The following is a 134,125-nucleotide window of genomic DNA, read 5'->3' as shown; positions in this document are numbered from 1 at the left end:
GCTGCAGCATTGATTTATGCAAATGCATATGTTTGTATGAGGGAGAAAGGAAGACAAATATTTGTGAGAGCAACCCTGGGAACAGGCAGAGAGGCTCAACAACAGCCTTGGGTTTTCACATAGGGCATCACAGCTTTGTAAAGTATCACTGGAAATGAACTGTCTGCTTGTTGGTGAGGTATTTTGCTCCATTTTGGTGGTTTACATAGCCAGCACCAATATGACTTGCCTATCCTTGGCATGTATTACATGTATTTTGGAGAGGGCAGATGCAGGATTTTCTTGACTTTGGTGTAATACACAGAAGTGATTGAATTTTCGTTTTAAAATACTAACTTGGGTAATGGATTTTATCACAGCTGGCTACAGACATACTCATCATGGGGTTTAAATGAACAAAACCAACTGTACTTTTCTGCCTGTCCTCCACAGAGATGCCATGAAGTGAAGCCCAAGGCCAGCTGCTGCTCTGAGTGAGTGCAATATGAACTGAGGGCAAGCACAGCCTGTGCAGTAGAAATGAAAAACAATTTCTATCTATTTCAAGATGCTGTAGGATGGAAGTTTTTATATCGATAGTCATGATGGATTCATTAAATGTAATTTGAAACCAGCCTGGTACAAAATTGTCCAGAAGTCTGTTAAAATCAATGTAATTATGGAGTGAGTAATTAGAATTCAATCGGCAGGGAAAGCTGCTGATTCCTAAAAGAGAGAAATCAATATATAGTTTGGCAGAAATCATAAATTGTAATGGCTACATTCTGTAAAATTAGAAGGCAACCTGTTTTATTCCTTTAAGATTATCAATTAATTACATCTTTCATTCACACTCCCTCTTTGGGTCTCTACCCAGCACACACAGCTCTTTTTTTGTGTTTTTTACATTAATCATGGAAATTTAGCTCATGATAAGCAATTTTTATGTTCTGATCAATTTTGGGAAAATGTCAGTTTAAAACAAAGATGCAGAGATAGAGACAGATTTCTTCATGCAAAGTGAAAATTCACTCAGGCAGATTGCTCTAATACTTATATTAATCATTAAGGTAAATACAAAGATTTAGTCATCTCACAAAACTTGTTCTGTCGGTATTTCAGGAACTTGGAGCCTGGTCTATACTAAAACTTCATAAGGTGATATAATGGGCGTAGTGGTGTGGAGTACCTAAAATGGTTAGCACCTCATGGTAGAAACTTCAGTGTTTTGAAAGAAAAAGATTAGTATGTAAGTACGAAGTATGCAACTTCCAAAACTGTTAAAATGACCTTCTGAGATTTCAGGGAGAACAAGTTGAGAACCAGATGTCACTGTGCAGATCTGACACAAAATTTTTGTCATTTTTTTTTTTAAATACAAATTCCCATTAAAAGCAGCAGAAAAAATGTGAAATTTTGTGCAAGCATATTGTACTACCTGCCTTGAGTCACTTCTTCAAAGATGAGTATTAACAATGGTAATAAAAACACAGGAAAAAAAAATCATATGGAAAAAATTTGTGCTACATATCTTTAGCCATCTCATCAAAGATGTAAAGATGTGCATTAATAATTTTAGGAGGCTTTCCTAGCAAGGCCCACCAATTTTAGTTGCTGAAATTCAGCTCTGGAGCATGAGAGAAAAGCAAGCAAATAACTTTCTGGAAAAAAAAAAAAAAAAAAAAAAAAAGCAGGAAAGAGAGGAGAGTGACCTAAAAAATTATAAATAATAGATTTTATTTCTGTGATCTGTAGGTGATCCTCAGTTCATCTGCACACAGTCTTGGTTACAGAGCAAAATATCAATTTCTCAGTCCTGCAAACTGAGCTTAGCAGCTAGTCCATCTGTTGATCTAGAGTAACAGGCAGAGGCTGTACTGTACTGCTGGGTGTTACTTGTATCCTGGGTACAGTGTAAGGTTATAATTGCAAGCAGTGACCTCCTTTTCAGCTGCCTGCATGGGGATTTGTAGCAGGGATATCCTAAGACAAAGTGAGACATTTTGTAGCTGGGGACTGCCATCATTCATTTGCTCCCTAGGGACAGGGGAAAACAAGCAGTGGGTTACAAGTGGGTCCTGTGTTTCTGTCCTGGGCTGGTCTGTCCTGCTTTTCTTTAGGCTAGAGTATTGACCATCACTTCTTTGCAGCTCATCAGGCTCCAATTCAGGTCAGCTGCGTGACTAGATGCTTGTCTGTGGAATCATGGGAAGATATTGCTGATCCCAGGATACCCTGATTTGGCATTAAGAGTAAAGCATTTTAATAATCTAGTGTGAATCTCAGACTTGTGCATGTCTTCAGCTTCATCCTGCAGAGAAGCTCTTAAACTCCTTATGAGTCTCTGCCATTTAATATTATGCTAGATAGGCTCAGGTTGCAAAAAGGAAGGTACATTGGCACCAGACTTTCTTTTTTTATCACTGCTAAATATCAGGCTGACAAGACTGATAATCTTCCCTGATTACTTCCTTCATGTTTTATTAGAACATGTTCCTGCATTCATTCAAATATTTAATTTCGCTATTGATGGCTGCTTCCTAAAACATAAACAATTCTGTCCTGGTTTGAAAAAAAGGTTTATATGATATCCAATAATTGCCTTAAGTGACAGCAACCACTGTTACTAGCTCAATGCATTCTCCAAGGTTACTGGACTCAAGAGCATTTTAAACTACTAATTGTTTTTCTGCATGCTTCTTTGTTTTTCCCCTGGTCTGATAATTAATTTCTTCATTCCTTCCTCAGGTTTTCATGTTCGCACACTAATTTTCTTCCTCAAGCTCCTGAGATGCTTTTGTGTACCTTGGCCTTTTGATAGAACCACCATCCTCCTGAGCATACACCAGTTTCTTAGGCGGGGCTCTGCTAAGTACGGTGACCCTATAGCTGCCCCATCAGCTTCAGCTGAGTCCCTGCAGATATATGCAAGCATGGCTAGATGTGGGGTTCCCCCCCTAGCTATTTACAAATAAAATACCCTTTCCCTTGCAGTTCCTCCAACTATGTAGTACTCGATTGGGGTCAGCTAATGTGTAATAGGAGGCTCTAGATTCTTTACTCTGCCTTCCTGGTCAGGTACTGTTCCTCAGAGAGAGGTTTTTTGCTGCTCAAGCAAGGGACTGACAGCTGAAGGGTATTTCTAAATAATCATAGCATCACCAGGGCTTATACTTTCCCTGAAAAACAGTCATGGAAGAAATAGATAAAGATCTAGACAGGCCTCAAGTGGAGAAAGCAGTGGCTGTCAGACTGTGGAAATAATGTGACTCAGCCTCTTTGAATATGGACGAGGGTGTTGGCTGGGATGGTGAGAGTGAGCCACAGCCACCAATACCTTCACGACTCTCAATCCAAAGTTTTTGGCAGCATTAACATGAGAGTTGCTCACACTAATGCAGGAGAACCTGTACATGCCAGAACAAAGTACATTACCAATGCCCATTAGCAGCTGTTAGTTGGTAAGAGGATCTCACTCTCCCATGACATATGTTCCCTATGTTTTGCAGTAGCTGTATACTTGCAAATATTTACACTGATTTACAATGGAAATCAGAAATGTGAAATTTGTTGACCCACTCTGGTATGTGATTAACATCTCAAATTCAAATGTGCATATCGGTTTTCCTGGAATACGGTTTATTACCTATCTCATTTAGAGGAAAATTTCACATTATGAAACATCAGTCTTTGTTGGCCTGTTGACTAGCAGAAAACAATCCTGCCTGAATACCCATACACCCAGAGGTACTGTACATGAAAAGGATGGAGAACTCATTTTATCTGTACACTTCAATATATTAAATTGCCTGTAGTTGTTGCAGCTTTTCCTGTCAAATTATCCCATCTTTTGGTGGTGGTGATGGTAGAGGTAATGGTGGCAATTCTGGCTTTCTAACATTAAGATTGGGAAAAAGAAAAAAAGAAAAAAGAAAAAAAAAAAAAAGAAAGAAAGAAGGAAAGAAAAAAACAACGACCTTACTGAAGCAGAAAGTGTGATTGTAACAATGCAGAAATGAAAAAGGATGCTCAGGGGCAAGTGTAATACTTGAAAGGTGTTGTAACTCATTTATTGAAAATGACCAGGTTTCATACTACCATCATCTTCGTAAAAGATTGCATTCAGCCTTCTTTGACAGCTTAGAGGTCTCTTTTTTTATATAATGTAATCTTTACAGGCAGCTGCCAGAGAATGCCCTGTAATGAAGGCAGGAGCTGAATACAAGATACGTTTATGTCATAAGGTGAATTTCATACATGTTTTTGAAGTTGATCCATCCATTGCAAACCACAATCTGATATAGCTAAATGAGAGGCCCCATTTTGCTGGTAGCGTGGCAGAAAGGAAACTTAATCTGTAGCTTGCAACCCCAGAATAGCATTGCTGCACAGCACATATGCTTGCTGGGGACAAACCTCCAACCTTCTATAGGAGATATCTTACCTTATATTCAAAAACCATATACTAAAAGTATGTTTGTAGGTAGTCAGAAAGAAAAGATGATCTGAAGACAAACTGCCCCGTCTCATTTACTAACAATCACTTAATTCCTTTAACAAAGTATCTGCCCCTTACCACCACCACCCACACAAATTGGCAGTTGGTGCTAGTGAGGCTGGTGATTCAGTGGGAGTCTGAACTGTTCTCTCTTGTTAGTTCCTGGTGATGGTTTTGGGGGAATCCTCTGTTGTTTTACAGCTGGCAGCTAGCAGCAGGCTAGTTGTCTCACCTGGAAGAAAGACTGTGGCAGTAATTTTCCACAAGTCCTAAGCAGTGAGAGGAGTAGTCACAGGAGCAAACTCTAGAGTGGCCCAGGCTGCAGACACAATAGGAGCCAAGTTCCATGTTGTGGAGCTGTGGACTATCAGATTAATAAATCCAAAGTACAAAACAGAACATATTTGGCTCTGTGTAGTGCATGGCCTCTCTGACAATGAGGTACCAATGGAATTTGCTAATGTGTTTTTTTTTTTCCATTTTTTTTCTGTGATCTACCAATCATATGGGATTTTTTTTAACAGCTGACATTATGAAAATCCTGACTATTTCCATTTGTTTGTTTTTGAACACTCAGCTTGGCAGTTACATTGACACAAACAACAGGTGAGTACTTAACATCAATCTGATGTCAGTGAAACAGATTAAAGAAAATAAACAAAAATTCCTGATACTTTAATTCACTCCTGGATGTTTAAATTGGTGTTGTAATCTCAGTTCTTTTGGGTTGTCCTGCAAATTCAAAACAAATGAACAAATACAAATAAGTCAAAAGAGTATACAACAGCATGTATGTGTGTGGACAAACATGTTGGTCTTAATATATATAACAAAAATAGGTTTAAGATAGATGTAGTTGGAAAATGTGGCCAATACCGATCCAAATATTCAGTTGAGGATCCTAAGTGTGTACAGTGACCACATTTCTTGTGGTTTCTTCTCATCTAACATGCAAGTCAAAAATCTTCAATCTCTGCTGACCAAGAACTTTGCAGTTTATAAACAATACAATAAATAATGGTATCTGTGTTCTAGTTCTACAAGTACTGTCAAATAGTTGCCACAATGGTTGTAAAGCTTTTCTAAACAGTATATTTTGTACCTAAGCATTTAGCTTTAAAGGGATAATTATGATGCAGAACATTTATTTGTAAAACACATAGAATAACCTGTTTTGTTTATTCTTTAGCTGTTTTCTCATAGTAATTATGATAATCCTGAAAATTACAAAACAACAAAAACATTTAAGCTCTTCCATTTCCAAAATCAATAAAGCTCCCAAGCACATTTAAATAAATAAATAAATAAATATAATAATAATAATAATAAAGCCAAGCTAAAATAAATAAAAATAACCTTTCCATTTCAGATCTGGTGCGTACTAGGAAATTCACCCAAGAATATGCTATAGTTCCAATGATAGTTAGAAAGTGTTTAATTGTGCACATGGGTATTTTTCCAATATGAAGATGAATGCTAAAATTGTTTTAGATTCTCTCATGAATGGGATATTAGATCATATTTCCCTTTCCAGACAAGGAATAGTCTGTAGCAAAGGAAACACTGCATGAGTGCACTTGTGGAAGGTTATAATTTGTCCCAAGTTAATTATCATGTATTCTTAAATTTAATTCCAAGGATGGCGAGATGGAAAACTGTGATACTGTCTGGAAAAGTTCAGCAGTCAAAATTCTGAAGAAAGAACTGACAAGGGGAGTGGGTCATTAAACTGTCTTTGATGAAACCGCATTTGTTCTATAGGTAATAGTGAGGTAAAGAAAGAACATTGCTTACACTGGAATCATGAATAAGAGAAACTCATTGCAGAATTCAAAGTTTAATTCAAAGTTTCCTTAGTAGGAAGCAATGTTTCACCATATAATAGGTTACCATAAAGAAGGTAGGGAGTTATTCTGTGTCCTTTTTGGGGACAGAATAAGAAGAAAAGGGCATGAAATCAGTAAGGGGAAAATTCAGACTTGGTTGCAAGAAGTTTCCTAAAAATAAAGAAAAACCTTTCTGAGGAACCTAATTAGTAGAGAGAAAATAAGCTAAATCCTGGACAGCATGATTTATTGAACTGAGCTGAGCCAAGGGAAATTACCAGGAAACCTGTGAGATTTGCTAAGACTTTATGTTCCTGGGGCATCACCGTGGTGTTCACTTGCACTTTCTTCTGCAGCATTTTGCAATAGTGGAGCCTGAAGGCAGGAAATATGGCTGTGTGTGTGTGACAGGATGGAAATCCCTTAGGTTAGAAAACTTTCTGCGATCACTCATGCTTCCAGAATAGCTCCAAGCTTAGTTCCCAGTCTGAGCTGAAACAGCTCTTTCCAAATCTCTGCTTCAAATACTCCAAGATTAGAGGCACATTTAGTTTTCCTTGGCTACTGTTCCTTTTAGTGCATAAAGTAATGGAAGTCTTGATTAAACTGTTATGAAGATACAGAGTTTAATTGTCCATGCATGCTGTTGACCCTCCTATCCATCCAGTCTCCCAGTCCTGAGGTTTTAATATGTGAGGGTGTTCACAGAACCAGGAACACACATAATTCTAAACAATGATCTCGCTAGGAGGAAGGATAAGAGCATGAGACACGCAGCTTTATTCAGCACCACATGATGGTCAATTCCATCAAATATTGCCAACAGAACTAGCAACATTAGCATAGTAATTAGTCTAAAAGTTTATAGCTAAAAGAAGATGGCCCACCAGAGCAATCACCATTGTTTCAGTGTAATATCTCCATCTAAAAACCCAGCTGTGAGAATATTTCTTTGGCAGAATTCAGGCAATAATAGGCCCCTCTTGGTTATGCCCCCTCAAAACCATTTTTTTTTCTTTGTTTTATATATATCCCAACTTCTAGCTGAAGGGAAGCATGTGATGAGTAACGAAATTGCTTCCAAATCTTAGGCTAACTAGCATCCATCCTACATCCAGTATGGTGTATTTGCCTTAGTTTTCCTTAGATAATTTCCTCAGTAATAATACCTTGAGGAGGTGCAAACGCATAGTACAGTGCTGACACTTGGCCACATATGAATCATTACACAATGACCAAACATTTCAGACTAATATCACATTAGATTAAAATAAATAAATAAATACATACATAAATAATGTAGTTTCCTTTTGATCTCTCTCCTATACAGTGTCTGGATGTCAATCTGCCTAGTCTTTATTTTATTTTCCACCCTCCTTTGCCCTAAAATTACTCAGTTATTTTTTTTCCTGACATATATGAATACTGTAATGTCATAGTTTGCTCAGTGTTTGAATCCAGGCTGTCAGAATGGGTTCAAAATATATCCATTGGTCCTAATAAGAAATGCAAACTTTCAACATGTAATACAGTGCTGACTCTGGTAAATATAACTGTGTAGTGTTTCATTTCATTCAATTGTCCTTTATCTGTGCTTCAGCTGCCAGATTGTCATGTCACCATATTTCTGCTCTTTATTTCAGGTATTTTAGGATGGAAGAGGAACCATAACACTAACACTAGAATGACATATTTAATGTTATGGTGTCTTGTTTCAACAGATTGTGAATCACTTTGGAGGCACACTCAGTTGCATGTATCAGTTTGTTTCTCTGTCGATTTATATAGACAGCTTGTCAACAGATGTTGAATCAGTGCAGAACTTTCTTCTATCAAGGCAGCTGTTGTGAGAAAGGGGATTTTGTTTGTATCACATTTAGGGGATGTGTAGTGACCAACGCATAATAGTCAGATTTTTCTTCTCTGACTTTAAGTAATTATATAAAAGACAATAAAATTGCTCTATGACATTTTTAAAAACTGTATAATGTCTAAGAGCAATCAGTTGTAGCTAAGAAATACAGATTTTATATAAAAGAAGATAAAGACTATTTGTTAATATTCTATAAGTAAAAAGGAAAATAACAACAAAAAAAGATTAAAACAAAACAAAACATAGAATGCATCCTTTAAGACGTTTAAAAAGGCATTAAAATCAAACAGTTATGAAATTCCCAATTAATTTTGTGTGAACACCACAATACCCATAACTGAAACACCAAAGAGACTGTCTCCCAGTTAGGCACTCTAACAATAAGCTATTATTCTCTAGGAGGTACCATAATCAAGCATTATTTCAGAGAACAAAGATAAACACCCCCTTTTTTATAGAAGTAGGCAGAATAGAAATTATCAAGTTACATAGCTTTTACAGTTACTGTTCAAAAGCCCTGGAAAAACAGTTCTTTCTTGGAATTTTCTCATGAAAATGATGAAGGCTTCCAGAGGAATGTCCTTCTTTCACAAACCTCATTTCAATAGAAAACCAACCTTCTGATGCTTGGTAAGGACCTCATTCATTCATTCATTCATTCATTCATTCTGTGATTCAGGAGTAGGTTAGCAATCATCAGAGTGAGAGAACTAATATTTGGTGAAACTGTGACCTCCAGGTTTTCAGATGGTCTGTCCAGGAAGACTGCACTCAAGTAGGATGGTAGTACAGGAGGCCTGTAATCCAACCTCCAGCACAAGGCTATGGGATCAGGCCATGTTGCTCAGGGTTTTATTTAGTCTTGTGTTGAAAACCTGCAAGGATGGAGACTACAAAACGTTTGATCTAAATTGTTGTGGTGGTTTTACCGTGCTAGGCAGCTAAACACCACAACCTCTCTCTCACTTTTGTACACAATTGTCTCACAATTGTACATGTATCATATAATGATACATGAGAATATAGAAATACCGTGCTCACCAGTGCTAGCACAAGGGGATTAAAAGAACAGGAGATACTCTTAACCTTCCTGGACACACCTGTGTCTGGAAGACGCCATTCTTTTATATAAAGAATGGATTCCCCTTTTTCAAAAAAATCAATTTTCAGGACATCCTGAGGCATTTTCCAGCAGTGCAGCACTTGACATGATAGTAGCTGCCATTTGAAGAACATTTTAGAATTAGGGTAAGATAACACACTAGCCTTCAGTAAAAAGATGGCAACTACTGTTCTCTTTTGGCCTTCCTTTGAGACTGGAGCCCATTAAATAGCTTCCCAGTTAACATACTGAAGTATTTAAGTCAAGTTGTGGAGTTCTTGTTTTGTTTATTCTTTTTCTTTTTTCTTTTTAAGATACTTCTTAAAAAATGAAACTTTTTAATAGCCGAAGAACAGGCAATTTGAATTGCCTAATATTTTTGAATGAGCACACAACTTGCTTTGAAAGGCTTTGTTAATTACCCCAGCATAGCAGTTACTGAGCAAATGAATTTTATACCAAGCTTCTAGCAGGCTTTTTTTTTTTTCTTCATTTTAAATAAACAAGCAAATGCCCCATAGCAATGCTTTCTAGAGGCAAATTTTAGCCTCCGAACTGAGAAAAGGAGAATGTTGTAGGTGGTGTATTTCTAGCTAATTAGCTGAAAATTAAAAAAGCTCAAGGAATTAAAATAGAAGTACTTGCTGAATGGTTTATGCCCTCGAGTAAAAGACACCTTCATTATGATAAAATGCTTTTAATCACCAAAGGCTTCTATAATTGGATCTATATCAATATACAGCACACACCACGGAAAGATGCAATACTGGTGTGGTCCATGCTGAAATTTAGTGAGGTAAATGATAGTGGCACTATAGTGGAATAGTGGAATGAATTTGCCTAAACTAGAAATATCTGAAGGTCTAATCCTTCCCCTTTGGAAAATGATCAGGCCAAACGCACAGCTTTTTCACATCTGATACCTGAGTCATGCATTTTATATTAAAGTTTTCTTAAAAATAAAAATCTGTGACTTCTGATTCTTTAAAATGTGTATACATGTGTAGGTGGCTGAGCTAGCTTTGCTAAAAACTGAAAAATGTCAACTGGAAACTTGACATTTGAGCTGCATGGAAAGTTAAGTTAGAGCAAGGGATTTCCTGGCAGTTCACAACAATGGCACACATGGTTTCTGTCTCACATCTTATGGGGAAATGATCTGAACACCCACGGGGTATATGGGGGGCTAACACAGTATGCACCAGCACAGAGAACTAGCGAATGCAGGTAACTGACCTCATCCCACACCAAACTTTCCTCCATGGCTGTCACTATTGAGCACTATGTTTTCTATGAAAACATAGAAAACGGTTTAAGCCCTCAAGTAAAAGACACCTTTGTTATGATAAAATGCTAATCACCTTCATTATGATAAAATACTTATTTTTATGAAAACATAGAAAACATGCTTAAAGAGTCTACTTGGTTTTACTGTAAGGATGTATTTATTTCAGCAACATGAACTGTAATTTTGGGCAGGTTTCATTTTCAGTTCACAACCTGTTATCTTTCTTCTGTAACTGCAATGACTACTCATATTACTGTGAGTAGCATCACCACCATCACCACTATCTCACTCCCATTAGGTGATTATTTTGTTACTTTAACCATTGAGCTGCCGTCTGCAGGAAGCACATATAGAAGAAACATGCAGAAACCTGAGTAGTATAGGTTTTCTGAAGCAGTCACTAGCTCTGTAGCAGTCCAGCTGACTCAGACAGACTGACGCCACCCTTTTGTAATTCATTTCTTTTTTTCTATGTGTCAGGCTTCAGAAGGTGCTGATTACATTTATGCAGTTAATAAGCTTCCTAATTCAGTGTCTAATTTCACCAGCATGTTGCATTTTTAATCTTGTAAAGGTTCTTAAATACATCGTTGGAATATGTCCTCTGCACTGGAAGAACCTGTAGTGGAACAAGTATTATATAAACTAAAAGTACTTCTTTTTTTATTGAATTGTAAAATGAGACTTGGATTTATCCCAAAGCAGTTAATTTATTCCTTTAACTGAACAAAAAAAAATCAAGACATCTGATCTTTTCAGTGTTATATATAACTTTAATCAGTTGATGGGTACAGCCCGTGAGTAGATCAATCTGAAGAAATACGCTTGCAGCATGTATTTATTGAGTGAAATTAAATCTACAATACTCCTAAGGTTAATCTGTATTGCCTTATTAGAAGCTTCAATGACCTTCATTACAATTTTCAGAGCATAATATCTCAGGAAACTAAAATTCAGGAGACATGTTGTTTTTCTCTAAAATCTCACTGGCCATGAGTGACTAACAGGTATAGAATTTAAAAGTGAGGATGCATTTTTTGTTAGGGCAGATGGTTATCATAACATTGTACACCTGTCAGGTTGCCTAAAAGGGGAAACATGCTCAACTCTTGTGAAATAGCAAAAAATTGGCATATTCTGCTATTAAACCAATTTCCATCCCTCCTCCCCCTCTGTTTATTTGTACCAGGGAGCCAGACAAGCTGCACGTGTGGCAGTGCAAGGGACTGCTTTTACTCACCAGAACTTTAAAAGTGGATCGATGGCTGGCTTTAAAGAATAAGAATGAAACATCTTTGCTCTCTGGATTTGCTCTCAGCTGCTAACCTCTATAATGAACTGTGACTAGGGAGGTCCTTGAGTGAGATAAGAGATAAAATTTACAGTACTGTGGGTGAGGCAATATGTACTCACACAACTCAGACTAAGCAGGAGCAGGCTGGCTTAATGCCTGGTTTGGAAACCCATAAGGAACAATGCTGTGCACAGGTATTGGCTGCCTTTGGTTGCTTCAGACCCTGAAGCACTTTTCTTTGAATGTGCGTTATCCCCAGTGTCTAAGCTCTGGTTGGGGTAATTACACTCTGCTTTGTTAACCCCCCGTTGAAATCAAAGCAGCACACAGCTCTTTATTACCAGCTCTGAACCACTGTCTTGAGCTGGTTGGTGATGTTCATCTTCATGTCAAAGTTGGTTGTGCTTGGTTGATTGGAGAAGTGATCCCTGTGTGCTAGCTGTAACAGTGCACAAGATGGTTTGATAGCTTTTAAAATAAAAGATGTGCAAAAATGTGAAGATATGTTACTGTTATATCAAGAAAGGGCTTGTGCTGTAAGTGAGCAATGGGTCTGTAATACAGGGAGTAATTCTAGGAACATGCAGTCTAGCAATGAAGTGAAATGCCTGAAGGGGAGAGAGCTGTATAAAATTGGCTTGAGAATATCTCTAGAAAATCAGAGCTCCTCTGTGTTTACCCCATTACAAGCAGGAACTAGAGCATGTCCTTGAAAAAAACATAAGTGAAGCAACGTGCCAGTTAAAGAGAGACAATATCATTTGTCTGCACGGCTGGACTATTGTCACAATAAGCTGATAATGTTTGCAAAGCACATCTGAAGTGTTAAGAAACACTAGTTAAATATTTTTATCTATCACAGTGTCTCCCACAGATGACAAAGTTTTTACTTTGGAATACTACCTGTTTCGGTAGCTAACTCCAGCTATGACTTGCCTCTACCTGGCAGCTTAGACGCGTTTATTTGCTGGCTTTGGGAGAACCTACCTCTGGATATGTAACAGCAAACAAAACCTGTTAGCAAAGCGCTTAATCTCAGGGGCGTTCTGAGGCAGGAACGGCGAGAAGCTCTTTGTTTAATGACACAGGTTTTGCAGACACACAGGCGGAGGAGAGGGCAAGCGGGTGAGCAAACACGGCATTTACCTGCCCTCACCGAGATTCACCCCCCAAGGCGCCAGCGGGGTTCCCCCCCCTTCAGGCGGGGGCCCCACCCCAGCCTCCCCATCCTCAAAGTTTTGCGGTGAAACTTTGTGCCTCCCCACCGCTACGGGCACGCCTCCCGCCCGGTAGTAGGAGCGCGGCGCTCCGAAGCGGGCAGGTAAAAGGGGTGGCGCGGGGGCGGCCGGGCCGGGCGGGGCGCACCGGGGCGGGGCGCGGAGGCCGCCTCCGCCCCGGTCGGCGAGGCGGGTGGGCTTGTTTGGGGGCTTGCTTCCTGACCCTGCGAGCAGCCTGTTTCTTAACGCGGCGCTCCGCTGCCGCCCAGCCCTGGGGTGCCGGGTGTTTTACTAGCGGGAGGAGGCAGCAGACGGATCGTGGCCGCCTCGGTATGTTTTCACCCTGGGGGATGGGGGTGGCCCGGGGCGAGAGCTTGCTTCGTCTGCTGCGGGTCTACCGGGGCGCTTCGCCTTCCCGGGGCCGCCGTGGTGGTAAGGGGCTCTCGCTCACGGGACCGGCTGCCGAGGGATGGCTCCCTACGGAGATGGAGGGTTGTGGGTTGTTTCAGGAGCTGGGCGCTCTGGAGCGTCCCCCAGAAGTTCAGTGGAAACCTATTACTCCCCTGTCGCGGTACTGTGCGAGGGAGCGCTCCGCAAAAGAAGCAACTTTTCTGCTGACTACTCTTCCTTCCTTCGCCCCCCCCCTTCACAGTCATCACACGAGAAATCGGGAATTCAGGGCATATCTATTAAATTAAAAAAAATAAAATAAATAGTAGTGTTGTCTGTGCGTTTTCAAGCAGTAACATGAGTGATTAGGGCAACCAGACTGCAAGACTGGCATGCTAAAAACACTTTGTTTCACTGCGGTCAATAAACAAGGTCTTATAATTTAATTACATGAAAGAAGAAAAAAAGAAAGAAAGAAAAAAGACTGTTGAAGCTTTTTTTTTTTTTTTTTTTTTTTTTTTTTTTTAATTCCCCAATCTTAAGTGGGGAGATGGGGGAGTCCATCTCCAACCTTGCCTATAAGATTCAGAGGCATCAAGTTGCTGTCTCGCACGCTGTTTCTGTCTAACTTTCCATAATCCATGTGACTTTCACAGGACTGCTCACTGTCCTTCAGGCAGGTGAGAGCTAAGCATGCCAAACACGTCTTTGTGTGCTTAGGTACAGTAGGTGCAGTCCTGACTGGGAGCTATTATGGAAAATGATAAAGCCTTTATTCTTTTTGAAGTGAAGATGTGTCCTGGTCTGTAGAATGAAACCATTGGTATTGAATATTTTGATAAACTGGTAAAGTTCCAAACCTGTAATTTTCACTGTTACTGGAGTGTTTTTGTGTTCTTTAAGCAAGCAGAACTTACGTTAACCTACACACTCATGTGTAGGACAGCTCTGCATTTATCTGTTGTTAACATGAGCACAGCTTTTGTTTATTGTGTAAAGTAAAATTACTGCAGCTTTCTATTACTTACAAGCTAATTAACTAGACAGTTACTGTGTGGATTAAACTAATATCATCTGAAGCTCAAGAGGATTTAAGGTTGACAGGTAGGACCAGGTTAGTGTCCATAATTCTACATGACCTCAGAAGTAATGTGGCTACTATGGGCTGGTTTCAGTCACCTGATACAATTCTTATGGGAATGTTTAATGGCATCAGAAACCAATACATGCTCTGTTAGTAAAATAGGTCTTATTTTTATATATTACTTCATTAAGAGTTTTTTCTTTGGAAAAAATATTGAAGGGGTAATAAGAAGCAGACTTTAATATATTAAAGTGGCCAAATCGAAAGCAAAACATATTTACTGTGCCACATTATTTATTTTGTATAACATATTGTATGCTATAAAGTGCATTAATATGCACTTAATATGCATTAATAACAAAACGTAATTTCTTTAGCAGCATTGAGGTTTTATATGTAACAAGGGAGAGTAAAGTAGAAAAATGCTAAATATGTGCAACTTGACTGGTGGGAAGTTGCTCTGGTGATGCTGATGTTTGGAATTTTCTTATTATTCTTGAAACTTTAATTTTAAGATCTTTTTTTTTTCTTTTTGAAGGGGCTTTATTGTTTCAGGATTTTCAGTGGGCAAGGGAAGGATGCTTACTTTAAGCAGTTTTCTTCTCAAAGAAATCTACATATTTTCATACAGAAGATTCCATTTTATATAAATATATATGTATTTCAGATACGTATTTCATGCAGCAGGTTTCATTGTTTTTCTTACAGAACTCTAACAAAATTCTCTTAACCTGATTTGCAAGGCTGGTAAGTAGTAATCTGTTATTGCCAGTGGAAAAAGTTGTGCAGGCCAGATGGTGTCTTCAGTTACACTTATAAGAAGGCTGTGTCCAAGTGTCTCTGGAGGCTGAGAAGTTGCTGAGGTATGGAGGCAGGGCTGATGTATCAGTGGCCTGACTGTTAGATTATAAAGGTAGACACTGGTTTTCTGCCTTTGAGCCACCAGGTACTGATATACTGGCTGTCATGAGATGGGAGAGAAACTCATCACTGCGCTGCCCTCTTCTTAGCCCTTGTAGTGAAGTCTGGAGACTTCTAAACTTTTTGACCCTCAAGTAGATTTCTAACCTTTTTGACCCTCAAGTAGATTCCTATGGATCGAAAGGGCAACATTATGAATCTTTTTATTTTTTTTTCTTTATTTTCCCCTCACTCCTGTGAATTTGCTCAGCAGGACTGTTTGGTTATCTTGATTTGATTATGCATTTAATTCAAATTTCTCTAAAACTTTGACTTCACCCAACCATAATTCTCTGCATAACTTGTTGGAGAGAGAAAAGAGCAAATACTGTATATTTATTCCTAGCAACTATTGGGATAAACCAGAACAAAGAATAGCACTGCCTTATAAGAAGAACTTTGCAAGCATTGTTAAGAGCTAGGGCTGTACCTCATGTTGTTGTGAAGCCAGAGAGTTGAGGTGTGGAGAGTGGAAAGGTGATCCCAGAGGATACGCATGAAGTAGGACACAAGCTAACGGATGAGAAGTGAGGGAGGAGGGGGAGCGGTGAAGTGAGAAGATACCCTTGTATCCTTTCGCTGACTGTGCTGAAAGTAGCCTGGGCGGGTGTCCAGCAGGACATTCCTTGGCGCAAAATTATCCTGCCATGATTCTCCTGTAGAGGCATCAGGAAATGTGTTGCTTCTTGGGGGTAAAAAGAAAAGAAGGAAGGAAAAAATGATGTGTGGGCTGTGAAGGGTTGCAGTAGCTTAGTGTGCTATTTTTCATTTTCCTTTATTAACTCAGGTGTGTCTTCAGAGATGCTGAGTGAGTGGGAATTTGTGGTAACCCACAGTAACATGAATGCTTTGACCATTATAAGGAGCATCTATTTATTCACTGCTGGCTAACCACTAATCATGATCATCCTTTTTCAGGTGGAGGAAAAAGTATGGAGGGGAATTAAAAAGAGGAATAATACATTGCCTCAAACTACTTAGAAACCCTTCTGTATTTGATTTTAGAGCTAGGTGATGGCAAAGGGAATAGTCTCAAGGAAATATTAAGTTAGCCAAATGTACTACAACCAAGAACCACTGGTTTTGTGTGGTCTAGAATAACAGGAAGCCAGGAATGGTATTTGAGTGCTAGAGATGCATCTCCTCAGCTGCAGGTGTATTTGCTTGCCAGGTAGAGAAGGACGGATGATGTACTGAAATAAAGAAGCATGCCAAAAGCAGGATATGAACTCTTACTCATTTTGGGGGTGGCTGTGCTATTTCATTTGCTTGTGTTGGCCCTGTGCAGGAATTTGCACCTTTGAACAGAACCCAAAACACAAACGGGAAAAATGCAGGGGTTTTACATTAATGGAATGCGGATTCCTGAAACTCTTAAATTTGACAATGGAGTTAAGCAATTTAGCCTCAGAAGTGAATAGCTATAAACTTGTCAAGTTTCTAATTTTTGCTGCAAAGAGCTTTGTGTTGGTAACACAACATTGTGTTGCATGTACTGTTTTTGTCTGCTGTTCTCTCTCCATACATGATAGGAACAGTATGTAGCAATCTCTCTCAAAAAGTTGAAAGGACTTGAAATTTTAGGGTGCAAGCGTCCCTAACGTGTTCCCTTTGCAAGCTTGAGTTGGAATGGCACATTAGGGTCCATACCTCCAAAGAGATGAGGAGAGGTTAAGCTAAAGAAAAACTTGATTTCAGTGTAGCTGAGAGAGTCACAGCAGTTAGGTTGTATTAGTTTTCCTGAAGTAACCATCCTATCCAGTATGTCAAACTACTGCCCAGTAGAGCAATCTGGACCAGGACCGAGGGCAAAGAAAGATCTACAGCTTAACTGGGATGCTAGGCTTCCACGTGGATAGGACTGATCTCCTCTGAAAATACTTAGGTTGAAAGCAATTGATTATTTGCTCTTCCCTTGCAGCCACAAAGGAGCATTCATCTTGATTAAAGAATATTTGCAGATATTTCCACTTTGCCAGGATGCTGGGAGTGTTTTCCACGACCGTTGCATTTTAATGCTGAAAGAGCAGATTTGTCAGTGTTGTGTGGCCATTTTTCAAGTTCTACTGGAAGACTACTGGACTCAGACTTTTTTTTTAATGCAACTATCACTTTTTCTGTATGTGGGTTACAAATCACTGTATTAAATAAATTAAAGTACTTATTCAAGCTGAAAAGCCTTTAAAAATATTATAAGGTAGCAGAATAGGTTTACATTCTGGGTGGGTTTGATCTATTTAGAGTCTAACCAATGCTGAAGTAGGTATTCTTATTTAAACCTAATCTTAAAATGTAGCCAACGCATAAATAATACAGTTTCATGTAAACTAAATTAAACTAATTGCAAGAAACCTGAAAACTTGATACAAAGATAAATGTAACGACTGATGGTGGAGTAGGATGTTTTTTTTTCTTGGTGTTCTTTTGTAGTTTAAAGAGGTATTAAAACACTTTTTTTTAAAAACAAACTTTTATCCCCTCAAAACAAAAACTACCCTAGTAGAAAAAACTCTTTTTTTTTTTTTTTTCATATTAACAGACTAAATTGCTTGCTACTGCTCCTGGTTTCTACTGTGCATCCAAAAGATGATAATGCAGGGCTTGCAGGTGGTGCTGCCTGCAGTCATGATGGTGCTTGGGCAAGGTCAGCTCTATATCCTGTGCCAGCATGTGTCACAGATGCATATAATGGGTGGTACTGCTAACAGAAAAACTGTAGACACCTGGTTAGGGCTGTAGTTTGACTAAACCGGTGTTTTCTCACTTCATTTGTCAGAAAAGTTCCCATTCCATTGTTTTGTGGAGCAGTTTTTAGTTGGATCGAGTTTCTGAATGTTTCTGTGTGGATGTGTAAGCCCTGCTGCTGGCAGAAGGGGCAGGGCAGTCAGGGTTGATGAGAGCAAGTGGCTGGCAAGAGCTGCAGTGCCAGCCTACACATGTTGGGAATGTCTATGGAGCTGTGTGAGATGCTGAAAGTAGGAAAAAAAAAAAAAAAGTTCTGACAAGTTTCAGATGCTTCTTTGTTGGTCTTGAAATCTTTTGCCTCTTAGAAAACATAGTTACTCTGTTCATTCAGCAGCTATTTTTAATGGGATTCCCTGCTAAGCCTTATGTGTATGAGTATTTTTAGAAATTCAGCATGTAAAGATATGACAGTGCTGAGCTACTTAAAAATACAAACTTTTCTTGTGGAATGTTCCATACTCTCAGTTTTCAGAATACATGTAACTGGTAAGTGTCTGCATTTTAGTTTTCTGTTTATTTGAATGCACTTGAACTTCCGTTCTGTTCTTTTAATGTTTTTCTCTTTCAAATATTTTTTTTTCAATGTACTGTCTTCCTTTAAAAGCTTGACTTGTTCTTTGCTGTAGTTTGAGACACTTCTATCAGGTACTCACTTACAGGAGTGTTCAGTTTTGTCAAATTTCAATGTGCTTTTTTTTATCCTCTTACTGTTCAGGCTAGCTTTAACAGCTGCTCTTCAGTTTCTAGTAAACTGCTTTCAAACCAAATGTGTCCTGATTCAGGTTAACAAGTTGGCTTTTTTTTATGCTCTGCAGTGTCTTCTATATACTGTTATAAACTGAGTTTTATGGCCTGTTTATGTCAGGTGTAGGGTGTTAACTAAATTACTTCCTTCTTCTAGGCCCTCTGCTCTTCAAAATAGTAGTCATTTTTGCAAGATCACATTTCCAATGAAGTTAATGTCAAGAATCAGGTTCTTGACAAATCTTTCCCATGTCACAACATAGCTCGGTAAAATGCTGGTCAACTAATTCCCCAAGCATCTTATCTGGGGGCACTAACCATTATGGCAGTGGGTGATGTCCAGTGGTGTGGAGGTGGACTGGTATCTGTAGCCACTTGAAGAGATTTGCTTAAATCCCATCCAAGGGATTTGCTTATATCCTGTATTGTCATCGTCAAAATTGTGAACAGCAATCTCAGCATTGGAAATAATAGTTTGTGAGAGATACAGCTTGCATTCAATACACTGGATACAGAGTCTTTGGTGGAGTATAAGAATGTAGCATAAAAACTAGCTGCATCTATTATTATTCCAGGTCAGAGTCTCAGGGGAAGAAGTTCACATACTGAAGATCCAGATGCACTGAAGATTTCATAAAAATGAGCCATGCATTATTCTGAAAGCTGAGAAGTAGCCCTCTGATAGGGTCATGAACCTAAGACAAGTCTTTGTGTCGCTACTGATGTTTGGAGTAGCTGGTCTACTCCTCTTCATGTATCTGCAAGCCTGGATTGAAGGACAGCATACAGGTACAGTAGGTTTTTGGTTTTCTTGTGTGTGTGCGTGTTTTGGGGGGGAGGGTGGGGAGGGGCAGGGTCAGCTGCTTTTTTTTTTGTCCTGGTTAAAGTAATTGCATCCATGACTTAAAAAATGGTTGTCAGACTTGTTTAATATCTATACTTCATACATGCATTAAGAAATAACTTGGATCTCAGGAAAAGATGACCCCAGGTGCCTAATTGTGCTATCAGCTTTGTTTGCGAAAATAAGTGGTGCAAATACGTACTGTGTCCAAGTCCAGTTCTGATATAATTCTAGATGCTGATTTTTTTCCTCTGCTTTTTTACACATTTTATGTTGTGTGGCAAAGCAATTCTTGAAGAATTATTGTAATGTTTTGTAGACAAAAGTGGGCTTCTAGGTAGCAATACTAGTACTGAATCATTCTAACCCAGTCTCGTGGTGGTGGTGTTGCTGTTAAAGCTGGTTAGATACCGGATATACAAACTTTTTTTTATATGTATCGTCAGTGGCCCATTGCAATTTCAGGTAAGTGTTTATTAGCATTGAATAAGGGTTACACTTCTGAGCAGAGTTACTGTTGTGGCAATTTACCATGCTTTAGTTTGCGCCACGGGATGACCTAGATCTCTTTTTGAATTAAACAAGAACATATGATTCACATCAGGCCCTGCTGGATGCTTAGTTCACTGGACCAGTCCATAGTTAGTCTCGTGTAAACCCCTATGAAATGTGTGTTGGGTGAATATCCGTAATATCTTCAACACCCACTGTTTTGCTCTGCAGATCTACTTCTGTTGTGCCACCCTATTTGATGGCCTATTCTTGGTTATAGTTCTGTACTTGTTTTGCAGTACTTTCTTCAACCCCCCACCCTCTCCCTCTACCCACGCTCCCCCCAAAATATGGAATGATCCCAGTTTGTTAAGAAGTAATGATTTTTATGTCCTCTTGTCTCTATTGCTCAACTTCTATTACCTCTGTAAAACTCTAACTTCATAATATACTGATGCCACTGTGAAGAAATACATTTATAAAACCACATTAGTCTTTTGGTTTTATTGATCTGTGTTTTTATTCTGCATGAGCTGCTAGGCTCTGTTTTAGAGCAGAGAAGTGCAGTTGTGGTGAGGTTCTAGTGTATTATTTCTGCAATTATTTGGTGCTGATCTTAACTTTTTTTTTTTTAAACTAAGTGCAGTGCTCAGTGTTCATGTCAGCTTGTTAATGTTTCTTGGCTGATCATACAACCATGCAATATCTTGAGTTGGAAGGGACCCACGAGGATCATTGAGTACAGCTCCTGGTTCCACACAGGACCACCCAAAAAGCAGACTGTGTGTCTGAGAGCATTGTCCAAATGCTTCTTGAACTCTGACAGGCTTAGTGCTGTGACCACTATCCTGAGGAGCCTGTTCCAGTGCCCAACCACCCTCTGGGTGAAGAACTCTTTCCTAATACCCAGTCTTACCTTCCCCTGTCCCAGCTCTATACCGTTCCCTCAGGTTTACATCTCTGCTGTCATCAGAGAGCAGAGATCATAGAATCATTGAGGCTGGAGAAGAATGCCAAGGTCATCTGGCCCAACCATCCTCGTACCATCAGTGACCTAGCACTTAGCCATGTTGAACCCCATCCCATTGGCCTCTGCCCATCAACCCATCCTGTTCAGGTCCCTCTGCAAGGCCTTCCTAACCTTCCAGCAGATTGACACTTTCCCCCCAACTTGGTGTTGTCTGCAACTTACTGAGGCTATGCTCCATTCCCTCATCCAAGTCATCAATAAAGATATTAAAGAGGTTAGTCACAGACATCAGCCTCTGGAGAACACCACTGGTGACCAGTCGCCAGCTGGATTTCACTCTGTTCACCACTACTGTCTGGGCCTGGCCATCCAGACAGCTTTAGCCCTGCAAAGAGTGTACCTGTCCAAGCTGTGGGCTGCCAGCTTCTCCAGGAGAATACTGTGGGAGACCCATGTCAAAGGCTTTGCTGAAGTCTAGGTAGACTATATCAACAGCTTTTCTCTAATTTACCAGGCAGATCACCCAGTCATAGAAGGAGATGAGATTGGTCAGGCAGGACTTACCTTTTGTGAAGCCGTGTTGGCTGGGCTTGATCCCCTGGTTGTCTTCCATATGCTGTGTGAATGCACTCAAGATGATTTTTTCCATAAACTTCCCTAGGTCAAGGTAAACCAAAGTCAGGCTGACAGGACTGTAGTTCTCCAGATTCTCCTTACCACTGTTCTTATAGATGGGCATAAGATTAGCAAATCTCCAGTCATCTGGGACCTCTCCAAATGACTATGAGTGCTGATAGATGACAGAAAGCAACCCAGCAATCACATCCGACAGTTCCTTCAGCACCCTTGGGTGAATCCCATCTGGCCCCATAGACTTGTGACAGCCCAGGTGAGGCTGCAGGTCTCTAACTCTTTCCACCTGAACTATGGGGGGTTTCCTCTGCTCCTCATCCCAGATTTCCAGATCAGGAGGCTGAGTACCTTGAGGATAAGTGGTCTGACTAGTAAAGATGGATGTAAAGACATTAAGAACCTCAGCCTTTCCCATATCCTCAGTAGTCATGTTCCCACTGCATCCAGTAAAGTATGGAGATCAGCATCTGCCCCTCTGGTCTGCTCATGAGGGAACTGCCGGCCACCATGAGGCCTCCCCTCAATGTCCTCTTCGCTGAACAAATCAAGGGACCTCAGCCAATCCTCATACGTCTTGCCCTCTAGACCCTTCACCATCTTTGTAGCCTTCCTTTGGATATTCTCTAATAGTTTTGTGTCCTTATATTGTGGTGCCCCAAACTGCACACAGTACTCAAGGTGAGGCTGCACCAGCACAGAGTAGAGCTGGACAATCCCTTCCCTCAACAGCTAGCCATGTCGTGCCTGACGCACCCCAGGGTACTGTTGGCCCTTTTGGCTGCCAGGGTACACTCCACTTAATGTCAACCAGAACCCCCAGGTCCCTTTCTACAGGACTGCTTTCCAGCCTCTTGTCCCCCAGTTTGTATGTAAAGCCAGGGTTGGAATCCCAGGTGTGGAATCCAGTGCTTGCTGTTTTTGAACTTCATGCAGCAGTTGATGATTGCCTAACCCTCTAATTTGACAAGATCTCTCTGCAAGGCTTCTCTACCCTTAAGGGAGTCAATAGCTTCCCCCAATTTAGCGTGGTCTGCAAACTTAATACACCTTCAAGTCCTGTATCCCAGTCATTTATGAAAACTCTGAAGAGAACTGGCCCCAAAATGGAGCCCTGTTGCAAGTAATAGTGTATTTACAAGCTTATATTAAACAAAACTGTTAAAAGAGTTAAATTGACTGGCATTGGAAAGGTTCCCATGTAATCAAGTGTTGACAGGAGGTTGTTTACAGAAACAGAGCTTGCAGTGGAAGTCTGCCTTGAAAAATCTTTATTGTTGTTGGGTATGTTAAGGGCAGATATCCTTGCTTTCAAGGTAGTTCAGGAATGTAGATGATGACTGTAGATTATTGATTTATTTACTTGCTGACATTCTTTACATTCCTTGCATCTTTTGTCCTGTAATTAACCTTTTTTTTCATGCAGTGCTCCTTGTTACCATTTCTCACTGTTCCCCTCCTTCCTTCCCTTTCACTCTCCATTTTCATTTTCTCTGTGTGTGCGTACTATTAAAAAGAAACAGTGAAAAACAAAAAGAGAATTAGATAATACGTTCTTTTAGGCAATCAGATGCTTTCTTTGGGGGGTTCTCTTTGATGTATTGCCATAATCTTCATCAGGAGAGAAGTTTTCCTGATGAAAATATCATTTCCATGTGAAAATATTTCCATAACAAAATAGAAACTAACGGAGAATAACAGAAAGGGTTAGTGAGCTTAAAATGTGATTTCAGTTTTGAGTGCCCTTTTATCTCGCTGGACTGCTGTTTTGACAGCACTTCAGTAGGATTCAAAAAATGAATTTTGGCACTCTTGGCAGTGACTAGGTCATATGCATCAGAATGAGCATGGAGGAAAATCATTCTTTGGTGTCTGCTGTTGCATGCATGTCTTCCAATTTAAAATGTAGAAAGACATTCTTTTTTTTTTTTTTTTTTATTTCAAATACCTGTATCTCTTCTAAATATCCTGCAGCTCAATTCTCTCATGATTTTTATCCCCCTTTCCTGGTTGCTGCCTTAAGAGTTTCTATGAAATAAAGCACATTTGCATATTCACAATATACCTTAGTTTGTGGGTACTCTCCTTTTCTGCTGTGTTTTTCATATTTCTGTGTGTTGTACACTATAGCTTTTTTGAGGATGATCTGTGTCTGGAGAATCCCAAATTTATGAGCATCTTTATAAGAATTTTATGTCCTCTTCTGTGAGTTGCTAGTTGCACAGCTGTAAGACAGTTTTAATCTACAAGTGGCTGAGTGTGTGATTTGATGTTCTGCTAAGAAATGGAAAGTGTTCCTTGTGTTTCTCAACTGCTATGCCACAAGACAATAGAGACAAGTCTTCATTGTAAGCATGACTATTTTTATCTTCCATACTCAAGACCAACAACAATCATTTTTGCATTTGGTTGTTGAAGCATGGAAAGCTGGCTACCTTTGAGTTTAGGAACATAATGTATGTATTTTGCACCAGAGGGTTGCTGTTGATTACCACATATTCCTATGAATGTCTGACTCTATAAATCAAAATCATTGGAAGAGATGCTAGATTTTATTTGATTACTGTTTATAATGTTCATACTTATTTCTCAGATTCTCATAGTTGTGATATAATTCCCAGTCAGATATAGATTTTGTGGGGAATTAGAAAATTGTATAGTAATATGCTGTTCCTTATTAGTGTTCTTACTGTTGTATTAAACAATTTACTTTCACGCTCACTGTTTGTGTTACCACATTTTGTCTTTCTAGCTGTTCATAATTTTTCACACTGGACCTAATGCCACTATTGTATAGTTTAACTTCTTTTTCTCCTTTTGGCCATCTTCTTTCAACTAGCTGTTCACATCTCTAAGACCTCTGTTATGATTTGATTCCACTTTTTGTCTTATATCCTTGTTGATCTGGTCTTCTCTAAGCAAGTTTGTTGTTTTTCTTTTTGTTTGTTTTCCCCAATTTACTACTGCAAACTTCCCTTCTCACTTACTTTTACCTAACCTATGAATCTGCCATCCTGTCCACCTACTTCAGGTGTACCTGTAGGCTCAGCACAGCCATGTCTCCTTCCTACTATGCTTGGGCTCTTCTGGTTAATTCTGGTCACAGTCACCATCTCTATTTTTTTTTTTATTTTATTAAAATAAAATAAAAAAACACCATATCTTGCATTTGTAGATGCTTAAGAAGCACCTCTTAGTTATATGGTGGTCCTTTCTGATGGCTTTTTACAGAGATTAGCAAACTGAAAGAACAGGCGAGTTCCTTGGTTTGGTACAGTACATGGAGCATATAAAGACAGGATGATATAATCTTACTTGGATGTTGCAATATTCTTCTGCTGGGCATCTTCAGTTCACCTCAATGGAGTAATAGGAAACAGACTTCTCGAGCAGTTTGAGACATGGCTGTAAACACATACAGACTTTATTTGATTGAAAACTTCACTGACATCAACAATGATCATGTAACATACATTTATGTTTTGACTACAACATATATGTAAATATATTCATTTATATATGTTCAAATATAAAAATGAAATTTGTATAAATTCAATTTAATCTTACAGCTTTACTAGACAGTTTCCCATACTGTCTTACATTGTTCACTGAGAGCATTAAACACTGTGGTATTGATGAAAAGTCAATTGCCATTTATTGCATGTTTAATAATTTCCAGCAGTATTAATCTCATACAGGAGGAAAATTTAAGGGTCTTCCATAGTTGAAGTTGAGTTTTATATCATGAATCACTTGAATTAAGGTGTGTGAGTGTGCAAAGCACACTTGTATTTTAACCCTTCTACATTAGAGATGTGAATTAGACTTTAAGTTAGGCATTCAGATGTACTTCAAAACTTTTTTTTGGCGGCCGATGTGATTTGTCATGGCTGATTACTACAAAATATTCACAAAAATATTCTGTGATTAGACCTGTGTGCTGGGGGTTATGGCTTTCTTCTTTTCTCCTCTTAGTAAATTTCATCTAATTCATTGTTGTGAAGTGTGCGTATTAACCCCATGATTTCCAGGAACTCCTTCAGTGTTTCATGAAGTGCAGTATGACTGATAATTCATCTGAAACAAGGCTGCATTGCCCCTATCGTCCCATAGATTTCTAGTTCCCAAGTGTGGGAAAGTCTGTGTCTTCTTTTTCCCAGCAGCTGTGTTTCACCTTAGGGATACCAGCTTTCTTGTGCATGCTTTCTGCTCCCTTTGCGGGCTGCAAGTGTGGTTGTTTTGATTTTGCCCAGGGTCTTTGCAGCACTCTATGGGTGCCCAAACAGCTTTCTGCAGCTTGTGTGCTTTACTGATGCAGGAAAGTTTTGTCCTTTGAGCTCCCGAGTAACTTCATGGAGACCCCATTCTGGTTCCTTAGGTCACGTATTTCATTTCTGTGAAGAATCTGAACAGAGTTCACTCAAATTGTCTTTAACAATCCCATTTTAAGAAAAATTTGACATTCCATAAAATGACATGAGCTTTCTCAGTTCAGTCTGCTCTTGGTAGCTATCCAAGCTGTATCTGTACGATTTGGCATAAGAGGGCGTGCTTTCTTTCCTGCTTTCCTAGACTTGGTAATTCAAGTGATCTCTTGGGTCATCTTGGTTAACTCAGTGAGATACTTTGAGTCTGTGGAGCTTCTTCCTTATCTTGACACTCAAAGTAGCAAATGAATGCATGCAACATATGGTAATATTTAGTCTTTGCTGTTTGTGTGGATTTATATCTATCTATCTATATGTATGTATGTATATATATAAATTTAAACCTTGCCTAAATGGAGCAACATTGATGTGGCTTACAGGGTAATTCATATGTAATGAATTGCAGAGGCAACTGTTTACTCAAAGTAGTAGTTTTGCCAGAGGGTCCTCAGTAAATGCAATATACTAAAAATGGTTGTAAATGAAAGAAAAGGAGCCTGATCAATAACGGATATTAATCATGATTAATCTAGTTGTTTTAGTAACTGAAATATTTCTGTTACAGAAGTCTTGGGTAGTTTGCCTGAGGCTTGCTAACAGTTGAAGAATGCCACCAGTATGGGAAAGCAATTCTTCCTGGTTTACAATGCCTGACTATCAGTGAGGCTGTTCTAATAAGGCTGTGTGTTCAGGCTTTACTCTTCTCATCAAGATACATGGTTTTCTCTGTGTGTTTCACCTCCCCCTCCCCCCCCCCCCCCCCCCGCCATTACTGGCTTGAAGCACAAAAGAAAGATGCTTCTTGGTGAGTGGTTTTATTGTTCTTGAAGTCCCAGAAATACAAAATTTTAGTAGGTGAATTTTCACTGTATAGCTTAAGAGTTGTCATTGTTCCCCACCTCCTTAAATGGGTTTAAACTATATAGAGAAAACAGTTCTTTTTTGTGGAGGAACTGATACTTTGTTGTACCACTGTGATCTAAATATACAAGTAAAAGCTAAATATCAGAAATTACGGTTTTCAGAGTTAGTAATTATGACATCTCACCCTATCTTCAGCAGCAGCAAAACAGAGAAATTTTAAGAAAAAGAAATTCAAATTTCACATTGCAGCATATGACATTTAAGACCATGTTTATCTTTTTGTGAGGATGTGCTTCCTAAGTTTGTCTGTTTAGTAGTCCTCAGCCTTGTGGATCAGTTCTTTTTACATTTATCATTCCTATAGCTAAGTACCTTCTAATTTTGCTTTCTTAAAAGAAATTCCTGCAGTGTTTTTTTTTTAATTTTTTCTTGAGGGTGTCACGAAAGAACATTTTTGAGTTGGTGGTAAGTTTTATTCCTTTAGTATTTAGCTTTCTTGTTTCAGTGGTGTGAATGAAACGAAACAGGATGAGTTTTTTGGGCCTCCTGTCTGCTGTATGTTCAATAATGTGGTTGAGCAGAAGCTGATGCCGTTTTACTTACTGTTTATAAACTTTTGACAACCCACCCATACTCATTAGTACCTAGACCACAGAAGTCTACTTCTAACAATATGTGGCTAGTATCTTAATTGTACTGTGGACACCTTGAAGTATTATTTTTTGCCTGTTCTCAAGCACTTCTGTGTTGAGAGCTTTGTGTAATCATCTTCTCTTTGTAGGTATGTAATTGAACTCACTTCAGAATTTGTGCTATAACCACTGCTGAGGGGCTTGGGGGTTTGAGATTGGAATGCATATAAAGTAGGGCATCCCCTTTCATAGGAAGGCTGAATATGCTGTTTTCAAAATGCTCTTTTGGATTGGATCTGAAAAATATAGGTGGTCTTCACACTGTTATTCAAATCCTTGGAACAGAATAACTAGATGTGTTTTTTCATGGAGTCCTTAGCAGTCATTCTTTTTTGTTAGGTAACTATGCTGTGGTGTTTTTTTTTACACATTATTCAATTTCTGTGTAGTTGTCTAACAAATTTGCTGTCACTGACTGAATTTTTTAGTTACTGTCCGCAGTTGTGGCTGTTTATAATAACTTTCGTTTCCAGAAAGCCCTTTTCTTAAAACCTGATTATTCAGGTAATGAAGCATTGCAGTCTTGTCTCTGTAGTGCACTGATTTTATAATGCAATACAATTCAAGATACACTTGAAACCTTACAAATCAAGAAGGCTGGAGAGAGAATTTCTATGTGGCAAATCATAATTTAGAAGCAACAGTAGTAAAAGTTTGAGAGAAGTTTTTCCGTTCCTGACCTTTCTGTTCTTCTGAAGTGTGCTGCACACTTTCATAATAGTAAGTGGTTGCCATCAGTACATTTAAGGCTCCTTTATCTCTGATGTTGAACAGCTTTGATTTCTCTCTTGATTACAAACAGCCCTGTTAGAGCATATGATGTGGTCTCTGCAAAATTGCAAGGGAAACCTTTGGATTCTTAACAAAAAAATTAGAAATTCTGATATTTTTAAGTATGTGTATATGTATGTTTGTATATTTACTTTCAGTATGCTCTTTGTTTCCCTTATTTGTGTGGGAGTAGAGACTGTTGGCAGGAGACATAATTTAGACAAAAACGTATATTCTCAGCATAGTCAGATATTTGGGATGCACAGGGATCAGAACTGTTTTGAAGTTCAGTCTCGAGAGCCCTTGTTTCTGTCTTTTTGCTTCAATTTTATTTATGGTGCTACTGTAAACAGGTTATTTCTATAAATTAGGGGTAATTGTTAATAACCTAGCAGCATCTGTGAGAAATAAACATTTTAAATATCAGGGAGCCATTTCATTGTACAAGGTATTAATGTCCTACTTATCATATGTATGATCTAGCTGGAAAATACGATGCATGTCTTGAGCAAAAAGTTCAGTGAAATAAAAAATCCCCCCCTCCTTTTTTCTTTTAAGAAAAAGAAAAAAATGGTTTTATTTTTGGCCCTTTTGTATTTTTAAGGGCAATCATCATGGCAAGGCAGCATGGTGATCAACTAGGCTTTCAGGTTTGGGTCCCTGCTGCCTCAGACAACTGTCTCATGTTTTTTTTGTATTTTTACTGCATTTATGTTAATGGCATTTTCAAGGAAATATTTTTACATTTCTACAGTATTTCTATGGAAGGCGTTTTATAACTGTCAGTTTGAAACCTGGAAGATTCGTGTTACATCAGCATATAGTGTTTTTCTTCTCAACTCCTCCAACCTTGAGCCTTATGGCTATGTCTGTGGGATCGAATGCTGCTGTCTTTAGGCACAAAGAAGAATGAGTTAAATACTACCAAATGGTATGTTTAAAACAACCACCACAAACAACAAAAAGTAACAAACTGCACCTACAAAAGCTCCAAAGCTTGTTCTTTTCTATTCAAAATAAGTGTCAGGAAGCAAATCAGCTTAAAGGCTCTCTTTGTAAAATTGTAAATATTTGTTGATTAAGGGGACTGCAAAATATGCGGTATTTAAAGTGTTACCCTGTATATAGATGAAGCTGTTCTCAGGCACTCATCAGCTTCAAGCTTCGCTTAACAGGGAGAACAATCTCAGGCATTTCCAGTTGGTCTGGACTTTGACTGGTTTGGTCCTGGTTTAGTGAAGAGGTGCAGCAGCATCCTGTACTGCCTGGAAAGCCTTTGCTCACCACAAGCGGCAACAGTATTTTGCAACTATGAAAATGTTATCTGTTACAGTAGGTCTTTAGGAACTCCCACTCCTTCCAGTCCAATTTATACCCAGCAAAAATGATTCTTCCTTACCATGCACACTCTGAGTCTCCCTGTGACAACAAAATCCAAGTGTGTCATTGACCTCTAGCAAACCTGTGTGATACCTGCTAACAAATACAATTTGTCCCTCACTGCTTTGTTGTTTCAGATGATTTTGTGATATTGATATTGACTGTAAAGCTTTCCATCACATGATCCTGGCTGGCGACCTTATCACTCTCTACAGATACCTTAAAGGAGGCTGTAGCGAGGTGGGGGTTGGTCTGTTCTCCCATGTGCCTGGTGACAGGACGAGGGGGAATGGGCTAAAGTTGTGCCAGGGGAGTTTTAGGTTAGATGTTAGGAAGAACTTCTTTACTGAAAGGGTTGTGAGGCACTGGAACAGGCTGCCCAGGGAGGTGGTGGAGTCACCATCCCTGGAAGTCTTCAAAAGACGTTTAGATGTAGAGCTTAGGGATATGGTTTAGTGGGTACTGTTAGTGTTAGGTTAGAGGTTGGACTCGATGATCTTGAGGTCTCTTCCAACCTAGAAATTCTGTGATTCTGTGATTCTGTGAAATTCACAGTGCACAGCTCTAACAAAATCAGGCAGAATAGGCACAGTTTTTTCTTAATCCTCCAGCTTCATATAAACCTATTCAGGACCATGTAAGGGACAATGACAGAACAGCTATCAACATTTCTGAGGGGTGGTAGAGATCTTGAAGTTTGTGAGATTGTTAAGGATGCTAAGCAAAATACATCCAAGATTTCACATCTATTTAATAATCATTTTCCTGTTTAAAGCTCTGTATTCTTTTAAGAGAATAAAGCCCTGACAGGTGGTCAAAGCTTGACATTTACAAGCTAATAATAGTGGAAAGTGATGTAGAGACAAATGATTTAAATTTACTGCATCACACTCCCTCTTATTTATTTATTTTGGCCCAGGGATGCTGCAGATTTAGAAGCTCATATCTATGACATGGAATATGGGGTCAATGGAGGCTATGGTTGTACAGAGTTTAGTTTGTGTGCACAAAACCTACAGTGAGCTCAGTAAACAGGGTGGTAGGGTGGGTAGGGGAGAGGGCACCAAAAACCTACTGTCCTCTATTCCCTGTTAAAAGTGCACTCGTTTATATTGATAGGTATGACTTTATATGGATAGGTATGACTTTGTGCCTTATCTGTTGATGCTGTTTCACCTAATGGTGCACAAGGTTAACCTTTCACTCCTCCAGGAAGATCTCAACTCTGACCTGTCTTGTTCCAGCAAGCGTTGTCATTCCATGCCCAGGCATTGCCCACAAAAGCTATGAACCAGTGAGGTTGATTCTTCTGACTTCCCCTGGATCAATTGGATGTAAGTGGTGACAGGTACAGTTCCATCAGCACGCTTAAGAAAAATCCAGAAGGGTCTCTGGACCCTAGCTGCTGGATTAAACATTCCATCAATGTTTTTTCTTTTTTTCTTTTCAAGGTTTGATGTTGTAACTGTCATTTGCTTGTGGTGTGTCCTGTGACCTGTATTCCCCTCTCCCCCGCAAAGTAACAGTCAAATGTCAGGTCTAGCACATCGACAGACTGTGGAGACAGATTTGTTTATGTCTCACTTTACCCAATCCTCCTTTGGTGTCCTAGAATGGTGCAACTGAACTTGGCCATCAAAGGTGATTTGAAAGTTTGTTGTAGGAATTTTGTCTTCACTTTGTGTGCTTGATAACAAAATTAAAATATTTCTGCTTTTTGCACATGGTTTCTGATGCCTTAGTTAGTAACTGTTTTAATTTTTATGTATATATGTCCAAGAAATTCACAGGCTTAGGATATTCGAGTTTCTTCATGAGAAATGGAGATAGTAAGGAAATACTTGTCTCCTGGCAAAGGCATTCATTGCCCTAGAATGTAATGGATGATGGCCTAATAGCCACGAAATTTGACATGTACCTCAGGGGACTGTTTCTGCATGTCATGGACACTGGGAAATATGCAGAAATGTATCTAAAGATCAGCAGCCTAAGGTTAACAATAATCAGAATAAATATTAAATTTTACTGTGAGAAAATGCTAGGTGAAAGAAGAGGAGGTGTTAATTGATTTTATACTTAATTTGATTGGAAGGGACCAGGTCATTTCAGTACCACTTAGAATCTAGCAACAAAAGAACTTGTCCAGCTCTTAGAACGTAGAACTTGTCCAGGGCATAGATTAAAAAGTTGTTAAGGGTTTATAATACTTTCCACTATAGATATATTATACTCTCAGTGCTTAGAAACAGCTCAGGTGAACTGGTATTATCTGGAGTCACGTAGCTGTGCCCTAAGTTTGTGCATGTTGCCTCTTGGTAAATTTGCAATAGAAAAGATTGTTGGGGGTTCTTGTTTTTGATTATGAGCAGCCAGAGAGATGTGGTGTGTGAGCTCTGTTAGCTGCAGCTGGAAACACTCATTTATATTAAGTAGAAACAGGGAAATATCAGTCCCTGATACGTTACCATTAATTGACAAAATACCTCTGTTAAGGAAAGAAAATTCATTTAATATGAAATAATATATATAGTAAGCAGTGTGCACAAAGAGAGTTTTATCTTTGAATTTAGTTGTATTTGATATTCTTGTTTAAACTTTTAAAAGGTGCAGACAGACACGCAGTTGTTCCTGAATGTTTTTTCTGTTGCCAAAACCTCATAGTTTCTCTATCATTTCCATCATTCCTGCTCTCACGCAGCTGCTGATTGTTCCCAAATGCAATTGTGTTTGAGCTAGCAAGCCTTAATGTGAACAAGCATTTCACTTTCTTGGGTTAGGATAGGAATCTCATCTCTCCTGGTACAGAGACCTGCTTGCTGTGGCATGTGAATGGTGTTTTCTCTGCATAATTGTGAGTCATGGTGTAATTCCCAGCATCCTGGTTCACTTGGGAAGCCAGCTATTCTTGGCAGCCTTTCAGTAAGGCTGAAAACAGAGCAGTGTGTGCACGATGCAAGCTGTGTGGGAGGGTCAGCTACTCCACTGGAAGGGGTACAGCATCAGGTCCAGTCTCTTGAAGGGCACGCAGAGTCAGCTGAGTGCGAAGCAGTTGTTGTTGTTGATGGGCATTGGCTGGGGAAAGGCAACCCTCTTTGTAGAGGGCTTTGGAGGCAGCAGAGTAAGAAAATTGTAGCTCTTTCGTTAAAGGATGGCTACTTGGTGGAAGAAAGTAAAAGCTTCCACCACTAATATCCTTTAGCTCTGTTACTTAGCAAATTTATTCTTCTCAATCTTGACCTCACAGAGGCAGCAGATGAAGGAGAGGCTTTACAGAAATGGAGTCAATAGAATTTCACTCTTCTTGCTACACTAATATAAACAAAATTATTTCCTTATTCCTGAAAAAAAACTTCTAGTCACCAAACAGTGCAGGGTAAACTGTGTTGCAAAAATATTACTGTAGTCTCAGTACCTACTGCAGTCTATTAAAGAATTAGAGTACACTTTTGAAAGCATGGTAAGGTACATGAAGGAAGTGCACGTTCATGCATTAGTTTTGTTTTTGTTTTTCTTCATTTGTCTCTTTCTCGCTAACCCTCCAGATTCATTGATGCATTGTATGCCTTGTCCACTACTGAGATCTAATGGTTTACAAACTGTTGACACTTGTCATAGCACTTGAATTATGTGTAAAATGTAGCCTGTTACTTTAAACATATTATGTACATAATTCATTAAATGTCATTGTTTTAAGATGATTATGCAATTGTGGTGAAGAATTATGGTACATTTTCCAGGAAGCTCTGCTACTCTTTTCTTGATGTAGGGCCAAAGAACCAAGACTTTCCATGAACTTCTGCTTGATTTATTAGCCACTTAGACATGCTCAAGCGGAGTAGTTCTGCAAAACAGTTATTAATGAAAACAACAGAGATTTGTTTTCCTCAGAAACTAAACTCTGAATAGAAGTATAAGATCCTCAAGATATCTAACCTTCTCTGCCTCCTACCAGTCCCCTAAGAGTATGTAAAATGCTGACAGTGGGAAAGCAACAAATCTGTATCATGTTCTGCAATGGGAGGGAAGGAAACAGGGCAGGGTAGTTGAGAGAGGTACTAGAATTTACTTGTGTGCTTCCTTTATTATTTTTTTTTTTACTATTTCTGTAGTAGCTGCTGAATTATTGATGCAATAATAAAGTCCATTTGATATGAATAGAGTCCTAAACACTATAGAAATTAGTTGCAGGAGCAAAATAATTTGGGTGAGAGTTGGCTGACTGGCCTCTGATTAACTGATATCCAGTCAAGCAATAAAATGTAAAACAGATGTTTTTGTATCAGAATTTTGATGTTTTTTTTTTTTTCTTTGATCTCATGTCAGAGTTTTTCTTACTTGAGAGTGGTGGCAGAGAGAAGAAGGTCATGAATGTCTCAAAACAAAAAAACAAAAAAAAGCCAACAAAAAATGTTCTTGCCCCTGACTTTCACATTAGTGTCATTACGGGAGAGAGGGAGGGAGAGGCCCCAAAGTGTATGTGAAATATAAGAAATAATAAGGAGAATATGATTTACATTTTGTATTTTTAATTTATTTTGGTCTTACAGATCTTCTGTTCTCATTTTACACTTCATTGTGCCTATTTTGAAGATAAACAGGCAGATGAGACTGGGTTTATGTAGTCTGAGGTAGTTGCAGTGACGTATAAATATTTCATGGTTTATTTAACCTTTGAGCTGAAATTCCTTTCTGGTAGAATTAATCTGCAAGTAGCTGAGGTGTGCTACCTCTTAAGTTATGATTGATCATGCGGTATAATGAAACTCTACTGGCATCAGGTTTAGGACTGATGTACATATAAATATAGCACAGATAAAGTTGCCAGATGCTGTGACTGATGGGTGGGTTCAAGGGTCTCCAGGCAAGTCGAGTCAGCCTTGTCTCTCTGGGTACCAAACTACACATACTGTGTGGCTGGCATTAATAGGTTGTAAAGGAAACTTAATTTAGATCAGTTGCACATTGCAAATAGTTGCCTTTCTTGAAAGTTAGTGGTTAATCTTGGTATTTTAAGTGGGGTAATCCTCATAGGCCAGTAGCCACATAAGACATTCATATTAATTACTGGGGCAGTTATCTGTTTGTTTTGGAAACTTTTGCTATCCTTTCAGCATTCTTTTGTTCCTGAAGATCAAGTGTTTCTTCTGGGTACTGGTACTGCCAGAATATCTAACACCAGAGCTGAAAGCACAGTGCTTTCACTCTGACCTCTTCTGTTTTCTTTCAAGAACAATCATTGACTCCCTATCTTCTGCTGTCATTGAGTGCCCCAAGAAGGAATTAAAAAAACAAGGACCAAAGATCCAAGTAAGGATCAGCAAGACTAGTTCATCCTGTTCAATAAGTTACTTTAATTTGACATTCGCTATCAAGTGTGTTTTAATACTTTTATACTTTTTACTGTCCACGTTAAATGAGAAAAACAGGAATACAGGAGTTGGGGGGGGGGGGGAAGGAATTCCAGAAATGGCAGTGAAAAGTGAATGGTGTTTACTGTTCAATGATAGGAAATGAATGTAAGCCATATAAAAGTTGATTTATTCTAAATTCAGTTGCAACTTTTATCATAAGAAATACATTAAACTTGTTTTAAACCCTTACATATTCATTGTATGTGTTAATGTTTTTCATGATTATATATTACTTTTGGTCCAACTATTTCGTGGCATCTTCTATCACTAAGATATTTTTGGCCTTGATTATGTTGTTTCTCATGCATCAATCATTGTTTAATTCTCTATTATTAAATCATACTTCAGTGACTTCATTAAAAAAGGCTGTCATCACACAGGCAGTCATAATGAGGGGTGGGAAATGCAGAATTGATATTGCAGGTGCCTTATGAATAACCTGGTCAAAACTGTGTATTTACCATGAGAAAACTTCTGACTTGCAGTTTTTTCAGCTTTTTCCTGCCTTCCAAATACATGGAAGAAACTAATGTGGCTGCTGTTTATGAAGGTATACAGTGAAGAATTTGTAGGAGTATAAAATTTTTTATGGTGAGAACGTATGTTTTCCTCATGTTAATATTGCACTGTGCCAGAAAGGTCTGTGCTTCAGAGAATGGTGCTACTTATTAAATGTTAAATGGTGCTACTTATACCGATAATTTGTATGATCAGTAAAATCAACAAAGAAATTTTTGGTAAAAGCAATGCTGAAGTTTGACCAATTATAAGTGCTAAAGTGTCTGCTCCTGCAAAGTCCCTAGCTTGCATTCTAAATAGTCTTTTTTCTTTGGCTTTTGTTGCTTTCTTCTGATGTGATAATACGTGTGTAACAAGTGTTTGTGGCATGGAGTCGATGTTTTGGGTTAGTTATATTGCTATGTAAAAGTCACATTTTGCTATATTGCTATATTCACATATTTGCTAGCACATATTGCTAGTCATATAACAATACTAGCGCACATTACTAGTCACATTGCTATACGATGGTCACATTTTTTTCTTAAATAAATAACAGTAAAACAGACAAATAGACATGTTTGTATTTAATCTAATGCCAAATATTATATGGAATCTGAAATGTTCATTTGAAACTGCAGCATCAAGGATTTTTTTCCAGCTACTTACAAAATATTTGTTGTGGGGGATGGAGGCCTAATCTAATACTGAAATATCTAATAGAAACTAATGGTAAAGGTTTATGCATGGAGGCACTGCTCGTATTGGTACTGTGAGCTGGGGAAAGAGGAATGGTGAAAGGGAGGGAAAGCATGGCCTGAAAAGGTACAATTGGTTTGGTGGTGTGTCACTCAGTACTTGGGGAAAAATGCCAGAGACTGACAAACCACGCCGGTCAAAGACAGGCAAAAAAGCCCAAATTTGTTTAATCGAAGGGCTAGCAAGTTATCTTTTTAATGAGGAATGTTTGTGGGGCACCATGACTTGGTCTTAAAATATTGTGCAGTTATGAATACCAGAGATACTGTGGGGAAACATTTAGAGCTTCTGGGTTTGCAGCAGCCTGAATTTCAAAGAGAAATGTTACCTGAGCTAAGAGGGTGGCAGAGTAGCAAGGTGATCATTCTCCACCATGTCAGGCATGCCAGGTCACCTGTAGCTACAAGCACGTCAAGTCGGAACTTGATATAAACCAATTTTATTTGGCAGATAAGAAGAAAACCTAAACTAGCTGAGGCCCAGAGGTCTGTGTTAGCGTATTATCTCTGCTACAGTGCCTAGAGCAGAGAGTATAAATAAGACAAGTTTATAATGATAATTCAGAGAATTTTCTTTGCCATTTCTGATTTATTACTTGGAGATTTCCTGGATTGGAGATGTGTTAAGTAGCCCTGGATTATTCTTTCTTCCATGAATTTGTACAGTGCTGTCTTGATGATGCCTTTCCCCTGTGATTCCTGTGCTGAAGAGTGCCCAGCTTGAATGCGTTGGGAATTCTTAGTAGCATTTTTTACATGACGGTGATTAATCCTATGGAAATATTTATCAGAGCATGATATTATTGGATTACTAAAAGATTTTCCACCCCATATAAATGTGGTTTACTAATCTTCAAATGTTAAAGTGACTCACGGGTGACTGGCTCAGCAAAACATCCTGGCTACTTTTTCACTTCCTTGTTAATTTTCAATGTTTTTTTCTAGCAGAAGCAGTGAGTCAGGAATGGTTGGCCATTTCGTGTTGGATTTGTACCTATCAAAGAATTAACAATAATTTGTAGAATGTTGTTTTATATTTAAGAAAAAAAAAATGGGGGGGGGTAGAGGGGGAGGGAAAATATCTAATTAAGTGTACTTCTGGCTGCTCTGGAATTTAGTTCACGCGAGTAAATAAGCTGTTTTTTAGAGACATATAAGAACAAGTCACAGAATCACAGGATGGTTGAGGTTGGAAGGGACCTCTTGAGATCATCCAGGCCAATCCCCTCACCAAGCAGGGGCACCTTGGAGCATGTTGCACAGGGCAGAGATCTGATAGACATTTGGTTGGAGAGGGGAGGGGAGCTGAGTGTAAAGCACTTCATCCATAAGGTGATGATTAGCATTTCTTAAATATGAATGATAGATAGTACAGTACTTCTCTGCCCATAGGATCAGTAACTCAAATAATGATTAGTTTTTAATTGGATATTTTTTCCATGCTTTTAACAAAACATTCATATTTTAGTCCCTAAGATTGAGAGGGAGAGGAACATGTGAGGATTTTTTTTTAATACAAAGTATTATAAATGCCACATTTGTTTAATGTTGCTCATACAGCAATTAGAAACAGAGATGACAGTCCAAGTTAGGCAAAACATTTGCTGGGTCTGGATAACGAATAGAATAGTAGCAGAGCTTGTTTTACTTTTTTTGTCACCATCTAAAATGAAATAGTAGCGTATCAATCAGATGCAACACCTTTGGAAACAGAATAATGATTAAACTGTTTGTGGAGCTACTGCCACCACCTTTTCCACTGCTTGGAGGAACTGACCTGCTGCCATTTCATCTCAGAAAAGCTGTCTGTCATTAGTGGGTATAGGTATGCCAGTTCACTTCTTCATCTTAGAGAAACTGAGCATCTGACAGCAGCTAGAGTGTTTTAGGATGAAACTGCTGCCCTAAACCTAAACTGTAACAGATGAAAATTGAATTTTCCTGTCTTATCTGACAATTAATGAGGAAGATGGCAGTAGTGTCAAATGGTGTCCGAATGAACTTTTGAGACATGAAGAAGCATGAATGGAAAAATAACTTTAATTGGAAGCAATGATACCACTGATAACAAATTTTTGTAGGGAAAAAAAAAAAAAAAAAAAAAAACAAACCTGGATGGGACAAAGAAAGGCTCTAAGAGATTATGCTTAACACTGAATAGATTCAAGGAACTGATTTTCATAGAAGTTTTCACTTATTTTTCCACATCAAATTTTTAGAGTAATTTTGAGACTACTTAAGATTACAGACTTTTTTTTCTTTTTTCTTAGAGTTTAAGCATATGTTTTTTGTTGCATCCCAGAAGAATAATGAGTAAATTAAGGTTAAGGTTGCTTGAAAATCTTTCAGAATACTTTTTGCTGGAAAATATCTTTTTATCAAAGTAGGAACTAAATATAAATAAAAAATATAGATTCTTTCATGTCTTACTTCAAAGAAAAATGTAATTAAATAATTCAATTTGTATTTTTACCTCTGGGTTTGCCTTTTAAGAAACCTTTTGATTGAGAACAAGATATGATGTGTAGATAAACTTCCATGTCCTGTTAAAGATGAAATAACTACAGTGTCGAAGTTTCCTTCAAAACACTAATTGAGGTTTTTACACAAACACCTTTTGTAACAAAATCCCTAAAATGCATTTGGGTGTATGGGAGATACTGTATCATTTGAATTTAAGAGTGAGAAGGCAACCAATAATACATCACTGGATTTCTTTGACAAATTAACTTTTTTTTTTAACTAGCTAGAGTACTTCAGAGACTATTAGCAAATGTTTTGCTGTTTGCTGTGGCAAGGTCTCCTTACAGTAAGTCATAGTTTAGAGGACAATCTATTAAGTTTTCATTTAAGATGAAGAGACCGCAGAATTTCATGAGTAAAATCTGTCTCTACAGTTTATTGAGGCATGAGGGCAGATCTGGTTTATCTGATAGATAATCCTTTTGTTCATCCTTAAACTTGTGTTGTTGTTTTTTTAATTTTAATTCTACAAAGTTACATTTTATGTTAGAAACTCTACAGTGTATACTGTTGGAACTGTTAGATAAAGGTTGCATTCCTTTTAAAATCAATTCCTGAAAGTAAGAAGAAGGAAACATTCAGTCACAGATGAAATAATCTCCAAAGCAGAGCTGATCAAATATTTTGAAGCTTTAAGAAAGTAATATAAGCCTTCTTTTTCATTTATGCAATTTTGGTTTGGAGAAACCTTATACTTATATCCTTCTTCAAGAATTAATTTTCTTTTGGAAGAAGTCCTTGAAGTCACTTTTTTAGTAACTGTCTGATTAAGAGATGCAAGAATATTCGTTGATTGTTGAATCTCTGCTGAAGAAGCTCAAGCAGTTTGTTTAGTGTAAAAATATATGTGTGTGTAAAAACCTAGCTTTCCTCAGAGCACTAGGGAACTGTTTTGAGGATCACTTCTAACCTGATAGGGTGTCTGATAGAAACTATCTAGTGGATAATATACTGAAATGGTAATGGCTCACCACTGAATATAAAATAGCATTTCAGAAGACACGGAACATCATGTCTTCTCTTATGTGTAATGCAAATGGATAGGAGAAAGTGACACATGCAGTTGCTTTCCATTGATACAGTGACAAGCAATAGATGGAACTGCAGGTTTATGCATACTTCATACTTTTTTTGCCTGACAGTAGAAATGCCAGTATAAATTTGACTCCTCTATCCTTTAAATTGCAAAATGTCAGTCAGTAGTAGCAGTGGTTTATGGAAATGAGGGTAATGTCAGCTTATTTCAGTGTTATGCTTTTCATACTTTAAGCAAATAAGACCACTTTCATAGCTTATTTGTGGTCTGAAAAGTTTGAGGTGTTTTGGATTTGAGCAGTGAAGTATTGTAGCACATTTCCCATGTGGTACTGACCATGACATGGCTGTTGCCACTAAGACACCTGAATGCTCCCAGCCCTTGATCATAGAATCCCAAAATGTGCACCTCTGGGTGCCTTTGGGTGTAAATAGTCCTGTAATAAATGATGGTGTATCTGGTCAGGTAGGTGCTGATCTTCTTATATGTCCTAAAACATAAAAAGGGAGACTTTCTTCAGCTTTTTAGCTGGGATATCATGGCTGGAGTCATTTGACCCTGGTTTAGTTGGAGAAGATCAAAATAAGATTTGCTGTACTCTGTTTAAAAAATAAAAACAAAAATACATAGTGGTGACTCCTGAATAAAGGAAAAGTGTTTTTATTTTATTTATTTATTTTTATTTTTTTTACAGAGCTTAATTAAGAAAGATGTAAAGAGGTTTCAAATCATGACTTGCATGTTATGTGTAGTCACATCTGTCATGACATATAGGAGAAAGCAGGAGATAAGATGTGTAGGAGAACATTTCTAAAAGAAACATCAGGGTTGTTAGGGTAGTTTTGCTGACTGCTGTGATTGGTGGAGAGAAATATGCTTCCTTTTGCCCTGCAAGATAATTTGAGGTTTGGGTTCAGCAGTGAATTACCAGTGAGGTTGATGTCACATACTAGTTTGGACCAAGGCTGTGCCAGAGAGTTGGTAGCACTAGTTGTTTGCAGCATGAACAAACTGGGAGGATCAGGAAAAGTCCTCTGGGTAAGGCTGAAAATGGGCTGAGAGCAGGCAGATCCAGAGGCAGGTGAGTTACTAGCTTAAAGGTTCAAAATAACATTGTGTGGTGGTTTTGTTGTTTTTGTTTTGTTTTCTTCTGTTGGATTGCTACTTGCAATTACAAATCCAGCTTAATTATCATTTTCTGAATATCTCCGTTGGAGCCACTGTCTTTCCAATGGCTTTAGAGAGAATCTAGAAAGAGACTGGTTTCTTCTGCCTAAAATTAGCCTTGTGAATACCCCCCAGAGATACTAGAGTTTGTGTGTTCTCTATATAAACATTTTAAACAGGGTGTGCAAAGGAAATCTAGCCAAGAATAGAAAGGAGGTTTCATGTTGCTTGGTTATATAAAACTGCAAAGGTTTGCCAGGTTCTTCTGTGGTTACACAGCTTATTTAACCCTTTGTATGGTCTGTAGTTCAAGGTTATGTTTTTTAAGATCATTTTCAAATGCCAGCTCAAGAACTGAGGGGGGAAAAAAAAAAAAGCAAATGCTTTCTGCAATAGTGGGGAAAAAATAATGCAAATTAGATCTGATATATGAAATACTGTGAGAGGGAATATGGAGTATGTTTCATCCTCTTTAAGCTATTAAGCGCTCAGGAAGTTTCTTTGTGTTTTATGAAGGTGTGTGGTTTTCCTCTAATGTGCAGTGAGCTTACCTGGTGAACAGTAAATCAAGAGATTTACATCAAACACCTTTACCTCTTCTCATTGTGCAAGGAAGGGGGACATCTTAACCAAGGACTTTAATAAGGTGGGTGATAATGCATTCTGTCTGAACTTAGCCTAGATTTCCTGAAAAACCTTCAACAATAGAAAAATCTTCTATGCCCACAATTCACAGTCTACAAAGTGGGATCAACACCAGTTCCTACTTTACAGGATTCCTGTGGTATTTGGATCTCATACTAACTGGGACATACCATCTTAGGTTCAAGGGAGGTTTCTTTGTTTGTTGTTTGCGACCCTTGCTTACAAAGGCAAGAGAACTTCTTCACAGATTAATTATATTTCCTTTATCCCATTTCCTTTTAGTAACTATGAAAATGAATGAAATCCAAAAATACGATATTTTGCTGTTCTTCGGGGTTTATGCTCTGCTTTCATTGTTTACAAAATTCTGTAAACAATTCATTTATCTAATCAAAATGTCTAGTCAGATAAAAATGATTTCTTGTAAATTATAATGGCCAGTGTACAGTAGATCTGGTTGTGAAGCTGACAGGTGGTCCATAAAATGTAACATGTATACATATTTTCTTATTCATTCTAGTTTAAGAACTGCCAGTCATTGTTGTGCCAGTATTAATATTTATTTTACTGCATTTAGAAGCCAGTTCTTTTCACCATCTCAAATTTCCTGGTTCTATACGTTCTTGCATATTTAACTGAATAAAGCCAAATATTAATAATAAAAAAATAAACTTACTTTGCATTGCATGATTTTAAAATATTAAACACGCACACACACACACAAAATTAAGTCTAATAACTTTTCAAATAGACTTTAAATAAATATTATGTCAGTATCTGTAAGTCACTTGCCTTTTAATGGAATATACATGTATTTAAGAACCAAAAGGAAAAAACACAATTTATTGTTTCCCAATTAAGCTGGAATCATATACAAAGCTTATAGTCTTGTATTCTAGCATCATCTGCCTCTGAAAGACAGGTGGTGGAAGATGTTTCAATGCTGTTTATGTTAAAGGCATTAATGCTAATCACAGTGGTCTAAGAGAGTTGTTTCATAAGCCTTAAATACTATTTACATGTCATAGATCTATATTGTATGTTTACATTTTTGGGGGGAACGTGGTGTCATATTAATATTTAAGCACTTTGGATCAGGTAGATTGTCCTAATAGTGTCTGGATACTTTTGCATATAGCAAGTTTTTACCCTTTTCCATTTCCCTTTTTGTTGCTCAAAAGCAAAGTAGATACATTTTTGATGATTTTGAGCCTAATAGAGAAAAATACATGGTCTTGTTTGTGTCTTCTACGCATTTTATATGTAAACACGTAACTGGATTGAAGGATTGTTCTAAAGGGGCGAAGAGCAGAGCAAAGATTGTGGAAAACCTTGCAGTGGTATAGATGATCATTTGTATTGTTTAACAGCACAATTGGATAATTGCTGTGGATGCTTCTTAGTATCAAGAATATATCTTCCCAAGACAAAGCTCTTAAATTCTATATGCAAAATCCAAAGTACCACCCATAATTCTTTGAGTATTATTTGTATCTGTTTGACAGCTTTCACTGTTTCTTTTCATTCTCCCATTCCTCTTCAATTCCTGAGGCAGAATGTTATTTTTTTTATAATTTTCATTTTGACAGCTATGTATAATAAGATATTTTAAAGTAGGAGAAGAAAAATATTCAGAACCAACAGACACTAATTAATAAAGAAGAGTGAGTTAACTTAAGTGTGTTCACTTCCTCTGCTTTCCTAATCTGCACCCAAGAGCCTCAAATTATCTTCTACTTTTATGTAAGTGTGTTAATACTACTAGGATATTATTTTGTACAAAAATTCATTAAAAGAAAATGTTGACAATGCAAGCTAAAGTGAAAAAGGAGTCCGGTTATACCAATAATTAAAGTAGGGAAAAAAATAAGGCATTCTTACTATTAATCAAAAATACAAAGCATGGCTATTTGTATGTGTCCTCTTGTACTGCCCTGAAAGGGCATAAATAATGTAGTTAGAAATACCATACTTCCCGCAGCAGCAATTCAGTTTGAACAGGAAAATTAATTCTGAGTTTAAATTAAAAATAAATGGTATTTCGCCTCTGGAGGCATTTTCCTGTTTGTGGCTTCAGTTGCTAGTTCTGGTATCTGGCTTAGTCTTTTAAGGCTTTTGGTTTCTTGGTAGTTGGAACTACAGATTTTAATGCCCTCTGTCCATGGACACTGAAGTTTCAGAGAAGTCTACCTAGAAACCATTATCAAGATAAATTTACTTACGAAGTTACAGAACATAAAATCTGAAATGGTGCAGAGGATTTGCATACACAGATCTTGATTAGGGGTAATATTCTACCTTGAATGTTATTCTACTTTCTTTCTAAGCCAGCCATTTCATGCATGCATGGCTTAAAAGATGTGCAACTATTTTACATTTTTTAAGGTCTACATTGTCCTTCCAAGTGGGCAGCAGTACAGAAGGACACTAGGAGTCTAGAAAATGACTCTATCTTGTGTAGACAAAGTGGAGAAGCCATTCGTACAAAGCCAGTTCTTTTGCTTGTTCAAGAGGAACTTAATAGCTCTGTAGTTTCTGCAGATAATCCCTGCACCTCACAATGTGGAAATAAATGTAGTAAGAGATGGATAGGATGCACATACTGAGTCCACAATACAAAGCAGAAGGAAAATTAACTGTCCTAACTCAAAATGGGCAAATTGCAACAGCAGTTAATTTTGGCTAGGAGATTCCATTAACTGAAACAGCTGGGCTATGTTTCACTGCTGTGTTGTTTGGTATTAAGACAGATAGATAGATATAGATACACATGTACACACTATTCTATGCATAGTTTCTTGTCCCTTTAAACCTAGAAATGCAGTAGGATCTTGGAACACTGGGAAGAAAACAGAGCTGGTTAGTGAGCCTACTGGGGTTGCCCCATTACACCTGCTGTTCATGAACAGAGAAGGACTGGTGGGAGATGTGGTGGTGGGGAACTGTCTTGGGCAGAGTAACCATGCACTTGTAGAGTTCTCTATTCATGGCAAAGTCAGGAGAGGGGTCAGTAAAACTGCTGCCTTGGACTTCCAGAGGGCAGAGTGAAATGTTCAGGGCACTGGTACGGAGGGTCCCTTGGGAGTCAGTCCGGGAGGGCAGAGGAGTCCAGGAAGACTGGACACTCCTTGAGAAGGAAGTCTTCAAGGCACAGGAGCAGGCTGTCCCTGCATGCTGTAAGATGAGCTGGCAGGGAAGTAGACCAGCTTGGCTGAACAGGGAACTTTTGCTGAGTCTCCAGGAGAAAAAGAGAGTTTAGGTCTAGCGGAAGAAGGGGCAGGCAACTCAGGGAAAGTAAAAAGAAGATGCTAGTATATACAAGGAAAAAATCAGAAAGGTTAAAGCCCAGCATGAGCTCAACCTGGCCACTGTGGTAAAAGATAAATAAATAAATAAATGTTTATACAACTATATTAACAGTAAGAGGAGGGGCAGTGAGAATCTCCAGCCGTTACTGGATGCAGTGGGGAACATGACTACTGAGGATAAGGAAAAGGCTGAGGTTCTTAATGCCTTCTTACATCTGTCTACATGTGCCCCACCTGGACTATCACAAGTCCATGGGGCCAGATGGGATCCACCCAAGGGTGCTGAGGGAGCTGGTGGATGTGATTGTCGATCTGTTTTCTGTCATCTCTCAATAGTCATGCTCAACTGGAGAGGTCCCAGGTGACTGGAGACTTAGTAATGTGACACCCATCTATAAGAAGGGCGATAAGGAGGATCCGGGGAACCACAGGCGTGTCAGCCTGACCCTGGTTTACCCTGATCTAAGGAACTTTATGGAAAAGATCATCTTGAGTGCATTCACACAGCATATGCAAGACAACCAGGGGATCAGTCCCAGCCAACACAGCTTCATGAAAGGCAAGTCTTGCCTGGCCAGCCTCCTTCTCCTTTTATGACTGGGCGACCTGCCTGGTGGGTGAGGGAAAGGCTGTTGATGTAGTCAACCTAGACTTCAGCAAAGCCGTTGACGTGGGTCTCCCATAGTATTCTCCTGTAGAAGCTGGCAGCCCATGGCTTGGACAGATACACTTTTTTGGGTTAAAAACTGGCTGGATGGCTCGGCCAGAGGATGGACCAGCATAAGTTTTAATTAATTTCAAACTTCTGGTTGTTTGGTGGTTGTTTGGCTGATTTAAAAAAAAAAAAAAAATACTCTTTGCTTATAGGTGCTGCAGAAATAATGAATTTTAAAGTGTTTTTGTTACTCCTACTCCTTACAAAACCAGACAGCAAAAAAAAAAAAAAAAAAAAAGGAGAAGCATTTAACCATCATTATTTTGTTATATTACATTTTTTATGGGTTACTGAGCTTCTCTGTAAAGTCATAGGAGCATGAGGGTATATAGAAACAAAGCAGTTAAAATGCTATTCTTGTTCCTTTTGGGTCTCTAAACATAAGTAGTTTATGCATCCAATATTTGGGGATCTTAAAAATACATAATTTGGATAAAACAACTTAGCAGTAATTCAAGCTTTCCATAAGGGCTTTCTAAATCAGTTTAAAAATTATCCCGTTGTTTAAAAGAAACCTGAGAGGCAAAATCCAACCAAGTTCATGTTTTCTTATACATGGAATGTAAAATTGTAAGTTTTCTAATTTCCTCACTGGATGTTGGAACCTTGGATTACAAGTGGGCTTTTAAGCCTCCCCTTCCTTTTCCCTTAGAAAGAAGATGGTGGTATATTCCTTTCCCTTTTGAGGAAACATCTAAGCCAAAGGATAGAATGTCTTTGTTGATGTTCAGTTAGTGTTTCCTTTCCCTGCATCTTAGTGGTGTGACTTTGCTAGTATGTAGGGGACTAACCATATTGAAAAGTTTGATTCTGATTTTTATGATCTTGTAGTTGTCTTTTTTTTTCTTCAGTATTTTATTCTTCAGAGTTGTTTGTTCCTTTTGTTTTCATGAGCAGCAGTAAAAACTCTTGGCTTGGAAAAAACTGCAGGACATTATGGGAGTTTGATAGCATCTTCCTACTCTTGGCATCTTTGACTTTCAGCAATTTCAAACATTAGCTTAAGGCAGGTATTAGCAGCATGGATGTTGATTCTTAAAATTTGCTTTAAAAGGTACTGGTAATCAGACTGGGTCCTATTCTGATGTTTTCCATTAGTAGGTATGGTGATGGTTGTATGTTATGATGGTACTTCCTAGAAAAAAATGACAGCCTTTGTTCTTTTTACCTTGTTATTTCTGTGAATGAATTACAGAATTGCTACAGAGGAGGAAAAAAGTACTGTGAATCTGAAATGCTATAGAGAGGGAGGGCAGTGGGAGAAAAATAGCACTGCAGATATGACTAATTAAATTAGTGATCTGTGCTACTTTAATAAAAATTTTGAAGATGTATAGACCATACTATGACCTTTATGTTTGCAATTAACAATAACTGAATCTAAAGTGTGATTCAAAGTATACCCTAAGATTTGTATGCTCTAGAGGTAAATAAAAATTACAATAAAATAATAAAAATAAAACTTCTTGCATTTATTTTACTATGTGGCACAGTTCTGTTAGAGTCTTTTGCTTTTTGATATCAAATATATTTGTAGCTTTAATTATGATTGCCAGCTCAGACTGCAGTTCTTCTCATATGAACAGGTCATGGCAATCAGAGCCTAAATACAGTATATTGAGGCCAGATCTCTGGAGCCAGTGGAACAGGGGTTCTTTGGACAGAAAGTACAGAGGGATGCTGTCAGGTGGAACTGGAGTGGAGTTCAGACAGAGTGTTTTCCAAATAAGGAGACATATTTTGTGAGGCGTGAAGGTAACAAAGGCTGAGAAGGACAAACTAACTATCTGAGAGAAGTCCTTTTCAATTAAAGTAGAAGAAAAGCTCAACTTTCCAAACTCAGAGTATGCCAAGAATTCAGGGTTTTGCTGTTAACAGGGCATAGACTGTAGCTCTGGAAAATATGCTGGTAGTTTTACCTAAAATCTTGCTCTTGTTGCAGAAAGCTGGTAATTCTTGGGAGTTGTGTGCAGAGCCAGTGAGGTGTAGACACTTGAAGGCCCCTCTGTATGTCCAAGCAAATAGTGAAAGGAATGAACTTGAAGTGTGCAATAGCAGAAACAGGAATCTCATAGGAAAAATGTATGCACAAAGAAAAGACTTCACTGCACCCGTTGTTACAGGAAACTGATTTTGTTTGATTTGTTAAATGAGGAGTGTAAAGAGCAATGAAGTCAGACATACCTTGGTAATGTCTGTGAAACAAAAGCTCTTCTTGCCCCTTAGAAAAGGGCAACTTAGAGTTTCAGCTGACTGGCAGATAATTGAGTGTAAGTTGTAAGGCCAGAAGTGTAATGAAAATAAGACATTGTTACTTATGTGGAGAACCTCAATGCATTAGGTATCACCACAAAATTCAGTATGTGCAGGTAGGATGTTAAATTGTAGAAGAGAGCACTAAACCTGCATGTTCAGTATGGTATGAGGAGTTTCATACCACATAGCTGACTCTGTGGAAATTCAAGTCAAGTCTGGTCATTCAAAATAAAAGCAACATGGGTATTATTCCCTGTTATGGTTTTGCCCTGCAGGGTGGCTAATTCCACTACAACCGCTCTCACACTCCCCCTCTTCCTTTGTATTTTCTCCCCCTCCTATTGAAAGGGCTCAAGGGTTGAGATAAAGACAGGGAGAACACTCAACAGTTATCACAACAGCCAAAACAGACTCAGCATAGGAAGATCAATATAATCTTTTGCCTTTTATTTCAGACTAGAGCAGTGAGAAACTACAAGAAAATTAGAAACATCTTCCCCCCATCCACCCTATTCCACCTCCTCCCCTTGAGCGGCACAGGGGAACCAGGGAATGGGGCATGTGGTCAGTCCCTAACACTTCATCTCCACTGCTCCTTCACGGTCACTCTCTGCCCTCCCACGGGATGCCATCCTTCCTGAACTGAGCCTGCAGGGGCTGCCCACAGGCAGCAGCTCTTCAAGCACTACTCCCACACGGCACTGTACCACAGGGTCCATCCATCCCCCAGGAGCAAACTGCTCCAGCACGGGTCCCCCACGGGTGGGCAGCAGCTCCCCCCAGACCCCTGCTCTTGCGGGGGCTCTCCATGGGCCGCAGCCTCCTCCAGGCCACATCCACCTGCTCCACCGGGGGCTCCTCCACCCATGGGGGGGCTGCAGCGTGGAGATCTGCTCCATGTGGGACCCATGGGCTGCAGGGGGACAGCCTGCTCCACCAGGGGCCTCTCCACAGGCTGCAGGGGAACTGCTGCTGTGTGCCCGGAGCACCTCCTGCCCTCCTGCTGCACTGACCTTGGGGGCTGCAGGGCTGCTTCTCACTCCTCTCGCCTAGCTGCTGTTGTGCAGCAGGTTTTTCCCTTTCTTAAATTATGGAGGCCCTACTACCAGTGTCTCTCGCTTGCTCAGCTCTGGCTCAGCTCTGGCCAGCAGTGGGTTCCTTTTGGAGCCAGCTTGAGCTGGCTCTGATCTGACATGGGGCAGCTGCTGGACTCTGCTCACAGACTCTGGACTCTGCCTGCTACATAAACCCAATACATTCACTAATCAGCACAGCTGACTCATCTCATTTGGTGAAATAGTAGGTGAGGTTTATTTAGGTTTTCGAAGAACTGAAACTCCTCAGGAGAGAAATTATATTTGTTAGCTTTAAATTACTTTTGCAGACATCATTGTAGGATACTTTTTTGAGGTGTTGTTGCCTATAAGTGGAGCAGTTTTGGGGGGTAGGGGGGACAGTACAAATTACTGTAATGTTCATGGGGTGCGGAAAGATCTGTCTAACTGCATACAGCAGCATTTCACTGGTTTGGTCCCCATGGCAGGGACTGTGGTATTCAAAGAAGTTATCTTCTGGGTGGGGAGGAAAGGATCTACTCTTGGATCTACTCTTTTCTCTCTATTTTACTGGGGGATTCGGAGGCTGGAGCAAATGTATTCTTTACTGAATGTGCTCTGCATCCTTTAGTTGGTTCCTTATAACAGGGTGCAACTTTGAAATACTGCCACAGTTACAAATACTGTCATGTAAATAATAGGAAAGAAAAAAAAAAAAAAAAAGAGGAAGAAAAAAAAAAGATAATTATTTTGGACCTTTTTAAGCTACTGGGACCCTTAGAAACAAGAGAGATTTATTCTGTTGTAAGCCTGTGAAGAATCCCCAGCTGTGAGATAAAACAGCAAATTTCCACAGAACTGGCTAAAGGTAATAGAACAGCTAAAAGAAATTAGGTAAGAATACTGGAGTGAGATAGCCTTGCATATCAGCAGGATTAGTGACTGAGCAGGAAAAAGAAAGAATTAGTACAAAACAGCACTGTATTAGCAGAGAGGTATAGTGATTTGAGAACTGGTCTTAATATTTACAAAATAACTCTTTTGTGGCAGACAACTGAAATGTTGACTTTAGTACTAAAGACACTGAGACTTGTATGTTAGAGCAGGAAATACAGGAATACACTGATTAATAAAATTACATCAAATCTCTAAATAAAAATTTAAGTTTGAAAATAATTTCATTTTATGACAATTATGGTTCTGTTGGGCGATAGCAAAACTTGTATCACTCTTTTGTGTGTTTTGTGTTCTCTGTCTAAAATAACAGAAAGTGTATAAAGAGATAAAACTTGCAATTCAGAGAACCTTCCTCCAAGACCCTGAAAACAACCTGAGACAAGGTTAAGTAATTCTTCAAAAATGAATTGCGTTATTCCGTCTTCTAGGACAATGTTCTCCTTATACCATGGTGTGGAAGGTGCTGTCTGCACAACCTAGCATTGTATTGACAAAACAGGATTCGGGTCTGTTGTCTGCTCAGATGCCTTTCCCGTTTGCCTGTTGACAAACTACTGCTTCTTAGGAAAACGCTTTGGGTATATCACCACACCTCCTCTTTGAAGTCTTCTCAGTCTCTACCACTGTGTTTTATTGGTGAGACAGCTAACAACAGCTATACAAGAGTATGATAGCAGGAAACTAGTATTTTAGTGAATGGGTTAAAGATAAAGAATCTGTATGGAAAGTATAAGGTTGTCTTTCTGTGAAGAAGTAAGCCCTTCCCAGTAAAAGCTGTGTTTCTCTCTTCCCATGCATTAAGCGCAGTGCTACTCTGCTTGAGTAACCACTAACAGCATTTTAAAACTTCGCAACATTTTAGCCTGGATATCAGCTAATTGTCTACTGTACTGGAAAGGAGACTTAATGGTTCTTTGTCTTTTTAAGGCTCAGGTGACCTATGCAGCACAATCTGGTGGGCTCAGCTGATCTGTCTGGCACAATCTGGTGGGATCAGTGGGTGAGGTAACTCGGGAAGGGAAGGGGAGGGTAAAAAGAGGGGTGAGCTATCAAGTATTCTTTGCTAAGGACAAGGTAAGACTGGAAACCTGTGATGAGAATGCAAAATGAAATAGATTATCTGTACTCTAAGGGTTTCTCTGTGTTATACAGAAACATGCAATACTTGCTTCTGTTAAATGCTACTAGAACAGGTGTGGGAAGTCTTAGTTACCATATTTCATTGTGGTAGTCTAAAATGAAAATATCTTTTATTTTGCCTGAATAATGTCAGGCAATATTAGTCCACTATTGCATTATTATATGCCTTTCTTATCCTAGAACATCAATGCTGCTTTTGTCATGCTGTAGCATAGTATTTATTTATGCTCTTGCGTAAGGCACTAGGACATGTGGAGAGTATATTTCACATGATAAGGGTGGCAGATAAGTTTTTTTGTTTGTTTGTTTGTTTTTTTCCCTACTTCTCATGAGGTGTAATTACCAAAATGCATTTGTTACTGGATTCAAAACTAAAACTATTTTTTGCATTCACAGCTATTCTTTTTAACTCTTAGTATCTCAGTAGACAGGTAATTTGGTATGGTTTTCCTGTATTAAAACTGACTGTCAGGAGTTAAAGATGAAAGCTGTTATCTTTCTGTATCTCATCTGAAGAATGATGGTCTTTTTATTCTCTCCAACCCACCTGAAATCTAAAGTATAAGGGAAAAATAACTTGGACTTCAACATGGAGTCAGTACTGCTACAAAATATTAATATTAAAGCAGAATTACCAAACTGGAAAGCACTATCCTGTAAACTTAAAGGAGCACCAGGTTTGATCTATTTTTTTTCTCTCTGCAGAAATGTTTGATCTTCTAAATGAAACTGAATCTCTTCTTCCTTAAATTAATTTCAAACAAACACTGTAATGTCATTACAATATATTTGCAAGATTTCAAACCACATAGATCTTCATTGATGGAATAGCCATCTGGTACACCTAAGTTATCCAGAGACCAATGCTAGGGATAGAGGTCATCATCAAATATGACTTTTAGTACAGTATCAGGGATTACATATGTAAAATTTTTTGATTAATAAAGCATTTTAAAGTTAGTGATTTCTAGCCTTAAAAACATTGAACTTATTAATTATTATTATTAATAATAAACTTTAATTAGTGATACCTTGATATACTAGTATACAAAACAGCTTTTATTTGGGGCAAGTCACTTGTTTATGTATTCACTTAAGTACCTTCAGGCTGCAAAACTTTTTAAATACATATGAAGGGTGCAAAGCAGCAACAAGGTTGTTTAGACCTAGATACTTGGCAACTACAGTGTGCTCTAAATTGTATCCACAAATAGTGACTTCACTGTGTTGGAGGCGCCCTGGGCTAACTTCAAGCTAGGTAATTTGTGTATAAGTAGTAGGCTTGCTGCAGCCTCATTATTTCATAGTAATTTAGGGCTCATGATGTATGCTACTTCCCAGATCATGTGGTAGACATAATTCAGTTCTCTTGTAATCTTTCAGTCCTTTGAAATTGCTACTCCATCTCTGTGTTTATCAAACACAAGGATTTTTGAGCAGCCAGAATTTTTTTCCCCAGTTCAAGACAACCAATGTATCATAAGCTACTAAGACTATATTGCATCCTCTTCATCTTCCCTTAATAAATAAATAAAACCAATGAACCAAAATTTTACAGGGCATCATTTGGTCTTCTCCACTAAACAGTCATGGCTTCGTTCCTTCTGGTCATTTCTGCAGCGTGGAAGGGATGGAGCCTGGGAGGAAAAGCTTTTCCTCACTGTGTGTATCAGGCAGCCAGCCAGCTTTGTGCAGACCTTGAATGTTTTCACTCAATCCTTCTAATGTCAGTATCCAAAGTAAAAAGTACAATCTCTTTCTGTGTTTTACATGCTATTTGTGTATGAGAATTTGATAATGAAATGAGGTGAATGTTGCTTCAACTGTAGGCACCAAACAACATAGCCTAAGTCAAGATGAGGTGCTGTGAACAAGACTCCAACTTCTTGCTTTTGATGCTGAATTTGGGTGTCTATATGTTACCTGCAGTTTCTGAAGCTTCTAAGAGTTCTTATGCTGTCGTGTTCAGGACTTGTCCCTGCATATTCTGCAGTCACACCTTGGACCTCCTCAAACACAAGTGGGAGAATGCTTCTGTTATGGTGAGTTCTCAATTGATGCACTTAAAGGCATGAAGTCATTATTGCTTGATCAAGCAAACAAAATTCTCTTGATGACATTGCTGGCACTAGCTTAGTCCCCAGCATTGCCTATTTGGCTTCATCTCAGCCTTCTCACAGGAAACCATGACTTTACTAAGGAATCTTAGACCAGAACTGGTGCCAGAAACACGCTGACAGGCTGTTACTTTTGTTTTGGGCAACATTTTCTTGGCACTTTATATTAAGAATAAATAGAACTGAACATTGATAGAAACAAGCTATACTTTTGTTTCAGTCTAGCTGCTGGACACTTCAAAACCCCAATATCACATATAGCCCACTTTAAACAAAAAAAATCTCTGCTTCGTCATTCAAGAATTCAGTGGTTAGCACTTCTGAAAATGCTGAATGCAAGCTTCTCTACCCCTCTAAGTGTATATACAGTAATGTCTTCCAGAAGTATTCAGCATCTGTTTTTTCACATAAAGAATTGAGAAGGGCTTGCTCTTATAATCTGGAGGGCACCAAAGCAGCAGTGAGGAAGTGTCACTGTTGGTCTCTGAAGGCCCTTCCTCCCTATGAAGAATACTTTCTTTATGGTATTGGTGGTATTTGCATCCATGTGTGTTCCCTATGATTATGATTATACTAGTATCTAAGCCAGAAATTTGCACTGAAAATTCCATAGCACTGGTTACTGTCAGTTTGTCAAATTTCTGTGTTCATTTTTAGGCCAAAACTTCACAGGCAAAGGCTTATTTTCATTAGAAACAGAGAAGATTTGTAGGTCTACTCTGACATTCAGAATTTTCTCATTTCAGCAGAATGCATGAAATATAATGTTTGGAGTTCCCAGTGTTGTGTGTGTACTGCTGCTTCTTGCATGATTTAAGGGCTACAACCTAAATTTCCAGATGCATATATACTGATACTGATTCTCTCCAAACTGATCATTCGAGTCCTCCACCTGGGGTGCAATAACCCCAAGCAGAGCTACAGGCTGGGAGATGAGTGGTTGGAGAGCTGCCAGGCAGAGAAGGACCTGGGAGTGATGGTGGACAGTCGGCTGAATATGAGCCAGCAGTGTGCTCAGGTGGCCAAGAAGGCCAACGGCATCCTGGCTTGTATCAGAAACACTGTGACCAGCAGGGCTAGGGAGGTGATCGTCCCCCTGTACTCGGCTCTGGTGAGGCCACACCTCAAGTGCTGTGTTCAGTTTTGGGCCCCTCACTACAAAAAGGACATTGAGGTGCTTGAGCAGGTCCAGAGAAGGGCGACGAAGCTGGTGAGGGGCCTGCAGAACAAGTCCTACGAGGAGCGGCTGAGGGAGCTGGGCTTGTTCAGCCTGGAGAAGAGGAGGCTCAGGGGCGACCTTATTGCTCTTTACAGATACCTTAAAGGAGGCTGTAGCGAGGTGGGGGTTGGTCTGTTCTCCCACGTGCCTGGTGACAGGACGAGGGGGAATGGGCTTAAGTTGCACCAGGGGAGTTTTAGGTTGGATGTTAGGAAGAACTTCTTTACCGAAAGGGTTGTTAGACATTGGAACAGGCTGCCCAGGGAAGTGGTGGAGTCACCATCCCTGGAAGTCTTTAAAAGACATTTAGATGTAGAGCTTAGGGATATGGTTTAGTGGGGACTGTTAGCGTTAGGTCAGAGGTTGGACTCGATGATCTTGAGGTCTCTTCCAACCTAGAAATTCTGTGATTCTGTGATTCTGTCTTCATGGACGCAAAAGGGTCCAACAAGGGGTGGAATTTATTCTCATCCAGTTGAATTACAGGGAGTATCAGCACTCCAGAATTCTTGGGAATTTATTCAGGTAGCTCTTTAAGCCAGTCACAATCACAGAACAGTTGAGGTTAGAAGGGACCTCTGGAGATCATCTGGTCCAATTCCCCGCTCAAGAAGGGGCACCTAGAGCACTTTGCACAGGATCACCTCCAGATGAGTTTTGAATATCGCCAGAGAAGGAGACTCTACAACCCGTCTGAGCAACCTGAGTCAACCTCACAGTAGAGAAGTTTCTCCTCATAATCAGATGGAATCCTCATATTCCAATGGAAAGTCCACACAGCAAGAGTGCTGTATTTCATCTATGTATATCAGCTTCACAGCAGAAGTTAAAATTGCTGTTAATTCTCTGTAGGCAAGCAGAGACAGAGTGGAGGGAAAAATGTCTTCCTTCATGTTAGCTAACACTACTTAAGCTGCTGCATAGTTGAGACTTATTGCATTTTTTTTAGATGAGGCAGCAGGTCCTGTTAATACCGTAAGAAAATTGGAGAACTTCATCCTGCTGTCTTGGACCAAAATAATGATGTATAGCCTTGTTTGTGCTAGGACTGTTTCATGTTTTCCAGTTCAGCTGAACTGGTAATACTCGTTAGGTAAAAAGAGCCGTTTAAGTTACATTCCACTAATGGGGCTCCTTCACCTCTTTTGTTACATAGGACTTTGTAATATGTAACTTAAACCCCCTTCAAGCCATTGATAAATCTTCATAGATGTGACAGAGTAAGATGACCATGGCATGAGTGGCTGCATTTACATGATAACCCTCAATGGGTGAATGTGAAGTGGGCAGGTGGGTGTGAGTTAGTTGGTTTGTTTGATGAAGTGTTTGTGAAATTAGTATCTTGTGGTATGATCTAGAAAAGGCATAGGAGTATGAATTTTTATGTGGAAGTGTAAATCTTCACATAAGCTTATACCAATAAGCATTAACAGTAAGCTGATTTACTCAGGCATATAAAATATTTTTTTTTCAAATGTTATGTAATAAATATATTTTTGTTCATTTCTCTAAATATTAGCTAATGCTTCCATAGTTGAACTATTCCTAATGAAGACAATTGGTGTCTTAATAACTCTTCCAGTAGCTATGAGGCTGAACATTTAACCTTGATTTTAATTCCTTTTGCACAACTCAAAAGGTTCATGTTCCAAATGAAGCTGTACTATGCAAACCATAGACTGTGCTGGTTTTGCTTATTTTTTTCCTAGCTAATCCATATTCCGTTACAGGAGTCTTGTGGTTTTGTTTTGTTTTGTTTTGTTTTTTTTTAATGCAGCTATTGCAAGGTAGTTTTCTTGTCTTAAGTCTGTGTGTTCCTCATGGCACTTTTTAACAAAGAGAAACATTAAGCTTAAATGAACATCTCCAGGTAGCCTAGCAACAGGATATGATTAATAATACCTTTCACCTAACTGTATGCAGATAAATGTCTGAAAGTGAAAGCAAATTCAGAATTGGTTGGCCAGAGCCTGGTAGTGCCGTGAGAGAGAAAAGGTAAAATGTGATAATATTGTGTGATCTTTGTTAAAAATACAAGGAGAGAAAATAATAGATATATTTAATGGGTTGGATCTGCCTTAAGGAGCAAAATACGGAGCAAAACAGCTTTTTAATTTTTTCTTTCTAACACTTAAAAGGTACACTAAGAGAAAGTCTGAATGCCCTTGCTTCTCATTACTGGTTATCATCACTAATTTACCAGCCATGTTTTTCATATGTGAGAGATCAGAAACAATCAGTAGTAATTACTAGGTCATCACAGCTAAAATGAAATGTAGTATAAATGAAATGTAGTATAATTTAATATAAAGTTAATGGCTTTATAGTATCATGCCAGTGCTTTTAGACCTGGAATGGTTATTAGTACTTGGTGCTGTACTTTAAAATGTATGTTTTCGTATATATACAGACACAAAATTTTGGATGTAGCATTAAGTTTATAATGAAAAATTTATAGCAGAGGAAAGGAGGAAGAGTTGCTATGGCCATTGTGTTAAATGGCAGTGCATTATTTAGCTTTCCATATTTTTTTTAACAAAAAGACCAATTCCTTCTTTTGTATGTGTGTATACACACACACACACAATGTAAAATTAGAAATAGTTTTCATGTGCTCAAAATGTGTCAGCATCTGAGTTGGCCACATGCAATTCATTCCCATTTCATATTCATTCTGTATAAAGAAGGGACACTGTGGGAGTATGGTGAATATGGATTCATTTAAAGCTCATTTTGTAATAGTGGGAAATTGCTATTTGTATAGGAGTAAAATTGAGTAATACATTTATTTATATGCTGAATGTACAAGATCTAGTTATCTTGAGACAATCCCATGGACTGGCATAAAATCATAAACATTTGCCTTTAGAGAAGAAATAATGCATTACGATGCGGAAGCACAAATTTTTGTCCTGCACTACAAAACCTGCATAACCTGCTTTTTCTATTTTCAAATTACTTAATTATACCGATCGTGCTCTATCTTCTGTGTGAAATCAGGAGAGCTGTTCTTTCCAGTTCATAGGATGGTATGTATTTGTATTTGCTGTTCAATGACACATTGAACCTTTCCATCTGTTACAGAAGTTTTAGGAGAAATATTATGGAAAGTTAACTACTGATAGTACTCCTTGCAACTGTCTTGATGTATTTTTCATGGGCTAACATCCATCTGTAATCATTTCAGTCTTCACTTATTTTTTTCTTTACAAAGCTGAATTCTTTACTGTCTGGCGGGATTTTTTTTTTAATGTTATTTTTTTTTTACTGAAATAGGAGGAGAAGCTTTCCTGCATTTAATTGGGAATTTCCTTTTTTGTTTGTATTTGGTAGCCTACTGTAAAAGCATGATCATCCTTTTGAATTAGGAAGCAGGTCTATTTATGAATTTCTGACTCTCGAAGATGTCGGTGTAGGTGTGTTGTGGTGTTTGAGAGATGTAACAGGGGATCTCTGCCTCATACCTCAGAGGGTTGCCCTAACCATTGTGAGCTGAAATGCCCTCCTACAACATGCCAGGACCCAGTATTTGTTATCTGTTAGAGCCGATAGTGTCCTCCACTGGAAAACTTTACTACTGTAAGGATTTCCCCCCAGAACCAGCTATGGCCTTACATAGTACTCTGTCCTCGATTAACCAGCGTTCCTTCTTTCACCTTTTAGTCTTCACCTGATTCATTCTGGGCCTCAGCCGACACCGACATCTGTAGCCTGTCCTGTACCACCTGCTGCATTTCCTCCTCCCCCCTCTTGCGAACATGTCACTTGGCGGCTCTGCATCCGTCACAGACAGGGCGTGATGGGACTGTTGTGGAAGAGCAGGTCTAATCACCTTGGGCTTGTCACCATCACGCTTGCAGCTGATAACTGTCAATTTACATGACAGGACTAAATTACGGGACAAAAGGCTATTAAATGCTGCATTGTATCACTCCTTGTGTTTACTTGAATATGAAACTGAAAACCATTGATCCTTTCATAAGTTATCTACAGCTACCTATCACATAGTAGGCATTCATTTTCTTGCCTGATAGTCAGTGTAGCGCACTGTGGGCTGGCAGCACGCTGATCATGCAGACATAAAGTCAAATCCTGTGCTTTGCTTTCTTCATTTAAACAACACCCGAACCTGTCATTCTGAGGGGTTCTCTAGCATGTCTCTCTAGTATTAGCGGAAAGAATTCCTGATCAAGAAAAAAAATATCATCCTTAATCTTCAAGTCTGAGACTCCTCTTTTTGAAATTACTGTAAGCTGTGGCGCTAATTAACCTCAGATAAGATGATGGCCTAATTTCTCTAGTTTTGTTGAATGAAATCTCTTTGGAAATCTGCTTGTAACCTAGCCTAACTGTGGTTATGCAAATGGCTTCTGTTACTTCTCTAAAATAGCATTCAACAAAGGCTGTCCACAGAACTAGTTTGACTTGTATCTCAGCTGATTATTTATTCTCAGAGAATTACAGCTTCTGCTTGTTGAAAGCTATTCATGTTTCCCAGCTATATTTACCTTCTAGATTGAGTTAGCTGTCTTTGCTTGGGTCTTCTGTCCTTAATTACACTTGTAGGATTTTGGTTGAAAACCACAAAACAAGGAAAGAGAGAAACTACAGTTCCTTTTTTGGACTGTATGCGTAGAGTCACTTTTTCAGGTCATGGACGAGAGACATTTATATGGGGTATGTAAACTTAGATGAGATCGGAAGTGATTGTTTTCAGACAAACTTCATTTTCCAACCAGTCAATTTTAAAATGGAGTATTAGTAACAAAACAGCTGTGTGCTACAATTTTACAAATGCATGAGATTTTGTTGTATAATTCAGCTCTGGAATATAATATGGTTATGCAGGAAAAACAATTTTGAAGTGAGAAATGACCAGTGTTGGGGGGAAGAGGGAAGGGAATAAAGCTTCACATCAAATAAAGCCAGATATGAAAACCTTCCCATGCAGTACTTTTCCATGGCTCATAGTATTTGAAGAGGTGGATGCAATAGTTCTCAATGAAATAGTAATAAAATTCTGTGTCCCCAGAGTAAATAGTAATGAAAGAGTAAGTGCATGGTTTTTTTTTGCATGTTACCTGTCTAAATTTTCAAATGTCATTTGTGACCTGTCTCAGTCCATCTTTTGTAACTCAGCTGAAACCCTGTATATGAACCTCTTTCTGAAAGTACTGTAAATCTTACCTGAATTTGAGGCAAAAAGGTAAGTGTGTAATGCTGAATCTGTTCTGGCTTTAATGTGAAGCATAGTTGTGGGTCTTGTTTCTTTCAGAATTCCAGGGGTTGAGGAAATCAAGTTCTCTGAAAAATGTAGAGGAAATGAGTATTTTTTTTTTTTTCATTTCCAGAGTGTATGCTGAGTGTGTGTCTTTTGCCCCCTCTGCTCTCTACTTCAGCTGCCAAAATGCTTTAGCATCCATCTCTGACTTGCACTGAAGTGCTTCATGCTTCCATCAGTAAAACAGGTGTCCCTGTGTTCCAGTTGTAAGTTTGACCGTTGTGGTGCAGAACACCCTCAGGATCTTATGTTGTTGAGAATCTATTGCTAGGAGATCCACTTTCTAAATCGCTTGTTACTGGGTAGCATGACTCCCACGTTCCTTGTGTCTCAAGTAGCAGGAGACAGAATTAGAGCAGCTTACCTCCTTAATATCTCTCCGAGGGTCCCCTGTTTGGTAGTGTAACACTTGCAATGCAATCATTAATCTTAATATTTTCGTTGTTGTGGAGATCAGTGACATTCACACAAGTCTGAGCAAATCCATTTTATTCATTGAACCCCTTTCAGCAAATACATAGTGTTACTGTATGGCCTTGCAGAATTTTCAGTTTCCTAGGTGTCTGAAATGTTAAATATTTATTTCTTTTTCCTTGGACTAAGTAAAAGTGGCTTATTTAATAAAAGAAAGGGGAAAAAAAAAAAAGGAGAGAAAGAGGAGGTAAATAGAGCGATTCGGATTGTTTCTGTGTGCAGTTCAGGCAGAACACCATTGTTTCTCTTATGTCACATCAGCATTTGCTTAGTATTCCTTGATTTCAGCTACACCATGCTCCCTTTTGTTTGTGTGTATTTTTCTCTAGATCAGCCTGTCTTTATTAGAATCGTTTTTAATATTAGGATTTTTTTATGTCTTAATATTGAGAGTCAGATCTCTTCTGACTTCATCTCTTCAGTCTTTCTTCTGTTCTCTCCTCAGCAGTGGTCATACATTTCTTTTGCTGAATGCTTACAATCATTTGTTCTTGGTGCTGACAATCCATCTCTTGTTCAGACAATGTAACTGGCATATGACAACATCATCCTTCTGCTGCCAACTGAAGCTTTTTAAATAGTTTCACGTGTAGCTGAATTGGCAGATAAAAAATAATTATCTTTATTGTTCCTTGGCCGTTTGAGAAGCAGTAGCTTGTTACCAAAGTATGATAATGGGGGGTTGGTGTTGTCCTGGGCTATTGGGTGATATGGGGTTTTTAACAATGTGGGGTTTTTTTTGTTTGTTTCTTTGTTTTTGTGTGTGTGTGTGTTTGTTTGTTTTGAGTGGTTGTTTTTTTGCTGGGGAAAGTTATTTTGACTCAAGGAGAATATGCTTAAGGAAAAAATGTGCTAGCTGTACTCAGTAAGTCTCATAGTCTAGTAGGACTTTCAAAATGACATAAAAATACAGTTCTCGGCTATCAGTCTTATTTGAGAGAGTAAAGATTCAGTGGACAAAGCTCACATGCCTATTCAAAACAAACAGAGGCCCCCATTTTTTCTGCTTTTGATCTTTTTTGGTGACTGAAGAACCTCTACTTGGTCTGCAATATATAACTTCTCAAATCATTTCTGATGTTTGCAGGTGCAGGGCAGGGGTTATGTGCTTTTAAGCTTAGTAGTCAGGGAAGAGTATAAAAGGGAGGTCACACAAGAGGTCATCCTCCCAGGGAATGGCAAAACCAACTCTAAGGAACTCAACAACAAATAATAAAGAGAATAAGGGATATGAATGGGTTCTGGTCAAGAGGTATAACAGAAAAAGGCATGAGAAGAACTGGCTTGTGCAGAGTCAGGCATGGACCTCAGAGCTCAGTGTCAGCAGTGTTCTTGCCTCCTCCATCTGCAGGAGGTAGGATCTCAGAGCTAACAAATGAGGTTTGTGAATTGTTGTAGTTGATTTTTTCCTTCTATGAAACTTGCGCTTAGCTTGTGACACTTCAGTAGACCCTGAAGTCAAGAGGGACTTTTCATGTGATTAAAGTTAAAGGGAGTGCTGAAGTGCTCTGGTTGGTTGATTTGTGCTCCTTGCTGCAGAATTGAGTTTTAGCACATGCAATATAGTAAGGTCAGAAGAGGCAGATTTAAGAAGAAAATTTGCGACACCCTGTCTTCCATTTCTGGGCTTCTTTCCATGAACCTTATCCCCATGGTGCAGACATTTCTTTTCCCATAGCAGGGTCCATTTTTTGAGAGTGTTCTGTGACAAACTGCAAGAGTTAGTGAAATTGGAACCATAAAAAGACACCAAATGGTAGATGCACAGAGAGGTGGAGTAAAGAAGATTATTTTCCTCAGGCTTAATAATGGAACCATAAGCAATAAGGCAAATAGGCTTAGAAAGGATAGATCTAGCCAGATTGCTTTTTTACTTTTTTGATAAGATTATGAAATAAGCAGATGAAAGGCAAGTGATATTATATGTGCATTTTAGTAAACCTTTTGATACCATCTCAGCAACATCTATATGAATAACTAATACATGTTAGCTTGGATAGAAACATGGGCATATGGACTTGAGAATAGTTGAAGGACCGCAAATAATGAGCAATGATGAATTGAGTCGGGATGAATTGTACTAATGAGACTCTGCAGGAGTCAGGATTTAAGCCCAAGTTTTAATCTTTAACATCTTTATTACAGCATCTCATCAGCATGCTGTATATACCCCCTCACCCTTGTCAAAAATGCCAGCAAGGCAGAGAAGCAAAATGTTGGCACCTACTGGGATTAGTCCTATGCAGAGCACAAATTCAAGGATATATTGGAAGTACTCAGACCTGAGAAGTAAGAAGGCTAAATAACACTTCTTTTTTTCCCCCCAATTTATTTTAAGAAGAGAGAATGAACTTGCTACTAATGCTTATTGCCACAGAAAGCTGTAGTGAATAGTGGATTAAACGACTGAATGACAGAGGAGTAGCAGCAGCAGCATTCAGCTGGGTGCCAGGAATACTTAAATTGAAGGGAGTTTAGTTTTTTGTCAGAGATGTGTAGCATGTTATTGAACACCTTCCTAAAGAAAGTTACTTAAAGCCTTGCTGCCGGAGACATCCCTTGTTGCAGTGGAAAAAAGCAACACAATGTGCCGAGTGATGGAAAGTAGTCTGCATTACTTCTGTCCCTGTAGTCTTCGCCTACAGATCTAGCCCCTAGACACCTGGCTGACAGTATCCTATATAGCAAGTGCTATACAGCCCATACAGCCCTATCCTCCCTATCAGCTCTGATGCCAGTAGGTATGCCTGCCAGTAAGTATAGCACTGCCAGATGTTTGGTGGTCTTCTGGTGTCCACACCTACTTCCCTGAGGACTTGCAATTAAAGGGGGAAATGTTTTCCTGCACTTAGCATTTTATACACATTCTCTGCAACACAGCAAAAGTGCTCAGCAGTGTTATTAGGAATGACCAGGAAACAGTTTAGGCTGAATAACTAGTACCGGAGCGCTGTTGCTCAGAGATGTTAACACTAATGAAGCGGAATGTTTATGATGATCCTATTCTAAATGCTATCAAAGCAAGCAGGGATGAATTAGGCCTGTTCAGATATTTTTTTTTTCAGGATATTTTCAGCAAAATGTGTTTTTCTTGTTAAAATCAGCACTTCTGGAAGAACTTTTTTTTTCATTGACACGTTGTCACTGAGTATTGAAATAATTATTTCAATTTTTCTTGAACTTGTTTGTATCTTCAAAATAGTATTAGGTAAATGCTAATAATTCACTTACAAATCACATAGCGAGTGCATAACATGAGGTGAATGCATACTAGTGTGTTACAAGTGATTTAGAAAAAAAGTAATACTGTGTAAATCTGTCAATGATACAATAATTAACATAGTGCTGATTTTTTTTTCCCTACATAAATCTGCCCCTCTTGGATTGTAACAGAAGGTTATCACTTGCACATAAATAAATGTGTACAACTGTAATTGATTTGCGAGGAAATAGTGGAAAAGTGCAGTTAGCAATAAAATTTTTCTTAACGTTTTCATAGAGGATATTGTGAAAAAAATTTTGATTTCTCAAATTTCAGTGCCTAGAAATGAGCTTATTTAAAGTTTCCTCTGTAAATGAAATGATTTATTTATCAACCAGTCCTGAAATGACTGTTTTAGTTAAGTGGGCATATAGAATATCTTGTCTATGCATTGGGAAATAAAAAAAAAAAAAGACATAAAAGGAAATGGCAATAGCAATATTTTATCTTGAATTAAAGACAAAAAAAAATATCGTGAGCCATTGTGGCAGAAATCTAAATTCCCTAAGCATCTTGAGCAAATTCTAGATATATTATTACAAAATTCATCAAACTAATTTTGCTATTCATTTCTTGTGGCAGTTGTAATATACATATCAGCTTAAATAGAAAATACTGTATACAGGCAGTAAGCAATTAATAGCATTTCAATACTGAAAGTTTGGCAAACATGGTTAATAATTTTTCTTCAGTGAGGAAATGTTGCAGGTTCTTTCTGCCACTTCTTGTAATTAGGACTGTATGAGATGTAATTAAGCCCTATTATATATGTCTCACACTGCTGCTGCTTGTCTTCTTAAATCTAAATCTAAGCCAAAAGAAAAACAAACTGTTTTCTTCCATATCTTCTAGGTTGAGCTGGAGCAGATTTAAAACAAATGATTATGAAATTAATCAGATGTGAAAATACAGCTTTAGTTTTGTGTGTAGCTTGAATTTATGGGAAAAAAAAAAAAAGGAAGAAAATACAATTAGAATAGTAAAAGATGGGAATTGCATATAGATTATGCATCACTGTAATGCCACAAGGAAAATAAATAATTAGTTTGAAAGACTGGCAGACTGTGACAGCTATTTTGTATTCGGAGTATATCTGGTAGTACTATACACATCTACAATTTCAGTTGTGAAACACGATTTGTTTGTGATAATTTACATTGGCATCATTAGAAGCTGTCGTTTTATGACTTTGTGATGCAAACAAAGTGATGTCTAATCCAGTAAATTAGCATGAACATTTAGTTTTATTTTTCACAGATATTAAGCCGGTTATCATCTACTGTTACACTAGCAGTAGTGTAACTGATATGGTCCTGTTCTGTATCCAACCCTTGCATCTGTCTGAATTCGGTAGGAAATGACTACCGTGTCTTCTGAATTTGGTACTGCGTTGTGTTGCTTATGATGCCATTCAGCAAACAAAGCTCTGCCTTTCTGGTTTCTGAAGGAACTGAAGTATATATTAATGCATAGACTAGTTCTTCACCTCTCTAAGGCTGGAGAGGCTTCTGAATGAAATGCTATTCAAGATCAGCTGGAGTTCTAGCATACAACCACTGATGGTCAGTGTTGACTGCCTGTCTTGAAGGTGCTTTGGAAAAAAATCTTCCATTTCAGTGTTAAGTAAAAAGAACTGGCTGGGCTTATTTTGATCATGGCTATTAAGGTCAAAACATCCCAGAGAACAGTCCTCTTCGTTGAAATGTGAGCATATGCAATAACGTTTTACATTAGTGCAGAGCTGAGCCTAGCTAAGGGCCACAGTCCTGAAAAGTGTCATGGCCCATGTACATCTTTGCCCTGATCATCCTTTGGTCATCTGGAAGGTGCTTTTTACCCTGGATACCCTTCTAGTAGCTCCTTCCTCATACAGAGACAGCATTGCCAACTCAACCCTACAAACTGCACTCTCCCAGCTAACTCTAGGTGTCTCCATGACTTGGATTGTGTGGTGATAACCAAGCCATTTGTCTGTCTTGCCCCATTTTCCCCAATACTAAATTGGCTTTGGAAATGATTGGTTTACCTGGCAGCCAGTTGACTTCCCTAAAGCAAGAGATTTTATTCATAAAAGAAACTTTCAACAGAAATCATGTAAATAAGATACACATACAAGAGCCAGTCACCTGCCTTTCACAGGAAAATTAATTAACACATTAAATAACGCATGTCCTCATTGTAGACATCTCTGTTGGCTATGGTAGAAAATCTGCCTTTGCTGGTGTCAATATCCCCAGCCTCCACTGATCACTTGTTTCTGCGGTAACTGATCTCCTCCAACCATTTAGGCAGCAACACAGTCGCTAGCAAGCCCATGCAGCTGCATGTAACACTTCTTATGAAATTAATGCAGTAATCTTCAAATGTTCAGTGATTCCATTGCATCTGTCACATAGTGCCCCTAGCCACGCTGTATTGTAAGGGCTTAAAAATAATATTTAAAATGTGTATGTCAGGAAGCCACTAGATGTACAGACTTAGCATAATTCATTCCAAGCAATGAAATGAGGATATAGAATAGATCATGCAGTAAAATCAGATCAGATTAGACCCCTGATAAAAGCATGAAGCTAAAAACCAAAACAAAACGCAACAACAACAACAAAAACCACATCAACTAAGTAAGTATGATACTGAAAGATTATTTGAGGGTAATACTAAATACTGTTTTGTACATTCATATATAGTGAATATTTGCTTTAGCAATGGGCAAGCAGTTAAGATTATACAGATGAGCAAATACTTTAGATTATAATTAAGCTTCCATTGCAATCAGTTCACTTTTCTATTTTGTGCATTGTCTTTTTAAATGCCCATTAGTTAAAGAAATTGAAGAACAGAAAGAAAGAGGTAAGATACAGTATTTTTTTCTAACCTGTAAGCGCTTTATCTTTTTCATGTCAGTGGTTGACTGTTTTGTTTTGTTTTGTTTTGTTTTCCTTGAATCCTGTAGGGGCATCCATCCCCAGCTCAACAGCCTTACCTCTGTCTGCAGTTTAGCCATTCTTATCTGGAACGGCTTTAGCCTGCGTGCTTTTTCACATCCCCTTCTCACAACTCAGTGGTTTTCTCAGAAGTCTGAGCCAAGGTAACACAGATGTGTGGTTTCAGCGCTCGGCCTGGGATCATAGGCAGCTGGACCCCAAGGAAGAGGGTTACAGTTCTTATGGTAGGAAAAAACATCTTCTCAGGCTTCAATTCTCCTGTTGCTAAAATACAAGTAAATGCAGAGCCCTAGAGCAAGTCAGGGATCTTTCTGACAGAATATTCTTATTTGGAAAGAAATGCTGATCCAGTGTAACTGTAAAACTGTGTGTGGGAAACAAGGTTTCAAATGAATTTTCTATTTAAATTCATTTCTTTGGAGAACTGTGTTGACATTACTATTTTGACATCTTCTGAATAAAAGAATCCTTTTTTAGTTATTTTGAATTTGTCAGAGTCCACAGCCTAAGAAAAAGGCTAAAATGTTTTGAAATTATTTGAAAAAGTGCTCTTTAGTTATAAATCACTGTAATCTTAATCTCTTCCTGATTTGGAGGAGAACAGTGTGAAAAACCCAAAATATTTTCCCCCAATATGAAAAGTGTTTTCTACTCAGCTCTCAAGGCAACTGAAAAGTAGGAAGACTCTTGATAATATGTATTTGAAATACATTAAGAGGTCTGGATTTTTGTCTAGCAGATGAGTGAAGATTTTGAGACAAAATTTTCTGCTTCCTCAAACAAGAAGGAGGAATCTATGTCTTGTATATGCAAATGCCAGGGCAAAGAGGCTCAGAAAGTGAGGTGTCTTTCTATTTCTTATGTTCTGTCCACCATCTTGTTGGTTTTTTTTTTTTTTTTGATTTTTTTTTAATGGTTTGGGGTATTTATTCTGTTTTTGCAAATTTAATTATGCTTTTGGGCTTAGTTATATAAGGAAGAAGAAGAGAAAACTGGGTCACCATGAGTCTGTTTATCATACAAATACTAAATTTTTGGAAGAGGGAAATGGGCAGAAAGGATTGGCAGATTTGGACCTGGAGTCATGTCCTGCATTTCCCATCCAGGTATTTGGGGTTGTCGGTGCTTTTCTATGCTGTATGACTCAGCAAGGCCCATGGCCATAGGGGTCCATGATGGTATTTGCAAAAGGAACTGGATCATCTATGGTAGGGCTCCTGATATGCAGGTGAAATCACTTAGCACAAGCCTAAATCTGCCATTCTTTCAGGCAAGAAGCAAAACGTGTTTTGTTGAAACGGTACTGTCATATTACCTTTCCCAGATAAACCCATACGGGTTATTGTTCCAGACATCAAAATCAATTAATTACATTTTTAGTCTCCAAAAGCTGAGAAGGTGCATACATTTGGTGGACAAATACACTCATTTGACTTCTCCCAGAAGTGTTGCGAACCCAGCTAGAATCTAGGCAAGTTTGAAAACTGGTCTTTAAGGCCATCCTCATATTTTTGTAATCCATGTGCATTCATGGAGTCTACCTCTTAAGATGGAGATATTTTTCTGCTAATGCAATTTACTTTTTAACAATAGTTCAAGGAGTTTTGGTTGTGGTGTAATAAGAATATTTTACTGGAAAATTTTGCATTAAAGGTCAAGTGCTAGATAGAGTCATTCTGAAAGAAACTGAGACCATTTGCATTAGCATCAAGACAGTTTTTTACAGTAGCTTCTATGATCTTTGCACCATTTTTTAGGACAATTACTTGGAAAAGGCATTCAGTCCTGATATTAAGACATCAAATTTCTGATACTATTTCTACTCATGGCCCCAAAGTTATGGCTCAAGAAATGATGTGCTCAGACTAGCATCAGAGAACGTTGGTTAGAGTCTTGGTCCCGTGCCACAAGGAGGCCCATGACTCTTTTGTGATTGCTGCTCTATTAATAGAGTTCAGGAGGACACAGGCTGACCTGATGGTGGGAATGGGCAGACCTATGGGCCCACACATCTCTTCATATGGTCTTGGCAATTCAAACAGTCGTGCTTACCTGAACAGTCCCTCGGCCACAAAAGGCTCCACATTTGACTAGATCAAAACCCTTACTGGGAGGCTCTAGGCAGGTCATACAGACTCTCGTGTCTCAGTTGTGGTTTGTCAAGGATGGGTGCCACCCTGTGTCCTGCATCTTTTCCCTTAGACAAAACCAAGACACCATTCAAACCAGGGCTGGATTTGACCCCATCAACATTCACTTATAAACTCAGTTACAAAATTGCTGAGACCATCTGATTTTTTGTTTTGTTTTGTGTTTTTTTTTCTTTTTTTGGGGGGGGGCGGGGGGGGGGATGATTTAATATTTCCATTTCTTCTCACTAGAAGGAAGGAAAATTTTCTGTTGGTTTATTGTAATAGCTGTAATCCAGGCTTATAAAATACTGATCTCTGCCTCTAATGGCTAAAACGCACAATAGTTTATACATGTACTGTAAGGTAACAAAGCTGAATATTTTTGTTAAAAACATGGCTCTGGAATATCAGATCTTGCAATGGATACCCCCTTGTTGATGTGTTGCCCCTGGTATCACATTGGAGGAGGACCATCCTAAAACTCTTAACATTTGATGAATAATTTTTTTTATCAGACTAATAAGAATGACAGAATTTTCCCCCCTCATCAAATTGACCTCTTTCTACATTCTACTGCATCTAAATATAACTCCTCTTGCTTTTCTGAGTTAAATTATGCACAATTACAGCAAAACACTGTTCAGAGTTTTGTCATGCATAGTAATTTCGTGATTAGTACCTAAGATGCCTTCACACTTGGGTGTTTACAAGTTGATTAAATACTTTGGTTACCTACTTGGGTAGCAGTTTTTATAAACTTACAGCATTTTGGGGGGAGAGGGGTTCATGTTTCTTTCTAATAATCTCACGGTGCTGTAGGAAAGGTAAGAACATTGGAACCTTGACTGCAATGATGAACCAGGGAACCAATGCAACCAGCAGCTTTTCTTCTCAGCTTTGAATATCTGATGCAGCATATCCCCCCTTGGTACCTGAAGTTCTGTGCTCTGCAGTGGCTGGACTATAGCTGTGTTGGGCAATTCTGCTGCTCAGAGGTATCTATACCTTCTATGTATATGGAAGGTATAGGATTGAAAAGGAAGAGTGATACAACAAAGAGGAAGCATCAGTGCTCGTTTATCTCCTGTTGCTGTGGGAGCTCTGGGGATGCCACAGCTCTTCTTTTGTACCACAGCATGGGAAGGTCTGTGCTGGCAGGTAGGAGAGTTTAAAAGACCAGTGTGCTGGCACTTATGAAATGTACTGCTTTATGAAAGTGCCATTGCTCTTAACTACAAAATCCAGAAGTGAAAGCCTGTTTTTAAAACTCCATCTTTTGCTTTCCTTAGCAATGGCTACAATTCAGGCTTGAGAACTGCTTAGTCCTCCTGCCACTGGTCCCAGCAGTTCCACGTGTTTGCTTTCTTAGGAAATTAGTGTCTCTCCTTCCCATGGAAATATGTAGCCATCACTGTTTAAAAAGGGAAAATACGTAAGAAATACGTTTTTTGTTTTGTTTGTTTGTTTGTTTGTTTGTTTTTGGGGGGAAGGGGGAGGAGTGGTGTGTAAATTGGGCTGATCTCAGCCTGTACGTGTGTGTATGTGTGCTTCCATTTTCTTTTCAAAAACAAATAGCCTTTAAAGACTCAGGTTTTTTAAATTTCTCTTTCTTTCCGTAGAACAAATGTCCTTTCCACTGCCTATGCAGGGCAGCATCAATATTCTGTACGTTATTTCGTTTATGGATAGTTTACTATTGCAGAGGGAAGTTCTCAAAGTGTTACTACTCCCCTTGCTGGTGTATGATAGTAATGGCACTTCAATATTTGGCTTTCCAGCGGTAAACTGCTTGCTAGTTGAATAGATGAGGATGATTTTATGGAGATATAGAACAACATTTAAGAATAAAAGTTTGTCTCTTTTCTTATACCATGTGACTAATAAGTGAATAGAATGAATTTCACTTGTTTTTGGTTTTATGCACTCATGGACCTCAGGCATGTGTAAACTTGTCAGCATATTTTTCTTGTAGCTGAAACTATTTAAACAATGGCATGATAACTATTTTAGCTGGTTTGTTTTGCAGAACAATTTGTTCCTCTGAATGAAAAATTGAAAAGGTCTGTAGAAGTCTTGGTAAATATTTACTGATATTGCTGTGTTAAGGGATAATAATAGTAATTAGTTTTCCAATACTTTAAAAGGTTTGTTTTTATTTATTTATTTTAACATAGTACCAGTTTTTTCCTGGCCCCATCTGACTGATGTGGATTAACTATTACCATGACCCCACTTTAAGGTAAACTCAATTTTATGACATGCAAATAGAAATGTCTATATGGTTGTTTTGCCTCACTATGCAAACCATGAAAATAATAGTTTACAGAGGAGAGGTGGTATAAAAGTTAGACTAGGTTTTTAGGGAAATGGATTTCATCAGGAACTTATTTATTTATTCATTTGAAATAACTTGCATAAAGGTAACAGAAACAGAGCAGCACTATGTTTCAGAAATTCATCTGCTACAGCCCAGAATAATGTTCTAGTCTTGGATCTGGTATTGTGCTGGAATAACTTGCATGTGATTTTATATAAGCAGGATGTAATTTGGTTGCTTGTTTGTCCGACAATAAAAGGCCATATGGGGTCAGACAGAAAATCTGCTGAGTAGAGTTATCTGGTCTCCAGCAGCTATTCAAAAGCAGGTTGCAAGGGAAGAATGGGGGGAAAACAAAACAAAACAAAACAAAAACAACAACAACAAAACACACAAGGGCTTGTGGTCTTTTCCCCCATTTCTCTCCCACTTTCACTTATATAATACTGTAAGGCGATTTCAAAATTAATTAAAAAAAAAATTATCCTTGTTCTTTGGAGGGCAAAAATGAGGAGCCCCTAAAGCAGGGCTATAGGAAAGGTGTGGATGGCTGTGCATGTAACGCACACATTATCTAGACAGCCGTATACCCCATACAGTGAATTGGCCCCTATACCATAGAACTTGGTCTTGCAGGGTGCCCATGTGTTTCCAAGGGGATCTTGTTTGTATTGGTTTGATTATTTCATTTCAAGGGGTGGATGTGTATCGGGAGTAAAGCCCCAGTGAGTCACTGAAACAAACCAAGAACAGGGAAATGCATTTTGTCCATGCTCATTTCTGCAAATAAAATCAATTCAAATGAAAATTGGAGTAACAGGGGACCTAGGTCAGGGACCTGTAATGACACTCTGACTTGTGAACACAGAGCCTGAGATGTAAGATCTGAATCTCAGCCCTTTCGTTTACGATATAATGATATAATCGATTTCCTTCAGGGTGCTTTGTCACCTTCAACGTGGACTGTCCAAAGGCTGAGAGGTGTTCTAGCCACATAATGACTGTGGAGGTGCCTGGCAGGGAGCTTTAGTGGGTCGGAACAGATGAAGGTTTTTCAGATAACTTGCATTTGCCCAGTGTGAATGGGGCGGGGGGGTGTCCGTCACCCCTTCCTTCCACCCCAGCTGTCTGCACTGTAGAGTGCACTGCTCTTGCTATGCTTCTTGCTTCAAGCAGTGGATTTCCCTCTGAGGACCATGCTGAAGCCCATTAGAGGGAGAATCTGTTCTTTATGCCAGTTTAACAGCAGGAAGTACATTTTCAAGGCATACGGTTAAAATACAAGTTGAGACATTTTTATTGTTTTTTTTTTCCTTTTCTTTTGTTTTTCCTTCTGTATGGCATACTGGAAAAAATATTTAGGATATCTGTGTCTGCAAATATTTCTGTTTGAATGGGCAATGTTGCCTCTTCTTTTAAAAAAGAATAACAAAAAAATAAACTTTTTTTTTTAATTAAACCCCCCAAGGCTAAATATGTGTAGTTGAAGGCACTATGGGATTGTAATCCAGAAACACAGAACTAATTTTCTTGTTTTACTTTTAAATTAGTTTTTTTTCTGTTAACTAAAATTGAAATGTTTCAATTATGAATAATGCCAGGAAGAACTAGCACACTTGAGTGGGTTTAATGAATTGCGTGTGTTCTTGCTGCTTTGTGAGCGTGTGCATGGCAGTGGAGTTTCTGAGACCTGTCACTTAATATATACTGAAAAGCATGTTTTATTTATGATGTATTAATTTTAACTATCCCAGCTTTTTTGTTTTATGAGCAGGGTTTCTGTAGAGACCTAAGATCATTTTAATATGTTCAGAAGAAATTTCCACAGCTGCTGAATTGGAGAGCTTTATGTCTCATGAAAGTGTAAGAGTAGCATGTTTCTTGTCTGCTTTTATTAGCTTTAAGAAGGCACTGGATTTTTCTGGCATGATTGAAAAAATACTAAAGAGTGTTTTATTCCTTTCTCTGAATAGGCAGCTAGTCTGCATTTATAGTCCATGGTATTATATGTCTACACTATCCATATTAGCCAGTGTCAAATATGAACAAATAACAATGTAAGCACCCTGAGAATAAAAGAAATAAAACTTGAGAATAGGTACTAACGATAAAAACATTCCCTTTTTTTGATGGAAATGTAAAAGGTTAAATTGTAATTTGGATCATCTTAGAACTGGTTTCTGTTGTTTTTAAGTAATCAAAATTTCCTCAGGAGTTTTGAACTTGCTTCAGTACATTTTTATGTTGTCTGCATTTGAACAATCTCTCTTTTGCCATGTCTTTTTTGCTTTATGAGCTGTTCTTTATATTCTGTTAAAAATGCTTACTAAAAGGCTGTATTTTAAGACTGCAATTTAATGTTCCAGAAGAAAAGAGGAGTATTTTTTAACTAAAACCCCAATATTACAGTAACTTGTGAGCACACAGGAGAACTGCTTTTGTAGCTAACATCATTGATTATGAATGCAAAGACAGTGAGTGCAGCAAACCAAATTAATGTGGTAAGGTTATTACTTCATTAGAAAAAAAAACATAAAAATGTATTTCATGCTCATTAAGTGTGAAGGGGGAAAAAAACTGCTTTCACAGAAGTTACATCCTCTTAAAAATTAAAAAATAAAAAAGCATACCAGAAAACAGTATTACGTAAAGTAGTTGTTGGTGATCTGTTCAAAAATTGCCCAGAGCTGTTTTACAAAGTGAAGTGTAATTGTTGCTGTGAGATTCTCCACATAAATAAATACAAATAAAAATAAAAAGCCACCAAAGGCTACATTTGATAAAACGTGAGAATTCCTATTTACAAAACAGCAATGAATAGTTTTGAAGCGGCATCTCCAGATCTGGTCACCTGTGCATATGGAGTGTGCATGCTGTGTGTATGTGTGTGTGCACCCAGTTTTAATTCTGTATTAAGAACAGTTTGTGAACCTTCAGCTTTCACCTTAATGAGTAACAGTACAAAATAAAGCCAATGGTGTGCACACCTTTCAGACATCTTTGCTCCACATGTGAGTGGCTGTTACAGGGAAACTTTCCCTGAGGGGTCTGTCAAGGGACCAGATAATATCCTTATCAATGATGTAGACAATGGGATTGAGCGCACCCTTAGCAAGTTTGCAGATGACACCAAGCTGAGTGGTGCAGTTGATGCAACAAAAGGAAGGATGCCATCCAAAGGGACCTGGACAAGCTTGAGAAGTGGGCCCATGTGAACCACATGAGGTTCAACAAATCCAAGTGCAATGTGTGAAACCTGTGTTGGGGCAATCTCATGCGTGAGCACAGACTGAGAAAAGAACTCATTGAGAGCAGCCCTGCAGAAAAGGACTTGGGGGTTCTGGTGGATGGAAAGCTTGACATGAGCCAGCAGTATGTGCTTGCAGCCCAGAAGGCCAACTGTATCCTGGGCTGCATCAACAGACGGGTGGCCAGCAGGGTGAGGGAGGTGATTGTTCCCCTTAACTCTTCCCATGAGAGGCCCCACCTGGAGTGATGCATCCAGGTCTGGGGCCCCCAGCACAAGAAGGACGTGGGGCTGTTAGAGCAGATCCAGAGGAGGGCTGCGAAGCTGATCAGAGGGCTGGAGCACCTCTCCTGTGAAGAAAGGCTGAGTGACCTGGGGATGTTCAGCCTGGAGAAGAGAAGGCTCCAGGAAGACCTCATTGCAGCTTTTCAATACTGAAAGGGAGCTTGTAAAAAAAGATGGAGAACAACTTTTTTGCTTGGGGCTTTGAGCAACCTTGTCTAGAGGGTGGCATTCCTGCCCATGGCAGGGGGTAAGACCTGTGTGATCTTTAAGGTCCCTTCCAACTCAAGGCATTCTATGATTCTGTGATTCTATGACTGGTCTGAGGTGGGCTTGACTGTGGGGTGTGATATTTTTTGAGAGGCACGCATTGCAGGGCTAGCTCAGAGTTAATTCTTCTTTCTTTCTACTTATGCAGAATCACCACACAGTGACAGACAGCTCTTAGAAGTGTATCAGTTCATTGGTTACTGTAATTTAACTCACCACTTTTTTGAGTAATAGGAATACATTGAGTTACAGGAATTACATTGGCTTTGATGCTACCTGTGCAAGAAAAGACTAATTGAAGCATTTGGAATCATGTTTTGAATGAATAAGTCTGCTTTTAAGCTAACAATTTTGTTTGTTTATTTATTTATGAGATAGTGTATGCTTGACTGTTTTGCTTCATTTTCTTTAAAAAGCAATGTTTGAGATACTGATTATCAGAACTATGCAAGGCTTAGAAGTGTCTGTGAAGTTATTCGTAATTGGACATTGTCACTAGGGGGCAGTTAGTCACACAAAATTAGCTGTAGGTGTTTGGTTTTGCTTTTGTTTTGTAAAAGTTTCTTCAAAATATCTTTTAAAAAAATCTATTGATTTTTGTACCGATTCAAGAGTATGAACATATAAATATCTACTAACACAGAAGAGTTTCAGGACAGTGATCTGCAGTTAAACATTTCCTCTGGGATTGGGGATAAAGGGTAAGGCAAAGGAAAGGCTACAGTGTGCAGGATTTAGCACATAATACACTCAGGCTAAAAATATACTAAAAGGCTGCTCAATTAGTATTAATTTAATTAATAAAAAATGAAGTGGAGCAAATGATCGTATTTAGCAGCAGGAGAGAAAATAATCACAAACACAGTTACATTTCTTTTGAGTACTAAAATCTCTCTGCTATAGTTTTAAAAAGGCAAAACCTCCTTTTGTTGAAAACAAAGAAAAAAATACACAGAGCCTTTAGTCACACATACCCATCAGGAAACACCTAGGACGCCCACTGGAGTGCATGAGGGTTTAAAATACTTGGTGCTTCGTGGTATGTCCCATCTAGATTCACTGTGTGTCAGTGGTTTGTCTTGTTGGACCCCACTCTACCCCAGTCAGCTTCTGATGGGATGGATAATATATCTGGAGGCCTAGACATACAAAGGCACATTGGCAGCTCCCTGTATACAAGTAAGTTGGCTTTGTGTCAAGAAATACTATGTTTTGCCTACCAGCTGCATGCCATGCCTGTGAGAATTTGCCACAGGACTTCTTTTCTCTGTACCCCTCTGATGGATAAACAATCACAGAGGGCTGGAAAAGTGCTCCAAGGGGTGTCCCAAGCCTGTGGCTTTGCTGTAGTCTTTCCTGGCTGTTACTGCCAATCACAGAGAATGAAGAAGGCACTCAGGGACCCTATCTGCCAGGCCAGTGTAATGCTAAGGCGTGCAGAATGCAAGTATTAGCTTACACATGCTTTCAACGGGCACGGCATGCAGTCGTGTTGCTGTGCTTCTGTGTTGTAGGGCTTGTTTGTCAGTGTTGTGCTCAGCTCCTCGCCAAAGCTTGCTATAGAAGGCCTTGGTCTGGTGTTACCTGTTTTTATTTTAGCTGCTGTTGGCAGTCTGACAAGTTAAGTTGTCAAATGTGTCTGCTGTAGTGAGAGGGGTGTCAGGGGTGAATGAATATGCCATATATGTGAACCTGAACGAGACCAGGAGCAGGAGGGGACAGTAATGCCAGACCACTGGTGACAGCTCTGGGAAGGGGGAGAAGCAGTGACAAGGACCTACCATGCTGGCAGCGTGATTTATTTACGTATTTTAAGCTGCATTGCCTCAAATGAAGTCTTTAGACACATCTTTACAACAAAGGTTTGAAATTCAGATGGTTTCAAAAATAGATAGCTAAATGTCTATGTGGGCAATTATATTTCCTGTATGTCCTGTATTCTTTGAGGGAATGCTACTGTATTACATTGTGGAAGACCTGCAGGTGGGATATTAACGTTCCATCAGATAGGAAGATGCAGGGAATCATGACAATGTATTTTAGAACCATTGCTTATGATTAAGGGACATGCATACCCAAAGCTACTGCATTGCCTTTGCATCCGTGAACTTGTGATCAGGTCTTTTAGCAGGGGTTTTGTCCCTCCACAATTAGACATGCTCACACTTTCTATTCTGTAGTTCAGAGGGAAGCAGCATGAGAATCCAGAGGTTAGTGCATATGTGTACCCTCTAATAAAAAGTGAGAAAATAAATATGCTGCGGATTCTTTATAGCTAAGGAAATTCAAACAATTTATCTTTTGCACAATTTGGAATTACAAATGCAAATCAGCCATGATAACTGTGGATTATTGTAATATTGCTTAGGCTGGGTGATAAGTCAAGGGTACTGAGGCAAACTTTTCCTGGAACTCCATTCATGGTGCTGGCTATCTACTCATTAAAACTTTGTCTTTTATGGTTCAGTCTTATCTGTGCAGGCATCAGGATCTGCCCATCTGTAGTATATGCTGGGTGCTTGGATGGCCCACGTAAGTGTTTCCATGCTGGGATTGTATTACAGGACCAGGATTTATGGGCTGAAATTCCTTTTTCTCTGTGTGTCATGATGAACTTCACTGCAGCGTAGCTCCTGCTGCATTTCCTGGAAAGATAAGGTGGACACCTGAATTCACAGTTCCAATGATTGAATGTTATTAAGGGAAGCTGAAAATTAGGTTTCGTAAAATATCTGCACCACTTGTAATGGCATTCCCTTGTGTAGCTTGCAGCCTGGAAGGGAATAGCAGTTCTGATTCCAGTAATTTACAAAATAGATTATGACCAGCTTAATTGTGAGGCTGAGAGAATTTCAAAAAATTAGAAAGTGAAGTTCTGTGTGTTTTTTACTTCTCATGCATTTTAAGCAAAGCAGGTAGAGGGCACTAGGTGCTAACATTCAGGCTATCTGCTCCATTGTACTGGTTGTGGGCAAATCACTTTGCTGGTCTTCAGCTGTGATTGTAGGTAGCCAGATTACGTTGGAGTAACCTGGGAGCACTCACACAATCTATTAAAACAACTCAGCTGTTGGAGTTGTAACATCTTAAACTGCTAAAAGTAGGCCTCCTGCTAGGGCTTAGAGGCAGTGTGAGAATACTACAGCCATTGATTCGGGAGTTGTCTGTGCAGGTGAAGTTTAGATCTGACACCTGGCTTTGACAACTGAGACATGTATTGTTTTGTGTGGATTTTGTTTTTCATTTTGAAAATAAATGAAAAGAGAGGCATTATTTGCCATGAAAATGAAACTCGAGAGGAAGAGAGAATTCATCCTGTAGAAGGAGGAAAGCCATAGGAGCTGTACTGTATGAACAAAGCTTAATTAAAATATTAATTAAATTAATAAATTAAAAATATATTGTATTTAATCAATGCAGTATAATTAGAGGCAGTGTTTAAGAGTTGTTATGATGACTGTGGGGCTATTTGTATTCTTTAAATGGATGTCTGTTTTATGAACAAAAATCTGAACAGCTCAGTTGTTAAAAAAAAAAAAAAAAAAAAAAAAGTCTCATGTTTTTCCCTAGTGATTTTTGTTGAGTTCCAGGGGAGCAGAACCCCAAAAACCAACAAATTGACAGGTGGTAAATATATATATATATATATATATATATATATATTCATATACACATTCTTGTAATGCCTCCTAAACACATGATGTTGCCAGTGTGTGACCTAGGAGAATGGTCTGGTGTTAGCATGTGGGTTAGGATGCTGCAGTTCAACCCCCTGCTCCCAATACACTTTCTATGTAACTTTGGAGGTCTGTTTATTGCTAAGCTTTGCACACAGAGCATAATACTTTTAATATTCAATTAGTCTTTCTTTCCTTTTCCTTGGAAATTCATTTAAACACTCAGCTCAGTGAGAGAGGTCAACACCACCCTATGTGAGGAGAGCCTGGTGGTAGGGCATTCCCCCAGAGCAGGAGGCCATCACTGTGCCCCTTCCAAAAAGGAAGGATTTTCATGTTCTTCCATGTTTAAGGTCTCCCATGTGTGCTTTAATAACAAAACCGTGTGCTTGTGCTGAGATCTTGGTACCTGAAAGCAGAACAAGTAAAGAAGGAATATTTTGTTTGTGGCACCTAGAGGAACTTTGGTATTTCCAGGCTGCTTCACTGCTCAGCACTGCCAGAGTTTAGGCATAGTCAATGGTCTTTACCTGCCCAGGGATCAAGAACTGAGAGTGATTTCACTTGTTGTCCGGTGCATCCCACTATTGAGAGCTGTATGAGATACGAACCTGACTTCACTTGTGTCTTGCCTGCCTGCCACCACCTGGGCATGTCACTAAGATGTGTTGGACTTGCCAGCTGAAGGTCTCCAAATGCTGAAGTAGTTGAAACTGGTGCCTTTTTTTTTTTTTTTTTTTTTTTTTTTTTGTATTATTTGATTTTTTGTCTTGCGTTGTTGCACATAAAAACAGCAATACTAGGTCAGACCTGGTCTCTGTCTTGCTCAATATCCTGACAGCAGTGAAACCTCCTCACATTACTTTCCCAAACTCCAGCAGTTTGTGTTTCAGGGACTTCCTGTGCCAGAGGTGGTTTCTGTTTGCTTATCAGCCCCCACAGGATTTCCCGTCTCTCAGCTTGTTCAGTTGTCCCCTGAATCCATGTAAAGTTTTAGCAGCCGTAACATCCCCTGGTGAAGAGTTCCCGAGTTTCCTTTCCCAGTTGCGTGGAGAGCTGCTTCCTCATGTTTGTTTTGAACCTGCCATCTGCCTGCTTCATCCGATGCCCCTGGCCTTGTGTTAGAAGAGGCAGCGAACAGTCAGTTCTGATTCACCCCTTCCATGTCACTTATGATTTTGTAGATCTCTATCATATCTCCTCTGGATCATTGCTTTTCCAGGTTTCATAGTGTTGCTCCTTGTAAGCCACTCTATGCTTTCAGTCCACCATCTTACCCCCTTTCATTCTATGCCATTCCTGTCTCATCATTCACATGAGTTGAAGGATCAGAATTGCATGTAATATTTAAGACGTGGGTATGTGTATACAGTAACACAACAGTTCCTTTGTTTTTCCAGTAGTCTTCAATTTGCTTTCTCTAGCTTGTGAGCACATAGCTGGCATTTGTGTAGTTTAGCCACCCCAGTATCTCATTCCTGAGTAGCAAAGAGTTCTGAACTCAGTTCATCATCCATCACTCTTTAAAGTAAAAATGTTTTTCTCTGCTTTGCATCAATTTGCAGAAATTGCACTTCACATGTCACTGGATTAGTTACTTACTCTTGTCCAAAGTTCTTTAGCCTCTGTCATTTCTACACCTTGCTCAGGTGTAAAAATAGTATCAGCAACAGCTGTGGTCATCTCCCTGTACAGTCCCTTTCTTGTGTGATTTTTAAGAACATACTGAACATCTCTGGTCCTTTCTCAGCCTCCTGCCGGATTCTGCTTCTGACTTTCTTCTACAGTGAGAAATGACCATTAATTCCTATGCTTTGTTTGCTATCTTTTAAATATTTTCCAAACTCATGCAAAGATATTCTCTCTAATTCTGTGCCTGTTAGGTTACCTTAAAAAGTCTTGTGTGAGAGATTATCAAATACCTCTTGGAAATCCAAATAGACAGTGTGTCTGAGTAGAGGAGGAAAAAAAAAAAAAAAAGAGTCCCATACAATGCAAGCCCTGAAGGAAAATAGCAGGCAGACAAGAGACTTGTTATTGTTGCTCATCTGAACTGTTCAGTCATTTGTGACAAATATTGGTATTCTGGTGCTGATGGTTCAGTAGCAGCTGAACAGATGAGGGCTCTGAGGATTTGGATTTACAGCAGGTTTATGCTGATCCACATGTGAGTTTCCTCAGAAGGGGACTTCTCCTTGCCCCGGCTGTCATCCCCAGCCATGCATCTCCGTCCATACAGCCCATGTGGCTTTTCTGAGCTGATATGATCAAAAATCAGCCTATTAAGTAAGATGAGGATTTTTAGCTGATTTGGGTCTGTGATATGTCTTGACCACACAATGCAAGGCCACTAGTACTGTCGTAATGGAGGAGGAAAAGCACGTCACTGTGGCAAAAGTACTCTCTATTTTTGCCAGGCTTGAAGCAGTTTAGACCAGTCATGAAACCAAACACTAAGAAAAGTTGTGGGTCTGTAATTTGTCTCAAGGGGTAATTTTACTAAGATCATTTGTATATTGAATATTAGGAGATGGTTGTGTGATGCTGTTTGGTTTTCCTTTTCCAGCAAAGACCTTGGCTTTAATGGAAATGATCCCAGTTTCCATTATTGCAGTGATTGAGACTGTTGTAATTTTTACTGTATTGGACTTGACTTTCAGGCTATGTAGTAGGAACTGTACGTGTCTGTATTTTTTTCTGTGATTCTGGGAGATGGTTGTCTGTAACCAAGGGGGCAAAAAATGTGGACTGTTGAAAGTACGGACATTACTGATATGTTTGTATGAACAGAAGAAATCTTAAACTCTGAGTTGTTTGCAGCTCTGCTGTTTCAGAGTCTCCACCTATATACCTAATTAACTATCTATTTAAAAATGCTGCTCACTCCTTTCACTCCCTATCAGCAACATAAGGACACAAAATTAATTTTTCTGAAGATTTGTTCCTCATTATACCTGCAATACTTGCACCTAGCCTTTATACTGTAAACAATCCAAAGTATACAAATCACTTTAATTATAGCAGAAGGTCAATATGTTTGTGATGCCCAAAAGTTATTGGGGTGTGTGTGAAATGCTCAGTTATCACATTTTCTTTTTTAAATCCCTTACAAGGCATGAAATTCAGCCCTATAAAATTGGATATTTTACTATTCACAAACTATTTAAGTAATATCAGTTGGAGTGGCTTTAGTCCAATATACTTTCTAATCTGAAGAGAATTTTTCCATGTTGCCATTGTATTTCTATTCACATTATTTAATTAGATTTTATATAAAAAAAAATCAGTTATTAAAAAAAAAAAAAGTAATAATAGGCTAAATAGAAATATGCCTTTTTTCCTTAATCTGTGGAAATACAGGAAGACCTTGCCCCTGCAGTTAGCAGTAAGCCAATAGTATGTTAAGTTTTGTTGATAATCAGACACAATATTGACTGAGTTCCCCTGCCAGAAGGAAAGAGAAATGTCTCATCCTGAGTGCTCAGTTCAGTAGAAAGTAGTAATTTACATGTGAATAATGGTACCATATTATGAATATGTCACTTAGCACTTGCTGAAGCTTACTTGGTCAGTAATTCACATTGCTGATTCATGTCAGGCACACAGGAATTTTTTTTTTTAAATGCCTGGAAAAGAATACAGTTCACTGGGGAGATGTGGAATATGTAAAAGTGGTGAGCTTTTTCATTCATAAAAATATATTTTAATTTAATTACTTAGGAATTCTGAAAGAGTTCTTTACACTTTCTTGCCCTTGCAGAAGATGCATTAATCTTGCCCTCAGTTTGGTGTACTGTCACTGCTGTCAGTAATAATGCATACCCATTGTCTGCAAACCAGGACTGCGTAGACTTGTCTCTTAAATTAGTCCGTCAGCCATTGTGATTTTAGTTGTAAAATTCTACCTCCCCTTATTATGCACATTACATCCTACAGTGACAAATGGGAAGATTACTTAGTGTGTTTTCTGAGGGCTGCTATGTAAATAGTATGCTGTATGGTCATGTTCTTCTCGTAGGTCTCCATAAAACTGCACCTGCACATTTTATAGATGCAAATTGGACCAAGGTATTAGGACCATATGCATACACACAAAAGCTTTGTAAGCAGCAGTATTATTTTGGGGGGACAGAAAATACGTGTGTGTGCAAAACCTGCAGATGTGGTTTTAAAGCCCACCTGAGAGTTTACCTTCTGTGTGTGAAAAAGGTGCACTCTACCTAAGAACAACTCCTTAGCCTCTGCCTGAGAGATCAAATTGATACACTGCATCATTTAGGCTGTCGCAGTTGGGGTACCTCACAGTTTCTGGGCACTGGATGCTACCTTACTGCTGTTATTTTTAGTCTCTGTTTAATTAAAAGAAAACATCTAACCATGTTTTCGGTGGCATATGTGAGATCAGTTTTCGTAATTATTTCTCCACCTGAACTCGATTCATCACCCCTGCCTCTTCCCACTTTTGAGCACTGCCAATACCAGAGTTGGCACAGCAAGGATAGCATCTAGAGGGAGTAACAGTGGAGATTTCTAAAGTAAGCAAAAGCCTCCTGCCAAAGCAGAGTATGGTGCTGTTTGTAAGGCTTGGAGCATCAGGGTGTTTCACCTGCAGGAAAGGAGGTGGTTGCAATTAGTGTACATGCAATATACGCTCAGTTGCTACTTGGCTGGAGAAAGTTAGTGGTAGGGCATATTACAAGCTCGAGCTGCAGGTTTGTCTTTAAAGACATTAAGCATACAAGGTTTTTGTTTGTTTGTTTTTCAAAAGCCAAAATATGGTTTAATGTAGCAGTATTATATTCTTTGCAGACTGGGCATCAGAGTTGATTTTGGATTATTCGTCTCATAAAATTCTGAATAAATAGCTCTCTCATGTGAATTTTCTTTGACTTCTATGCATAGATTATTATATAACTTTTTTTCCTAGTCCACTCTCATTCCAATATGGAGGATACAGTTTGAATTGTCATGTTTGAAGAACATATTCAGAGAACATGGCTGAAATGTTTTTTATATGTCTGAGGAGATTTTCCTGTTAAGGTTTGCTTGTACATCAATATGGGCTCTTCTTTCAAGGAACTCCTTAAAATATTACCCTTTCACTATCTTTAAAAATAAAATAATAATAATAAAAATAAAACAACAAATAAAGCTATCTATGTAGAAAGACAGGTATAGCTGTTTAATTTAGCTCTGAACTCCTATGTCAACCTGAGAATCTTACTTCTTTCTAGCAATAATAACTGAGTTTGAGTGATCTTTTCAAAGGATGGAGAAACTGTGGGAAAAAGAGGTTTTACAGTGCTCTAGTCACCGAGAGTTGACTCAAATTACAATAAGAAAATAAGTAGTCTTACTTGGTAATATAACTTTATTTGGTAACATTTCAGTAATGTAGTCAGAAATGGCAAATGTTAAAACTGTGTATTCTCGTAATAGTTCACATATCAGAAATCAACTACTTTGATTAAGCAGTGTTGTCAAACTATCCAAATCCATTTGAGAACCAAATCTGCAGCAGTGGTTGAGCTTCCCACCCTCCTCTCTCCCCAACTTCTTATGAGTAGCACAAACCTGAACCTGTGTGCATCTTGGATTCGTATTATATTCTCAGTCATAGGTGACCTTTAACAAATGGCTTCCTATAACTATAGCTGAATTCAAGCTCTAGAGTTGGTCGTGAAAGGTCATATTCTAGTTATACAAAACGTAGATAAATTTGTACTCGCTGCAGCTCACTGATTACTGCAGTTTTTTGTTTTGAATCTGACCAATCTAAATGCAGAGCTGTGTATAAGGAAAGGTTATATTTGAGCTTTGTTTCTTTTCTCTTTTCTCCTCCTAATTTTCTCTCACTATAAAATTATCCTGTAGATAATTTTTTAGTTTTCCAGTTGTTAAGGTTCTATTTCGAAGGGCTATTTCACCTTATCCTCCATCCCCAACCCCATCTTTCTTCAGTCATGGATTAATTGCAAATTCTCATGCATGTAACCTTCCTTACAAATGTGAGCGCTGTCTTTCTGTAAGTGTTGCATTCTCATTGGGGAATATTTTGCTTTGAAATTGAATAATTTCAGTGAAGTTATTTGAGGCCAATGTGCTAAGAGCGTGCCTTAGAGTGGCATATTTAGACCTTAAACAAAGAAACATGGCAGATTCAAAGTACAGTTTGTTTATGTAGGCATAACTCAGAATGAGTAGTAAATTGAAAGAATATTTGCTCTCATCACCACTGGTCACTTCCTGGCCTTATGTTGTATAGACAATTCATCTTTTTTATTTCTGAAATACAGAAACTGTAGACTAAAGCTTCCCATGGAGACTTTGCTGTGGGACTCTACTTTGTAATTAGTGCCAAGAAGTTGGATTTTTCCACCCCTGTTTGGGCTTGCTGCATGCTTGTCTTTCATGCCACTGCTTCTGATTCAGACCAGAGAAGCTTTGTAGCTCTAATGTTTGTGGTGCAATGATCCTAGCAGGTGAGTCAAAAAAAAAAAAAAAAAAAAAAAAAAAAAAAAAAAAGGAAGCAGAAGGAAAAAAAGAGGCTCTGTGTGCGTAACTATGTTGAACTTTGTGTGCTGCTTGCCTTTGGTACTGGTGCCTTCATCTTCATATACGATTTCCAGACCATTCTAATTAAGATTGGATGGGCATGGTATGCTTCACAGCTGTACTTTCACTCATTTTCACTACAAGTGAAAGACCAGCAGCTGACCTTCTCTAATGTATGCCACACTGAACGTCACGAGTCCATATGGCTTTGCCTCAAAATAGTTAATTTGACTAAAATTTTCAACTGTGGTCACATTCCTTGTCTGGGTGGGGACAGCCATATGTTCTTAATGTGAGCAGAAACCAGGCAGGAACCAAAACCAAATCCAAACTCCTGCAATGTTTTAGCCCTACTGTCAGTGCAATGCAAAGCTTCAACTGCCTAACACTATAACAGGATATGTTAAAGATGCAATAGTATGTCCATGGCTGTATTTCTGCATGGGGTCCATGAGTATGTACACGCATGCACTAGTTACTCTTCATGGTCTTTTCCTTCATGACAGCTCTTAGATTGGTTCTGGCATAGTAAATGCCAGATAGTTTCCCTTCGGTGGAAAGAAGTCAAGGGCAACTATCTCTCATTTAGCACACACAAAAAAAAAAGAGCCTTAACATAGGAAGCTGCAATGGACCAGCTGACGGGTGGAAACAGATTGTTTTGTGTCAAAGCCCAGAAACCCACTTAGTGGAAGATGATCGCATAAGCAATTGAGCTCAACAGTGGAGTGTAGTCAGAGAGACATTTTAACAGATGGTGATCTATGCTCTAAATGATCACTATATAAAGCACTATACATACCTAGCAATATGAAAGTGGAGGCTGGTGGTCCATCTGATTGAAAAAGCAATGAAAATGAAAAAGCGATGGCCCATGCAGTGTGAGAACTGAGGCAGTTTCTACCTGTCATTTGGAACACTCTGTGATGGAGTTTGAGGAAATGCATCTGCTAAGCCATAAGTAACTGATTTTGTCTGCCTAATTGCAGATGAGTAAGATTCCATAGTTTGCTCCATTTGGTCCCTTAGGAGAGCAGGAATCGGAAAACCTTGTGAAGTAGTTAGATAAAAAAGAAAGCATTTCAAAGCAGTTGCATAATGAGCTGTAAAACAAAATTGAAACAAACTATTCTTGTTGCTGGATACAGGATGAATGCCAAATAGGCATTCAAAATAAATATACTACATTGAGCTGGAAACCGTCCAAAGCATGATATCAATATCATGTTGATCTTAAAACCAAATACATCGTCTGGCATGTTTCCATTATCTCAAATCTTCCATCCTTAAAGGAACAAGGTGACAAACCTTTACTTTCCATTTTGCCAGAAATACAAAGCAACAAATTAGGAGAAAACTGCTAGACAGGCCTGCCTACTAATTATTTTAGTGGACGTACTGGCAAATTGGTATCATTTGAAAATATTTGTCAGTGCTGATGAGGTAAAACGCCAGATTTTTAACTTATTTTCTCATGTTTCCTTGCCATAAGTACAGATATACAGTGTTTGCCAATGCAGAATCAGGCTCAAGAATATATTTATATTGCACCCTTCCATCTTTTCTTATGCACAGAATTAATGAATGAAGGTCCTCAAAAAAAATTAAAATTAAATTAAAATTAATGTTTCTTTATCAGACCAGGAACTTTTTTTTTTTTCATTTGGGGTTTCTCTTTGTTTTGAATTTTTTAGGTGGAAACTGAACAGTGTATTTTAATCAACACAAGACTTTTGACTACTGGAACTTGCGTAAATGTTTAGTTTCCCAGGGTCATTTGAACCTCCAAGAGAACAGTTCTGCATCCTTATTAGAGACTGACAATTAAAGGTCTGTTTTCGTATCAAAAGTAATCATGAAAAATTAACTGGGGAGACCTTGGAATGCTGTGAGAATTTCAGTGTTTTGAGATGGCCAACTTTCCTTCATTTTCTTCAATCAGTATCAACTTGAGTTTCTTTTTATGTTTCCTACTGCCAGGGCAACTTATGAGTTGGCATTGTGACAGCTGAGGATTATGCAATACCATGAAGATGTGATTAATACATTTTAGGCCACTGTAATCATATTCAGTTGCATAATTATCACAGAGGCGCAAAAATAATCAAAACTAGGTTTTGAAGGCAATGCTGTAAGTTTTAGTTTTCCAAATTCCATATTAGGAGGAAAATATTATGTGTATCTGAAGGAGCTGTGTGGCTTACAAGTCCTGGAGATTCTGCAGCTAATTTATAGGAAATGTATGATTTTGTCCTAAATATTTAAATCTTTGTATGCCAAATTGCAGGCTCTGTCAGAAGATAATCTGTTAGTGCCACACCTCCTCAGTTAAAAGTCAGAAAACTAAATCTGAGTGTTTCTTCTTCAGGCTCTGGCGCCATTAGAAATTGCTGCAAAAGTTTGTCAGAAATAAGTGGTTTGGTTTCCTTTCACTGCTCCAGTAGGATAGGAAACCAGTAATGAAAGGGGCATGGATCATAACAAAATAGGTTGCATATGTGTTTATTTAGGTCTATAAAAATAAAGTAAAATCCAAAGCTGTTAGTGTTTCTGTCACGAACTGGAAAAACAAAATTAAATTGATATTAGAATATCAAATTCTCTCCTCAAAACTGATTTCCTTGTAGTGCTGTTCCCCACATAGCTATGTGAATATGGCTGTTTCAGATTATGAATATGATTGTTTCAAGGCAAGGCTGAGGGTCCCCCTCTTGTTTAAAGAATAAATTAGGATTTGATTTTGGGGAAGAAAAAAAAAAGAAATCCTTTGTTGCTAGGACTTGTAGCAGTCACGTCACATAAATTGTCAGATCTGTGTATTTAAGGAATTTTACACTCTAATTAAATGCAGTAGTAGTCGTTTGCCTTTTGAAATGAAACTTTTCTTTCTTTTGCTATATACTTAGGGAACAAACATGCTGTCATAATTCCTCATGTATCCAACTATTTGAACATAAGAAACAGCATCAAGCTGTTATTTGTTCTGTTGGAGTGTGCTCATATTTCTAATCAATCTTTTGTACCTGGTGATGTTAATTATATTTGAGCTGGAAGTAGTTTAACATTAAAAGGAATTACAGCAGATTAATCTGTAAACCTGCACAAATATCACATTCCTTTGTATGGAGGTAAGCAGGGCACAGTGTGCATAATTACGCACTGTTCTCTGAGTAGGTTGGGAGCGTAAGGCTGAGGAGTTGGTGTTGCAGTTCCTTGTGACAGCATCAATTATGACATGCTCTTGTGTCTTACAGTGGTCAGTTACATTGGAAAATGTACTCTGTTCCTTTCAGTAAGGTAATCTTCCATATTGCAAGAACAAGTAAGCAAAACATTGAAAAATCCACCTTGCTCTGGAAGCAGGAATCAGTGTACTAATTAGTAGATGGAAATACAGATAAATCTTTTAAAGAATGTTTGCTGTAAGTTTTTTTTTTTCTAAAATGATACAGCTTGAGGACAACACAAGAAAGCCATTTATGTAAATAGTCTAAAACCACATAAGGGTAGTGCTTCACACTTTTTGTGATTGGAGAGACCAAAAAAAAAAAAAAGTATCACTAAAAATTATTTTGGAGAGGTTTATTTCTCCAGTTTTGGGTTTCAACAAATGTTTTGTCTCAGTTGTACCAGTTTAGCTTCAGTTAGAGGGGCAGGAGAGCAGAGCCTCAGCAAGTCCTCAGAATTCCAGTTTGTGCTGGTAAATACATGTCTTCTGACTCAAAACATCAGTGGAGTGTAGTTGTCTATGATGGAGACTGTTTGATATGCTTGCGTTGTCAAGATAGCTGGTCAAATAGCACTCCTGAGCTGAGTTAGAAACAGTTTGTCTGATGACATGTAGGAAGAAAAAAAAAAGTTTCAGGAGAAGCACAGGCTAAGAACAACCCATTCACATTGCAGAAGACATGTCTCTTGGACTACACTGACTACCAGCTGAGCAACTTCCTTATAAATTTCCAGATGGCAGTAAATTCCCCAATTAGTTTGATGTTCATGCATCCATTCATCTTGTACGAGCTGCTGTCTCACTGCAGTGGCTCAGGAAAAGCTGTTGTAAATTTTGAATTTAGTGTTGAAGGTCTATGGGTAATGAAACATCTGGCAGATCTCAAGAATTATATGAATGTCATGAGCCTAATGCAGGTGTTACCTCTGGGACTGCCTGGCCTGTTCTGCCAGTTCTGGTTTAATTGGTGTCCCATTGCCTTGTGTCCTTTGGATTTGGACCTTTCTCTCTAACGGAGCCAGAGTGATAACAAAGCACCTAAACAGAAACATCCTTCTCAAAGTTAAGGGTAAGTTAGGTAAAACACAGATTAGTGACTAGTCATTCTAAAAGTCATTTTAAAATAAAAACAAAATAAAAAGCAGGACAGACAAAATGTTGGTTATTTCAATGACAACACCTTCTACTGCCCTACTTTGACAGCTGAAAGCCTGAACACCTTTCAGTGTTGTAGGTGTTACTAGGTTGTGCCTCTAAAAAAAAATAAAATAAAATAAAAATAAATACATATGTAAAAATATTTTTAAGCTGAATTCTGGAGGAATATTTTTATTTAGTAGTTGCTGTTTTTGAAAGAATGTCCATTTTAAACTTAATGATGATCTATTACAGTGAGGAAGGGGGAAATAAAAGACTATTCATGCTAAGGAAAATGAAGGCGTTGTTTCATGTGTTCATGTTTTTTTCCACTTTTTTTGTAGCTCTTCACCTTAAAACAAAAGTACAGGACACATCAGGACTTTGCAGACTTCCTGAAATAATGGTGCCAATGTATTTCCACCCTAATTTGCAGCATCTCTGTTACTATGGATCTTGGCCTCTTCTGAGCGTAACTGCTGACTATGCCAAATTCATGTAGTTGTTTCATGATGAGGACAAGGATCATCTAGTGAATAAATGGAGAACACAGTATTCAATTTGCTGTTGACCTTGAATTTGATCTCCCTCCTGTCCTTAACAGCCTAGTCAATCTCTGTCCTATTTAACCCATGTCATCATTGCTGGTATATCGTGCAGACACTTAAGCAACTGCCTTCTCCTTGATACTGTCGTATTTAAATTGGGGGAAAAAAAATACACAAATTCATCTTCACTTTTTCCTTAGCTATGTCAAAAGTGGCCAGGCAGGTCTTTCCCAGTCTTTGTGTCCATTTTTATATTTGCTTGAGGTAGAAACCACAAGTTTGATTGATAATGCAATTTGCATCTTGAGGCATCACTGGCAATACAATGGCATGAAAGGCTACTCTCACGGAGTGCACTTTTCCCTCTGGGCTGACTTTAGAAACTCATTGATGTCACTTCCTTCCTCAGTCAGCAAGTGAATTTTCACTAATTCTCAAGACCAGCTGTCCATGCTGTCAACAGAAAGTTATTAAAATTCCTTTAAAGTGAATCAAAATAGCCTAAAAACAAATGTACTGGGAAACAGGAAAGCATCAGTATTCAAAGTCCACAAACCTTTGAGCAAAATAGTGTTGATCTAACCAGAGATTTCAAATGCTGTGCTTTCCTAGCAACTTGTATATCATTACAGAATGCTAAAAACACAAATTCCTTTAATCTTCTATTACCAACAATCTATTTGGTTAAAAATTAGTTACATGATAAAATTCCATTAATTCCAAAGATGATCTCAGTGTACAAGGGAATACATTTTGGAAATTCTCCCCTAAATTATAAATTATGTGGGCTTTTTGTGATTTTTTTTTCTTTTTGAGAAAAAAAAAAAGTTTTTATTTATTTATTTATTAGCAAACAAAAACACAACAGAAGCAGGCAGGAAATAATTATCATAAGAGACAATCTTATAATATAGCCTGAAGTAATTTTCTTTATCTAAATTGTCTATAATGCTTTCCTTGAAAATTGAAGAATTCTCAGCAACCAGTAGGGAAGAACATTTTCCTTTAATTATTAGTGTGTTCTAACATTTAAAATATTTTCTTTTCCTTTTAAAACTTCTATCTTGTGCCACACACATCAATGCAAAGAAACTCCATTGAAATGGAGTATCATTTCCAGTGCTGAAAGAGGCAACCATCCGTGCTAAGCAGAAACAGGCTCTCCTGACAGTTAATAGTGATACTGACAGGTTATAAACAGTGTCCTATCATTATTACTTAAAAAACACTGTGGGTACATGTAGCCTAGCTGGATAGGTCAGTGCGAAATTCCTGATTTTCCCAGATACGTGTGGATAGTCTCCAGTAGCAAAGGGAGGGTAATTGATACCAGCTGCCCTTTTGACAGATAGTGCATGGGAATGGTAAATGAGGCAAAATTACTGTCCTGTTTGATCTAAAAGGAAAGACAAGGTTTGAGATGTCACTACTACTAGCGTCCCAGATGGCTCTAGGAAAGCAATGTTCTTTCTAGGCTTTGATCATGTCTTCAGGAGTACGCTGAAGGACGCTGCAGAAGAAGGCCAGGATGAGGGAGCGAGACCGTAACTCAACTCACCACTTTGGGGATATTATCAGGATAGAATTTCTCCCTTGAGCCAGCTGGCGCCTAACCTCAGTCATGACACAGGCACGTAATTTTATCTCAGGTTAACAGCAGAAGCTGCTTTTCTTCTCTGATGCTCAAATCCTGAGCTGGATGCTACCAGTCTTCCAGGCACATATACGCGCAGTAGTACATCTCAAAACATTAATTAAGAGCTTCATAGAATGTATTTGAAATTTATCGCCTTCGTTTTGTATGTTGCAATTCCTTGTGGGGTACCAGATTAACAAGATTGGATATCTATCTCAATCTTACTTTTATGGCAGTTTCCTTAAGAGGAGCTTGTTTTTTTTTTCTTTAACTTTAGACTTCCTTTTATAAGTTTAAAATCATTTGTTCGTGTTAAACACTACTTCTTAATTACAATGTTTGATTTTTTTTTTGTTCTTGACTTTACAGTGTTTGTTATGTGTGTACATTATCATATTCATTAAAATATGTGCAAACTAATTATTTTCTTTCTCTTTCAGCATCTGGAGAAAAATTGCAACAACAGATAACTAATCAGGTATTTTGACACTTCAATTTTTTGTAACTTAATTTTTCATGTAGAGGAACTGTAGAAATTACAAAGAGAGGAGAAATTCACAGGACAGGCTAATATTAACTATACTGGTATGAAGGACAACAGATCAGACAATTTCATAGTACTGCAGATATGTCTAATTGACATGAATACCCATCCTTTTGGTTTAAACCTCAGATTCGCCATTTTTAAGCAATTCAGTGCAACTACTTAGCAATGTGTTGACTGTGAGGACAGAGTCTGTCAATACTTTGTCCACCAGTATCAAACTTTGTAGTACAGAATTATGTTATGATTTTTGATTTTTTTTTCCCAAATGAGTGATACTTCTCTTGTTAGCTAGTATTCCCTTAAAAAAACAAAAAAAAAAAACAAAAAAACAACAAAAAAAAAACAGAAAACAAAAACAAAAACAAAAACAACCTGGTATGAAATATGTAACATGTAAATGGTGTCTTTCAGTGTTGTTTAGGTTTACATTTCTGCTTTGAATTTTCATGAGGCTTCACTAAACTGGGAAAGTGCTCATGGAGGAGTTTTCTATCCTGTCTATTACTGCGTCACTTTGAAGTAATTAGAAAATAGCCTTTATACATTCCTATTCAGTATCTCAGCATCTGGAAAAGTAAATAGGAAATATGCTGAAATAAAATTTCCCTTGACAAGATAGAGAGGAGGAAAGGCATAGTTTGCTTTCCTAAAGAATCTGTCCCTAAAGAATTCCTAAAGAATGCTCTCCCTGAATGGAAAGACTGGGCTTGCACAGCAGTGGTGTGTTACTCCTCATTCATAGCTTCCCGCACCGGGTCCTCACACTGAATGCTGTTATCTGGATGGCACATAAATGGGTGTTTGTATGGTTTGTGAGATTTATTTCTAAGTCACTTAAAAAGCAGTCATCATTAGAATGTTTATATTTCAAAAATTTCCCTCCATTAACTAGTCTTCCTTCCAAGCCTTAAGTTGATGCGTGGTGTCATACCTCACCATTATCTGTGAACTGACCACCTAAATGGGGACTGGCTACCTAAGGCAACTGTGCACAGTCTGAGTCCAACAGCATTCCCCTGTGATGGCACAGCACTGCATGGATGTCACTGTCAGTGATTTTCAGTGCCTTGAGCTGGCACCACTCCTGACCAAGTCAGCTCTGAAGGTCTGGAAGGTCACAGGAAGCCTGGTCCTGAGATATCAAATAATAACCATTGCTTCGTTCCATCAGAGCTGTTCCCGTTACCTCAAGTAATTGATGAATAAACATATTTAGCCCAGAATTTAGCATTTCATTGAGCAAAGAAAAATCTTTTTTTTTCCCTTTTTCTTTCTAAATAAATGTAAAAATATTCTGAAACTTACTGGAAGTTTTGAGCTTTGGCTGAAAGTTTATATCCTAAAACAAGCCTAATTAACTTCTATAGACTAAATTACATTTGAAAATTAGCCTGAAATGTCTTGCAAAACGCTTTCGGGAGTCCTTGTTGGCCAGAAGGGGGGGCAGTTGTATTTTTAAAACAGCTTGAGGCTACATTGACAGGGATGGCTGACTGGAGATACAATTCTGCACGTTTTCTCTGTGACAGAGACAGCTCAGTGGAGGGTATTGCCCTTCACTAAGGAATGGTGTACTGTGATAAAAAGGACATTTGCCATAGTTGCAAAAGGTGGATTTGGTACCATGCTTTGTGTCTCTGGTCTGGCTCTTTTCCTGCATGCCATTGCCTTCTCCTCGAACTGCTGACAAGCTATGTCTCTCTGCTGTTAGCTTAAGAACATGTTTTTCAGTAAAATTTCATTGCTTTCATATGTGGAGGGCGTACCCAAATAAAGCTGTGAAAAGTTGATTTGGGGATGAATGGTAGACACTCATTTTAAAATGGATACTAGTGAAGCTGATGATGCCCAATTTTGAACTAACTTCCTTTGAACCTCCAGAAAATGGAAGACTGTTTTAAATTAGAAATGAATTTTATTTTCAAGTTCACAACTTAGGATGCCATTGCAGAGGCACTGCATGGATGATCTGAAGTAATGCTGCTTCAATAAAAAGATTTAAACTGAAGTTGATCCTAATGGAGAACCTCTCCTGGAAGGATTCTGTTTATTCCCAATACTGAACCAGAAATTTTATATGCAGGATAAGATACTTACCCCTGTAAAACCTGGTAGTCTTCTTTAAGTCAGTGCAACAGCTCTAAGTTAAACTGTCTGCCAGAATTTCAGTGAGGGAAAAGTGGTTCTGCAGAAGATGGATGATGTTACAACTTGACAGGAGCAAGGAGTGTGAAGGGGCAAATAGCAGGAAACGTCTTGTTGAGAGGTGACTGAAACAGGGAAGGAATGCTTCTTGTCCTACTGATCTTCTGCTAGGTAAACCCCTTACTGTTGGTTGGTGGGGATGTTGGACCTCTGGCATCATAAAGACTGCTGCTTCTTTGTGGTTCTTGGCTCCTTCTAAAGTCTAAACAAAGTTTTGTGAAATATAACATAGATATATTACCACAGTAGTATATGCTTCCAAAATCCCTAGTCTACAATTACCACTTTTACCTTCTCTAGTTTGCTTTGATCATGAAGCATTTGCTGGTTTTCCTTGAGCACCCTTTTGTGGTTTGTGTATATGAGTATGCATGTTTGTTTAACAGCAGCGGTCAGCTACCACTCTGCCTGAACAGGGTCATCCAGGCTTTTCAATACCTGTTTTTAGCTACCTTTGCAACTTCAGGGTAAATCCTGGCACTGATCTACAGCCTGATTAGCTGTAGCATAACTACTGCTAAGGGTAATGCAAGGAAACAAGAACAGACCTTGTGCTTCTGTGTAACTGTCTTGGCTAACAAAACATTACAGACTGCCAGTCAAAATGTGTCTGAAGGCAATCCTTTATGTTTCATCCTTGCCACTCAGATGGATCTGTGTTGTGGTCTTAATGCTTACTCCTACATGCGGTTTTGTCCAGTGCCTCCCAGAAGCTCTGAAGGACTATCAAGAATATGCATACTTGCATTTTGAATCTGAATGTCTTTACATGGTCAAGAGTTAAAATCCCGTCTGTTTGTCTCTTTTGCAGTGAAGTTGCTGACAGGGTCAGGACGCTGGTGGGAATGCTCTGCAATATGTCCCATTGCTTTTGTCCCTGAGGATCTTTCTCAAAGCAAGCTCTTTTGCAGTGGCATCTCCTTCTCTTAGTCTTTGAGTGTCTCTGTCAGGGAGGATTTCCCTTTCTGCACATGGGGATGGGGAGACACAGTAACACAGAAAGGGCTTTAATGAAGCCCTGCTAGAGCTAGGCTTGAACCACAAGTAACTGTACATTTGCTGAAGTAAAAAAGTGAAAGGAAAGTCAAACAAGCCTCTGTTAAATGACAGTGTAATGACCTCTGTTTCCTTCAAGTGTCCTTGTGGTGTAATAAACTTAAGCCAAGATGAGCAAAAAACTCCACAGTTCAGTTCAAATTCCTTTATTTTCCTTGTGCAGTGCTGTGATCTACATCAATATGCTCCCCTACCCCTTTCATAGAATCATAGAATCATAGAATATCCTGAGTTGGAAGGGACCCTTAAGGATCATCAAGTCCAACTCTTGACACCGCACAGGTCTACCCAAAAGTTCAAACCATGTGACTAAGTGCACAGTCCAATCTCTTCTTAAATTCAGACAGGCTCGGTGCAGTGACCACTTCCCTGGGGAGCCTGTTCCAGTGTGCAACCACTCTCTCTGTGAAGAACTTCCTCCTGATGTCAAGCCTAAACTTCCCCTGCCTCAGCTTAACCCCGTTCATCTTCTTATACAACCTAGCTATCAAAAGTTCAGTCTGTGTATGCCAGCTTCCAAGTGCTGGTATTTTGAGTTTGTCTAATAGGTATGTCCCTTGCCCCCATTTTCCCAGTTTGGGGTCATATTCCTCACGTCATTCCCAAAAATAAAGAGTTTGAAAATCTTCAAGAAAACTGATACCTTTAGCCCACCAAACAAATGTAACACTTACATATGCTTCACAAAATTACATAATAGTTGAGGTTGGAAAGTGCCTCTGGAGATCATCTAGTCCAGCTCCCATAATTCAAAGCAGGATCAGCAACAGCAGGTTGCCCAGGACCATGTCCAGTTGGGTTTTGAGTGCCTCAAAGAATGCAGACTCCATAGCCTCTCAGAAAATCTCTTTCAGAGTTCAGTAGCCTCAGAGGAAAAGTGTTTTCTTATATTTAAATGGATTTTCCTGTGTTTTGGTTGCTGCCTGCTGCCTTGTGTCCTGTCACTATGCACAACATAGAGGAGCCTGGATATGTCTTCTTTACTTCTCCTAGCAGGTAATAAGTGATAAGTTACCTTATCACACAGTGATAAGATGCCCCTGAACCTTCTCTTCTCCAGACTGCCTAGTCCAGCTCTCTCAGCCACTCCTTATAGGTCAGATGTTTCAATTCCTTGAATAACTTTGTTGCCCTTTACTGGACTCATTCCAGTATGTCTCTTTTAAGCTGGGTAGCGCAGAGCTGGACACGGCACTCCGGATGTCTCACCAGGGCTGAACAAAGCAGAAGAATCACCTCTCCCAGTCCACTAGCAATGCTCTGCCTAATGGTACCCAGGATGCTGTTGATCTTCTTTGCCATGAAGGCACATCCATCACCAGGACCCCCAGGGTCTTTTCTGAAGCTGCTTCCCAGCTGGCCAGCTCCCAGCTTGAACTGGTGCATGGCATCATGCTTCTTTCCCCAAGAGGTACACTTTGTATTTCCTGCTGTTGAATTCCATGAGGTTCTAGTTTACCCCCTTCTCAAGACTGTCGAGGTCCCTCTGAAGAGCAGCACAACCCTCTGGTGATATCTGATAGAAAAATCAGACAGGAAGAGTTGTTCAGGTTTGCCCTGCACATAATGTTTTCTTTCTTCCACATTGATCACGGTTGCTCCTGATACCATTCTTAGTGCATTCTTAGCAAGGATTAGAGAATGCAAAAGGCTAAGAATAAGGTTGGACACTGAGCACAAGTAATGGAAGAAGTGACATGGGGTTTGAGCAGTGAAATTTAGAAAGGGCAGGGAAGTTCAGTTGCAATCCTGACTGACTCTGAGCTTTCTGTCTGTCCCTTCTCACTCTGTAAATGGCAAGGTTTTTTAACGTTAACCAGAAATTAGGAATTACAATATTCACATGGGGTAGGCAATTATTGTCTTTCCTTGTTTTGCAGACGTTGAAAAAATGAAGCATGAAGGTCAAAGGACTTCCTCAAAGCTACAAAATCAAACACTATGGTTCTGGCCCATGCACCTGCCCTTAACCACAGGACTGTCCTTTCTATTCATTCCTCTGCTTCAGAGAGGGACTGTGGTTGAACTAGTTAGTGTTTGGATGGTGCACTGATCATTTGTAACAATAATGGCATGCATACCAAGAGGACTGCTAGACCAAAAAACTTCCACAGAATAAACCAAAGTATTTTCTCTTACCTGTGATAAACAAGAGCTAGTCTCCTCCTGTGAAAATAGGATGTTACATTCCGGTTAGTATGAAGGAGCATACAGCAGATAATTCCCTTTGTAAATTCACACCCTATTTATTCCGTGGTAATTCATGAATGTAATCAATTCTCAAGTATAATATTTTTTTGTAAAATTGAACACGTAAATTTGTTTAAAAGTATATGAATGTAGGCAAACACAGATTTGAGATATTTGCCGACCTAGAATGCAATGTACATTCATATTTATTTTTTATTTACCAATAAAGTCATCTAATTTGAATGAAATGCTAATTGTGACTGAGGGGAAAACACTTTGAGACCTCTAGAGATCTTACTGTCTTTTCCAAAGCAATTTGGGGGAAATTGAATTCTTCATGCCTGAATATACATTAATATTCTTCTGAACCTAGTTTCATTTGAAACTTTTCTTACTATTTCTAAAAGACTTTCTAAAAGAGCAAGATGTCTTGTTTATTCTGGAAGATAAGTGTGTTTATCTGCAGACAAGATGGAAATGGATCTGGTTTACCAGCAAAAAATCCCTATGGATCTTACCACAGCCACTAATGTGAGAAATATTGCCATGTATGCAGAGGCTCAACATTACATTACAGGCCTCTCGTTTCAAAAGGGATTTTTTTTTTTAATTATTATTTTTAGAGGTGGGGGGGGGGGAGTACATTTATTTATTTGTCTTAATTTTTACGTGTCTGTGGATGTAAATGCTGTTGATTCCCAGGCAAGACCTGTCCAGTCACACTGCCAGGTCATCTCCTTGTCAGTCCTCCTGTGATAACGTTTGAGACCAAGGCCAATTTTAGACAACTTCAACATGGTCACAAAAGGAAATCAGTGGTGTGAAGGTGGGCCAGCTAGTCAGAAGGGAAATTTTGACCTTGCTGGGGGAAATACAGAAGGTCACATCCCAGTTCTGTGTCCATTTCAGGAGAGGGCAAAGGGTTGGCCAGCAAGGAATGCAGGTGGTGAGCCACCACATTCACGTTGACCACTGCCATTGGTTGGATACAGGCAGGAACTGGAAGTGCTGTCCTGGGAGAGGATAGGGAAATACCACTGAAACCCCTACAAAACTAGGCCACCACTTGTCTTGCTGCCTGGAAGAATGTCTTGTTGAACAGCTTGTTTGTATCTTAGTTTCTTTAGATGAAGTAATTCCTTTAAGTAATTGGTTGAAAGGATTTGGTACCCAACTCAAATTCCTTTGGGTTTACAATCACGTTGTTTCACAATATAACCCATTCTCTTTGCCACATTTTTATCCCAGGTATCCTAATGGGCACTGAGACTCCACATTTGGCTACTCAGAACAAACATCTAAGCAACCATTTAAGTAGCTATTACCTTCACTGTAGTTCATGACGGCAGGTTAGGAAGGAAACTGAAGTACTGAAATTCAACCCAAATCCAGGTCCGTGATAGCCTCTGCTCATTTGTTATCTCCCAGTGGAGGCAGCTGAGCCCTGTAGTCTTGTTCCTCTGTGGGTGCAGATGTGTCACAGTGTTGGCAAGGCTAAACCAACCTTGCCACTTCTTATCTTGGTGTGGTGGGAACCCACAAATGGCCATTTTTCTGGGAAGGCTCATACCTGCCAGGTTGGGCTGCATAAGGCACAGGTATGCTGAGAGATCTTAAAATGGCATCTGGGAAAACTGAGTCAGTGATTCCCTGAGATAAAGAAGTCCATGGTTTATTTTCTTCTTCTGCCACAGGAGATTCAAGACTACAACTTCTGCTGCCTCTAAGGTCTGTGTTGTATCCTGCAGAATTAAACTAGGGAGAGAGGCTCACCCACCTTGTCATTACAGCACTCCCTGGAGCCAGGGTTTCAGTCCAAGCTTGCATATTTGACTGATCTCCAGAGGTAATGCCCAGGAGTTAGATCACTTGCTGGGAGGAATAGATAGTGAATCTCCTCATGGAGATGGTGCCAAGGGAAACTGGTCAACAAGTACCAGGATATGGTCCCTAATTCTTCTGGATAAAAAGATGTTGGTGTCTAGCCTCTGGTGTCAGCCCTCTTCTTTAGGGAGGAAAATTAAGGAAGAAAATAGATGTTGTTTCAAATATGAAGTGTACTTAAGAATGCCTGTCTGGCTTAAAATAATTATTTATTTTCCTCTTCATAAAATGACTGTGTATATGAATTTCCATGTACTTGGAAATAACGATTTTGAGAATTGCATGTCAACAAAATAAACTGTTTAGATTATTTGATTTGAAACTTCTGTGCTTTAAGTTATGAGAAAGTAGGTACACTGACATTGTTTAATGAACTCAAATAAGAAACAATACGTAATATTTTGAGATTACCTGTCATTTTCAGGTTTAAACTTCCTACATGCAAATAGTAAACCTACCAGTCAGTGGAACACAAGCGTCTTTTGTCTAATGTTCTCCTTCATAAAACAAGTATAATTTTAGTTTGAGTCTGTTGTGAATTTCAGGTTGTTTAAGCTGCTTTACCATGACATTGTTCTCTACAGATATCAGTGAGCGCTGAGTGAAGATTTCTGATTACTGATTGAAGTGGCTGACATAGGCTCTATTACGAGTCTGCACGGGAGGAGGACTGAGCTCAGAAATAAGTACTGATGGAACACACTGGGCTACCTATTCCCGAAATGAGTGTGACTGTACAGGAATGAGGCAGGGCTAAAGATGACCAAGGTTAAATGGTCTGTGATCTGAAATTTGCCGTTAACTAGCAGACCATTTTAGTGAAACTTCTAGAGACAAACATGCTGTGCAAACTGGATGCAGTCTCTTTCCAACCACAAGCTGTCTGGGCTGTAATGTCTCTGTGCTTGCTTACAAGTCTGTAAAGTTACACTGGGAAGAACCAGCCCCATGAAATTGTTGCCAGAAAGTCAGAGTAGTAGCATCGACATAGCATGATACAGAGGCCAATTTATCACTACTATTGATCAACCTTGACAGTGGTTTCTTTATTAGTAACAAGGGTGGGTGCTTATTTTTGTCTTCAACACTTGATTGCAGCTGTCTTGGTGAATCTTTAATCTGTCACACAAACTTACATGGCTTTGTTAGTTTCTGATAACCATGGCATTTTAATTGGGACTTTTTTGTTTTTATTAACTGTACCTTGATCTTTATTATCCATCCCATTTTGAGCATGTTTTAGAGAACCCACATGTTTTGACTGTGAGGGTGGAAACAGGAGGGAATTAATTCCAGATTTGAACAAGAATTGGCAAGTAAAATTAGAGATTAATTTCCTTCATCCAAGCTGCTGACCATATGAATCAGCTTGCTGGAGTGGCTGGTGCAGACTGTCTTGCCTCATTACCATGGGTGACTTAGTACTTTCTGTACTTGGAGACACGAGGCACAGAGAGGAGGGGAGCCCAATGCAAAGCCTTCAGTAGTGTATCTGTGAGGGTTCTGAGCACAGACAAATGGGTTCCTCCTGTTCCCTTACTAAATGGGGACAGGGCTACTACTGTGGTCTTGATAATGTTGCTGTTCATCTTACCCTGTTGGGCCTCTTCACTTTCCCAATGACCCACGGGTATGAGTTGTTCTCCAAAACCAGCTCTTTACTGGTGCTGTTCTTTGAGTTTTTTCCACATCACCTCATTCCTTGACACTGGGCCATGCCACATCAAAAAAAAAAAAAAAATAAATAAATTTAAAAAAATAATAATAAAAAAAAAAGAGAGAGAGAGAAGAGGAAAAAAAAAGTCTTTCCCTCTTCCCTTTTCTTCCTCACTCATTTTGTCTGTGCCCTTGCCACAACTCTGAGTCAGCCTGCAGTGAGATGCATAACTTTCTGCTAATAGATTCAAGGGGCAATAGTCACCAATTCACAAAACTGTTTGGAAAAGCAGCACCCAAAATGGCTGGTATCTGTTAATAAACTTATTTTCAGTATTTCTTTCTTACTGTGATAAGTTGTTCTTGTTTGTATCTGGCTTTGTGTTCACAAGTACCTCCCTTAAACCTAATTACATTTCAACTACAAAATGCAGTTTGCTTCTTCGTTAGTCTCTTCAGGAAGCTCTGATCACCTCATGTACTCATTTCTGTTTTCTCCTTTCCCCAAAACTCATTTAGTAATCTTAGAGGTGTTTGGTACAAGTATGTATGTTTTAGGGATACACGTAACATAGGAAAATGTTCTGTCTATTAAATTTTTGCCTGTCAGGCTTGTGACTGATGGCTCCACGTAAGAAATAATCCTAGAACTTAATCCAGATGAAGCATTAAGATTGCTGCTATTTTTTGACCTTTTGAGAACTTCAGGGGCAGAAAGAACTATGAAAGTCCAAAGCACAATCATTTCATTCTTCCTCTTTCCTAATGGAATTGTGTATAAACCACAAAGTGACATTATACATGTCTGACAGAAGGACTTCCACTGAACTTGCAGTGTTCACAACGAATACATATATCACCTGTGGCTCATGAGGAATGCATCAGTGATGATTTGCCTGGAATAAATTAGATAAGCCATAAATTCATTACTTTGCTGTGAGAGGAGTTACTGGTGCCTGTCTCTGGAGTAGCTGGTCTAAGCACAAGTGATGAATCAAGAGGTTTATCTGCAGTGCACAGAAGGCAAAGCATCTCATCAGCACCTCATGTCACTTGTGGCCAGCCTGTGTAGTTTCTCCAGTGGGAGATCCTGTAGGGTTTTTCTTCACTCAGCAATGTTAAACTATGTAGTTACTATGCTATGAGAAAGCTGTGGGCATATTTACTGGTTAGGTGGGGTAGCACTGCAGTAGAGGAGTCTGGCCATTATGAATTATGCTTTGTAAATGCTCTTTTAACATAAAGGAGTTAAGGATATTCCATTATTTTGGCAGGCTTAAGAAAACTTGCACATTCATGTATAAGTATAGTTCTACAAGTTTTTACACTTAAAGTGAGTTATTAACAGCTGCAGGCTTCACTGGCATGCTGGAGATGGAGTCATGCAAAATTTTCATCATATTTCAACTACATAACAATTCTGAATCATCTACCACAATCATGGACCTTTACTGAAGAAATCCTCTTAACTGTACCCAATTATGTGGAAAACTTGGTATTTTAAGCAATATATATATATATATATATTACCTTTTCAAAGACTCACACCTACCTACAATGCGAGTAAGAGGATGTTTCTTTTAAAGTCCTTCAGTATTGAAGCTGCCTGCATCTAAAGACCTAAATTAAGAGACTGATCTCCCTGTGTGAGTCAGAAAATGAATCAAAAAATGAGCCGTGTCTCTCTCTGTATTTGTTCTCTATGGAGGGATCCTAGAGAAACAACTAAGGGTCTGAAATTAGATGGTCATTATAATACATGTATAATCCCCACATAAGAGGCACCATAAAGAAATGTACAGTGAAATAAAATATATAATGCTCTTAGTCCATGCTGAACTTTGACAGTCTCTGAGCATATCTAGTACCAAAGGACTGTGATGTAAGCAGAGATGTACTCCAAGCATGTACTTAATACTCCTCTCATCTCATCTTTGGGGGGGGAGGAGGCAGGCTTTGTTTCTCATGGGTAAATTTCTGTATGTACTGTAGAAACCCTTCCTGGGGTGGATCAGAAAACACAAATGCTCTGTCCTTCTAAACAATTGCTTTTCATAAATTTCATCAGAAAAAAAAAAAAAAAGAAAAAAAGAAAAAAAGCAACTTGTAACCTGCTTTTGTCTTAAGGAATGGAGATTTTATCATCTTGGAATATTTATGTGTTTGCAGAGCACCCATATTAGCTGTGCAGTATAATACTGCCAAGAGAGTCCTGAGGGCACTCAAATCTGCAGCAGCCAAGTGCAAACCACAGTGGAAAGCAAAGTACAGTATGCTCCCAGGTGCTTTGTGCCATTGCTCCTGAGAAGCATCTTAAAGGACTATTTTAGCAAGCATGTGTTAGGACAGAAGAGATATTTACTAGATGTTGAGAACCTATACATTAAGAATGCCCACAACATAGGTATTTAGTAGCACAGAAAAGCACAATAGAATAGACTATTTCATTCCTCCTTTATTCTCTGTCCTAAGTTTTTTATTGGTCTCACTTAATTTTATAATTCCTGTTAGTAAAAATGAAGATCCAGCAGTAAAACGTTTAGGAAACAGCACTGTCTGCACTGTAGGCCATTAGATCTTGGTAAATCTGCTCTGGAATATCCTTTACAATACATCTTTTTTTTTTTTTTTCTTTTTTTTTGGTGGCAGGATGCTGTAATTGCAAACTGTCTAGATGAGATCCCACCAGTGCATTGTAAAACTACCACAAAGCATAATTGGGTGAGTCTTAACCATTCTTAGCAGTAGTCATTCTCTTCTAACCCCATGATTTGCAAAGGTATTAAAGGAAAGGACAGCTTCAACATGCATAAAAGAAGGCATTGGTATTGGCTAGTGATTTTTACAGGAAGAAAGAATTCTTGTGTGGATGGGGGAGGAGCAGGGAATCTCCAGCAATAAAAGTGGCAGAAAAAATCCATGAACTCATTAATGACCTCAGAAATGCCTTTTGTTTCAGCTGGATTGTCTGCCAGTAGCCAAATGCTAAACTAACACTGTGTTAAATTCCTTTTTTCTTTGTATTTAAACTAATTTTTAAATCTCTCTTCTGATCTTGTCTAGCTAAAGGGAGACAGAGGTTATATGTATACTCTTCTAAATTAGACTCTTGGCCATTTCTTAACTTTCTTTCAAATGTGTGAATGCAAATGAAGAACAAGGCACTCTGCATAATTACTGGCAAGGGTGCAACACTTCACTGGCTTCTAATTCTTGGATGAAATGTGCACAGCCTGCTACACAGGTTGTCAGCATGTCTCAAGGACAGACTTGCTTCTGTCCAAGGTGACCATCGAGTTTTTCTCCTATGCCAGGCAGCTAGTTCCCAAAATAGCTGCTCCTTAGAAAGACATAGATGGCCATCCCTGTGTTTGGACACTTGTCTGAAAGAGTTTGGTAAGACCATTTGCATGGAAAGGTCTAGATCCAGTAACTGCTACAGGATTATCTGCTTGCTGCCTGTTGTTGGTGTATGTTCAGGCATGTTCCAAAATGATGGTGCTCAGCAGCAGCTCGTGGACTGAACTGTTAGGAATGGAGGTATAATGGCCACATGTTGTGTTTTTGTTGGTGGTGTTGTTTTTTGTTTTTGTTTTGCTGTTGTTTTTTATTTGGTTTTTAATTGTTATTGGTTTTGCAAGGCTCTAGTCTTCCCATTCCTGATTCAAATAAATAAATAAATAAATAAATAAATATAAAAATAAAACAGTCACCATATCATGGAGATGTTCAGATCTTTAAGGTGTCATAAAACAGGCACTGAAAAATCATTGGCACCAAGAGGAAGCCAAAGACACCTAGTTTTGAGTAAGGCTAGTATCATGAAATATTAAAGTCCTTTCACAGCATGTGGCTTTCAGCTCTCTCACCCACATAAGAGCAGTAGCAGTTAAATATGCCAGACTGCTAGGCAATTTTGTTTAAGAAATATGTCACTACTTATTTGACAATTAGTTAAACAGTTAGCTTCTCAAGAAAACTTTCTAGTTAAATGTCTCTCATCAAATACAAAGCCTGATTCATCCCTTCATTATTCTTACCTTCATTATCTGCTAGTGTCATTACGCAGGCAGGTGTATAGGCAGGTTTGGTAATTTTTATTTATCCATTTATTTTAGTTGGAATACTACTGTGGCAATATGACAGCCATTTATGCCTTTGAAAATTATCTCTATCTGTTCCCATTCTTAGAAGGAGCAAGTTACAGCCAGCATTTACTGCAAGCACACTATCCCTTGTGGAGCTTATAATAACATTTATTAGCCATTACTGTTGTATTCACTACGGGATATGTATCTCAATGAGAAGGGGAAGTGGAGAGGGGAAGCAACTAATAGTATTTTACATATTTAGATAATTTTTTTGTCCTCAGAACTTCCCGTGTCATTGTTTTTCCCCTAGGTCTTTTTTTTTCCCCCCTTTCTGTTTGGGGCTTTTTTTTTTTTTTTTTCTCCCTGATAGATTCTTTCTTCTTTTGCCTCGTCTTGCTTGGAGGGAACCCCTTTCAAGTGAATCCCACTGTGCATATGTTGTTCCTTTAGGGTGTTACCTGAGATTTCTCTGAATAGTTCTGCCCATCCTTTTCTGAAGTCTTTTAATCCCATGAAAAATCCTTCAGTAGTGGTTCCTACAGCTGCAGTCATGGTTTCTGAGACTGAAATGCAGTCCTCTTCTGGTATCTCCTCCAGTTATCCTCTGAGGTTGGTCCTGCATCCCAGGTGAACTGTTTGAAATGGAATAAAATCAAGACCACACACATTTCAGTCTTTCCTCTTTCATGCTCTCCTGGTGGAACCAAGGTATCTTCCACTGGTTCAGGATGGAAGACTGAATTCAGGAAGTGTATGGCTCTGAAGTGCATGGCTCATTTTTGAAGCTTTAATTGCAAATTCAGATAGTTAAGCATCTTTTCCCTGAAATATCTCCTGAAATACATTATTAAATTTAAATTACATACCAGATGAAGTTATGAGGTACTACTGCCCTCTCCTGAATTTTATCTGGATTGGGTACACCATTCCAGCCACATATCTCTAGGAACTGTGTTCTATATTATAAAATGCTCCAGATCCACATGGGTGAATTGAAGATGTTGGTTACTTGGTTCCTACCTCTGTTAGGAAACTTGTATTGTGTGCTTGATTTCTCTGTATCCCGTATTTTTCATTTTCAGATTTTAAAGGGCTTCATTTTAAGGTTCAAACATTCAATTAATTTGTAACTCTGTGGTTCTGCAGTAGCATTTGTAAATTGCCATTACTGTGCTGCTAAAATTCCCATTAGACTCATAGGCATCTCCTGTTTTACTACTAGCACTACCTTCTGTTATTATACACTGACCATTCTTCTGAAGTCTTTCCATCCTAAAGCAGAAGGGATAAATCTCTAGGCACATGTGTTTCTTCTGTTTAAAATAATTAAATATTAGAAAACAAAACTAAAAACTAGATGATATTAGAAAAACAGACCAGGCCAAATTGAAAAATTCAATTATCCTTTTGTAGTTCTCAAAACAGCAACATACACTCTCTCTTAGATATATAAGTCCTGCATGGCTGTCCTTTTTTATTTGCTTTCACCAGTGCTAAAATCATTTTACTCAGTTCAATGAAAGCAAAGTCCTGATAGTCAGTGATTTTTGGCAGTACTGAATGGCCTGATCACCTGGGTTTGTTTTTGTCATTGGAAATTACTACACAGCAAGATAGACTAACTTTTCTTGGAACTGCTTGTTTTTCCGTAGGCTTTATTTCAAACTGGAATTGAAGTTGTGTTCTCTGCGTTACCATTTTTTACATTATTCCTCTAAATTGTTAACAGCCTTATTTATTTGAGTCAGCCTATGAACTTTCCCATCATCCCAAATACACACTTAGGGTCTGCCAGTCCACAGATCAACTTTCCAGTAAATGTTTAATCAGTTTATCGCAAAAGAGTCTTTTTGTACAGGTTTCCAAAAAAGTTAGTTGTAAGATGTACACAGTTCATGTATGGGTGTCCATACACATGTGTACAGCCATGTGTTTGGCTACCACAGGATGTTTAAAAAAATGTTTAAAAAACTATTGAGCAGCATCCCCTCTCTGCAGAACTGTAGTGAAAATAGTAGGTATATAAATGTCCCAAGGCTGCAGACTTGCCTGCTGAAAGAACAAAAGCTGTACAAGCCTTAGTAGACACAGCAGAATCCACTCAAGAATGAGAGAGCAGAAATAGTTAAACTGCAAGAAGATGTTCAGTCAGCTTGCATGATAATTTGGAGAATTTGCCCACAAAACACAGGTCTGAGCTTTGCCATTTCTACAGCTCATAGCCTGCACAGAAACTGGACATTAGAATAGATGTTTGAGAGGAAAGTCTCATCTTTTCACATTCTTTGCAGGGTGTCTAGTTAGTTGATGTCATTAATGTTGATGTTTAAATAAGTCAGATGCAATAAGCACTAAAAGCACCTATTTTGCCTTATTGTCTGTGAAAGCAGCTAGCTCAGGTGTAGACAAATTTGTATGGCAAATTATCTTATGTTCATGCAACCCAGTGCATGCCACTTCCATGATCTATCCATAGGAGGAAAGGAAGAGGATGTTTTTGGAAGAGGGATTTTGGCTTTCCCTACACCGCACTCAAACCTACCCTCCTCCAACTATTTAGGAGCCCTAGTTTGGTCCTGGGGAGCAAGTGGTCCTGGAGCCACTGGGGCACAAGTGCTCCAGCGCCCAGAATATGTGCCAGCAGTGAGCTCAGGTGTGCCATGCACTTTGGAAAGCTGTTGGCAATGTTAAATTCAACCAGTGCTGTCATGAAGGGAAAATGTAATAGGCAGAGAAAAGCACCTGGCCACCCCTACCTGGACTATCAGTCTCCCTGCGTGAATGTCTTCTGCTTTCGTAAAAGTTTTGGTATAAGCTATTTATTTTTGTAGGAAGATGTACTGTGCACTGTCAGGAAAGCCTCAGAAGCATGTATTTCAGAAATTAGCCCAGCTAGTTGCTAAACTAGCTGTATCGATCAACTGGTTTGAAAGGATTTGTGGTACTGATTGCGATGTGAATGGGCTCGGCTGTACTGTTGCTGCATTGTAAACTCTGTTTCTTTCAATGTTTGCAGGATTTCACGCTCCCACCTCCAGGGACACAGAATAAAGTGGTGCAAAGCGGGCACGTTCCTCCTGGCCGCAGTAGGCAGGAGATGGCCATCTCGGGCAGCAGGCACTGGCAAGGGAAGGCTGACTCTTTTGGTGCAGTAGCTGTCTCCTTGGTGAGCAGACTGTCCGACCAGCAGAAGATCAGCGAGCCACCTCTCAGCCAGTTCAGAGAAGTGTATTTACCCCTCGCACTGCGCCCTCTGAACAAGACTTTGGTCAAGGGCGATGAGTGGAAGGATGTGGGTAGCACCCAGGAAAAGCGCAGGTCCTTCCTGTATGAATTCTGTCAGAAATACAACAGCAGGAAGAAGCTGCGGACACACCTCGTGCACATGGTGTCACGAATTTACGTGGAGGACAGGCACAAGGTCCTGTACTGTGAAGTGCCGAAAGCGGGCTGCTCCAATTGGAAAAGGGTCCTCATGGTGCTCAATGGACTCGCCACTTCCACGCACAACATTTCCCATGATGATGTGCACTATGGAAAGCATTTAAGGAAACTGGACAGTTATGACTTAAAAGGGATATACACACGTTTGAACACGTACACCAAGACTATATTTGTACGTGATCCTTTGGAAAGACTCGTATCTGCCTTCAGGGATAAGTTTGAACATCCAAACAGCTATTACCATCCCGTATTTGGGAAGGCAATAATTAAGAAGTATAGACATAACGCAGATGAAGAGGCATTGAAAACTGGATCAGGAGTTAAGTTCAAGGAGTTTATCCAGTACCTGTTAGATTCCCATCGTCCAGTAGGAATGGACATTCACTGGGAGCAGGTCAGTAAGCTCTGCTATCCCTGCCTCATCAACTATGATTTCATAGGAAAGTTTGAAACCCTGGAAGAAGATGCCAATTACTTTTTGCAGCTGGTAGGTGCTCCAGCTGAGCTAAAATTTCCAAAATTCAAAGATAGACATTCCTCTGATGAAAGAACAAGTGCAGAGGTAGTGAGGCAGTACTTAAAGGAGTTGTCTAAGGAGGAAAGACAGCTGACCTACGACTTCTATTACTTGGATTACTTAATGTTCAATTATACATCACCGATTGTATAGCACCAGAATAGCTTCAGGCTTCTATTAGATATTTATCATTTTGGGATTCAGAACAACTACTTTGATATTACCTCTAAAAGGAAACAAAGTAACTGCTAAGTGGAGTTGTCTTGACTTACTGGAGGTTTTATAAACTAGAGTGACATCAATTGACATAAAGTTATAGGAAAATGCACAAAAAAGACCTGTAAACAGCATAAATTGCACTAAAATGCCTGAAAAAGCTGCTTTTACCATTACAGATTATATTGTGGAAGCGGTAATGCAGCCAGCTGTTGCATTAGCCTACCTAATGTTCTTTTAATGGTTTAAGAAAAAAGCATTCAGAATAGCATGATATTTTTGGTGTGTCTGCTTTAGATATTGTTTTTGAAACTATTTTTTGAATGTATTTTTTACTTTCCGTTGCTTATTAATAAAGAAGCATTGGCTAATTTTCTAAAATGTTTGCAGTGTTCTCAGTTGTAAGAGTTGTTTTTTTGATTACCATTAGACTGTAGCTGTTTTTAGACCTGACTGTTTGTTTTACTGAAGGATGGTTTTGAATACAAATGCATAACGCTACAGATAACACAGCAGCTCAACTTTTCAGTGCAGTAAGTTTGGGTGAGCCTGCCATCTGAAGTCATAGTCCACTACGCCTTTTTGACTGAAGTACTGTAAACAACACACATGAGCCTCCTTTCAAAGAACTGAAAAGTACATTAAAATTAACATTTTAATTTTACTCTGGAGTCAACTGCATGATGCATACCCTGGTCCCAGTGTTCAAGATAGTATTCATTTTAGTGGTGAGGCAAAGTCTTAGGGTGGTGGCTGTGGGACATTATAATATCTGTACCAAGAAGCAACTTCATTGCTGCCGCTGTGACTGCTCTTGGTGTGCCAGCGTCCGATCATCTGTCCATGTCCCAGCAACTTGTTGCACGGAAAGTGCATATGCCTATCACCTACCAGTCCCATGGGCTGCTTTTTGACCCGAGCTTCCTGAAGTCACCATTTTGCTGTTCTTCCTGCATTGTCAACACCTAGCAAACCCCAGGGGCAGGGTGGATGCTGCAGTGTTAAATGGTGGGTGTGTATTGGTGGTTAACTCTAGAGGCAGTTGTGTCCAACATCCCACAGTCTTGGTTATAAAATGTAATCCTCTATTCCTCCTTTCTCCTCCCTTAAGTGCTGTGTGACCAACACGTGTGGTCATTCCTGCAGTCCACAGCTGCATTCAATATGGCCAAGATGTCCCAGGAGGAGGAGGAGAAATCTCCTTCCAAATGGAGAAAATAAATAAATAAATAAATAAATAAATAAATAAATAAATAAATAATAGAATAGACACCTATTGTTTGTTTTCTGGAGCAATTTGGAACATTTTGCTCCATCATCTTCATATAGCAAACTGTAGAAGAAAAGGAAGCAGTTTGGCAGGAAACAAGAAGGTGAAATGTCCTTTTCCTCTGTTCCCAACAACTGTTCATGGTCAGAACTGTTGCTGTCTTTTCCCTCATCTTGTGCAAATGTATGGCTTCAGTCCTTCTGCAGAAGTAATAGTGGGTCCCTGCTGACACACAGGGAGAGAGACCATTTCCTACATAACTCCCACTGCTTGTTTCTGCCTCAATTTCCTTCTCTGAAGAGGAGGAAAGCCACTTACAGCCTGCACAGTGCTGGCGCATAGCCCCAGGCTCTTCCCATCTCTCCCTGTGGCAGGATGAGCATGCTCTGAGGAGGGAAGGTAGAAGCAGGCTGGGCAGCCGGAGGCAGAGGTGGTGCTGTATGGGGCTACCAGCACCTGCAGCAAAGCCATCCCATTCCCTGGGGCTGTGGAGCAAACCATGAGGCTTGGAGAAGTACAGGTGTTCAGCACCAATGAGGAGCTCCATGGGTACCTCAGGTAGGTAAACGTGCACAGTGTTACTTGTGAGAGCCGTTGTGCTCAGATGGACCCACAGATGTTAACACCAGAAGTGTTTTGGACAGGATATCTGACCAAAGGACTGCCCTAATGCATGTCTTTCCTCAGGTGAGTAACGTGTCCCTAAATCTCCCCCTTTACACTCAAGATGGTGTCTGATTCCACCTTCCCCCATAGAAATTCCTCTGGTTTTTCTGTATGGCTGAAGGCTCGGCCCAAGGGCCCCATGCTGGAAAGACAGTTCCTTGCCAGGCTGATATGCTGGGCATCATTATGCTACTGCCCAGGTGCCCTTGCATCACACCAGCCGCTCTTTAAAGAAAAGCCCTTATTGAGTAACACTGAGTTCCCATGTATCTTTACTAAGCACAATTGTTTTTGATTTTAATATTTTGACTGTGCACTTTCATGACTGTTTTGAGCAGGACCATACATTAAGACATTTAAGAGCAGTTCCTGACAGAATTTTTATTTTGTGTCATCCAACCTTCTAACTCATGTGAAAAACCGTCTTTAGATTTCACTTGGATTTGACCTTGGTGTATAAAGCATCTTTTCCACTTACACAGCAATGCTCTCTAGATCCTCTGCTCTTTGTAAGTATTGATTCCCACCTCAAATCCTGAATGAATCTCTCTTGCCATGTAGGGATTTCTTCCAGGTCATCAGGGATGTTAAATAAAAAATAAATGTACACCAATCTTTTGATACCCTTATATTTGCTTTGTCTTGTCTGTTGCAGATGTTTGTTAATTAATTGTTAATTTACAGACAAAAAAAAGGCTTATGCACCAATATATTCCCCAAACTACATGCAAATAAAACAGTTTAGCATCCTAATAAAGAATGGAGATGAATTCATCTATGTTTTGAATGAATTCTTTAATTTGGAGAAATAAATAGTAATAAATTACAAAGTCTCTGAAGAACTTCGGTTTAACCTTGAGCTTGCTTTAGTGACAAACTTCAGCTTATCTGATCAGAGAATGAAATAGATTATGAGGAGGGGAATGTAATTGTACTGAAAAAATTGTACAGTCTCACAAGATTTCCTATACTAACTGGTCTTACATAAAGCCATTGTTTGAGTCAAGGGGGGTGAAAAAAAGTTATTAGCAAATGTTTGGTTTCTGCAAATGAGAGAGAAAATGACATTGATTTGCATGCATCCGTGGACATAGACATCAGGTCCCTGGGTTGTCATCTTGAAAATCTGGTATGGTTTGTATTTGTGATTTAAAAAGGGAGGACACTACTTAAGGCCTTTAAAGTGTGTATGTGCACAGAAGCGTAATTGTTTGAGCTGCACTGTTGTTCTATGGCTCTAGTGAAAGTAATTCAACTTCTTTGTATGCTCAACTTCAAATTTCATAGCCCCTAACTGCACTTAAAAATTCATTTTTTGAAAATCTAACCCAGACTTGTGTGAAGAAGAGCCTCTCCACAGTCATCTTCAGTGACCTAGGGGATTCAGATGATCTCAGTAGCAGAATCTAGATTGTACTTTGCCTCATTAACCACATTTTGAAAATCACCAGCCTGCTTTGCCAGGAATTAAGTTACATGATTTAAAATTAACATAAGAGTTTAGCATAATTGAAGTGGGACTGTGATATCTGACTTGTGGGATTATAAGAGATGAAGGCATAATTTGCAGCATAAAAGATAACCTCTATTTTTAAAAGTAAATTTTAAAAGGTCAAAGTGTGAAGTTGAGTTGTAGTTTAGCTTATATTTTGTATGACTGCTAGGCAAAAACAAAAGCTGAAGGTCATCCACTGTAACTTGCATAAAATCCCATCTACACAACGATGCACAGATGTTTGTTTTGCTCAGAAAAAGATATAGAGCATATGCAGAAGAGGAATGAAAACACACTCTACAGCATTCATTCAGTGCAATTGCATATATACTAAAGATCAGCTGCAGCATGCAGAGCCTGTTTTACGGGGCTCCATTACAGTAAATGCTTTTTAGTTATGAACATTTCTTCATTTGCAGATCTCTAAGCACTTCTGTAATGCAGGTCAGTTGCCAGGGTAGGTCAGATGTTCCGTAAAGGCGTTACAGCAAGTCTGTGGTAGGGCTGGAGTGGGAAGAGAATGCTCCCTTGGCTGTTTGCTCTGCTCCAAACATCGCAGTTGTACTTCCCTTCTGAAACAAAAACTTAATTTTGGGAAAGTAGTATTTTCGTATTTGCCTTTCTTCTTAAACAAATCCATGTTAATTTGAAAACAAAGTAAACTTCACAGATGTGCATTCTCAAATTCTTGGTGTTTTTGCCCACATGAGGCAGCTGCCTCTCTCCACATAGGATTTGGCCCGCAAAGCTGAGACAGCCATCACCGCCATCTCGTCTAAAGCTAAGCTGTTGCTCGCTGGCAGTCGGAGGTGTGCAGCCACAGTGCAATCAAATATGACACAGCCTCCTGAAATGTCCTCTGGTGTAACTCCCCCAAAAGGCCAAATTTATTGGAGCTACTCCTGCCTCGGGCTATTCTATCTCAGTGATGGGTCATTGGAGATCACCACTTTAATTTTAAATGTAGTTTAAATTTAAATGAAAATTACAATATGACACTTTTCAGAAGTCTGAGAGGAAAATATTTTAATAGAGCTCTGTATTGTGTATGTAGGTTATATATAAAAGTCTTTGTTGTATGTGCCTTCAGGCTAACCATGCATCAGATAAGTATTTTTAACTGTACTGTTAATACCAGTTTATCAGCCATGTAACCTGCTGTGATGCTTTCAGAACTAAATGAATCTGGCCTTGGAACCTAATGTCTGAAATCAGGCCATAAATTGTTACACTTCATAAAAAAAATAGATGTGCTTGTCCTGTATCAAGAAATTCATTTACAGTTCAGAGGACAGGGCAGGGACACAGAGTACTGGGGGATGGAACTGATTCGGTAAAGGGAATCTGCCCATAGCCCCAGATACTTGGGACTGATTTGCCTTCTGGAAAGTCTATATATGTGTGAGTGGAGGAAACAGTCATATTTAGTTTAATGAGAATGTTTTCAGTGAAATTAGGTGTTCATAAAAATATTTATCTGGGGGGAGAACTGCTAAGCTCTTGGCTCTGTAGCTAATTGCAGGGAGTTCTTCAGAGTCCTGAGGTGTAGCTCTGCTTGTGGTTGCAGTATCAGACTTGGACTTCAGACACCTGGATTCTCCTCCAACTCCTGTAGCTCCATGGACTTGTTGAGCAACCTGACCTGCTCTCTGCCTCAATTTTCCCACTGGTATAATGGTCCTGTAAATGGGTGGTAATTATACCACGTGTCTTCTGCTAAAAGTATGGAACTCTGTGCTTTAACAGATGTGTTTTGAAGTAGGGTATTAGCATGGAATTTAACTCATAGGATGTTCATGCCCTTTCTTTACATTTTCTTTCCAGTGGATTGGAAGAAGCCAGGGACTTCCCAGTTTTGTTCCAGCCAAGAAGTGCATCATTCAGCTTTGTTCTTCGCAGTTGGCAGCCTTAAGAATGCAAGCTCTGTTTCAAAACACTGTGCATCTGTCAAGCCTGCCCAGGCACTGCCTCAGCATAAAACCAGTGCCAGGTTGTCTGACCAGAGGAAAGTGCCCCTCCGGTTCCTTTTGTACAGATGAGAGCAGACAGACAGGCTGAGAATCTTGCTTTCTCATTTTATTCTGAGCCCATTTTAAGAGAAGCTATTTTATTCTGGTGCAATAGCCCTAAACAGCATGATGCTCAACTTAGAGGTTCTGCAGAAGCAGAGGAGAGATGTGAGCACAGTAAGCAACATTAATCATAGAGTCATAGAATGGCTTGGGTTGGAAGGGACCTTAAAGGTCATCTAACTCCAACCCCCTGCCATGGGCACGGATACCTCCCACCAGGCCAGTTTGCCGAAATCCCCATCCAGCCTGGCTTGAACACCTCCAGGGATGGGGCATCCACAGCTTCTCTGGGCAGCCTTTGCCACTGCCTCACCACCCTCACAGTGAAGAATGTCCTCCTAACGCCTAGTCTATATCACCCATCTTTTAGTTTAAGACCATTCTTCCTTGTCCTATCATTATCTATCCAAGTAAAGAGTCCTTCTCCATCTTTTTTGTAAGCTCCCTTTAAGTATTGAAAGCTCACAATGAGGTCTCCCCGGAGCCTTCTCTTCTCCAGGCTGCACATCCCCAGCTCTCGCAGCCTTTCTTCATGGATCCCACACAAAATCCTTTCTTCTTGAAAACGCTATTGCTGCACCCAGGATCCTTGCACCCAGGATCATATTCCACCAGCTCCCCGAGGTTCTGGCAACCCTTTAGACAGCCTCCAGTTTGCCTGGCTGCTAGAGACTCTCAGGATTAACTCCCACTAGCACAGCCACTTTTCCTATGGCTCTGTGGAGGCTACTAATAACGTGGAGACTGTATTGACACTGAATACATTGCTTTGTCTTTAGAAAGTGATGTGATTCACAAACCTGATAGAGAATAAAGAACCCCCTTTCCTTACAAAATGAAATAGAAAAACCATAACTATCATCACCTATATATGTATATATATATGCATAAATATGTAATTATTCCTGCCTTTCCTCTGCCTTCTCACAGTTTCCTTCCTTCTTAAGTATGTCAGCACAAACGGGTGCAGCGATTGCTGGTTCACTCTCAGCTGTCAAGCACAAGCCAGCTCCAGCCCAGCACATCTATGTTATCGTGGCACTGAGGCTGCACTAATAAGCCTGCCTGAGAGTATGGTACTGTCAGTCACCATCTGTGCGCACATATCTGTCTTGTCCTATTCACGCAGAAATTCCTCCCATGTATGTCAGATTTTCTCCTCAAATTCATTCCAGAAAAGAGTTTCCACTGAACCTCCCAGTTCTGCTCATTTTTCAAGATTTGCAAATGAAGTGTCCCATAAAATTTGCATTCAACAACATTCTGGGACGTGACAGGTAGGAGCAGAGCAATTTTATCCAGGCATCACATAGAGCTGTAAATCAGCACTCCATTGACTGTAAATACATGTCAGTAGGATATTAAATGCTAAAGGTTTAATTTTCCCAAGCTAGTTACTTGGGTGTAAAAACTGGATGTAGGCAGACTAGCATCTGCCTATTGAATTATCTCTTTCTTAATAAAATCAGGCACTCACGTAGACAGATCTTTTAAGTTTTAGGAATGAGTTATAATTCATCAGAAAACTGTGTGTGTGTGTGTACAGAGAGCTGAAATCTCTATCTAAAAGTTTCCTTCCTACTAATTTACGCACATGCATGTATAAATGCATGCATATATTTTATAAATGCACTTGCACACACAATGTATATATTTATTAGAGAGGTATAACATTTAGCCAAATGTTTTTCAATGATTGTATTGGGAGATACTTAGCTTAAGTTCTGCATTTGACCTTAGAGATCTTAAATCTGTATTAAGAGATACACTCTGTAAAGAAAAAGAGCTCCCATCTATTGGCTTGGGATGTACTGGCAGAACTTGAACTCTATTCCCATCTCTGACTATTGCAGAGAATGAATGTTGTGGCATTCTAAGTGCAAAGGTATTGCATGATGTATAGGCATGAAGATGTCTTAATAGTGTGTTTTCAAGCCACCAGGTTATTCCAAATGAACCTGAGCTATTCATAGGGACTGCAAGTTTACCTTCTGCACAGGTTTTCTTCTTGCTTCTTTAGCTTGCCCAGAACAGAATGCCGCCAGGTCTGAGGGACTGCAGTTTGTGCAGCTCTATCTGGTTCTTATCATGGGTAAGGCTACAGGTTTTTGGGGGAGAGGTCCTTTGGTGGGGAGCTTGGGAGGAGGGGAAGTTGGCAGGAGTATCAGCCTCTCTCTGCTTTCAGGAATGTCCTGGTGGTGTCACCCATAACGTACTCTGAGACATAGACACCAGCTGTCACCTTTTCTGTGACTTCTGCTATTGTTTAAAAAGAGAGAGGAAAAAAAAAAAAAAAAAAAAGGGACAGAGGGAAAACCTCTAATGAGAAGGGGAAATGTTAATTGTGGCTGGAGGTGACAGTGCACAATAAGAAATTTTGCTGCCTTGCTTTTGTATCTCTGATGAAAGTACCCTAAGAGTGCAGCACAGCAAACGCTCAGCTCTGAGGGAGGATGATGTTTCCAGAAATCATCATGATCCCTGAAGGTCCTCCTGAATAGCAGGGAAAACACAAATACAGAACCAAGGTTAGACAAAATTGTTCAATGTCTCAGCCATGCTGCCAACAGACGCTCTTCTCCCATTTTTCCTCGAACCTTCCCAACTGCCTTCAGACAAGGGGCTACCAGGTAGCGACCAGGTGGGCCCAGGATCCTGCATTGCCTGTGTGTGCAGAGGCTTCAAATGGAAACGTCGCTACCAGGCAAAAATCTGACTCACAACTGGCTTTCTGCCGTGCTTAAAAGTGCTGCTAAGACTGAATTTTTCAGGTTAAGCCATTGAACATTAGGCTACTTCATCTGCAAGCCAGTGGTTGGAGGCTGCAGGCAAATCTCTTCAGGTCTGAGCAAGTGCTGCTGCCAGGCAGATCACGAGGAGCTGCAGGTGCCTCCTCAGAGAGGCAGGTGCCCCTAAGGGAGCCCCCAAAGTGTGGCTGGAGAACCCACTTCTTAGGTAACCATGCCTAACAGCTGCGGGTACGGTAGCAAGGTTTAGTATGAAAAAAACAACCCTAAATGGACTTTAACTGGAAGCAGCAGAGGCTACTTTGTCAAAACCATAACTTTCTGAGCAAGCCGTAGAAAAGGAGAGGGAATAATTCAGGACACTTGAGAGATTCTTTTTAACATTTTCAGTTTTGCTATTTTTTTTCTTCCCCTTCTGCAAGCACTAAGGCATTTCTATAATTTATTGCAATTTACCAAAGGAAAACAAGCTCTCCCACTGACATCTTTATAGCTCAAATCTGTTCTCTGCGCTGTCTTGGTTGCAAAACTGGGCACACACTGAATGAGAGAAGTGAGAGAAGCTGGGAACTCGTTATGTAAAATCTACAGTAACCAAGCTTTTCTAGTGCTATTATGCCCTGACCCCTTATTTTGGAGCAGTAACAAAACCACTGAGACTGGACAATTATAGGGTTTCCCAGGCTCTTTTTTTTTTTCTTTCTTTCTTTCTTTTTCTTTTATTTTTTTTTCTGGCCTCATCACAAAACCCAGGCAAATCAATGGTGTGCCCAAACTTTCTGATGTGGTCTAGGTCTTTCAGTATACCTAATGCACAAAGAAATAGTGGGGAAATAGCTCTGTTTTATTTATTATCTGAACAGGACAGTAGTCTGTCTACAAATTCCTTGCTCTGCATCACTGAAGAAATCTCTTGACATGTTTTCTAATTGTTTGATATTTGGGCTGCACTATGATCCCGATCGCTTTTATATTTGCTTTGTTTTCTGCATGTGGTTTAAATTCTTGACACTCGTGTGATTCAAGTAATTATTCTCCCCTCCAAGACCTTGAATTAAGAATTAAATGAATTTCAGGTTAACCTTGAATTGTGAATTAAGAATTTCTGAAACTGGACAGCAAAAACTACATTGTGAAACTGCATGGAAGTGCCTTGCTGTGCCATTCACGCACATATGTTCAGTTCACAAGTCTAAAACTATTTTCTAAGAGCCAGTTCTGCAAACTCCACCCTGCAGGATTGAGGAACTGCCGGTGTGGTTTTCTGCCCCTTTTTACACCCCGAGGAACGAGCACGCTGGAGTCTCACCGATGACGGTGCCGATGAGGCGTGTAGCTGAAAAGAATCCCTTTCACTGGCGTGTTGGTTCTGCCGTGCTGCTGGGAAGAACAATCTGCTCGTGTCAGTCAAGTACGCACTGTGAAACTGAAAATCTAAGGGGTTTGGGGGATGTCAAACTTATTCAAAAGGTGATATATGATACCACAAACCCCTCAGAATTTCCCATTTCTCTGATGCATTCTTAAAATATATATCTTCTCTGTACGCATTCTTACAAATATAGATAGACTTTTAAAAAATATTTTTGTCATATATCCTTGAAGAGTAGGATTAGCCATTTCTACTTCCTTTTTAAACACTAATTTAATACAATACCAGCCTTCACAAAAATAATTCTCTCCACAAAACTTACACAGGACACTGCAAACAGTTTATATCAGGGCTATAAGGGCTAGCCAAAGCACGGGTGCAGGAAAAGAGATGACTGATGATTATGGAGAAGTAAGCCTTGCAGAATGGTGTCAGGCTAATTGTTACGTATTAATGTCTGTAAACAAATCAACACAATATTTATTATCTTCTGGGAAAAAAAAAAAAAAAAAAAAGTGTTTTGGTGCTGTTTTTAATTATTTACACAGCTCACTACTTTTTTCCTCAGTTGGCTTGAAAAAGAGCAGCTTGTCCTTCTCTAGGAGCCCACAGAAGGCAGTAGTGGAGGTTATACTGGAAAAATATTGCTTAGAAAGGAACATGAGTTTCTTGCAAAGAAATACAAGGAAAGCCCTGTGGCCCACTGCTTGATTTCATCCAGTCTTCGCAAATTGCATCCACCACTCTCCCTCCACCCCCCTGGGGTGCCAGGAAACATGCAAACACTGGACTAGAGCTTTAGGTCTCAAAAGACTGTTTGCTATGGCTGCATGTGTTTCCAGGGCACATTCACTGCAATTCAGCAGCTGAAGACAGAATATTGTTGAGTGACCAGTTTTCATATGTTGGCCAACCAAACATGCACACCCATTCAGAGGCTATAAGCTGGTACAAATAAAGGTGAAAGTGGTGGCAAGAAGTATTTATTTCTTTGTATTTTACTTTGCTGGCAATTCAGGCAAACACAAGACTCTTCAGAGCAGTACAGTTTCTGTCATAAAAGAAATTGAATAAATCCAATTTCTCAGTGTAAAAACCTTTTTATTAGTCCACTAAAAATGCAGCAACTGCATCAAAAGTTATTAGGCTTTCCCTAATATTTTTTGTATTTGTTTTTAAACTGTAAGCATGAGAAACTGACAAATGAAACTAATGTTCTACAAAGGATTTCAAAAAAAACAAACCAAACCAAAACAAATAATAATAAAAAAAAAAAAAACACCATGCTGTCAGATTTTCTTTAGAAGCTTATGGACAAAAGAGCTTGAGCTTGTAAATATGCATAGTCAGACCCTGCTCCTCAGTTAGTTCAATGAAAGAAGAACCTTTGCATTGAGGAAAGATCAACATCTTCACTTGTCCTGAGGTGTAGCTTTTAGAAGGTATTACTATTGAGGGGGAAGAAGAAGAAGAAAATAAATAAATAAATAAGAAAAAAATCCATAAAATACATGATATTAAGAAGCCTGTTACTATTGTAATCTGCAAAGACAGCCTGAATGATCTGAAGCAAAATTATCTTTTTCAAAACATGCTGCATAAACCCATTCATGGCATATTTTTCCACTAAGTGTATTAATCTGTGAATATGAAACTATATATGTGTATTATCATTATATTGTTATAGCAGATGGCTTGGGCAGAGAAGAAATTCCCAGCATTGGGGCACATGTCAACCATCCAATGCAAGTCTTGGCATTTCCCTTTGCTACAACCATCCCCAAAAATAAGAAAAAAAAAAAAAAAAAAGTTAACAAATCATTTTTAAAATTACAGAGTGGTTGACAGAGGTAGCTGCACTGAGCAGTGTGTTTGTGCATTTCTCGAGGCTTTACCACAATACTGAGTGACATTTGTTTAAAACGTTACCACCGTACATTAGCCATGGAGCATTAAATGGATTCAGACCTGGTTGACAGATCTCTAAAAGTACTTAATGGACCTGTAATGGTAGCTGTTGGCAGGGATCTGAAGGGATGGCTGTAGGGCCTCATGTGCTTCAGGGGGTTCCTCAGTAAGTAAATCTGAAGGTAAATATAGAATCACTGCCAATTTAGTTTGAACATAGATTAGTATGTTTAGAAAAGGATGGACAGAGCAGAGTGGATTATTTTTCTAGTTTGATCCATGCCAGACAACAAGTCTTCCAATAAATGAAAATGCAAAATTTCATGTCTCAGAGTAAAACAAGCCTTATCTGCAGAATGATGTCTGTGTCCTAAGAAGCACTGAGGGGGCTATGTGGAGGTGTGAAGAAGAACGCTTCCTCAGTGTGATGCTGCAGTGAGAATGGCTCATACAATTCCTAGGTGTGCTACAAGATGTGTTTTTACTTCAGAATACGCCTGCTGGGAGCCCAATATTTAAAAAATAAAAATTTTAAATAACATGTTGAAAAAGTAGCAAAGGCAAAATCAAGAGCTGAAAAAAAAAAAAAAAAAACTGTTAGAGAAATTTCTTTAGAGTGAGAGCTCAGTCTGCTTAGCTTCTCAAAAGGAGGATGAAGAGATGACTTGCTCACATTATATAAGTATCCTCATGGGAACAAAGTAGAAGTACAAGAGGCTTTTTAATCTGGGAGAGATCAGCATAAGAAGAACCACTGTATGGCAAATGAATTCATACAAACTCATTTTAGAGAGAAAGGCCATTTTTGGTGATGTAAATGACTAGTCTGGGGAATAAACTGCCAAGGGAATGGGTAGATTTTCTATCCAGTGAGTTTTCAAATCAAGTAAAGACGCTTTTTGTAAAATAGGTTTAACTAAATGTAAGTTATTGAGCTGTATTATGAGGTGAAAAGTGATGGTCTATGATATATAACATTAGCTAGAAAATGTATTGCTGTCTAGTCTTAAACTGTATGATTCTTTGACTCTTGTGAGCAGAGCCTTTCAGTTGTGGCCACATTAGGTAGAGATGGAAGTAATATAACAACTAAGACAAAATGCACCTTCAAACAAACCACCTTCTGCTGTTAGCAAGCAAAATTCTCTCCTGGAAACCAGATTCTTGCTTGAGTGTGTTTCTTGTTGCACAGATGATGGAATTAGGTGTCATAAAATGTCTTTATGATATAGGTCTTTATGATAAAGATTTATGATATAGGTCTTTGTGATAAAGGTCTTCTGGTCAGTTATAACTTTGTGGGTGTGGGGGTTTTATTTATTTATTTTTAAGTAGTACTCTGTTTTTAACATTAGGTATAAAAAAAAATAAAATATGAAATACACAAACAACATCACTTCTACCATGGCTCAACAGCTGATAGGATCAAAAATCATTGAGGATAACAGCTGCACAGGGAAAGAGAGGCAGAGCTGTCATGACCTTCATTTCTGAAGGAAACTAAAAGCCTGGGGTGGTGCTGAGGGAAGAGGCTGAGCGTTTGGAGATGAGGAGCTGATAAACAGCAAGACTGTGAAGAAGAGCAGCTCAGATCAGCCAAGAAAGCATGTCTGGATATTAAAGAACGTGCAACAGTGGGGTATACAAACTGTAATACTATTTTTTCTGTGGCTGATGAAACCTGTGAGAGCTTAACCGAATTTCAGTGTCCCACCTAGAAAAGTTCAAAAAAAATCTCTTTGGCCCCATTGGGTGCAACTACTTGCCCTCAGCACACAACCCATCAACACTTTGGGCTCTTTCTCCCTCCCAGCACAGGTCATTACCTCCCTTCTTCTCCCACATTTTCAGTCGTCCTTCTGGGACCCTTCCACACCCACTGCCTCACCCCCATGAGTGCCCGGGGCTGCTCTTCCCCTCCAGCTCATCAACCCCTGACTGTGTGACTACTCCTACATATTGCTGGCAAAGGGCCTATCCATGCCACATTGTAATTAAACTGTTTCTAAAAACGAAAAGCCTCCAGGTGGTTCCTATGCTACCTAGATCACAGTTTTGCTTTTCCAACTGTAACTGCTGCTTATTGAGCTGGGGTGGGGGGGAGAGCAAAGAAAAAGCAGTCAGTCCAAATTGTCTCGTCAGGAAGGTAATGGAGCAGGATGAAGGAAGCGCAGCAGTCATCCAAGTGCACAGCTTCTTGTAAAACCTTTATGAAAAGCCTGAATGAATCCCTCAAGTGAATGGCCATTTTGTCCCTTTCAGTTCTTCTTCTCCAGCATGGGACTCAATGTGCAGCTTGTGGACAGATGGATTCCACAATAAACAGAGAAGGAGAGTAAAACTAAACCCTCTGGAGCTTGGCCAGCAGCAATGTCAAATCTCTTGACTGATTTCCCAGTGAATTCTTGCTCTAAATGTCAGGAGAACATAGCCCTGCAGCCAAATCTGGACCAGACTGATACCAAGGCGTGACAAAATGAATGACCTAAGTAACAAGATTACACCACAGGAAAATTAGAACTTCAGAAATGTGCAAAGATCACATTTCAGTAAGCGGTGCTTTATGTAAGATCCTTTTAGTAGACAAAGCTTAGCCCAAACTTATAAAACATAAAGTGGTGAAGGGAGGAGGGTTCATTAGTGGCAACAGAACAAAATGTTCGGTCCAGCAGTAAAGAAAGTCGGCGTTTCTGCAAGCGTCAATCATTTCTGAAAGGCTTGCAGCCTGCTTTCAAACGCTCTTGTCAACAGGAGCCAGGAAAGGGTCACAGGAATTTAGTCTCCTAGGAGCCTGTGCCACTGTGAAAATGGCAGCTAAGTCTCTCCATCACTTCAGGCGCTTCTGAAAATCCTTCTCAAGGCTCTCCTGTGAGTGGCAGCAAGTGTCCCTTTTGCTCTGGCTACCTGCTGCCTGCTCGTGCACACAGGGCTGGCAGGAACCTGAGCAGCCTGAAGATCTCTGACCTTCCTTCAGCTGCAGCTGAGATTGGCCTGGGGGCTCAAAACACACTGGAAAGGGCAAAGACACCCAAAGACAGAGAGTGGTAGGACAGTGAGCATGTTTGGGTAGGATTCATTCCCTTTGGAAACTGAAAGCCTGAAGTGGAGCTGAGAGAGGAGCTGAGCGAGCTGAGGAGCTTAACGACAGCAGCATAAGGAGAGCAGTCCAGGTCCTCTGGGTACAAGTGGTAAAAGAACAATGGTCACTGAGAAAACACATAGTGCTTCTAAATTACGCCTTTTTACTGTTGTTCTGGATTTTCCTTTCTCTGCTTCAGCTGACAAAAGCCTTGAGGCATATGAGATGGAGATGCCCAGGATGGATACCCGTGGGACTCACCATAGTAGTGAAGGGACACTGCAATTCAGCGAGGTGCCAGAGTCTACTACAGGGAGATTTTCTGTCTCCCTCCCTCGTATTATTTTAGCTGGACTTATCTGTTTGCACATTCCTCTCCAACTTTGGCAGAGTGCCCTCTCCTCCACAACAGACCAATCTGAAATCCCAGATCCAGCATGCTTCAACTGTCTGGGAAGTCCTTGTTCAGAAGGTGGATGTGCCTTACGTGTTGCAGCATCTTCTCGCCATGGCTTACTTTCCTAGGGAGATCTTTTATTCATGATGCCCTAAAAATGACTATGGAAAGTCAGCTGTAATGTTCAGTGAAGGAGAAGCAGAGGCATTGAGAGTTTCTGCCACGTATTTCTCCCCCTTAGACAGGGATTGAAAGTTAGCACAAATTTAAAAATTGTCATGTATGTTTATTTGCAAGTTATTTCCTTAATTGTGTTAAGCACAGCAGCAGGAGGAATGTTGGAATGTTTCATCCTTGGGCAGAGGTCCAAACCAAGTTGAGCCAGGTTTTAAGGAGATGAAAATACAGAGGGGAGGGAAAGAAGAATAAAAAAAGAAAAAAAAAAAAGGAAAAAAAAAAAGAGAGAGAGAGAGAGAGAGAAGAGAAGAATCTACATGGTCCCCCAAATCCCAAGAATGGCAAATTTATAACAAATTTATCCCTGGATGAAATGGGACTGCTTTTCTCTGTTTTTCAGTGACACCTCAAGGGATGGCTTCATTGCCCCTGTGTTTTCAACACAACACAGCCTTTTTGTTTGATCAGGGCTGGCACAGTGCAGTTTGCTCCAGGTTTGTGCCCAAAGCATTGCCTTTCTCTGTTTATGTGGTCACAACCTTTGTCTAATTCTCTAGAAGACCTATTGCAGCAAGAATGGTAGCAGTGACAGAAGCTATTAATGTTCAGGCTTCTCTATGTGGTAGGGATCTGCTCTGAGGATCACAAAGAGCAGATACGTGCTGTCTGCAAGAAAAAGAAAAGCAATTATTTGTTTTGTTAAGTGAATTTTGTTTGTGAATAAACGAATGGGCCACGAGAGCCCAATCTACAAGGTGCCAAAGAACAAGTGTGTTGTCAGGGCAAAGCTGTGAAAGCAACCTCAGCCCTAGTTGGAAACAGGCAGCTCCAAAAACTGGAAAGAAATCCGAGATTTCTGTGTGCACCTTTTGTGGCCTTTGGAACAATGGAGTAAAGTATTTGTTAGAAGTAGCTGTGGTACAAGAGGCTGAAATAATCAAATAATGAGTTCATCAAATACAGGTGGGAAAAGTGGTGATGTGTTCAAGCAAGGGAATCCACAGGTGTTTGAAACACAGCACTAAAAATAAGGGTTTTTTTTGTACAGTAATTCCTGTTCAAAAGGCAATAGGGGTGAAAAAAATATTTATGCAGAGGAACATCCTAACTAAAGTGCTTTCACTGTGGGCAGCAACTCCTGCAGCCTTGATGTGAAAGCTTGTCTGTGAGTATATGAAGTATAGGACAGGCTTGTGTCCCCATATGATACTATTAGGACTTGAAGTTTCTGGAATCACTGTAACAGGCTGTGAAACTGCCTGAGAAAGACCGAGAAACCCAAATGCACCAGAGGAAGGAGCAGAGTTGTGCAGTGATGCACCCCTTCTTCGCTGAGTGCAAGATGGAAGCAAATGAAGCAAAGCTTGAAAACAAGGAAATCAAACATCCAGCCAGCTGTTTTCCTTTGTCATCAAATTGTGAATGTCTCTTGGTTCCCTTTATGACTCTGCTATAGAGAAGGGAATTGCAGGCAAACGTGAGAGAAACACCTACATTTGTACTTTATGATCACTTGGTACGTACCATTAACTCTGATCGGTAAGTATTTAACACACGGGCATTAGTTCTTTATTGCACGGTGTTCAAATTTGTTTAGGGCATCCTAAACTGATAGTGTCACACATTAGACTCATTTTTCACCACTGTAACTTGTTGCCTACAATCTCCTAGCAGAAGCTAAGAAAGGATTTCCATGGTTTTCCATGGTTTCCACATCCAAAGTAGTTCTTCAGCTCTTGCACTCTTTTCTAATGTGCAGAAAGATTGCCGGGCACAGCAGGTATAGCACAGGCCAGTTGATTATCATATCAAATTTTGATTCTTTCTCTGTTGCCATATGGGTGCAAGGCAATAGATTTAGTTTCTCGGTGCATGCTGTTTTAACCTGGCTTAACCCCTGAACAGCATGTTCTTTAAAACATTTTTTGTGTAACTTACGCACTGATTATTTTACTGCATTCAAAGGTCAAAGCCACCTGAAAGAAAAAGAAAAAGAAAAAAAAAAAAAAAAAAAAAAAAAAAAAAAGAAGAAGAAAAAGAAAAAGAAGAAGAAGGAAAAGAAAAAGAAAAAGAAAAAGAGAAAAAGGAAAAGAAAAAAGGAGGGATTTTATAGATACTTTGTTCCATTTTCATGCATGCCTTCTTCAAGTGTCAAGTTCTGTGCAGTCTCTAACAAAATAATCCTGCCAGGAAACTTAGGTAACTTTATTGTTTGTCTGTTTTCTTATAGCCTAAAGGGCTGTTTTTTTCATCAGATTCTTCTCATGCCGCGGATGGAATGGGTTCCTCTCAAGGTGAGAACCACCTGAATTGCCTCACCAGCATCACGGACTAGTGTCAAGAGCTCTTTTCAGTGGCCCCCGTTGGCTTTCCACACGAGGCAAAACTTAAAAACTAACCCGTCTGGGAGCCAGCATGGTCCCGGTGAGGTACGGGGGTGTTTCAGGCACTCAGATCTCCCCACCTCAGGGCGCCTTGCACTCGATTCCCGTGAATCCAGCGCGCAGCGGGAGAAGAAACCGCAAAATCTCCGACTCCGACCGATCTTCCAAACTGCGCAGCCCCCCCCCCGCCCCACCCCGCGCTAATTAATTAATCCTATTCCCACGACCGCAAGCGCCCCCTCTCCGGCGGCAGCGCCTCGAGCCCCCCCCCCGAGCCGTCGGGGAGCAGCAGCAGGTAGGGAGGGCAGAGATTGGGAGCCGCGCCCCCCCCCGGTCCCCCCCTCGGTTCTTCCCCCGGCTCCGGCCCCGGTCCAGGTCCCGGCCCCGGCCCCCGCCCCGAGCCCCGCGCCCCCCCCGGCCGGTGCCGCAGCTCCGCGCGGAGGCATGAGCGACCGGGCGGCCGCTGAGCGCCGCGGGTGAGTGCGCGGCCCTCCGCGGGGTGCGGAGGGGGAAAAGTGGAGGGGGGGCAGGGTTGGAGGAGGGGGGGAGGAAATCAAGCTCAACAGGGGCTCTGGGGAAAGTTTCGAGGGGGAAAAGGGGAGCCCCGGTGGGGATTCTTCGCGCACCCCCCACCCCCGTCCTGCAGTGCCAAGGTGGGGGGGAAGGAGGGAGGAGGGGGGGGTTGCATCACGGGGGGCTTGCAGGGAGCCGGCCCCTTCCCCGAAGGTGATATCTTTCAGTCGCCCTTGGGGTTTGAGACTGGAGGTGCCGGAGGGCTGCAAGCCGGCGCTGTTCCGCGCCCTACAACTTTTATTCGCTGCTTTTATTCGTGCGCTTGCCCCCATCCCCTGCTGCCCCCATCCCCTGCCGCCCCCTCCCCACAAGCGGGTGCCCAGTGTTCCGGCGGGACACGGCCGGCACGCGTTGGCGGGGCCCGTGAGTGCCCCCCAAAAAGCCTCGGATGCCGCCCCAAAAGCCACCGCTCACACAGAGCTTGCGCCCCAGGCAGGGTCACTGCAAGCCCCCCCAGCTGCTGGCCCTGCTCCCCACAAGCATAGTAGTGAGGGGAGGAAGAATTTGGTAAATGCTGTTTGACATTTGGATGGAAGACAGCGTTACTGCTTACACTGCTGTGGTTTCGAGCTGTAATCACACCGATGATGTCCTGGACACCAGTGCGTCCTGTCCATAGCCCACACTCTTTTGGCCTTGATGGCAACATGAGCTGTGAAACCCACCCTGCACCCTATCAGACCCAGTCTACCGTGTAACTGTGTGGTCTAGACTAGAGGATTTCAAGTGTATCTATAGGAATTTAATGTGTGACCAGAACACGAAAGCGTCATTCTGCTTTTCCATTTTTTATTTGTGTAAGGCAACCATGAACAACAACTCCTCCAAAAATTGTTTTGCGACTTCGATGGTAAATCTTAGTGGCTGGAAAGTCACGTTTCAGTTTTAGACCTGGCAGCCATCACCATCTCATCTCAAGGCTTTAAATTAACCGCATGCAGAAAGAATAGTGGACATTGGAGGCGGTGTTGATTTCCAAGTTGCTTTTGGATTTAAGTGAAAACCTGGGCTCAGGGCTAAAACACAGTATTAAGCTTTTATTAACAGGTGTGCAGCTTGAAAGAAAAAAAATTGCTGTGACAGCTGGGTGTTTTGCTGGGTGTTGAAATCAGGGAAAAACAGACTGCTTCAGAAAAACATTTCTGCATTGAAAATAGGTGTTTAGATCATTAACTATCAAAGTGTGTCTGGCAGTATAGTTCTACCATTTTCATATTTTCCATGCAGTGTGTTATTGAAGAAAAATAGAAACTTTCTTTATGTTGATGAACAAGATTTGTCCTTGAGTTATGCTTTTGACTTGTATCCAGCATTTTTACATTTTCAGGGCCATAAATAATGACCAAATTGATTGCACATGTTCTCACATGTTCTCATAGGGTCTAGCAGTACTAGAGGTCTGAAATCTGCCCTCCTTAAGTGGTAGCCTGGACAGGCCCGTCAGCAGAAGTTGTGATCTACTGGATCCTCCCTCTGTTACACATGTGCGTGCACCACTGACTCCTGGGACTCCCCCCAACCGGAATGAAGCTAAATACATGGTTTTAATACCCAATGCAATCTCTCTTTTCTACCAGATGAGGGGATGTTGCTGATTTGCACATCTTGCTATTCTCTGCATACAGAAAGAGACAGGTCAGGTACTCTTGGACAATGAAGTCAGGAGTCACTATATCCTTATCTCACATTCTCCAGAAACCTACATTCCCCTAACTCTCTTCGGTGGTAGGAAATTTTTCAAAAGTCTGGGATAAAATACCAGGGCTTGTGCTTTGCTTTGCAAAAGCAGGTGCAAGCTAAAGCTCAAGGAAACCCATGTTGCATCCCAACTGAGATGGGTGTGAGAGAGTAGATGAGTGCCACTTTCCTTGTCTGTGCATCCACGTTTCTTTTCCATGGACAGCAGGATGTGCCTCACCCCTATGTGAAATGTTCATCTGGGACATTTCCTGGGACACCAACATCTTTTCAGCGTAGATACAGCTCCTGTGTCCTCCTGAGGCCACTGAATTAAGTTAGTGAGGGAGTAGCAAGGTTGTCGAAGGTAAGCTATTGACAGTCTTTAGGTTGCAGCGAGAGTCTGGGCGTAGTGTTCAAAGACAAGGATCCCCAAAAAGCTGTGTGCTTTAGCACTGGGGGAGGTAGTGAATTTGGAGCCATTTTGAACAAAAAGCCTGATCTAGGTAGCTGGTCATTAACTGGTTGTTAATATGAGTTACAAGTCCCACTCTTACAAGTCCCACTCAAAATTCAGAGTCTGTCAGATTGCTTCACAAGCACTTTACAGCCATTTTCAGGAAATAATGTAATTCTTGTTCTCATCTGAGAGTCTAGAGAACTGAGATAGAGTACAAATGACCTACCCAAAATACACAGTAAATTAGCATAAGAAATGAGACAAGGAAACAAATTATTTGCTCCAGTCACAGGATTAAATTGCCTTTCCCTAACTCTCAGCAACTGTTAAGAAATTCATGGGCCATTCCTCTTGCAATAACTTGAAAAAGCTAGGCATGCATTTTATGCTTCTTTCTGATGTAAGTGGTATTAAATATGCATTGTAGCTCAGTTACCTTAGATAACTGAGCATAAATTCATCCATCTTCCACTTGAAATTCTGTTCCCAGATGTAACAGCTGAATATTCTTTCTTTTGTTTTCTGTTTTGTTTTGCTTTTGGTTTTGGAGGGGTTGGGTTTTTTGCTTTTGTTTTTAAAAGAAGAATCTTGTTAGCATTCCTTAGAAACTCATTAAAATGCTTCCCTTTTGGCTTATTCTCCTAATTTATTAATACCACAAATAACTTTTCTTTGGTGACCCACTTTCATAGGTATCTGAGCATCTAGCAAAACTGTAACTCATCAGGAAGGCTGCGCAGACTAACACATAGCATTTCCAGACGGGAAAATCAAGACATTTCTTTCTTTACCACACACAGTAGCACACATCAAACGTACAGAAAACATGCTTCTATTCCACTACTTAACTCTGCGCCCTTGGCCCCTAAAAAGGACTTAATTGACTGCATGATTGATTTAAAAATCAGAATTTAGGATTTCATCTATTCTCCTGGCTGAATTCAAATTTTACCCTATGTCCACAGAGAAGAAAGAGCTTTTTGCATAAATATAAATTGAAGTATTGGTTTGTATGAGTGTTCAGACAAATAGACTTTCTCTTATAGCTCCCTAAGCAACCTCCCAACACTACACTGTAGTAAAAAACAGGGTTTGGCTAAGACACTGTTCTTTACTGAACTATTGTACCTACTTTGTGGAAACTACAGATTTGCTTAGAAAAAGAGAATGCCCACTGATCTAATGAGCATGATGCTTAACTGGCCACTGGAAGTGGTAGGGTTTTGCAGATTCTTAGGCAGGCAGAAGTCAGCTAGTGTAGAAGATTACACTTGTTTTCATTCTCATTTATTTCAAAAAATATAAGGAGGTTCTTTTCATGAACTAATAAGCTATAGGGACAGACTTATCACAGGGAATGACTAATTAACCTGTGTATTACACCTGCAGATACTCGAACACTGGCTGTATTTTAAGGGCAGTCTGCTTTGCCAGTGCAGGCATCCATGGTTATCCCAGTCCAAGGATACTCAGCCTTGAAATCTTCCCTCCAAAGCCTGCCAGATAGCAACCCTCTAACAGGACAACATAGGGCTTATTGCTTGACTTCTGATGAAGACTTGTTTTCCTTTTCAGTAAGTGTGGACGTCTGTGCAAGTGTGAGAGCATCATGGTAGCATTTAAAGGCGTCTGGACTCAGCCCTTCTGGAAAGCTGTTTCAGCAGAATTTTTGGCCATGTTAATTTTTGTCCTCCTCAGCCTTGGTTCCACAATCAACTGGGGTGGATCGGAGAAGCCCCTGCCTGTAGACATGGTTCTTATCTCTCTCTGCTTTGGACTCAGCATCGCAACCATGGTGCAGTGCTTTGGGCACATCAGCGGTGGCCACATCAACCCCGCTGTGACAGTGGCAATGGTCTGCACAAGGAAAATCAGCCTCGCCAAGTCGGTCTTCTACATTCTTGCCCAGTGCCTGGGAGCCATCGTGGGGGCAGGCATCCTTTATCTCATCACACCACCAAGTGTAGTGGGAGGCCTGGGAGTCACTATGGTAATCACTTCTGCTCCAGCTCCTGGAGTAGAGATTTTAGGAGCTGGTTGGTTTATTTATAACATCTAGACAGGGTTTAAAGCTCTCCCCGGGATGGCTTTATGCAGCGCAATATCTATAGCTATTCTTTTTATAAAGTTCTCTTTTCTATAACTTCCCCAAATCTGATGACAGCAGGTAACGTTAATTTACATACAAAATTTAAATAATATATGCATGAAATGCCATTTTCATATGGACTGGGGAGGAGAAATTAATTCTATGCCATTATGATGGGGATTGAAAAAACATCAATTTAAAATGACATACTTTTGAAATAGATTGTGGCTTAGATTTCAGCTTTGTTCTAAACTAATAAGAAATGCCATCAGTTAGCCCTGTTGCAGGACTTATTAAAAATGCACTTGAGCCGCACACTGCTTAATTTTTAATTGAAATTTAAATTAATTAAGTCAGGGCTAATTAATGAATTTATAATTGAATAGTAAATTACAGCGCTCCCAAGAAAAAAAATGGTGAAGGGGAAGTGCAGCATTTGCAAATCCCTGTGTAAAAATAAACTACACTTCTGCAGTCTAACTTTGAAGTTCTTGTTCGATGTTACTGGCAAGCTGTCTGTTGTCAGTCCAGCTGTAATTTTCCATGGCTCTCAATTAAAAAAAAAAAATGGCAGAAGGGGGAAAAGAAGGGTGGGACTTTGTACCTCTAAAAGTTAATTTCACTGTGTAGTATTTAGGAAATCACTGAAAATACAGTTTATTGAAATATAATCAATGTATGTGGTTGCTTTCTGATTTACAAAATCACTTTTGCTTCATCTCCGGTGTTTCTTTCTCTTCTTCCAGGTACATGGAGATCTTTCCGCTGGCCATGGACTCCTGGTGGAGTTGATAATTACATTCCAGCTGGTTTTTACTATTTTTGCCAGCTGTGATTCAAAACGAAACGATGTCACTGGTTCGGTAGCTTTAGCAATTGGATTTTCTGTTGCAATTGGACATTTATTTGCTGTAAGTTAATGGCTTCTCTCAAAAAAAAAAAAAAAAATAGAGTCTTTGTCCCATTATGTCTACTTCAGAAGTAAATGGAAACTTCTGTAGACTTTATAGCTGCTATAGCTATATAGCTGCTGTAGTCTTTATAGGTCCATGCCAAAAAAAATTTTGAAAGTAGCAGGAGGGTCCTCTTGGGCTGCTGCATCAGAGATTTCCTGCCTGTTCGCATGATGGCTTTGTTAATTTTGTGATGAGACTCTGGAGAATGACAATATGTACTGTCAGGATTAGATGTCTTGCAAATCCAGGGTGTCCCATAGTGCAAGGACTAAAAGAAATTAAATGACTATCTTTAAGACTCTAATAACAGGTAACATTTTTTCTCTACTTTAGATCAATTACACCGGTGCCAGTATGAACCCTGCTCGATCATTTGGGCCTGCTGTCATCATGGGGAAATGGGAAAACCAATGGGTAACTCTTCTTTCATGCTTCCTTCACCCTAGCAACAAATAGCTATCAGGATTTTTTCATACATTATTTGCCTTTAGCTGTCTATCTTTGCACATCGCATAGAGGCCATCGCTGAAGAAGACAGGTGCTGACCTGCCACATGCTTTGGTATAATCATTCTCTTCTCCTGGCATTGTAATGTGGTACACAGCACACTAGAATAGCATCTTGCTATTCAGGGGGCATTTTGTGGAGGTAGTAGCTTTGGTAGAAAGGAAATCATACAAAAAGTTCAAACCAATAAAAAGCAATCCAGCAAGACAGAAAGAATCGAACTGTTAGAAAGAAAAAAAATCCTCCAAGGCAGATTGCAACCCCCCCCAGTCGTGTTGATGAGAAGTTATGGAAGTAATTCTGTTGGCTTCATGTCTCACCTGGCTATACAGCAAAGTCGGGGCAGAGATACACATTGAGAGCAGGGACCCTCTGTGATCTGTTTCCAGGGGGAGAACCTGCCTTTGCACATACTCATGCTGAGAGACGAAGGGGTTGCAGCCTGGTCTTTACGAACTAGACCAGATGTTACCTGCTTTTATTAGAAAGCGTCCCCTTAACTGGAAGTGCTTGTGCAGGAAACAACTTGATAAACAGATTGTGAGTGACACAGTCATTTTTTATAGCGTCCCACTACTAAACTTATCAAAAAACAGTTAATGTTTTATAGGGAGAGATGGATT

The 134,125-nt window shown here is 39.4% G+C and overlaps 2 protein-coding genes across 9 annotated transcripts in view; both read left to right on the top strand.

The window, feature by feature from the left end:
- Positions 1-12,962: 12,962 nt before the first annotated feature.
- Positions 12,963-110,058, top strand: CHST9 (carbohydrate sulfotransferase 9). 7 transcript variants are annotated; one of them, XM_072034631.1, is made up of 5 exons: positions 12,963-12,985; positions 19,576-19,789; positions 92,308-92,345; positions 104,055-104,126; positions 108,513-110,058. In XM_072034631.1, the coding sequence occupies exons 2-5, from the start codon at positions 19,690-19,692 to the stop codon at positions 109,608-109,610; spliced, it is 1,308 nt and encodes a 435-aa protein (XP_071890732.1). In that variant the 5' UTR covers positions 12,963-12,985; positions 19,576-19,689; the 3' UTR covers positions 109,611-110,058. The 7 variants fall into 7 exon arrangements, with proteins under 7 accessions (XP_071890732.1, XP_027307992.2, XP_027307990.2 ...); XM_027452191.3 differs by lacking the exon at positions 12,963-12,985 and adding an exon at positions 13,041-13,181; XM_027452189.3 differs by lacking the exon at positions 12,963-12,985 and adding an exon at positions 13,226-13,407.
- A 17,321-nt stretch (positions 110,059-127,379) lies between these two features.
- AQP4 (aquaporin 4) overlaps positions 127,380-134,125 on the top strand; it is a 12,452-nt gene continuing 5,706 nt past the window's right edge. Inside the window, exons 1-4 of one of the 2 annotated variants that reach the window (XM_072034630.1) lie at positions 127,380-127,535; positions 131,526-131,940; positions 132,786-132,950; positions 133,329-133,409. In XM_072034630.1, coding sequence (XP_071890731.1) covers positions 131,560-131,940; positions 132,786-132,950; positions 133,329-133,409 — 627 coding nt within the window. In that variant the 5' untranslated portion in view covers positions 127,380-127,535; positions 131,526-131,559. Of the gene's footprint in view, positions 127,536-127,564; positions 127,717-131,525; positions 131,941-132,785; positions 132,951-133,328; positions 133,410-134,125 lie in introns of those variants that run through there. The other variant, XM_027452196.3, reaches the window with a different exon arrangement.

This window comes from Anas platyrhynchos, chromosome 2 (genome assembly GCF_047663525.1).
Source record: "Anas platyrhynchos isolate ZD024472 breed Pekin duck chromosome 2, IASCAAS_PekinDuck_T2T, whole genome shotgun sequence".
Classification (NCBI taxonomy): Eukaryota; Metazoa; Chordata; class Aves; order Anseriformes; family Anatidae; genus Anas; species Anas platyrhynchos.
The sequence above is the reverse complement of the archived record's forward strand: the minus strand, read 5'-3'. Positions and strand labels throughout refer to the sequence as shown.

Coding starts and splice junctions, on each gene's coding strand:
- CHST9 (XM_072034631.1), top strand. CDS start 19,690: ATGAACCTAAGACAAGTCTTTGTGTCGCTACTGATGTTTGGAGTAGCT. Junction 19,790..92,307: donor GATTGAAGGACAGCATACAG/GTACAGTAGGTT, acceptor TTTCTCTTTCAG/CATCTGGAGAAAAATTGCAA. Junction 104,127..108,512: donor CTACCACAAAGCATAATTGG/GTGAGTCTTAAC, acceptor CAATGTTTGCAG/GATTTCACGCTCCCACCTCC.